This window comes from Medicago truncatula, chromosome 7, assembly GCF_003473485.1.
Source record: "Medicago truncatula cultivar Jemalong A17 chromosome 7, MtrunA17r5.0-ANR, whole genome shotgun sequence".
In the NCBI taxonomy this organism is placed as follows: Eukaryota; Viridiplantae; Streptophyta; class Magnoliopsida; order Fabales; family Fabaceae; genus Medicago; species Medicago truncatula.
In genome coordinates, this window is record NC_053048.1 from 31,740,052 (window position 1) to 31,882,694 (window position 142,643).

A 142,643-nucleotide genomic window follows, 5' to 3' on the forward strand; every position below is an offset into this window, starting at 1 on the left:
GGACCAAAAATGTAATTAAGCCAAAATTATTTGAATGGTAGAAATTTTTCTGGTGCAAATCTTTTTGAACAGTAGAAATATTCATCAAAAAATTCAACTGAGTTACTTTCTCTGTCTAAAAAGTAATTCTTTGACTTCTCTCTAGCTTTTCCACCCTTCTCCTCCCCAAATCCAAATCCGACCGCCCAAAATGTAGATCTCCAGGGCGGTGGTGCGTTGAGGTTGCGGCTCTGCACCACTGTCCTTATCCCCTGGCTTCGATACGTCCACGTCCCATTGTTCCGGCTTGCCTGTCCATTTCGATCTGGCTTCAGATCTTGTTAGTGTTTGTGAGAGGCCACGATTTTAGGTGGTTCCGGTGGTGTTGTGTTGTTCGTTTTGTTTGGGTCTTGTGTTTTTGTTCCATGTTTCTGTTGGAACAAAATGTGTTTCACAATGAACCTTATTAAGTTTTGATGATAACAATGTATTAAAAATTGTCAATTGGTTATTACTAATAATTGTTCAAGTGTACAGGACCAAAGGCTACTCAAGTTATTTCAATAGGTCTTGGAAGAACAATGGAAAGAAAAAGAAATTCTGAGCATCTGAAGAAAACTGCTCCTGAAGCTGAAGTGCTTCTGAAGTGATGACGTCATCAGAAGCAGAAGGTCATCAGAAGCAAAAGTTTTTATCAGAAGCAATATCTTCACCAGAAGCTACGTTTGATCCTTTAATCAAACTGAAGATTCAAAGTAGCTGATTCTCAATTCAGTCTTATCCAAGAAGAACGAAGAATTGAAAGGGAGGTATCAACGGATATATGGATAGCACTGAGCACTTGTCTCTCGTTAATAGAGTTGACAAAGTACAAGTGTACAACCACTACCTCCACTACTCTGTTTTCTGTCTACGCTACAAGACAAAACAACAGTCATGCCTGCAGAATTTGTACGTTCAAGATGGGAATGAATTTGAAGCTTATTCTTCAAAGGACTACACCCAAATCAGGCAAAGGATCACTGGTGGATAATCAAAGGATTTCAAACGACTCTTTAGACGTGCTGATTATCTCAACGTCTCTTTCACGCCTCTATATAAAGGAGTGAAGACTTGAAGATTGTAGAGAGAGATACATAAGTTCAAAAGCGCCAAAACTCTGTCAATTTGATTCTACAAAGCACACTGAATTTCTGCACTGATTTGATACATCTTAGAAATTCAAAGTCTAGAGTCTTTACTGTATTGTATTGTGAACACCACTGATTGTATATCAAGTGTTCAACTCAAACTCAATTCTCTGTATTTTTGTTTGATTAGAAGTCTCTTGCCTGCGTGCTTGAGCATTAGAAGTCTCTTGCTTAGTGCTTGAGCATTGGAAGACTCTTGCTTGTGTGCTTGAGCAATTTTTGTGAAGTCTCATACTTAGAAAGTATTGAGCAGTTGTAATCTTTGTGATTATAGTGAAATCTCCTTGGAAGTGCAAGGGGGACTGGACTACTTCCGTGTTGTGGAAGGAACCAGGATAACTGCTTGTGTCTTTGTCTTTCTTTTCTCTGTTCTGTTCTTTTCCGCTGCAATCTGACTCTGATCATTTCATCAGAAGCAATCAAACTGCTTCTGAAGTTTTATCAGAAGAAGTATTTTTTAAGAGAAAAAGAAAACACAATTCAACCCCCCCCCCCCCCCCCCCTTCTTGTGTTTTTCACCTTCAGTTTCTTTCGTGGAGAGGGGCTTGTACTGGTTTCGCGCTGGTTTTTGGTTACTGTTCTTTCTTCCTAGTCGTCCAAGCTTCTGTGCGCTTTCCCAACCTCCCCCACGTCGTCGGTGATCTTTAGGTCTGCAAAGGGTCGTATAGTTGTGGGGGTTCATGTCCCTGGATGGGTGGAGGTTTTCTCCTCCGCGATGTTAGATAGTACAGTGGTCCAAAGGGTGGCGCTGAAACGGTGCGTAGCGGTGCTTGTGGTGGTTGATTTTGTGGCTTGTTTTGATTTGTTTCTGTTCGAGCTGGATCAATTTGCACTACTGTTTCCACCGTTTCTTATTAGTGTAATACTTGAGATTCAATCCCCTATATATATAATATATTTTGCCATTAAAAAAACAGTAGAAATATTCATCAACATGTTATCCACTTTTTGTCCTTAATCCCAAATTGTAGTTTGGTTGATAACTACAAGAGATATTATTTGAAGGGATATGAGTTTATGTTGAACCAAATTGGTAAAATATTTTTTTTCTAGAAAACACCTTTTATAGGTCATTTTCAGAATTTTTTTTCAAGAAATTTTGGTTTTTGAATGGCCTATTAAGGGTGTTTTTCGGAAAAAAATATATTTTACGAGGATGCAAATCAAACCGAAAATTTTATAGGGGCGAAAATCAAAAATGACATATATTACAGGGGTGAAAAGCACTATTAACCTTACTTTTTTCATTACCAGTATCATATTAATTAAGAATATTTTATTAAATGAATATCATTTTATTATAAAAATTAATATACTCAATAACTTTCATTTTGTTAAGGAACACTCGATGACTTTTTTTAAAAGGTTGCATAATCATATACTTCCTTCGGTCCTTATTATAAGAAAAAATTGACTTTTTAGGTTCATAGAATAATTAATGTATAGATTAAATACATCACTTATACAATGAACTAAAAAAGTTAATTGTCTCTTATAATAAGGATCGGAGGGAGTACAATATTCAATGAGAGGGACCTCTCTCTCGAACAAACAATGCATTAAATTTCAATAATTTATCTTTGTTTTCCAATAATACCATTAAATTAAAATGATTTGTTATTACAAGATTTTTTGTAGTAAAATATTATTCATTTTGCTCAAAAAAATTATTATTCATTCTTCTTTGAAAAAAAATCATATTCTTTATTTTCAAAACTAAAAATTTGTATAACAATTAATGATAATATAAATACAATTTAGTAGAAATATATGTATCAATTGGATATATATATATATATATATATATATATATATATGCAGAAAAATTAAACTACTGTGTACTAAGATATGATTTGGAAGAAGTAGTAAAACAACAACATATTTTTTTATATATATATATAAAATATAGTATTTTTTTTCTTATAGAAAATGGCAGTAAATAACAACATTTAATAGTATATATCTAAGTACAGACATACATTTCCCTTCAAAAAAAAAGTACAGACATATAATTATTCAGAAAGAAAAAAAAAAAGCACGACTGACATGCATTAATGTTCTTCAGTTCGAGAAGTTACAAAATTTAATAATAATGACGTACTACTATTTGAAATTATTTCAAAATTGATATTTAATGTGTGTCAGATTAATTAGTTTAAGTTTCTTATTCCTTTTCTGTGTGTGTTTTCTAGTTATTGGCAGAACCTTCCAAACCACAGTAAACTCGTGAACCTTTTTTTTTATTTTTTTAAATAGTGGTGAACCATTAATTTTGGGACATATATTGTACTATCGTTCGTTCTATAAGATGCCACAGATTGAATGCATGCATGACTATGTACCTAAGAAATATCAAGAAAAAATCAATGAAAGATTATGCATTGTCTTAAAAAAAAGTCTCGATCACAATTAATTTTGGACTTATATATTGCCATTTCTACACTAGGGATGCATTAAACAATCGGTTGATGATGTAAATGTGCTATAAATGTGCTCAAGGGTCACAAAACACGCTTCATGTTGCTTCACATAAAAAAATGCACACAAGGTCAATAGTGCAATAGGTCCATATTTTTAGATCCTTATACAAAAAAGAATATACAGCATTTCCATTTTTTTGTGAAATGAGCTTTGTCAATATAGCAAGAACAAGAAAGTTGGATGGGAGAGGTCTCCAACTCGTACAATAAAAATAATAACAAAGTCGATCATATTGTTAGAATATGATAAAAACAGCATTGTATACAATATGGCATATAAAATGGACCATGACATTCCTTTCAATACATCACAATAACAACATGTATACCACGAACCTATGATAAGACTGAACATTAATATAAACAAATGTTGCATCAATAATTAAATTTGTTTTTATTTTGACTTTGTGTAGGTTCTATTATGAAAAAACTCAATGAATTGATTTTAAAAAATTGATTAGGAGTAAAATTTAGTTGAATAAATAGTAATTGATGTTTTTTTTATAAAAAGAAATCATTGATGTAAACATTAGTTGAAAAAAAGGGAAAGTTGGTCATCAATTATAGAAGCAAAAGTTCGAAATTCTAACTTTAATGGAGAATCTCTGTAAATAAAATAAGTATTGTTGGTTCCACTTTTGAAGGATGTAAAATTGAGTATAAACGTCTAGAATTGATTTTGGTATGTTTAGATAATTTCCGTAAAATTAATTTTGCCTCAAGAATTGATTTCATATTGAATTTTAACCTTATTCATCATTTCAGCCTTCAAATTTATCTTTTAACTTGTTTTTATGTGAATGTGTTATTCATATATAAACTATTTCATCCGCTCTTAAATATATGTCACAGATGACCACTTCATACATGTCAAAACATAATTTTGATCTTCTCTAAAAAAATTACAACATGTAGTTAAGAACATATATGGTTTGCATTTAAGTTAAGGAAAATGCTAACGAGTTCTCTAAGAACATTATTTAAGGACTTTAGATAGTGAATTTTTATATAAACTTGTGCATGCAACTCATAGGAAATTGAAGTATTAAACATTTTTAATGAAATCACCCTCCTGTCACTATTATAAATCAAAATTTACATTTTAGGTTCATTCAATAAATGATGTATGTGGTTTATAATGTAGACCATGTACATTATTTATTGAATGAACATAAAATGTGGATTTTTGTTTATAACAATGATCAGAGAGTGTAATTTTTTAGTGAGAAATGCTAACAAGTGTCCTAATGGCAATTGATAAGAAGTTTAAAGTAGCAACTTTATCTTAGAAATTGTGCATTCAACTTATTAATTTTTTTGAGTAAATGGTCACTTTGGTCCCTAACTCTGCATATCGCTGTCACAAAGGTCTCTGACTTAGGATTAAATACAAAATAGTCATTGAATGTGCACTTTCATTTAAGTCTCTGACGTTAAAAACTTCTATTAACTGATGAGGTGACATGCATGAGTGTCACATGAACTAAAGTGAAAGTAGAAAATGGTCACTTTGATCCCTAAACCGAAAATCAATATTCCTAAATTGAATCTCAAATCCCTAAACCCCGAATATAATCCCCAAATCATTAAATCTCTAAATCTCATCTAATTTCCTCTTTGTTCAAAATTAAATTCTTTTTTTTTCTTTTTTTGCTATTGTTAATCAGTGAAGATTTGTGGTAAGAAAGGAACATAGTCAACTTCAAATTTTGTGTGTTGTAGATCAAAGGAGTTTAGTGTATATGGTGTTGACTATTATAATTAATAGTATGTCTCATGTGAAATGTCTCCATACTTTGGCTAAACTAAACATGATCGAAAATAGCTGCAAGAATAACTTACTTTCTACTAAAATACATTTATCAAACATGCATGTAGAAACATACAAGTAAGTTTCATTGCATTTACACTATAGAATGATGGAAAGATTATAATTTTTGGAATTGAGGAGTAAAATGTGGTGATTTCTTATAAATAAACATTAGCATTCATTATAATTCAGAAAATTAACAACAAAAAAAGAAATTGATTTTGAACAAAAGAGGGAATTAAAAGATATTTAGGGATTGAAGATTAAATTTGGGATTTAGGAATTTGAGATTCAATTTGGTGATATGATTTTTAGTTCAGGGATCAAAGTGACATTTTTTTACTTTCACTTTAGTCCTTGTGACAAATCATGCACGCCACCTCGTCAGTTAACATAATTTTTTAACGTCATAGAATAAATGATAACAAAGATGCACATTCAGAGACTATTTGTATTTACTCCTGAGTCAGAGACATTTGTGACAACGAGATACAAAGTCAGAGATCAAAATGACGATTTAATTTAAAAGCATATTTTTCTCCATAAATATCACAATTATTTCTTTTTCTGAATATTTACCAAGTGTGCTAAGAATACACCCTCCGGTCACTAATATAAGCAAAAATCTACATTTTAGGTTCATTCATTTAATGATACACATGGTCTTTATTATAAATCATATACATCATTAAATAAATGACCTAAAATATAGATTTTTGTTTATATTAATAATCGGAGGATATACTCGTTAGTATAATATTTTTTAATTTAAAATCATTAATGTCGTTAGAACACTCGTTAATTAGATTTTAAGTCTCCTTAAAAAAAAAAACTAGATTTTAAGTCAATATTAGACGTAATCATTTTTACGAAAGTAGGTAAATCATTCAAAATCAATCTTAGACAACATAATCACTTGATCGGAATGGCACACTTCAAAAGCTGTAAATATGGGTCAAACATGAAACATGGGAGTTAAGATTAGATTCCCTCGAGATGTAGGAAAGTACTATAATCCAATGGTTGTGATTTAAGAGAGAAGATGGAACCTCGTAAATCGTGCGGTTCAAAATTTGGATTGGTGGAACACGCTCCTCTCTGATTGTGAGAGGGTCCCAGTTGGTTTTTCGAATGGTATTTATGATTGGTTCTAAACTGCTGCTCCATCAATAAATCTTTGTCCCCACAACCTGCCAGGTTGCTCCACCCATCGTTAACACTTTCTTGGTGAATAATACATATTTCGATGATTAATATAAACAAAAATTCACTTTTTGGATACATTCAATTAATTATGTCTGTGACATATAATAAAGACCACATACATCATTAATTGAATATATCTAAAAAGTGAATTTTTATTTATATTAGTAACCGGAGGATGTACTCTCTCCGTTTTTAAATATAAGCAAAATTGATTTTTTAGATTCATTTATTTAATGATGTATATGACATTAATTATGAACCACATACATCATTAACTGAATGAACTTAAAAAGTCAATTTTATTTATATTTTGAAACGGAAGGAATATTCCTATAAAAAAAAATTTGTTAATTTTTATTTTCTAAGTAAAAAAATAACGAATTATTGTATTGAAAAATATGTACTCAAAAAATATTAAATTACTTTTTAAGACAAAGTTTATATGTTTTTAAGTCCAAGTTCCTATTTTTGTTTAGTAAAAGTCCAAGTTCCTATTGAAAATGTCTTTTCAATTAAAGTCTAATTTTCTTATAAAAAAAAGTCTTAGTTCTGAAAATGTTTTTAAGTTAAAAATTTTGTTGGTCAAAAACTTGGAGATTAATGATCTAGTTTGCTATCCTTCAAAAAGATGATCTAGTTTGCTACTCTGACTCTCTACATAGCATCAACCTCATTAAATGTTATTCATTGAAGTTTCATGCGTACGTTATTTTGATTCAGGATATAAAAGAGTTATTGGAGCAGATAAATGTCATAGTTTGTCACACCGTTGAGAAAGAAATCGATGTGTTGATTTTATGGCTAAACTTGGAGCCACATCCTTAATAATCTTTTTCTGCCATAGGGTCTCCTAAATCTTCAGAATGCAAACGTGGCTGGAACCTTCTTTTCTCGAGACTAGTTTGTCTTTTTGCTTAATGTTTTTCTTTTAGCCTTGTAACAAAAAATAAATATTAATATGCAAATTTTTATATAGGTTCGTAGTAATTGATGTCGTTTTAATATTTTGTTGTGAACAATGCATCATTTTCATGCAATAACCACTACGGTCTCTAAATTTTGAAATTGTAAACACATCCCTATGTCTCTTTGTTTATAATTTTATGGACTAAATTGGCCAATGAAAAATATATTTGAAGACTAAATTGATTATCTAAAAACAAATCAAATTATTAATAAATAAAAAAGATAATGTTTTTACAATTTTAAACATTTATGAACCAATATGTAACAATGAGTTACACCCTTCCAACTACCAAAACTATGATTCAGTAAACAACTACAACAAAGCAAATATAAAAATGGAGAATGTTAAACGGTGCCCTCAGGGCATTGGTTAAGGAACCAAAATAAGTAACTTTTTATAAAAAGTGGTGTAATTATTACTTAATTAAAAGTCAAAATCTATATTTTTAAAACAAATTTTCTATTTATAGTTTCCTTAACCATTGCCCTGAGGGCACTGGTTAGCAAGACCCGTATAAAATAGGAACAAGTTCACATAAATTTGAACCAAGGAAATCAGACAGGAGAAATCACTCGGATCAACAGCAGTGGACTCCACCTCCGAACAACTTCTCATTGGTGGAGACTCTCAAAAATTGTATTTTTTGTACCCGTTGATTGACCACGTTAAAACAAGATTGTTAGGTTGGAAGAGTAGGAACCTTTCGATGGGGGGTCGCTTAGTCCTTCTAAAGCATGTTTTGTCCTCTTTACCAGGTTAAAGACGATCAATAGGTAAAGTGTTAGATAAGACAATGTTACCATCTATATTTGTGTCTAAAGAGTGTTAGATAATGTTAAGATTAAGATCATTGGGTCGTAGAGAATGATAAGCTTCAAAGAATCACATCACAACGATTAAATCGATGGTTGCGTTTAGCATGAAACCTTAAAGTTTTGATCTATGATGGACCAATTTCTCTTTCACCTTTAAATTAAATCATCTACCAATTCTTATTATGGTCTATCCACACCAACCTATCAACTTCAGCTCACACATTACAAGTTCCCTCTAAAAGACTTCAGCTCCTTCCTCTTTCGATGGGTTTGAAAGCTTAATAGTTAATACTAATAATCACAAAGTTTGGAAGTAAAATCTAGACACCATAATCACACATAACATCACATCTATAATTAAAATTTCAAAGTATTTGAGTTTTCTTAAATTATTTTATCAAATCTTGTTCATTATTTGATTATTTAAAGTAAGACTTTTAAAATCGTGGTACGAGGTATTAGGATTGTAGGAATTTTAAAATCCAACAAGTTTATTAAGACATTGTTTGTTTGAGTGAGGAAGAAATTCCTCAATTGTTAAGAAATTGTTACGGAGTATAAATTTAAATCAATTTATCATGAATATAGACTATTCTACCATAAACTATCATCTTCTTATACATGTTCCGTTTGAATAATAAATTGATAATAATTTATTCCTTCAAAAGTAAATTGATAATATTGTTAGGACAATTAAAAACATCGAATTTGTTGTACCAAAAAAAAAATCGAATTTGAAATAACTTTTTGGTAACAATTAACGGCATATATTGATTTGTAAAAAAAAAAACAATTAACGAGATATATATCGTTTTTTTTTACTATTATAAGACTGATGACTAATAATAATAATAATAGTTACTTAATAAATCAAAACTCATTCCTTCAAACAAAACGTATAGATAATAAAAGAATACACATAAGAACAAGACAACAAAGAAAACAATAACATTTGGTAACGTGATATTGAGTGAAAAAAATTAAATAATATGATCAACACAATCACTTCGTTAATTTAAGAAAATAAAAACGACGAGAACCACAAAAGTAAAATCTGGAAAAAAGAAAAGAAACTATGCATGATCCCACATGTTGATGAGTGATGTGGGAGAAGAAAGAAAATATAATGGGAGTAAAAGTCTCAAGAAATCTCATGTCTTTGCATGAGATTGTTAGTTTTAAAATTTTCAACTAAAAAGTCTCACAAAATCTATTCTATTAAGAAATTCATTAAAATCTATAAATTTTTGAATACCAAAGACTATTTTTAAGTTATGAAAAATTTTAATTGAATACCATCAGATTTTGTTGGACTCTTTAAAAATTCATGAAAATCATAATTGAATACCACCGAATTTATTCTAATCTTTTAAAATCATGATTGAATACCTCAAGATTTTTCTATAACCAAAAAGTCTTTTAAAATCTTTCGAACTCCCAATGCAATACACCCTCTAAGTTTTTTCTTCCTTCTTCTTTATTTATGGAAAATGGGGCGGTTTTGGGTCCTTTTTACCTAGAATCACTCTCTGCTCCACTTTTTCATCTTTTAATTTTATTAAGTTGTTTCTATCAAGATTAGATTTTTCTTTTTCTTTCTTGTTTTTTCTTCTTCGATTTTGTGATTTCAGTGTGACGATGTTTTGTTCATCGTCTTGGTGCGGTGTTGTTTGATTTTCTGTCTTATTGCGGTATTTTTTAGCTCATACTGACATATTAGCTTCAATCAATTACATATACTCAATAATTGACTAGATTGTCACATACCAAAGACAAACATTGTGGCCACTTTAATTTACTCACATTATTTATAGGTATTTTGCTGTTTCATGCTATTAAATTATATTGGATATTGTGAGTTTGAGCGTGTATTCACCATTTTTTATTTCATCGATGTTGATTTTATGTTCATTATTTATTTATATGCTCTACCAATTTAAATGAATGAAAATAATTTCTTTTAGTAAAAAATAAGATTTATACTCATTACTCGTACCAGTTGTGGTCGACTATAGGACCTATATATTCTATGTTAGTATTTTCGCTGAGAGTATGGAGTGAACCATCAACCTCTTTAAACATCCCTTCCCAGCCACCAAACTAACTTTATATCTCATAGACTCATACTAAATATGTTAAAATGGATGGAGTGCAGTAAATGCTTGATAACCTTTTTCTTTTATGTTGACAAAGTCAATTTTACATCTTAGTTTGATTTTATTCCTTTACAAAAATTGAAGAAAGCTAGGGGACAAAGTCAATAACAACAAATGGGTCTAATTCAAAGGAATAAAATGACACAAATCAAATCACAATGTTGACAAATTATGGGTCATTTCTTTCACTTTCGTGACATGCTTCTAGAATCGTCTCCTTTGTTTTTTATGCTGTATTCATTTATCTTTCGTCTTCAACATTTTTACACACATGCATATTTGTCAAATTTTAACACTTTACGTTTATTATTATCAAATAAAAATGTGACCGTTGAATTCAAAAGGTTCACATGCATAAAGGGAAATATTAACCACAATATCCAAGCTCATAGGTGCATCAAATGGAGGAAAAACTTCAATAATAATCTGTGATAAAAATTTATGGCTCAAGCTTAAAGAAGTTTTACGATTCAACTATAAAAACACCATGTTGTATGGAAATAGATGTTGGGTTGTATATAGCTACCGCAGAAGTATGGTGAATAGTATAGAGATGACAATATTAAATTATATGAATGATCAACAAGTTCTTTCAAAAAAAAAAATGAATGATCAACAAGTAAAAAATAGGATTAAGAATGAATTCATTAGAGAAAAAAATGTAGTTAGTTTAGTAAAATAGTTCGAGAGAAAGTTTTTTAGAAAAAATAGTTCGAAAAAAAGGAAAATGAAAGAAGTTATAGTTGCACTCACATCGGAATGTAATATAAGCAAAAGTGGTAGTTAAAAGTCGATGTATGTGGTTAAAAATTTAATCCAACATCAACTTTTCGACCAACATTTTTGCTTATATTTCATTTCGGAGAGAGTTAATTCCTATCTTCCCTTGCTGTTGAAGACAAACATATGCAGATTCATCAAATATGCGAGTTAGAAACCCAATTGTTTTTTTATGGTGTCACGAAACAAACCTTTCTGGCCTTTTCCCTTTTTCCTCCAAAGAATTTAATGTGGACAATGACCATTTTAGCATCTCCTCATATCATGGTATCACTTGAACACATTTTCTTGAACCTGGATTTCCCATCACCACTCACCTATCACCGCATGCATTTATGCGGTCAGAGAATACGTGACAGTCCAATCGAAATCGAACGGCCCAGATCTCAATCAAACAATCACAAATCTCCTAGTTGTGTGAATGCTTGAGTTAAAGACTGCAGGGATTTATGAATACCTTGCTAGAATTAGGGCTCTTGCCACATCTATGCCTCTGGTATATTTCTGATAGCAATTGGATGTTTTTGTATCATATTATTAATAAGTGTAATATATTAGCAGTGCATAGCAAGTAATCTCAGTTTATCTTTCTATCTAAAATTATTTTCATAAAACTCATTCAGATTTTTATCAGGAGAAAACCCTAAGCAACTAAGACAACCAAATCTATAACCAAAACTTTGATTTTTGTTGCTTAAAAGGGACAATACTTTATCTTTCATTATACCTATATAATTGTGTGATTATTTCTTCGGGTTAGAAGATATAATTAGCTACAAACCTATCTAAAGTATTGATATCACAAGCTTAATATCTAATATTGCTGACGTGGCTTATGGAATGAAGTGTAGATTTTTAAGTGTGACAAGAAAAAAGGTGCAGAATTATGCATTTGAGTAAGGTGTGGCTGAAGATATGACAGATGCAAAAACAAATGCTGATTTCCCAATTGAAGTAGCTAACACTAGCAGTTTTCAAAATTCTATCTGAGTGGTCTTGCAAATATACCAGTTCCAAAATAGCAGATTTTAACTACATGATGAAGCATAAAGAATGTACAATTCAAAATGAAATGGTCCCATCAAGCATCTTCACTCTTCAGCATCTTCTTGATCAGCCAAGTAGAGGCTTCAATCAGGCCCCATCACCTTACACCTACAAAATATAAAGTACACGATCTAATCAAAATGCGGAATAATGAATGATTCCTTCTCCTATCCGCATTGCCACCCACCAGTGTTGTTAAGTAGAGGCTATAGGAGCACTATAGCATAACAGAATATGAACAGATCGCTATTGTTCCATGATACGCTAATTAGTACAAAATGTTGTCAAATAGCAGCTGTAGCGGCGCTATACTCTGCTACGTCGAGGAATTATTTTCGCAATCAGTGATTTACATCACAATAAGAAACAAGGATGGATACCAACAAGGAAAAATTCCAAATACAAGAACATGAAATTGCCATATATATAAACACTAAAGAATCAAATAAATAAGTACTATTGAAAGTTGTAAGTACTATTGAGGTAAATGTGCATACATTGTCGGTGTAAATCAGTTTTACACCAACGTCCATTGAACCCTCTACTTTTCAATATCATGCCATTACTTTTAAAAAGCAGATTCAAAAGTGGGGTGATGTGGTAAAACAGTGGCTTGTCATTCATTTTTCATTTGATGTCAGTGTAAAACTAGTTTAAAACACTAAAATAGTGCGTATCCTTATCCAAATGTTATAGTATATGATATATTTGATTAGAGATTTCATATTAAGTGTTAATATTGGAAATGTTTCACACATAAACAACAAGTAAAAGACATCACAAAAAAGCACTTATATACATTAATAATTATCCAGAAAACCTTGATTAATATCAAATTCATCAAGTTTGAGAGAATGAAAAATAAAAACCTTGGAAATGATATCATCAACAAGGGCAAAATGTGTCTGGCAATGTTTGCAGCTATAGAAGTTTCCTTCAAGATTAAGGTTTGCGAAAGCTCTTTCCATTTCTCCTTTTACACCAATCTATAAACTTGAAACCACAAAGAAAACAGTTAACATAAAAAAATCAGCAACCCAGAAATGTTAATGAGAAAATAAAGAGAACCCAGATAGCATAATCCCCAAATAATCAATTTTGTAAAGTAAAAATACGATCTTGAAAGTAGGGGAAAATGAATGAGAAAAAGGGTTTGATGGCGTCAGTTACCGAGAGAGTGAAATATGGGAAGTTTCTTTCTGTTGCATATACTCTACACATGTCCTTGTGCTCCAAGACACCCACTAATTTAAGGACTATTCTATATTTGGGGCAAAGCTTCTTTAATGAAGTAACTAGTGAGTACTTTAAAGTTTTTTTTTTAATAGAGCACGATTTGCTAAAGAGTATGGACTTGATTACATGGTCTATACAATAGAAAAGGATCCAATTAGCCTTCAAGAAGTGTTGTCTTCCATGGATGTTGATTTATGGCAAAAGGCCATAAATGATGAGATGGATTCTCTAGAGTCTAAGAAGACATGACATTTGATACACTTGCCCCCTAGTTGCAAACTGATAGGTTGTAAATAGATTTTGAAAAAGAAACTAACACTCAATGGAATTGGTGATTGATTAATACAAGGCTCTCCTTGTAGCCAAGGATTTTAGGCAAAGAGAAAATATAGATTTATTCGACATTTTTTCTGCAGTCACAAGGATAACATCCATTAGGGTACTAATCGCTTCTGTTGCTATTCATAATTTGGAAGTACACCAAATGGATGTTAAAATCGCTTTTCTAAATGGTGAGCTGGAAGAAGAAATCTATATGGAACAACCTGAATGTTTTGTAATCCATGAGCTAGAAACTAAGGTCTGCAAGTTAGATAAGTCTTTGTATGGTTTGAAGCAAACCTCTAAGCAATGGCATGAAAATTTTGACAACCTAATGATAACAAATGGGTTCAAGGTGAATGAAAGTGATAAATGCATCTATTATAAATATGATGATAACAGTTGCACAATCATATATCTCTATGTAGACGACTCACCCATATCTGGTTCAAATATTCATACTGTAAATGATGTGAAATCATTATTGTCTAACAATTTTGATGTGAAAGACTTTGGAGAACCTAATGTAATTCTGGGTATTAAAATTACCAGATCAGAGAAAGGAATTTCCTTGATCAACCTCACTACGTTGAGATATCTTAAGAAAATATAATTACTTTGAATGATTGCAAACCTCCCTGTACACCATATGATACAAGTATAAAAATATTCAAGAACACTGGTGACAGTGTGAGACAATCAAAATATGCATGCAATATTTGCAGCCTCATGTATGCCACTGATTGCACTAGACTCGACATTGTCTAATGTCGCGGGACTATTGTCCAGGTTTGTCAGTAAACTTAGTAATGAGAATTGACAAGTTATTGGTAGGGTCTCAAGACACCTAAAAAAACCATGAACCTTGGATTACATTATCAAAGATTTTCTGCTATCGTGAAAGGATACACAAATGCATATTGGAACACCTTAAACAGATGATTCCGGTGGATATATATTTAACATCGCTGAAGGAGTCATGTAACGCCACAATGTTTTATATACACTAAATATGTTCTTCTTAGTAATTTTCTTGATTCATTATTTGTTTTTCTATCTAAAATAATTTTCATAAAACTCATTCAGATTTTTATCAGGAGAAAACCCTAAAAAGTTACCAAATATGCACTAAATTAATCAATGACAAAACTTTGATTTAAGACAAACACATACCACTAGGACAACCAAATCCATAACCAAAACTTTGGTTTTTGTTGCTTAAACTGGACAATCTTTTATCTTTCATTGTACTTATATAATGGTGTGATTATTTCTTCGGGTTAGAAGATATAATTAGATACAAACCTAACTAAAGTATTGATAACACAAGCTTAATATCTAATATTGCTGATGTGGCTTATGGAATGAAGCGTAGATTTTTAACTGTGACAAGAAAAAAGGTGCAGAATTATGCATTTGAGTAAGGTGTGGCAGAAGATATAACAGATGCAAAAATAAATGCTGATTCCCAATTGAAGTAGCTAATACTAGCAATTTTCCAAATTCTATCTGAGTGGTCTTGCAAATATCCCAGTTCCAATTCCAAAATAGCAGATTTTAACTACATGATGAAGCATAAAGAATGTACAATTCAAAATGAAATGATCCTGAAGTAAGAAAATCAAGCATCTTCACTCTTCAGCATCTTCTTGATCAGGCGAGTAGAGGCTTCCATCAGGCCCCATCACCTTATACCTACACAATATAAAGCACATAATCTAATCAAAATGTGGAATAATGAATGATTCCTTCTCCTATCCGCATTAGGAGCACTATAGCATAACAGAATATGAACAGATCACTATTGTTCCACGATACGCTAACTAGCACAAAATGTTGTCAAATAGCGGCTGTAGCGGCGCTATACTCTGCTATGTCGAGGAATTATATTTCGCAATCAGTGATTGACAACACTGCCACCCATGTTAATAACTCGAGACAAAAAGCTAAATTAAAAGCAACCGATTTGGCCTAAAAATTGTTAATTAACTGATTACCTTTCAAGGATAAACTTTCCTTCTTTGTACTTCTGATTCTTCTCAGAAGCAGCCTCCTAAAAACAAAATAAAATATATAAATACAGATAAACAAATAAATCACAAACCATGAGATTCAAGAACTGGTCCTTACATATTTCCACCCAACAATGGACCCACATGTAACACAGAATATGTCGACGACAGTGTGCCATCCTGTGATCATCATCCGTTCTTCTTTTTCTCCGATGGTGACATTCACACTGTCATAACATGGATTGAAGAGATGTTATTTGTAGGACTCATCTTACACAAACAAGTCTAAAGGTGGGATAGAGTTTCTAATGCCATCCAATAGTAGCAATTGCATGATTGGTACGTAAACATACCGCAAACATATAAGTATTACTATTTTTGGATAGAATAAGTATTAGCTTTCATTTCAGTGCATAAGAAGAGGGAAAATATATTATATTTTAGATATAATCCTGATACCAAGTAACATACTAGCATGGTTATATATTTGGTACAAGTTTTTTACTCTGATATTCTAAGCTAAATATTTAACACAATGGTGTTTTCAGTTCTACAATGGCACCTACTAATGTTTATGTTAATTTGACAGTGAGAAAGTCAAATAACACTTACACTTTGTCAAAAAGATAAGCCCTTCCGTACCTGCAATGGAAAGACTAAAAGAAAACGAGGGTTAGATTGTCAGCAGGTTCTGATTTTTAACGTACGCATGTAGTTTGCAAATGCCGTAATCAATTTAGAGAAATTTTACATTTTAACCAAAAAAGTTTCAAATCAGGACATCCAATTCCGATTAATATTCAGATAACCACTGAAAAGACTGTAGTCCAAGAAATTCACGATTAATGAATTTTGAATACACTGACAGAGACAGAAACCAGGGTTTTGAAACAAGTTATGATGGGAATAGGGCCATTCAAATATGAATGAAAAGTCAAATTAGGAAAAAAGACCAAAGGTCGATTACTAACAAGTGTTTTAATATAGTCTATTTGAAAAAAAATCTTTCAAACATGACATCTTAAATTTTGTACATTTTGGTTTCTGATTCTTATCTTTATTGACATGCCCTGTTTGTACTAATTACAATCTACCTCAGGAAGAAGTAAACCTATATCATTATTGAATGAACAAAATCATCTGTGCAAGGAAACATCTTTCTTAGAAACACCATTATTTGATCTGAACAAAAAGAACACTATAATCACATCGCTGCAATTATGAACTAGTACACTCAAACATGACAAAATTTCAAGTGACACTTTACTACTCCAATGCAAATATAGTTAATCTAACAGATTATCCTTCTCTATCTGAAGATTTCCATGATGACAGAATAAATTATCAACCCAGCACAGCAAGGAACAAGGACAAATACCAACAAGAAAAAGTTCCAAATACAAGAACATGACGATGCCATATACATAAACACTAGGGAATCAAATAAATAAGTACTATTGAAAGCTATAAGTAAAACATTAACAAGTATGTGGAAATTGGGACTATATCCAAATAGACGCGAGAGTTACAGTAAATGAATGAACTCACGAGTCAAGATAGAATAGGATTGAAAGCATTATTGATTTAGTTAGGCAAGCACCTATTAAATGGTAAAGATTCGTTGTAAGTGGTTTGGAGTTTGGACACACACGGAGAAGACAAATATAAATACTAAAAAGGAGGAAAAATTAGATAGAGGAAAACAAACCATTAAGAAGGATTTGAATGTAAGTGTTCGGTTTCTAGACATGATTAATGATAGAACTTCATGACATTATTTGATCCATACAATTGACTCCATTTAGTGAGAAAAGACTATAATCATTACAGATGAAAGGTTATGCACCGCCAGTGCAAAGTTAGTTTATACTGACAACAAATCACAGCTTCCCAACACTTCAAATAAAAAACTAAAAAAGGTAGTTATGCAATTGTTTGATGTGTTGGCAAATATTGGTTGGTTGTCGGTGTAAAGTAACTTTACCCTGACACTGCATGTCCTCAATCTCTGATCATTATGAGTTTAATGTGCATATATTGTCGGTGTAAATCAGTTTTACACCGACAATCCATTGAACCCTCTACTTTTCCATATCATACAATTACTTTTAAAATGCAGACATAAAAGCGGGTGATGTGGTAAAACTGTGGGTTCTCATTCATTTTCATTTGATGTTGTCAGTGTAAAACTAGTTTAAAACACTAACACAGTGCATATCCTTAACCAATTGTTATAATATTGGAAATGTTCCACACATAAACAACTCCTCAATAGAAATGACACTACTCCATAAACCCGACATGACCCATTTTTCTATTCACTCAGTGCATCTCTCTTACTATGATCATCAAGTAAAAGACATCACAAAAAAGCACTTATATACATTAATAATCATCCAGAATAACCTTGATTAATATCAAATTCATCAAAGTTGAGAGAATGAAAAATAAAAACCTTGGAAATGATATCACCAACAAGGGCAAAATGTGTCTGGCAATGCTTGCAACTATAGAAGTTTCCTTCAAGATTGATCAAAAAAAGTCTTCCCATTTCTCCTTTTACACCAATCTATCAACTTGAAACAACAAAGAAAACAGTTAACATAAACTCTCTTAAAAAAAAAACCACTCAACAAGAATAAAAAATAAAAATGAAAAAAATCAGCAACCCAGAAATGTTAACGAGAAAACAAAGAGAACCCAGATAGCATAATCCTCAAATAATCAATTTGGTAAAGTAAAAATACGATTTTGAAAACATGCAATGTAACGGAAATGCCAAGAAAAAAGGGGAAAATGAAGAATAATGTGATAATGTGAAAATGAATGCGAAAAAGGGTTTGATGGAGTTGATTACCGAGAGAGTGAAATTTGGAGTTTGTTGAATTTGCAAATGTTATGGGAAGTACACTTTGGCTGTGGGAATCATGACACTTTCCTTTCTATTGCATATACTCTACACACGTCCTTGTGCCCCAAGACACCCACTAATAAGGACCATTCTATAAAGGAAAAAAAAAAAAGTTAACAGACTCTTACCCAATCATTTGGACGAATTTTGGTATATCCCTTGTAAAAATAAAACTAGATTCCAACTTAAAACATTCTGGTGCACCCTCAAACCATCTGATCAGTATTTTGCCCAAGCTAAATACTGGTCTGATGATTGGATTAATGAGCTGATATGGCACGATTATGTGTGTGTGTGTTTTTTTTTTAGTTTTGAATTCTTTTAATTTCACGTAGCATATATGTCATTTATTCCTCCAAAACCATCAAAATTGGTTTTACCCCCTTTCATTTAACCTAAAACCTAAATAACAAAATCGGAAAGTGAGAAGAAGAGTCAATTAATATTATTAGAATTCAAATGTGATATGGAACTACTATTTTTTATGGGGATAAAGAAATAATATACGTAGAATAATACGTAAGTTAATAAATATACTTTCTTTACCATAAGTAATTAATTTTTTAGGACTTATTAATTTTTTATGTATAATTTTTTTTTTAGAATTTCTCATCAATGTCTCGGTCAATAGTCATGGGATCCGACCGATGATCCACTGATTAGATCAGTAACACAGCGTCTTGACCAGATCGATCACCGATCCGAGTTTTAAAACACATGTTCATCCCAACATAGATTCCACTAAGGAGGTAAATGCATGATAACTTCTAGATTGAAGTTAATGAAATGCTTATTAGTACTTTCCCAAATTAAAATTCACATACATGGGCTATTTTGGCCGATGTAATGAAACTTGAATCTAGTAAACAACTAACCTTTCAACAATTTGTAATCAATACTTAGCAAAGAAAATTATAAGTTAATATACAATGAGAATCTAAACCTAACTATTCATCTAGATAACCATAAGAAATGGTTTCATCAGCCTTTTAGGCCTGAATTTGAGCGATGTCAATTACTGCATTAACTAAGAACTAACTAATTACATGATACTTCATTACTTTGCATAACCTGCAGTATATTGAGGAGATAGCTATAATGATATACAGAATCAGAGAGAAAAATGAAATTTAAAATCAAAAGAGAATGGTAAATGAGTTTTAAGATCTCATCATTGAGCTAGACCAGAATGATCAAAGCCGAGAGCTATGGGCGAAATAGCCAGAGACTTGTAAGTGTTAAAGTCATTGTAAGTTGACTTGTCTGTTCTGATTCACTTGATTATCCATTTGTTTCTATCACCATCCCAAGCACACTCGATGATCTTTCGAGAATAAAGCACGAGGTCCGAACCTTATGAAGATTTTAGATTTTCATTAAGCATTTGAATCGAACCGGATGCAACTAAAGAAACAGGACAAACTATAGTCTTTGAAACATAAACATGCATGACAACATCATGTGCGCATAAGTGGTGCTGAAACATCATAGCAGACAAACTTAGATGCCTATTCCCATACATTTTCTGGTATGTCTAGAAATTATTGGCTATACTGCTAAAAAAAATCTTCATGACCTTCGAATGCAACAATAAACCCTTCCATGGGTTTCTTTTGTCCACGTTCATAGATAAAAAGTAGGCGACGATCATCAACAATCTGTCAAACACAAACAACTAGATATTAGTTGGATGCATTGGCAACAAACTAGGAGTGACCAAATGATAAGTGGAATGAGAAATATCCAATAACATGTGTATAAGTTGAAAAATATCACCTCAAAGAGAAAATCAACTGAATTCAGAGTAGCATATTTCCACTTTAAGAGACCTTCATGCGTGCAACGTACATAAGGATCGTCCCATCGCCGATCATAAACATTGTCAGTAACAACCTCCATTCACTTCAGTAACACAAGGGAAAGAAAAAGGAAAGACTCTATAGTAGGGAGGAAAGAAATGGACCAATGTATGGTTCATGATTCCTGTGGTCGATCACTTCTTTCTCAAGCATCTTCCATTGTTCACAGAAAGGCCGTTGCTTGAAGTTTGTACCACATTAACCATAAACTTGGTAATAAGGAAAAAGAAACACAAATTATCAAGGTTAAAAAGTTAGAAGAGAAGAAAAGATATACAAACATTTGAACTCATGACTATTTTTCTTTTTAATTTAGTTTATTTTCTATGGACCTTCTAAGTTGTCTTGTGCGAGGATAACTCTCAATTAATGGGGCATTCATATGTACGGTCGATGATATGGGCTACAACCTAATCTAAAACAACCTACATATATTATACACTGTCTTTACCAACTGAGTTAAACGCATGGGAACAAAACAATGTTTAACTATATCAATGTAAAAGTAACTTCAACTATAAAACTATATGTAAAAATCAATTATAGAATTGAGAGCTACAAATCTTAGATTTAAGTAGAATCGATTCTAAAGACAAAATCAATTATACTCAAAACTAACCAAACATAACAAAATCAACTCAACTCAACACAACTAAAATTAATTACGATCCATTTAAAAGTAAAACCAAAATATTCACTAAGTATATACCAATTTTCTATACCACATAAACTACACATTAACTTAAAAAACTAAATACTTAGTCTTCTTTTGAGGTCTTATTTTAAAATAAAAGAAAAAAGGTACGTATTGGATTTTTCATTATGCATTTTATTTAGATTTAAATAATAGAAATGATATAAATCACACAATGTGTGAGCTTATGGCACGGGCCACAAATGCATGACTTTTGTCTTTTAAACTTTTATAAACAAGACTCGACATTAGTCTTTTTTTATTCTAGTAGACATTTCCATTTAGTTTTGAGATAAAAATAGGAAAATAACCAAAAAATACCACTTGAAAGATACAATTGAAAATAATTGATTCATGAATCAATTATTACGGACAAACAAAAATAAAAATCTAGTTACATAGGTACGAAATCAATTCATCATCTGTGACATCTACCCATCCTGTGATTCCAAATCAATAGATTTATTGATCAACTCATGAGTTGAGTAAACTAATCGAATGAAAATATTTTCATTTTTTTATTTTAATAACACTACATGTAGAATTTTTATCGTTCAACGGTAGCCCTTTAGCTCTCAATGGATCGCTCGATTCCCTGTAATATACGTTTACCCATGTAATATTAGTGGTTTTTGGTTTACCCCTGTAAAAAAATGTGTTTAGAACGTTGTGGATGATTGCTTTATGCCCTCATCAAGTGCGTCTTTATAGCATCAACATTCATTGAGAACTAAAAGTTCATCCTCACATTAAGCACTACCATACATCATTGAGATTGGAAATGTGGTGCATATATGAGTATTCATATGGTCTCGTATGACCACAAATCGGGTTTCCATATCACTCTTCTCCCACCTCTTTACTCTCTGCCACTGTCCAACACTTATAACACTCGTAATATGCTTATAAATTCATACAAGTGCATCTAAAATAGCTAAAGTAAGACAACAAAATCCTTATACAAATGATGATGAGTAATTAAAATCGAGCTTTAAGAATAAGGAAAATAATAAATGTGGACTACTCGTAAGACATACCACAACAGGTTAATATTTTATGTTACAAAATTTAACAGTCAAGTTTATACATCTACACAAGTCTTTTTTAGTTATTTTGCCATGTGTGACCTTAATACTAACATCCATGGTAGAACAGAGATCTGAATCTACCTTGTTACATATATAAATCTTCCCTGCCGCATAGTATACAATAAATGTTGTGTCGGCGGCTCAAAAACCCTTGTTATATAACACTACAGGAATCTGATTCCATATTTGAGCCAAATACAGAAAAAGTGAAAAACCATCGTTTACTTCGCAAAGTTTTATGCACTTTATCCTAATATGAGCTATTTTCTAGTGGCCGCAACACAAGTAACTTCGAAAGAACAAAAGTGTTGAGAGAGGATCTCTTTGTTTTGAAAAAATGTGAGTGAAGAAACAATGTTTAATACTAAATACTACTGTACATTATTTCCTATGGCCCGTTCATTTCCTTTGATGTAAAATTAAAGAAAAAATGTCAGATACTTATTAGTAAATCAAGGTTATCGATGTGAATAAAATATTGTGTGCCTTTCCATTAAGAGAATAAATGTGATAGATACTTCGTAAACAAATATATTTTCAAGAGAACTTCTACGGTACACTCACAAAATGAGATGTACCGGTATTCCTACTTCTTAATTTTATAAATGAACGATCATTTTTTATGTAGTAAATAACTATTTGTCAATATTTATATTTTATAGAACAACATTTCATAAGAAAAAGCATCATTTAATTGTTTATAAGAATCATAGTATCTTTTTTTTACATATTATTGGAAAAAATAATGAATGTTCTCAATTATGAGTGATAAAAATTTAAAAAAATAAAAAATTATTTCATTGACACTTTTGATGAATAAGATTTAGTTATTATAATTATAAATGATAAAAAAAAAATATTTTTCTTCAAAAAACAACTCATTTAACTATGAATTTAAAGAGTGAGTGTACCGGTACACTCAAATATAGTGGGTGTACCATAGAATTTGCCTATTTTCAAAGCATACTATTAATTTTATACATTTTGAAATTTGAAAGCAAACTATTAATTTTAAGTTGTGTTTGATTTCATAGAAGGTATGAAGAGATAATTAGGTAAGAGAAAGTGTGAAAGGAGAGAAATAGATGATAAATATAGTAAATTTGGGGTTTCATTTGGTATAAGAGAAAGAAAGAAGAAATTAATTTTACTTTCTAGTAGTTTAATTATTTGGATTAATGCAAAGTATTTATTTATTTGAAATTCTATTAAAATTAATTAATTTTGATATGTTATTAAAAAAGTTAAAAGTATTTATTTAAATTTCTTCAAAATGTTTTTTCACACTATGTTTAACTCCACTTCAAGAGGCTCATAATTGATTCTTGAGGTGTAGAATTGATTTAACATGTTTGATTAATTTCAAGTAGAAATGATTTTGCCTCTAAAATTTATTTTTATACATAAATTTATAGTTGAACTCACTTTTAAAAGAAGACTAATTATGGTTTTAGTCCCTGCAAATATGCATTGTTTTGGTTTTAGTCCATGTAAATTTTTTTGTAGAAAAAGGTCCCTACAAAGTATTTTGTTTTTTAAAATAGTCACTCGAGGGACTATTTTAAAAAACGAAATATTTTACAGGAACTTTTATCTACAAAATAGGTTCAGTCATTATGTGCCACATATGCAAATCATCATAAAAGTGAGGTCAAAGACTATTTTAAAAAACAAAATATTTTGCATGAATCTTTTTCTACAATTTTTTTAGATGAACTAAAACCAAAACGAATCATATTTGCAGGGTCTAAGACCATATTTTAACCTTAAAATAATTTATCCAAACCCAAATCATTTTACTTTCACTCACTCAAAATCAATTCTTATCTTTGCTGAACCAAACATATTGGTATATATAGGGGTGTAAGTGGGTTGATTTGGATTGGGTTTGGACAAACCCAAGACCCGAACCATATAAGGTACTCCGGTTTGGATTAGGTAAAATATCCACCCGTTAAATTAATGGGTGGGTTTGGGCAAACCCACTAATTTCCGGTTTGGTTTGGGTTGGGTAGTGGGTTACCCAATTTTATTTTTTTTGTTAATATGAAATGACTAAACGACGAGTCCTTGTATTTTTTTCATAAAAATTTCTCAACTTTTTATTTTCTTAAAATAATTATGTAACCTATTTTCACTATATTTTAGCATCATAAAATAATAAATTTTAATATTAAATAAAAAATTTAATCATCGAATACTTGAAATAAATTAAAGTTGAATGACGTAAAATTGCTTTAGCATCAAAGTAACTATAAATTGCAACATCATAATTTGTAACTCTAATATTTTTTTTATTTTCAATATAGAGGATGTGTTGTGTCAATTTTAGAAATTAAACTAAATTTATGATCAAAACATTTGTTATTCTTCCTCCCTATGAAAATGAAATTAAAATTTGAAAATTATTGGGTAAGTTGGTTTATTGGGTATGGGTTCAGTTTTACCCAAAACCTATTATTTTTTATGGGTTTTTCATTTTTTAAAATCATATCCACCCAATCACCCAACCCAACCCACTTTTTTGGGTTTTTTTGGGTGGGTTTGATGGATTTTTTTGGGTTTACCCAACCCATGTACACCCCTAGGTATATATATTCAATTAATCATGAGTGCTTATGTACTACATTCATTACATGTGTGTTTGCAAAAATCTCTTTTATTTTATGCATGTGTGCAAAAAAAAAAAAAGATAAAGACAAACGAAAGATCAAAAAAATAATTAATGTTGTTGATATTTATTGTCAAATTTAATGGTGGTAACTAATTTAATTTATAACTGACGTATGTTTATAATTTTTTAATAAAAATAAAAAGCCTTTTATTTTACGCATGTGTGCAAAAAAAGAAATAAAAGTACAAAAAAATAGATAAAGACAAATGAAAGACCAAAAAAAGTAATTAATGTTGTTGCCATTTCTTGTTTAATTTCATAGTGATAACTAATGTAATTTATAATTTTTTAATGAAATAATAGAACATTGCAAAATTTTATGCAATAATTTAATAAAAAAGTTACTTGATAGATAATAAATACATAAATGTAATAGAGGTTAAAAATTACAACCACTTTACATTATTAACATGTATAATATTTATTCCCATCTAACATAGATGACACAAAAGTCATATTTTATACATGAAGAATGTGAGAGATACGCATATTTTGCTAAAATATATTTATGGTTCATGTAAGTAGTTAATGTTATTTGTGATTGAAATACATGACATCAAGTGTCATGTTTAATTCACGAGAATGTGTACTTCATCTAATATTTAAAATTGATTTTTTTTTAATTTATAATTAATGATACATTGATCGTGTTTTTATGTTTTTTTTAACTAATAAAAAATACATTCACCAAGACCAAATATGTTTCTAAGATGCATCAGATTGTTAGTTGATTCAAACAAAGTTTTGAATCAATTCACAACATTAAATGTTGTAACGATTATTTTTTTTATATAATTTATATTCATATTTAATTCAGTTAAAAAATTCTAACTTTGTTTGGAAGAGATTTTTATAATATTCTAAACATTCTTATAAAAAAATGAAGGTTACACTAGAGCCGACTTAATAGTATGGACTAAAATAGTGATGGAATTTTCTTTTAAAACTAAAAATTGAAGAATTTTTTTAGAGAAACTAAAAGAAAAATTTGGCATTTTTTTTTAGAGGAACCAAAAATAGTGATGGTATATCTATAGATATCAAAAACATATCAAACCCTATTTTCTTTTCAATCTATAATATTAAATTATTTCTTTTTTTTTTTCTTTCAAAAAATAATATTATTTCTTTTGTTTCTCTCTAATTTGGGTTCCTATCGCCACACGTGTTTTTAGGCCCATATCCTGTGAAGCCCCAGATACTTCAAAATTGATGACGTATCGTATCCCCTACATATCATGCATTGATACATGCCTGATACTTTCCGATACGTATCAAGAGAGTATCCGAAGATTAAATTTTATTTTAAAGAAAAATAATTATCCGATACTTCCTAATACGTATCAAGAGAGTATCTGATAATTATCCTGCACCGATACCTGCCACAATACTTCCCAATTAATGTTAACTAAAATAACTTAACTCTTGAGTATAATGCTTCTTTTGGATCGATATAGTATAGCACTAACAATGTTTCTTTTGGAAGTATAGCACTTTATGGTGCTCTCTTTGGGATATATTATGTATGTAATTGACTAATCATCACTCTATTAATTGTCAATATTATTTATATTTATGTTGATGTGTTACGAGCATATGACTGATTTCTTTTGTTTGCTAATATATTTGCATATTAAAAAATAGTTTTAATTATACTGTACATTTAATTATATAATTTTTTTATTAACGCATCACAACTGTATCGTATCTTGATTTTTGAAATTTCCTTGTATTGACGTATCAGTGCAGTATCGTATTGTATCGTATCTCGTATCCGGATTTCACAGCCCTTATCTATATCAAACTTCAACCATAAGCTTTTCACAGCAAAACAATGAGAAAAATATGATTGAACATAGAAAAGGTGTTATAAACAAAACGCATAAAAGTTACATGCTACAGCTGCAAGCAAATATTGTTGAAAAGGAAATTGACTGATAAAGAAAAAGCAAGCAATCAATTTACAACTCAGAGCCGGCTCAAAGAGCAAGCAATCCAAGCTAGGGATACATGCCTTAATATTTGAGGAATGTTATTTACAATCAATCATAGACAGCTTTTATGACAACCACTTTTCCTCTTTTTATATTGGATAAAAATAATAGAGAGAAAGAAGACGAGAGAGAATAAAAACACATGTGAGTATGAGAGAGAGGGTTGTGCCAAAAATTGTCAAAAAGTGGTTGTATAAATATCATCTCCCTAATATTTTAGGGCAAATAAAAAAGTCTAAAAAACTCTTTTTTTAATCAAAAGGAAGATTAAAATAAATAAAAAGATAGAGATACAATGACTCGGGGACATTAGACCTACCCAGGTACAACCTAAATAGGGATACAACAATATAAACCAGACCTAGTGGATCCACCCTAATCTATCTTAACAAAAATTCATTAATCATGGGCGCAATCCAGCGAACTTGCGTACGGGCGCGAAACCAAGTTACAAAAATGGGAAAAATGAACGTTGCAAATTAGGGTTTAAAGTTTGGCGAATGGATCGACCACCAACACGTTATCAAATCTAAGTGCCAACAGCTCCCTGAACAATACAACAAGCATAAAAAAGCTCTTTCGAGCATGAAGCACCCGAGTGTCTCTGCAGACAAGACTACTTGAAACTTGCAAATCTCAACAGATTTGGAAACATCAGAGAGTCATAATAGTCAAGCCACCAAACACAACAAGTTTCATATACACACGTAAGGACCTAGATCGAGGGATGAGTCCAAACGTTAATTAGTGACCAGACTCTTTCGGGTTTACAGAACCATACGCTTTCGGATTTTTGGTACCAAATCACGCCAAAAGTCTCCAATCCCACCCAATCTTTGATCACGAACAACACGAACATAAACAAAACGTACCAGTGATGGGGACGAACAACTGGTAACACAACAACACCACCACCAGCACCCCCAAACAACAATTTAGTTAAAAAAATATATAACATGACAAACTAATTGTTAATGTATCTCTTTCTTAGTTGGTTAGAAAGAAGACCTCATATCTTACTTATCATGGGTTCAACTCTTAAATTCAACAAAGTTGATTTCTATATTTTAAAAGGCCTCGTTGTAAATTTTGCTTTAAACCTATAAACGCGTTGGACCCATATCCATCTCGTATAACCAATTTGATCTTTGGTTTTTTTTATTTTTTTATTAAACCTTTGGTTTTAAGGGGATAACTCTTGTAATCAAAAATTCGTTTGGGAGGTAAACAAAGTTTAATATAAAAAAAAAACACCCAAAAATGAAACTCGCAATGTGGTTATACGAGATAGTTATGAATACGTTGTTTTGGTTCGAGGTTTGTATCGTGTGTTGCACCGCGTGTCCTGGCGTCGTTCTTGCATGGTGGACCTTGACTTGACCCATTAATTGGGCAATTATTGCTATGCTCCTAACGGGCCTTGATAACAATAGTGAGTGCTAGAAAAAGTATTAGAATTCTTTTTAGAAAGATAATATCTCTAATATTTCTTAAAAAAAATCTAAAACAAAATATTTCTAAAAAATAATATTTCAGTTAATAACTAGTCCAAACTTTATCATCACTATCACTAAATAGCAGTCTTCCTTTTAGGTCTTGTTTAAAAACAGATACGTATCGGATTTTTTTTATGCATTTTATTTAAATAATAGGACTATGTGTGGGCTTATGGTACGAGTCACAAATGCGGCTCTTGTCTTTTAAAATTTTATAAACAAGACTCAACAAAAAAACATTAGTCTTTTTTATTATAGATTAGACAGTAGATATAGTATTTTATTCTTCAACGGTAAACCCACTTAACGTTCCATTAATATTAGTATTAGTTTTTTTTTTGAAGAAAATTAATATTAGTATTAGTATTATTCTAACGGTTACATATTACATCTTACCGTTGTTGCTGATCTGAATTAGATCACACACTCTTTTTGATATTCACAAGTCATGCTAATCGTTGGATTGTACGTGTCCAAATGACTGATTTGGAGTTATTATTTAAAGATGAATATAAGATGTTATTTTGAAATTGATTATGTATTCAATAATGGTTATATAAATATCATTTTTCATTATTTAATGACATTATATGATACTTTTGAAATTTTCTTGAATATGTATTGAACATCTAATCTGGATACGAAAGTGCAAATTATTGTTGTGGTGAAAATCAAAATGTTTTTTTTTCTTTACTAATTAAAGTAGCACCATTGTACAACGAATATGCTATTTGAATTATACAAGTTGAATTTATAACAGCTCATGAATACTTTAAGAATAATATATTCATGAGAAAATAGAAAGATAAAAGGATTGTATTACAAATATATCATCTAAGTTAATGATTTCATTAGTTACTTTGAACAACTTTTTATTTTAAAATATTGGTAAATTATATGCAAGAAGTAAAGCTTGAAAGAAGTACCATGTTTTGATAGTTACCTTTCCAATGGAAATTTCTATAAAATATTAGTTTTTAGAAAATTTCTATAAAAATTTATTAGAAAGCTTCTTTAGATGTTTGTTATCTGAATTACCTTTTGTTTTTGAAGATATCTAAATTACTTGGCTAATACACACTTTATCAAATTATATTTTAGATAATGAAAGATAATGAAATTGAGCAAGGGGTTCCTCTTATAGTTCATCAAATTTCGGATGTACAATTTAACAATCTAAAATGTTGCTCATAATACATGTCTTTTGAGCAGCTTTTAGAGTGACACGTGATAGAATTTATCTTTAGGAGATGTTAACAAGTGCTTGTTAACGAATTATAAAAGATTTTTTTTTTTGAAAATCATGTATGCTACTTTTTGAAAATTGAAAAAGTGTTATTTTTAATACAAAATTTAAAAAAATATTCTTTCTATTTTAGTTTGTTAACTAATGTCACGGGATAATGGTTAAGAAAACACTTATCTTTACCGTAGGTATATGTTTTCTCCAAGGTAGTATCAAAATCTAAAAATAAAAAAGTTAGAGCGTACAAATGTATTTAAGGGGCATAATATTCTTCAATATTGCGTTTTTCTTTTTTGGTTTCTTGTTTTTGACTTTTCTTCTTCTTATTTTTTAAATCGAATAAAGTTTATGTCCCTCGTATTTTTGTTATTTTTTCATTTTATTTTTAATTTTTGCTATTGTTCACATGGTCATTACATACTCAAATAAACATAGATGGAGAAAAAATCATGATGACTCATATTCAAATCTCAAATTTTACAAATACCCATAACTAAACCACAAAGTTTTTTTTTTTTTTGAATAAACTAAACCACAAAGTTGTAACATCTAAAACCATTTGTTTTAATATACTTTTATTTTATCTTATACCTTTTTAATTAAAAATTAAAAATTATAATAAAAATATTATAAACACTCTACTACAAACAATCTTATAAATTTCATGAAAAACCATCTTATAAAATAAATTATTTCAATCATATTTAAACTTGAAATCAATAAGTAAGAGTTGTGTTTTTCAAACACTCATTATTTCATAAAAAAAACATAAAACAAAAACAATACTAAAACAATTGTAGAATGATCAATTGGTTGATCTCAAATCGTTAATGAGATATATCAAACGTATAGATCCTTTGAGAGAAATCGAATTTAATTTTTGGGTGATTTCTTTTTTATCAAACTTTGTTTACCTTCCAAACGAATTTTGGATTACAAGAGTTATCCCCTTAAAATCAAAGGTTTAATAATAAAAAAAAACTAAAGATCAAATTCAATTGATGAATGGGTTTCAATTAAAAACCATCAGATTCATTAAAAACATCCAAATTCAAATTTTATATGAAATAATGAAAGTGTGTTTGGTTGAACCATGGTCAAACACCACCTTGAATTTAGAGAGCCGTCTATCGCAAGTTTTAGAAGCTCCAATGTGAAGTTTCTACTCTGCCGTAAATGTTTATCACAATTCAAGAATTTTCCAAACACTCGCTGCATCATTCATCTAAAAACCGTGGAGTTAAAAAAGTTAAAAGTTGGTAAAAAGAATTATATATGTCAATGATTTTTATTACTAATTGGCATAAACTATTTTCTCCTAACAAAAAAAGTATATGCCAATAATTAGTAATTAATAATAATCATTGATGAGAATATCTTCTCAAACCAAAACTGGCTATAGCAGGTAAAATCCACTCATTGTGGATATGGGTTGACTCTCATTAGCGGCAAAAGTGACTAAAAACATTACCGGCTAATCCGGTCATATTTGGCTGTACTTGTTTGTAACCCTCTTTGTTTTGTTCCTAACCTTTGTCTCTTTGATTCTCTGCTTGCTGTGTCTTCGGTTCTTCTGCTTCGCTTGTTGAAGATCCTCTCTTCAACCTTTCATCCATTTTAAGGTAACCCTTTATCTCTTTTTTCCTCTGCTTCAATATCTCTTTTGAAACTTTTTTATTTTTTCTTTGTTTTTTGTGTTTAAGGTTGATGTTTTTTTAGGATATGAACAGTAATAATGATGTTTGATGAGTTATGAGGAATAAATAACTAAAAAACTTGATTTTTTGTTTTGTTTTGTGTTTAAGGTTTTTATTTTTTTTTATGACATGTAACATAAGTTGTTAAATTGTCAAGGGAAAAGATGCTGAATTGTTTGGTCAAATATCTGAATTGAGGATTATGTGATATTTGTTCATGTTGTTGATGATTATTAATACTCCTTTTTATGATTAATGATTGTTACCTTGATATTATGTGATATGGAAAAATTGAAGGGAAATTTATTTGAAAGTTTGTGACTGTATTTGTATATGAAGTATGCTTGTTACTTAGGTTTTAAATCACAGTCATGGTTTGGTCAAATTGAATGTGATTGATGTGACCTCAATGACGGTTGTAGTATGGTCTCAGACAAAAAAAACTTTGGTGTTGTGATTCAAATTGTGATCATTGACTTTTTTTTTTTGTCGGAAACCCTCTGGCTGCGACTACAAAACACTTGAGCTTGTGAAATTGATTTTGGTGGTTAAGGATTTCTTTTGTTTTTCAACTGTAGATCATCTTGATACTAGAACGAAGACGATGACAAAGGGCAAGGGAACAGCAAAGACTTCAAGGGATGCTTTGAAACCAGTTGATGATCGGTTAGTTTCTATATCATAGCATTTTATGTTAACTGATATCGTGATATGGAGTGTTTAGTTTTTCACATGACTTTGTATGTCATTGTCGGTAAAGGTGTTGGTTTGCTGGTGATTTACTTAGCCATGTATAAAAGTGCCATCAATATTGGATTATAGATACTTGATAGTGGAAGTCAGAGGCCGATATTTTTTGGGACAGTTTGCCATGGCCACCGCAAAAGTTTATTCTCTTTAAGCAGAAATAAATGTGTCTATATTTTTTTGCTTCGCATATTAACTATGATTGTTAAGCCGCGTAGTGACAAGCAAAGGCTTTTTAAAACACGAGGTTGTGAGTTGGAGTCCACCGTGGCACCTTTTTTCGTATTTCTATTGTATTTTTATTCAAAAAATGTTCCGGTCAAGATCTGAAGACTGGTGTATTGATGTGTAATAAATCGCTTAGAGAGTAATAAATGTGTATATATTTTTTGCTTCGCATATTAACTACGATTGTTAAGCCGCGTAGTGCCATGCAAAGGTTTTTCAAAACACGAGTTTGTGAGTTCGAGTCCGCCGAGGCACCTTTTTTCTTATTTCTAATTTCTGTTGTATTTTTATTCAAAAAATGTTCTGGTCAAGATCTGAACCTTCGCCTAGAGAGTAATAAATGTGTATATATATTTTTGTTTCGCATATTAACTAAGGTTGTTAAGCCGCGTTGTGCCAAGCGAAGGTTTTGTAAAACATTAGGTTGCGAGTTCGAGTCTGCCGATGCACCTTTTTTCTTGTTTCCTATTTCTATTGTATTTTTATTCAAAAAATGTTCTGGTCAAGATCTGAACCTTCGCCTATAGAGTAATAAATGTGTATATATTTTTTGCGTCACATATTAACTACAATTGTTAAGCCGCGTAGTGCCAAGCAAAGGTTTTTTAAAACATGAGGTTATGAGTTCGAGTCCGCCGAGGCACCTTTTTTTTTTTCTTCGTATTTCTAACTTCTATTGTATTTTTATTCTAAAGATGTTCTGGTCAAGATCTGAACCCCTCGCCTAGAGAGTAATATTCGAGCAAAATTAACCACTGCACCAATTAATGATTTGTAACATTGTTTGAAATAGTTTTCTATTCATTCTATGGCTTTTTGGCACCGCTAAAGTTATTCAAGCTCCACCACCGGTGGAAGTAGTGTTACAGGAAAATGTTCTGATGGAACACATATATCTGTTGTTTACAGAAAAGTAGGAAAGAGAAAGGCTGCTGCTAAACCTGAGAAGGTGCCAAAGACTAAGAAGGAGAAGAAGGCCAAGAAAGATCCCAACAAACCAAAAAGACCTCCCAGCGCTTTCTTCGTCTTCCTGTTAGTATCTGTCTGTCACTTTCTGTTGTTAGAGCTCCGTTTTGAAGTTTTCTGACTCATCTTCCATTCTTTTATAGTGAGGATTTCAGAAAGACTTTCAAGGCAGAGAACCCTAATGTGAAGGCTGTATCAGCTGTAAGTTACATGTTGAATTGCGCCGTTGTGTATCGTGATGTATCCTATTTTAATTCGTGTCTGAAAAATTTGGTTTGCTTTGATTGTAGGTTGGAAAGGCTGGAGGAGAGAAATGGAAATCCTTGACTAAGGCGGTAAGCATTGCAATCTTTGATACAAATGATTAACTTGAGTCTTTTTTAAATATATATATATCAACGGTATTATATTGAAAAGAGGATTTATTCTGTTGAAAAATGGATTTATAATTTATTCTGTCTGATTCTAACTTTCTTATTTTGAATGTAAAGGAAAAAGCTCCATATGAAGCCAAGGCTGCAAAAAGGAAAGTTGAGTATGAAAAGCTTATGAATGCTTATAATAACAAGGTAAGCAATCCCGTGTTTCTAGTTTTGTTGTTTCTATACTTTGATTGTCTTGTTTATGTGCTTAACTTTCTTTAATGTTGATAGCCAAGTTCAGCGGACGATGACGAGGAGGAATCAGACAAGGACAATTCTGAAGTTAATAATGAAGATGAAGCAAGTGGAGAGGTAGTCTAAATTCTTCTTCTTCTGCTTCTTTTACTTTCATGAACTTTTAGCATCATGAGAAAAAACGCTTTGAATAATTATAACGATTGCTACCCCACAACGGTGTTATGGTTGTCCATCAAACTCTAAAAAAGTACCACTCACCTTACAAGCCAATTTTGCAAGAATAAATTAGGCTCAATTCAAAACCTAATATGGTTCATTCTTTAGATGACACGTTCCAAAGTTTAAAGGGGCATACAATTTGTTTCCGCATATTTTTCTTTGAAATAAGAAAAACTATGAAAACAAACCTTCATTTGGCATAAAATGTGTTTTTTACCATCTCTCTTTGTTGTACAGGATGACCACCAAGATGACGAGGAAGAGGATGACGAGGACGAAGATGACGATGAAGACGACGAGTGAGATTTGTGTGCATAACTTGAAATATGATGTTTCATTGGTGGAGGGAGGTTTTTATGTATTTTCTAGTAGAGCAACTCATGGATATCTGTGTTGATTAAATATTTATCTCTTATTGCTGGTATGATATTTTGCCAGCCACTTGAACTTCCCTCAGTCGTTGGTTATTGTACTTAAATTCTCCTTTGTGCATTGTGCCTCAAATGTGTTGGCTAAAGTATTATAAATTTCATTTTGATCGATGAATTGGCATAGTTGTATGTAGTGAAGCTGCCTACACACTATATATGCACCAAACTTCGTTTGAGTAGTTTGTCGCAGTTTTATCTCACTCTAGTTGTTGCTTGTTAAGGATTTAGCTCCTACAAAATAAGTACCGGTGGTTAATAGGCTTAATTACAGTTTTGATCCCCTTATTTTTACTCACGGAATTAGTCCCTCTATTAAAATCACTCAATTTTGGTCCCTCTTTTAGATCGAACTTAAAAATGGGGATATATCATATTTAAATTGAAGTTTTCATCTAAAATATAAAACATCATCATTTTCTTGTCCAAAAAATAAAACTTAAAACATATTTGCTTATAAGTTATGTAACACATTTGTTTGTTTAGTTCAGTTCAGATTCAATTCAATTTTATTTCACATATTGGTAAAATAATCGCCAATAAAAAATAAAATACCACACTACAAAATAAAAATTCATCTCAACCCACGTAACGTGCGGGTCAAAGTTAAACTGGATTTTTAGTTTAGACTGAAATGTTACTTGCTTCTATGAAGAAGAAAAACTTTTGGACTATGAACTCTCTAATTGAATTCCAATGAAATGAGTAATAAATTAAAGGAATGCAATGACAATGCAACATGTATTTACAAATATAATCAAGTTTGAATGAGCTTCCACTAAGAGGCAACCACAAGTTGTGATGATACCATGTGAATATAGGGTCTAGCAACAAGAGGCAACTTTTCTATGTACATAAATAGTCTTTTCAAATTCTCCTTGTTGATTGAAGCAAGATCATCTATCTCACTGCTGCTCATGTACATCCATAGGTCACCTGAGTTTACTCTTTTAAGACTGTCCCGACAGAAAGGGCAGGATTCCGATCTTGCATGCCTGAACCAACAGAAGGACAAAAAGCGAATTAGTGAAGTCGAAGAAACCATCAACTTTGTAGAGGCAATATAATGGTTTTTGTAACGACATCGCAACTACAATTGTGGCCGCACCACCGCATTTTAGCACAATTACGAAGTTTGAAGCGTAACCTCAGCCTCAATTAGAATCATGTAAACAATGCATACAAGTGTTTTCTTTCAAACTAATTAAAAAGATTGTTCCTGCTGGCTTTAGGGGGAGGCCACCAAGAGACCTTGGATAGGCTCTGATACTATCTCAAAATTTGGGTTGGACCCAACTCAACCCTACAAAACCAACGTGTAAGGTGAGAGATGTCTCCCACTTATAAACTCATCATTGGATTATATCTCATACAATATAGGATTCTTGAGAGCTACAAAATGCTACATCTCATTAAGAATCAACCTCTGACAATATAACAAAATGAGCAACATTTTACAGCATGAGAAGGCCTCCAAGATGCAGATTCATGTTATTTTAACTCATGATCGCAACAAGTATGACTTTTTGAGTCACATTCTACCCTTATTATTATTAGAACTAATCTTCATAAAAAAAAGAGGTATTCACAAGTAACTCACCAGTCTCGGTAGCATTTGATACACATTGAATGATTGCAATTGGGCAATACAACTATACTGGTAATCTCCATGCAAATATCACACTCTTCTTCTTCTTTCTCTACGTCAATTTCGGAGCTCTTTCCCTTGTCTACTAATTCTTTAGGCTTGTACTTAGTAGCACACAGAAGTTTTTGTTTCCTATCCTCAACATCAGTGATTCCTCTGTGAAGTTGCAATAAAGAGGGAAACACCACACCTGTTAATAAAATAGACTTGTATATGTAATCAAATTTGCATTGCGAAGTTAAACTCGAAAAAACTTATATGAGAAAGCTATATTCAACTTATACAAGAAACTATTGTTTAAAAAACCAGTTATTACAAGATTCATTTAATATATCTATTTATTTTTCGTAAGTACTTGTTGAGAAATTTACCAAATTGACTCTTGGTAACACTTAACACTTACTTACCATAGAACTCCTTCAAACTTGCTTTTCTTTCATGAATAGACATGGTTGTCTTCCCATCCTTATATGCCTGCCACAAACCAAACATGTACATCATTCCCTAGCACGACAACTTAATAATGTTGGTCGTGGTTTTGCACTATCATGTATAACAATTGATTGTACGTATTGAAAACATTTCATAAAAGGAAAAGGAGATAGAAATATTAACATACTAAGACCATGTTTGGATGAACAACATAGTTAAGCAGCACTTCTCACATAAGTGCTTATGTGTAAACCATTTGTACACAAAAGCTAAAATAAAGTCAAACTGTTTTTGTAAACTATCTTGATTAACTTGTGAAAATAAGCTGAAAACAACTTCTGGATATGTTATAAGTTGTTTCCATAATCTCTTCCAAACAGTCTCATAAATGTTTATACTAGTAGATAAGCTCAAAAAAGTCATTCCAAGGAAGGGAAAGGACCTTGTATATGAAAATTTTAAGCAATCCTAAGGCCCCGGCAAGGTGACAGTCAGTCCACTGAACCAAAAAGAGGAAGAAGTGTGCAGCTGGGCTGTAGGACAATCTCATTTGAAGGTAGGCACCATCCTGATCACTTGGACAATCCGAAGCTCTGGTTCAAAACATATTTGCCACAGAGATTAGTTAAGACAATGAATTTTTTCAAATTACTTTTGGTAGAGAAATTTTAATTTCAATATTGTAGCATTGAAGAAAACTAGTACTCTGGTATGATTTTCAACAACCGCATTAAAAAAAAGTAAATTTCATTTAATAAATATAAGCTAAATGGGAAATGTCTTTCAGTTTGCGATTTGCAATCCGGACTCATTACAGTCAGAGAATCATGTACATATTTAACGTAGTAATGCAATTTGAACTGTCCTATCAAGATCAGACGGTCCACATTCCAACTTGGATAAATTGGGTGTAAAATACAATGTGTGAATTGCGTAAATGCAAGCAATACAAATCATTCGGTTTTGTACAAAAGCACCGACCATTATACAAAAGAAACGTAAAAAGATGTTCTTCGGTTAACTCGGGTCATCTTTACAAAGAAAAGTGTCGAAATTGCCATAAACTGAGGTGCCCCTGCTACAACATTATGGAAAAACACCAAAGTATTCCCTTTCCCATCCATTGATTTGATCCATATTTCACAAGAAACATACACCCCAGCTGCTTTGCTTCAACCAGAGGATGATAGATTAACTTATCTTATTATAATCCCGTTTCTACAATTAAGTTCCCTCTTCAACTCATCAAGGGGACAATATTTTTTCATTGTCTTAACCCTTCTGTTCTCGGAGAAAGGGGTCTTGATAATCTGGAGTTTAGCTAAGAGGTAACTCATCAAGGGTTCCACTTACCGCTCGAACTCCTCCCGTACTTCTAATCGTTTCAACCTCCAGAATAATTCATTTGTCTCTTGGATCATGTTTAGCAATGAGGCAATTAATTAAAAAATGACACCAACAAAATCGAATAAACAATACACAAACATAATTATATTATATAGTTCTATAATACAATGTTCCACCAATCATTAAATATCATTTTACTTAAAAAGCAAGTAATTTCCTAATTGGGTAGTATCAAAAATCATATAAATCAATATTCATAAACAAAAAAAAAAAATGTGATGAGAAGAATGATTAATTACAGTGTATTAGCAAATTGAATATCAGCTTCAAGAGCTTTGAGAGAATCCTTGAAAGACTTTCGCATGATCTCTATTGTTCCTTTTTCTTCTATTTCCTTCTTTCTTCTTTTGAGAATAAACCCCATTCACAAAACTCAAAAACTGTAGCACATTAAAATTAAAAAGCCATAAATAAATACAGTGACCAAATTAATTACCATATAAGAAAATTAATGAACCCAACAACAACAAAAAAAAAACAAGTTACACAAGCATAAGTAGTACCTCGTTTTACATGTGAAGGAAGATCATCAAACACAAAAGCATCCTAGTACCAAACCAAAGTACTAGAAAATAGAACAGTCTCTTAGATGTAGAGAGAGAGAGAGAGAGAGAGAGAGAGAGATTAACTAACAAAAGAATGTGTTGTGTTGTGTACTCACTTGAACTACACGTAACACATTTATTTTGTACCTTTATAGTTACACGTATTACACGTCATGGTCATGCTATGCTGCTATGAGTTTCTTATTTAATTACTATAATACCACTACCTCATTTTTCCTACAAAATAGAAATAGAAAATTCATGCAAGATTTATTTCCCTATTTTCCCCGTTTTCAATGTTGATTTGTTTCTACTTACGACTAATTCTCACTCTTTTTCAGCTCTTGGGAACAATATTATTTCTTTTATTAGAGAAAGGAAAATATATAAATTATGTAAACACCCCATTTTTTTAATTTTGTTTTTTTGTTTAAGTCTTAGCAAAATTTATCTTCTTTTTTTTTTTTTTTAGAAAAAGGAAAATTTATCTATATAATGCACTCACTTTAGTCCTTTTGCAAAAAAATATAGTCTTTATTTTGACGACTAAAAAGCGGTATATATTTTTCTTTTTTTGCATTTTTTTTTTGCTTTCGCACCGGTTTCCGAGCCATCAAAGATGAGCGATTAATCCGACTTGTACGTAGAGGCACGCGCACTGGCCAAGTGTTGTTCCCTGGAAATCGAACCCGGTATTTTCCAGATACGTCCTTGAAAAAAGCTCCTTGCCACTGGAGCCCAAACAACTTGCACATTGTTTTTTGATGATAAAGATTTACACATAATTTTTTATATAATAAATTTAAGGTGAGGGGATGGTACTTATCTCAAAGTAATTCGTTACAACTCAAGGGATTTATGGTTACCTATCTATTTAAACCTTATATCTAACAAATTATTTTATAATCTAATGATTTAGCTGCGATGACATTTTATGTATTAATCATTAGGCCAAGCCACAAGAAAATCCAAAAAAGATATATTTTCTATGGTTATGTATGCTCTCAAAGAAATTTAGTGCAGGCTAATTTAAAAATGAGTGCTTGGAAGATTTTTTTTCCAATACTTTCTCATTTATTGAGTAAAATTTAAGTGGATTCTACCATTTTATGTTGGACTCATTTAAAATATAAGATTAATATTGATTTCATCTAATAATGTGGTATACAACAATCCCTATAACAAGGGGGTATGCAATCTGTGATTTTGTTCTGTTGTTGGTTTCATTTTATAGTTGTGCCATGACATTTTCAGTTTAATTTATCTCATTGTGTCTTCTTAAAAAAATTTAATAAGATAGCGAGAGTTAGAAGTGAATGTTGCAAAAAATAGTATTTTCAGGGTTTATCTAATTTTATTTTTAGGGATTAACATTTATCTAATTGAAAATGGATTTAAAAGCAAGACATAGTAAAAGCGATAACGAATCCTAAGGGTGTGTACGGATGAAGATTTAGGAGGGGAAGGAGGGGATGATTTACTTTTCATTTTTAAATTACGGATACTATGAAATATTTTTTAAAAAGTTAACATATTAACTTGATAAACGATCATATAATACTTCAATCACACTTAATTTATTTTAGAAAAACATGTTATATAATCCATAATTTAAAAAAGAAAAACAAACTCTTCCCTCCTAAACCCTCCTAAACCCTCAATCCAAACACACCTTTAATATAAAATAAAACGGATAACAAAAAAAAACTAATTATTTACTAATAATTGTAAAAAGAACTAATTATTCACTAATATAGTATTATGTCGGTATGTCCTATTATCTTCAATACAATTGTAGTTAATCAATTTTCATGCTATGACGGAATCCAAGCAAATTTAATCCTAATAATGTAACTATTCTTTTTTGTCCAGACGATTACACCAAAAGAGGCAAGTTACGTGGTGAATCAGTTATTCAAGAAGCTACCATTTCTTATTCATTTGGATTTTAAAATGATGGTTGATTGGACATTAAACATTTCACATTTTGATTGATCCTTGCGGTAAACCAAACAGCTACCACCATTTCCTATATTTTTTATGAAGCAAAAGAAATGTATGGAGGAGAAAATATTAAAACTATTTTATGTTAGAATTAACCTAATAATCAATACATAATATGTTCAATACACATATTATAACTACAATCAATATTCAATCATACGAAAGCCAAATAAACAAATGAGTATATAATGTATGCAATTTTAGGATCTATGACATATTTATCTTCGATGATTATAAGAATATTTTTGAAACACAAAAATATAAAAAATGAGTAACGTTCACTATTGACGTATGATTCTTCTTCAAGGAGACTCGTAATGTCATTGAGACTTATAGAGAGATGAGGTAATACCCATTGTGTATGGTATATTGGGGATGATGACCTATATAAAGTGTGATGATTAAATAAGATTCTCATTATTTTGAAACTGTCATTCTAAGATCATATTCGAGTTTATATTGATTAATTAATTAATTGTCCAAATTGTAATATAATTATTCTAATTAGCTAATTTGATCGCTAATCAATTAAAAATCTTAATTGATGAGAGCTAATGTAATTAATATAAAAATATTAGCACATTATGATATGAGAATATATATAATTAAATAATGCAAATAGTCCATTATTTTAATCAATGTTTTAACAATTGGATTAAGTTCTTTATAAAGAAAAGGATCAAATTATTCTACTAAAAAGAGGATTAAATTAGATATTTCAACCAAATGAGTTGAGAATAACTAGTTCATAGGTTGGTTCAATTTGATTTAACCATTGGTTCAATTGAATCAATTTACACTACAATCAATTTTTTAAATATTATTTTATTTATTTACTATAGTTTAACTTTAAGTCACTTAAATGAAGCGGTAAATACCATCAAAAAACTTGCACATAATTACGAGGTTTCGGTTTCAAACTCGATTAGCCTTACTAACAACTCTACATTTTGAAGAGATAGGGAAAAGAAGGCAAACACAGCATAGAACACAATACAAAAGGCATCCCAACATCTACCATTTCTTATAGATGCATTTTTTAGGGTCATTACATACTTTTTTTGAGGGAATAACCATTTTTAGGTCACTTTCTTAATATGGTCCACCAATTATACACAATCAGATTCCTTATTTGAGAAAATACACTAATAGTAATTTGTTACATCTCAAATAGTCTCTAAAAGTGATTATCAAATCAAAATCATACCCTTTTTACTCCTACGTAAACCTCAATAGCAAAAAAAAAAAAAAAAAAATAAAAAGGGTAAAGAAAAGAACCCTAACTAGTGAAAATACAACTTCCTTTTGATATATACCATTTGTTGTAGCAAGGACAGTTGGCAATTTCTTTAGGATAATACTTGGCCTTACATTAACCACTGTTCTAGGCTACTTAACATACTAGTCTAAAGTTACCATATATTAATTGAAGAAGTAGTGATTCAACCAATTTTAATTTGTTGATAATGACATGCCAACCTCCTTATTAATTAACAATGAGGAATACCTATTAGTAGAAGTTAAATGTTGCTTGCATTAGACTACTAGAGAGATACTAGATACGTTCTATTAATAACTTCACACTTCATTTCACACGTGTACATGACAATATGAATAGACCCTACACACGTGTACATGTGATAATATATTTCCCATTCTCTTTCAATCGATTTCATTGGTGTTTTTTAATTCAGATAGAGCATCAAAATTGGTTTTGCTTTTCATTGATTGTGATTTCAGGAAAAGAAAATTGTGGATATTTGGCTACTTTGAATTAAAATTAATTTTATCTTCAAACCTTAGTTTGCCAAGAAGTAAATAAATCTAACTCTTCGTTAGATTTATCAAACATGTTTTAGTGTAAAATATCCAACATAGATAACTTTATGTAAAATTCATATTTAATTAAATCAGTTTTATAAAATCAAATTCATTCAAAATCATCACATTTGTCAAATGCTAATTCAAACACAATTTTAATTTGCTTTTACACCCTTTGCTTCTTCTCAATCTTTGTTGCTTAATTTCATAGATTATAAAAAGATACAAAACTAAAGAATCAATGTAAGCAATGAAAATCATATAGGTTTGGAATGGAATAGTAGTGGCAAGAAATTATCCTTTCATTTAAATGGACCGTTTAACTATAAAATGAGGTAGAAAATTGTTGTTCCCACATCAAAGGGGTCTAGGAAACATCACGAAATTACCAATATAACATCATCGACAGTTAACTGCCGATGGATTTTAACCGGCGGTAGTTAACTATCGATGGAAATTGGAGTTAAATTTGTCATTTCATGGTGTTTCCTTAGCTTGGTGCAAAGTGTAAACAACAATTTTCAAGGAGGTATTATGTTCATTTAATAATTTGTCCAAAGTCAATGGCATTAATTTTATCTTTGCTAAAATATTATCCTTGCATGACACTACACTACAATTGAGCTTTGAAAGTGGATGCATATATCTTTCTATTCTGATAGAGATACAAATTAAAATGTGAGAGCTAGCTTAGCAAGGAATCTTTCCAAACAAGGCACTGATCTGTTATTACAATAACTCCAAACACTATCAAATATAGAAACATATTATTTACCTACATGTATAGAAAGCACTACAAGCACCTACTAAATTATTTTTAAAGAGGAAATCAATTTGATAACATAAGTTGTAAATACTGTCTCAATTTTTTGAATAACTTCAGGTGAAAATAAATATTTTACTTTCAATGCTTGTTAATCTGCTAATACATTGAATAATTTGGTTGATCACATTTTAGCGTTCGACTCTCGAAAACCCCGGGATCTTTAAAAAATGAAGCATTTTCAATCTCCACTATTTTAGAATTTAAGAGGTATTGATATCATCAATTGAAATTTCTTTGGGAACCTTCAAATTTAATTGTTGAGTATCCCATTCAGCATCTTTCAACTTTTGAATGAAATCATCAAACCTGTTTTCCAATTCCATTAGGCTATTGGCAAGTTGATCACAAACATTACCCTTGCTCTCCCAATTCTCACTAAGCCAGAATGTCTGCCATATGCTTCGCAATACCGAGACACTTGTAGCTCCAACCTTCATAAAGTCAACTAGTACTAATCATATAACCATTCATATCATAATCGTTGATCATATAAGTGCTTATGTAAAAGCTATTTCTATAACAAAAGATAAAATAAATTCAAATTGTTTCCATATAGACTATAAACTGTTTTACTATCCTAAAGAGCTTATCAAAATAAGTTGTTATCATAAGTTCTCCCAAACAGTCTCACAAGTACTCAAGTTATAGATAAGCTCAAATAATTATTTAGCTATCAACGACCATTTATCCTAAAATCTTCAACCGTAACGATCATGGAAGGTTTTTATATATAATAATAAAATCTAGGTCAAATAGAGAAGGTGTTTTCCGATTAATTCTCATAAGCGAAATAAGGCATACCTTGAAAGAAACATAAAACTTCAAATCATCTAGTTGCTGATTTACCACAAGAATATATTTCTCATTTGCATATAACTTTAGAAGAGCCTCTACCTACAAACCATTATGACACTTATTATGAAATTCCCAAATGTAGAATAAATAATTATGAATTTCCTTCATAAAACTGTGATAATAGCAGCAACAATGATCCTATACCATAAAATGAGATCTCTCCATGCCATCCATCTTGTCTAAGGGTGAACCGAAAATTATTATTGGCTTCATGAACTGTGACCACACTAATATATTCTCTTCCTTGTTGCAATCCATGCATCCTGAAATAATTCCATTCAAAAAATTGAAAAAACTACCTTGAAGAGTAATAACTCAAAGAAAACCACTGAATTTATCTGAATGTAACCTGGAACAGTGGAATGTAAAACATGTGATTTTACCAGTGTGCGAGCACGCTTAAGATTTATCTGCAAAAATTAGTTAAAACGAGGTAAATAACAAAACAAATAGTTCATTAGAACAAAGATCGGTGGATTTGATTCATCATTATTAAGATTGGTGGATTTGATTTCTTATTTGCACTAGATTCCACATTAGCCTACACAGTACTTGCTTACCGTGTTAAACTGGAGAACTGAAAGTGATTCGTAGCGTAGCCAAAGATGAAGAAGCCGTACAATCAACCAAGTTGATGAAAGTACAGTATATGATTTTACAAGGCCAGGTGTATCCTGCGGTCAAAAGCTAAAAGAATGTAACATGGCAAGCAACGGTACTATGGTGCTGCCACGATAAGAAATAAAGGTATCCTGAAAAATTATGTGGTTTACCAGTATCAATATGCCCAAACCAAGACCAACCAATTGAGCTACAACTTCCCAAACTTCTTCCTGAGATATTATGATGAAACAATTGTTGTAATTTTGTAATGAATACTGGTGTATATAATGTAGAATATAATACTGTCAAAAACAAAAAAAAATTGTAGAATATAATAAGAGTTATTATTCAAAGCTTCTTACCATTTGCATAATCTTAACCTAATTGTGTCATCAATAGCTTCCTACTTACACGTGACCCATTGGGTCAGAGAATCAATCAAACCCAAGAGCCTTGAATCAGTTTTTGGCTCAAATTAAGCAAAACGAGATAAGGTGAACATGAATTTTGAAATTAAAATTAGCCTCCAACATTGCATTAATACAGGAAATAACACAAATAGAGTTTCTCCTGATAAAAATGTATTCATAGATAGGAGAGAGTTATATTTGATGCTTGAAAGCATGAAATCATGAAACTCCCGATGCTTTATAGATATGATCATAAGTGAACATGAGAGTATATATTACCTTTGCTGCTATCTCTCCCAGATTTGCTGAAATTGCAAAGTGGCTTTGAATCACTCTAGAAGAAGGATCTTTTAGTCCTCTGGCTATAGCCTGTTTTAATGTCAAATCCAAAAACATTACACAACTATATGTGTTTGTTTTCAATATACCGTAGTCATTATTGTAAAATGATAGAGAGAAAAGGAAGATTGCATCGGAATGTGAAAATTGTATTATAAGCTTGAGTTGTTTATAGAGAAAAGTCTTAATAGTAATCTGATTGGATAAACAACTTAAGCGCTTGTAGCATATGTGCTTATCATATAAGTGCTGATGTATAATCTACTTCTATAACAAAAGATAAAATAAAGGCGAACTGTTTTTATATAAGCTATGTTAGAGAATCTTAAGGAAATTAGCTAAACACAGCTTATGGACATGCCATAAGTGGTTTCCACAAGCTCTCCCTAAAAGTAGTTATGTTAGTAGATAAGCTCAAATTAGTCAATCCAAACAGACCCCAAGGTTTGCTAAGAAGGCTTTACAATGATAACATAATATAACAATCCTAACAGTAAGCTACATCTTTTATACTAACAAACTAACCAAGAATGTATCCTGGCAAAGACTATGTCCTGTTTCACGTGTTTAAATAGAGTTAATTACCTTAGTAAGATTTCCAAGAGATGCCAAAGGAAGAAAATATCCGGGATATAACGGGGTTGTCAGATCAAAAATGCTGCATGAGATACCATTGTGGTAAGGGTTTCTTTAGAGCTATATTTCATTCGCACATTTCCATACAAAAACAAGAAGGCATGTTCAGACCTTCCAGCACTGCCAATGAAGTCTGCATACATTCTCCATTGTTTTGGATCATCGTCGAAAAGATTTCCAAACCGCCCACCTGGAAAAACTAATAACAGTGAGTTACAAAATAAAACTTTAGCACACGGTCATTTGCTTCCGTAAGTTTTCTTCATGAATTCCCAGACCAATGAATAAGCGCCCGACAGCTCCAATGCCGTCCTTTGAGACCCATCTAAAGATGAAAGCATAAAACATTCAACCAACCACATAAAAGTCAAAATAAAAAATAGTGGCTGCATAGAAGCATTTAACATATTGCTATGTGCATGAAAATGCTATATTAGTAAACAAATGAGTAAATTTTGAAGTTGATAATTCACCTGATGGCAGCAGCAGAAGCAGCTGCTGTGGTTCCAGAGAAAGAACCAACACCAACAGCCTGCAAGTGAAGGGTTATTTTGACACAGGACAGAAACACAATCATCATTCCATACATTTGTGAAAGAAAAAATATTTTTCAACATAAGATGACATAGTGAAGGAGCACATTGAATTGCACAGCACTTTGTTGCATGCTATGTAGCATTGCATTTCTGATTGAAGGGCCTGTCAAGTGTCCGGTTGTTGTCGGATACTGACATGTGTGGTTACTGTTAGAGAGTGCAATTAGATTTAAATGAATAATTTAGTTATTTAGTTTAAGAGCAAAATTATATTAGTTTGTCTTTCTTTTGAGTTGTTTCTAGTTGGGCCTTTTAGCTAGGTTTTTAGTCTTTAGAAAGCAAAAGCTATCACTAACAAACTATGATAAAGCTAGGGTTCTAACCTAAAAGGTAAAGAAGAATAAAACTAAATAAGATAAAATAAATAACTTTTCATTCATTTTATTGATTTGCATAGTGTCTCAAAGACACTATATATAGAAAGGATAATGGGTAATAACCCTAATGAACCTAAAGACTAAAGACCTAGCTAAAAGGCCCAACTAGAAACAACTCAAAAGAAAGACAAACTAATATAATTTTGCTCTTAAACTAAATAGCTAAATTATTCATTGAAATCTAATTGCACTCTCTAACAGTTACGTTCAATTATTTCGTTTTCTCAAATTATTATCAATGTTGACGTATCAGTGTCCTATCTGGTGTCCATGTATGTGCTTCATAGGTTGCATGATCACATAGAAACACAAGTAAAACCTTCCATGAAAAAGTTTATTGGAACATATACAACAACTAGAGGAGATGATTTCCTAATGTAAATCAATATAGTACTTTGGGAAAATTCAATCAAGATACTTTTTTATAACATTTGGCCGTAAGCCTCATTGACATACACAATGAGACTCTGTGCACTAATTATCAAACTTGCTGCTAAGAGCACCAAGTGCGCACAAACCAACCATAAAAACTAATCAAATACTCACAATGCAAACATTCTTGGGAAAAAAATCAAGAAGCTTAAGCAAGAATGACATGCCTTTAGGAGACTTGAAGTGACTATGGTGTGACATATCCATCCAGTTACATTGGTAGGGAACTGTAGTAACATGTATTGCAAATAGTCATCTGAGACCGATCCTGCATCATATAGAGAATGATAAGTAACAGGTTACCCTCCAACTTCATCTAATCGATGAAGTTACAGCTCTAGACATTTCTCCGTGAATGTGAAACATCGACTGCAGTTTTTAATATTCGTTTCTTTTAGTATTCAGCTTTTGAACTCTTGTGCAAGTGTCCCTTAGTTCAGTCTTAATTGTATCATTAGAAACTTACCTCATGTTGGATAATATTTCTGTGGCATCAAGTTTCAAAGTATTTCATGCCAAAAAAGAACGAACTGTGAAACTATTAAAGGGAACATGTTGCAATGGCAATGTCTATCTTATTTTCTAAGGCTTTGAAGTTTAACAAGAAGAAAACTGAAAAAAAGCTGCATAACATATTCTAGATAATTAATAAAAGGATGTATGTTAGTTACCGGGAAAGCCTGCTGGTAGAATAAAAGCTTTAACTGTATCTGGAAGCCAGGATAGTCTTTTATCAGGAGAATGCAAAACCCCAAACCTGTTTTGCGTAGACCTATCCTCCTCGATAAGAATGGTTCGCAACCGTGAATCATCACCTATTATGTATCTGCTCATAAGGGAGAGAAAAGGTCATAGTTGAAGTTTGTTTTAGAGAAGGCAGCCACTCTGAAATTTTACGTAATAATAAAACAAATGGAAATAATAAAAAGTTTAGTGGGTTACAAGCATATTTCAAGAAATGGTAAAGGTTTTAAATTGCGATTGCAGTCACTGCCGCAGATGTGGCTGCAATTGCATTGGCGGGAAACACAAAAAACTTAGGTTTCAGTCGCAATTTCAGTTATGACAGAAAATGCAATCTAACCAAGTGATTGGGCTCAAGTGGTTAATGAGTTCCACCAAAGGACAAATTGTTTGGGAGAACGTGAGTTCGATTCCTAGGTGGAACAATTCTTGGCCGGGTTATACTTACCTCAAAGCCGAACTCTGAATTACCAAGGCCCCCTTCCCCTAAGAACCGAGGGTTAACACAAAAGAAAAATGCAATTTAAAACCTTAGCAACAAGTAAACATGGCCATGACTAATCCTATTCATAGTTGATACATATGCAATATATACACTAGACACGACACTGGTAACGATTTGAGCAAATGAAAGTGATTGAAATGTAACCGCATGTGTTTGTGTCATGTCAGTGTCGAACACACCTTCATTTACTTTGTAATAAGGTAATAATTAGTGTGTTGTACACAACATATGATGTAGTTAAGTAAAAACCTCTTAGCAGTACCATTGCTATATCTCTCCACCAATATAACCCTTGATAATCCTTCACCTCTAAACAAAATAAGATAATCTTAATTATTACATAAAAAGTTAAAAACAAATTAAACTCAAAACCTTAATTTAATTAACTTAAATAAACCCTTAAAACATGCAAAGAGGTTAGTAACAAACCCTTCATTAACATCATCATCTTTGAAACTGGAATGTTTAGAGGAACATAGAATTTTAACTTTCTTCAACTTCTTCAAATTCAGTGAAGAAGAATTGAATGCAGTTGAAGATAATGAAAATTGAAAAGTTTGAGACATTGAAATTTTTTTAGCATGCTTTGAATAGTTTCATTGTTTCTTCTTCTTCTTCTAGTTCCAATATCCAAAGCTTGAAATGCAGAAAGAGCCACGATTCGGGTCGGAGCCTCTACTTGACCCGGGATATTATTATCCGATTTGACCTGACCCATGTTAGTTTTTGGAAACACTTTTAGATCGAATTAAAAGAAAATGCTTTCTACACCCCTATCCTTCACTATATAGCCCCCACAGTTCTCTCTCTCTAGAGTCACAGAGGAGAAGTGTTGGATGGTCGAAATGCACTAATTAATTATTTAATTTTAGTTGTTTTCATTTTTAAATTTAACATGAAATTTTTGGCTGAATTGCTTATTTCTCGCTCAAGAAATGCACTTTATGGTTACAATCTATAGAGGCGAGATTTTTGTGCAAATATTTTAATTTTTATTCGTCTTTCTATGATTTCTTATATTTGAAATGAAGTTGAGATTACCGAACTTCAGGTTTGTCACTTTTTAAAGAGATTTTGTCTCCGGTTTGTGATGTGAGGATTAGCCTTAATTATAAACACATTTTCAGATAATCTTTTTATCTCGATGTAAAACTCTTTAACACAATGATACTTGGTTTTAAAAGATGAAAAATGTGTTGAGTTTTATCATGAGAAGGAGACGTGTGAGTTCTTATGTTTTGTTGTGGCCACTCTAGGTAATATATAGCAGCAAATATTGATGTTTTGTGTAAATGTTTACATGAAAACATACACCTTGTAATATATCGCCAAGAAATTGCACTAATAATTGATAAAGAACATCGCATGATTGCACACCATATAACCCATAAATTTTTTAGGTGGAATTCACATCTTTACAAAGAAACTTTATTAGGTGGGGTCTGCATCCTTTTTCTTTCAACTTCCATTTCCTTCTATAGCAATAGTACCACCAAACTGAACATGACATTTCTTTCTATTTTCTGAATTTATATTTTATATTTTTATTTTTACAATCACTTGTTTTCTATGTCAAGTCTATTTCAAGAGTTTATTTTTTAATATTTCTAAAGGAGTTTAAAACGAATTTAATCTTTGGAATTCAATTTTTGTCAAAAAGAACTTTTAGCATTCAATACTTTCAAATGAGATTAAATTCCTTAATTTGGTCTTGAAAGTTTTATTCAACAAAATTATTAGGGTAGAGAAATGTTACATGCCCTTTATCATTAAAAAGACAAAACCCAGCCTAATAATAAGATAACTCCATCGGTTCAACTGTTGAATAAATTGAGACCTTGATTAATTTCTAGAAGAAGAAAAAGACATTGTTTTGCAAAATATTGTTTCTTTCCATCCATATTCATGTATTTTATTTCAACAAAATCATTTAGTTTTTTATTTTTATTTTTAAATTTAACAATTTCTAGAAGAGTTTTTCTAATTACACCCTGTTTAATCCTGGTTGCACCCTAAAATGACAAAATTATCCTTCCATAAAATTTAATTTTCAAAAAGCATCTTCCTTTTTTCTTGGTTACACCCTAAAATCTCTCTTCAGTTTATGTAGGTCATGTAAACTTAGTTTCAGTAGGTCATGTAAACTGAGTTTAAGTGTACATAGTTAAACTCAGTTTAAGTAGGTCATATAAACCGAGTTTAAGTGTACATTTAAAAGTTCAACCTTGTTCAATGATTCTACGTAATCTCAGTTTAAGTATGTACATGTAAACTTATTTTAAGTAGGTCATGTAAACTAAGTTTAAGTGTACATACTTAAACTCAGTTTAAGTAGATCATGTAAACTTAGTTTAAGTAGCTCATGTAAACTCAGTTTAAGTAGGTCATGTTAACTGAGTTTAAGTGTACATCTAAAAGTTCAACTTTGTTCAATGATTATACGTAATATCAGTTTAAGTATGTACATGTAAACTTAGTTTAAGTAGGTCATGTAAACTGAGTTTAAGTGTACATACTTAAACTCGGTTTAAGTAGGTTATGTAAACTAAGTTTAAGTAGCTTATGTAAACTAAGTTTACATGAACCTACTTAACCTGAATTAAGTTAACCTCAAGAATGTAAAACTGAAACTGTCGTACATTGCAGTTGAACAAGAAGAAGAAAATGGAAACCAGCGTTATTAAAAAAGAAGAAAAAATTCACTTATTTATATGCAATCGAGTATGAATGAAAGATGTTTTGATTCACTCTTTAATCTTCCATAGAGATTAATTGAACATCAAGATTGTTTGATCGTTGGTGGGTGAAAGAGAAGGGAATTTTAGAGTGACAATGAATGAAATCAAAATTTTAAATTTTTTTATATAAAAGAACAATTTTGATATTATCAAAAACTTTTTAAAAAAATTGGGTGTAATCAGAAATATACAGGATGTGAATAGAAAAACTCTTTTTAAAAATATAAAATAGTCACATGTACTAATATTACATATTAATGCATTTTGAATAAAAGACTCGAAGTCATAAAGCATTGAGTAAAAATAACACCTAATACGAGAAAAGTTTTTCTCATTATATCAAATGATCCCTGTCACCACCACATCCAAGTTCATCAAATAAGTTGAAATACCAAATGAAGGAGTCGAGATCCAAATCTATATCGCAACATCCAACTTTAATAATTTTGATATGTTTGAGAGTTGAACTATAACTAAATAATTATTAAGTTGTTAAACGATTTTTAAGTTTCAATTTACCATTAATCATTCATACCATAAACTTCCTCGTGCTAAAATATATTTACAAAAAAATATTTCAATTTCCGAAGGAATTTTTTTTTTATGACAAAAAGGAAACCGTCATTTAAAATTTTAAATTCGGCCACCATTATTGTAACAAAGAGCTGACACCAACTTGCCAGACTATAGAACAGGCCAGAATAAATAATTTAGACCAAACAGATGAGACTAATAATCACACCATTAATTATTATTCAACTACGTACATTTTATATATTCTGTCAAAAAAATAACATTATATATATAGACGCCAACTGTTCTTTTTTGACTATTTATACACCAATACGAGGAGAACTATGTCATAGTCCTAAATTCAAATAAAAAATATTTGAACAACAAACATACAAATGAAAAAAAAAATTAAATGAAAAATAATTTAGTCATATATTTTTTTTTTCTTCTTTAAATCTTGTATATTTATGTGACTGTGTTCAAACATATTTTATTTAGATTTGTGATGAAATAAGTATTTCTTCAAATACGAGCTGATCTCAAACGGTTGCTTAAAAGAGTAAAATTAAAGAGAAATGTATAAAAACTAAAAGGTATTTGAGTAGTTTAAAGAAACCTCGGAAAATATTAATGTACTTTTCTTTAAAATAAATTATGCTTTTACTTTTTCCGAAAAACACAACTTATAAACAAAAAGCTGCCACCATCAAAATTTCTTAAAGCTGCGTATGAAATAATCTCTTGTCTAAATGAAAAGTGCCGCAGTACACACGTAACACCATATATAGCTATTTTTTGTCAAAAATAAGAAAGGTACTTTACAATGGACTGATTCTTGTGTCATATAAATACAGCTCCATTTTCATTTAATTTCTAGTTTTAGCGTTTGCCATAATCCACAAGTAAGTTGACAAAGTATGATGTTACTTCTTTTTAATAGATTATCAGTGAAATGGTTGAGTTTAAGTGGTTAATGAATTCCTCTTTATAACAAATTGTTTGAGAGAATTTGATTTTGATTTGTGTTGCAAATAATTTTTGGTTAAGTTTTACTCATCACTTAGTCGAACTTTGAATTACTATAGTTCTTTTCCCTCCAGAATCAGAGAAAATTTTACGTGGAAAACCTTCACAATATAAAAGAAAAAATCTATGTGACATGCTCCTCGTAAAATATATTTCTTTCAGCGATGATAGCTAAATCTCCATATCTCATTATCACTCTTGAATTGCAACTCTTGGATGAGATGATGAAACTCCTCACAATATTTTTTTTTTTTTGGCTTTCGCATCGGTTTCCAGACCCACCAATGGTGGACGACTAATCCGGCTCATGCGTAGAGGCATGCGCACTTTAAACATAGAGATAATGGATGTAAATACTCTTTTCTTTTTTTGTTAAGATGAATGGTTAGTGAATACTTCAATTTAGAAGAACTCTTGTAAATCACATCTTCACATTTTTTAAAATTTGAGGTCTCAAGGTTCAAATAAAGACTCCATGACTTTGGAATGTCCATCCTCCTTTTTCATGGGTTGGAATCATTTTGATGACTTGACCAAAGACCATTACCAATTTGGAGGGAATACCAACACATGACAATTGAAACCTCTTCCAACAAATTCTAAATTAATTTGATAGGATAAGATGTGAGAACTTATCATTTTACGCTCATCCAAACCATGTTGGTTTTATCTTATTTTTTAACCCATCAATTTATTTATTTATTTTGTTTCTATATAAAATTTAGTATGGTACTCCTTCTGTTTCAAATTATTAGTCACTTTCAAAAAGAAAAAAAAAATTCCAATTTATAAGTCGTTTAACAATAACAATGAAAGTTACTTTTCTTATTATAATCTGAACGATTTATTACTCTCTTTTTTTCCTTTCAATTCTTTAATTTATCTTTTCCGTAACATTTACTAAGAACAATTTTATTTCTTAATGCGAGCTAAATGACCAAAACGACTTATAATATGAGACGGAGGGAGTATTAAATCATCATATCTTATATTTTTTAGTCCAAAAAAAAACTTATATTTTGTCTTTTTCCTTTCCTTCTTTTATACATATAAGACACTAATTCCCTTTTATTGCAATTCATTCCAGTCAGTCTTTAGTTTCAGGCCTTATTCAACAGTTTCATCCACCTATCCATTTTCTCTCACAAGTTAGAAGAAGATGGCAACTTCAGAAGTTGCAAATGGCAACCACTTAAGTGGGACAAAGGGAAAGACCATTACTTGTAAAGGTAGGTAGCTCACAACCTTTATATTTCAATTCTTAACATTAATTAATTTGTATTTGCCAAACTTTCTCATCACCTTCTTGAGCTTATTTGAATAATCTTAATTAATCATAATTAAGTGTCATGCTTTTTGTATTAGCTGCTGTGGCACATGGTCCAGGAGAACCCTTTGTAGTGGAACAAATTCTTGTACAACCTCCTCAGAAAATGGAGGTTAGAATCAAGATCCTATATACTTCCATTTGTCACACTGATCTCAGTGGTTGGAAAGGAGAGGTAAACACAAATTCACATCTATATCTATATATAGTTATTTACAATTATGTTATCATATAGTTTCTAATTATTTTTTGTTGTTTTTCTTCTTCATCTTCTTTTTTCACCTTCATCAATCAAAGTGTGAGCCTCAACGTGCTTATCCTCGGATTTTTGGCCATGAAGCTTCCGGGTATGAAGTTTTTTATACCAACAAATTTTCTTTTGTCAGTTAAAAATACGAAAGTTACAGATCTCAATCGTTCGATGAAAATCATATAACTCATATTTCGACTTAACCAATTCAACTTTACAGTACAAGCTTTGATCATGTTCATTTTTATATTAAAATTCAATTTGATGGAGTCATATAAGCAACTATTGAATTCATCAAATGGTCAAGATGTCTAAATTCAACATATTGACTTCAAGATGTCTAGACTTTTATTTTGACTTCAACATATTGACTTCAAAAATTCTTTTAACTCGAGTAAAAAAAAAGAGACGATCGAGATCTACAACTGCGTGATTGCAAATAATTTAACATCAAATCAAGTAATATTGAACCTATAATGTTGACTTAATTATGAGTTGTGACAAACCAATGAACTTGATTTTTTTGTAGGATTGTGGAAAGTGTAGGGGAAGGAGTGAATGACATGAAAGAAAATGACAAAGTGGTGCTAATATTCAATGGTGAGTGTGGTGAGTGTAAGTGCTGCATGTGCAAGAAAACCAACATGTGTGAGAAATCTGGAGTAGACCCAATGAAGAAGTTAATGTGTGATGGAACAAGTAGATTTTCTTCAATAGATGGCAAACCCATTTTTCATTTCTTGAATACTTCAACTTTCACTGAGTATACAGTGGTGGATTCAGCTTGTGCTGTTAAGCTCAACACTGAAGATAACCTTAGTCTCAAAAAACTCACCTTGCTTAGTTGTGGAGTTTCCACAGGTATGTTTCCTTTATAACCATGGAGTTTTTGAGAAAATTTTGTTTAATTTATTCTTATTACTATGTAAACTTTATTGAGTGGAGAAGTTGCGAAAACACATGATGATATACACGATGCAGTAATCCCTTTATATACAGTGACTAACTATGTTTACTTGACTACCAAGTAAATCCTACGATCGGATTAATCTCTGACTAACTAACTCAATTTTATATACACGACGTAGTAACCCCTTTATATACAGTGAACTATACCGACTAACCATGTTTACTTGACTACCAAGTAAATCCTACGATCGGGTTAATCTTTGACTAACTAAATCAATTTTATCTAACTAACTTATTATAACAAACTTGTGATAATCTAAAATTATACATCATAACAACTATATACTAGACATTTTGAAAAGATAGTGTTCCTAATACTCTTTTACTAAAAAACGACCAACCAATTTTTTTACTAAAGATTCATCATCAAAATCAATGGATCGCACCAATTACATCGTTAATCTTAATCTAGGTATGATTAAAATTCATATATTTTCAATATTTTGACAGTTTATAATTTATATTGACGGTAAGAAAACCACTATGCTAAATATTTTTTCTCTTCCTTATAATAAATGTCATAATCGCAAAACTTTATCTTTTAAAGAGTGTCACATTAAATTTTCAATTTTGTTTTAATATAATTTTTCAAGTGTAACATCTAATAATATACACTTATCAATCAATAATTATTATTTTTCACTTTATGTTTATGATAATAATCAAATGCCATGATAATTTTGGGACGGTGAGAGTACATAACTTAAAGAATGTATACACATTACATCCATGTTATGTTTTTTTGAACAACGTTACATCCATGTTATTTTTTTTTTTTTATTATGTTCTCTATTATTAGCAACATGTTTCGTGCTACCTGTTTTTATTCCTGCTACCTGTTTTTATAATGGTGTAGGACATGGTTCAGTTATCGTATTCCAAAGGGTAGTTGTGCGTCTTGCTTTCAAATTTCAATCTTACACCAAACCAACCTGGTCATTAATTAAAAAACGATATCATCATATTTATAATATATGTATTTTAAAAAATTATAATGTACCATAAAATTATAAAGGCAAAATTACAATTAGTCCTTTAATTTTATTTTAGGTAACACTTTCGTCCTTTATTTTTTTTTTGTCACGATTTAGTCCTTTATGTTATAAAATAACAACATAGTTATCCTTTAGTTATATTTATTTGATTTGATTAAAGATTAAATAATGGACCACTAGCCTTGACTAGCACGTGTGTCTTCATTTTCCTTTGCGTATGGGATGACTCAATTTTCATATTCCAAATCAACATTTAATGTTGCCTGTTGTATTCTGTGTGTATCTACCCTCTCCTTATCTTATGATCCCTTGACTGTTAAGTTTTGCGCAACAAGTGATGCATTGCATTCAACTGTAAACCTTGTTCGGTCAATAACGAAACCCATATCTTCATTTACTATAATAATAAAGGGTGGGAGTTTTTTATTTTTATTTTTTTGGTCTCATATACGGGTATTATAGTGATATAGAAAGGAAAAATAATAAAAAAAAGAAAGAGATTCATATTGTAAAAAAAAAAAAAAAAAAAAGGAGAAAGAGATACACTAGAAAAAAGTGAGGTAAAGAGAACATGGGAATAAATAAAATATGATATAATTTCCGAGTCTTGTTAAAAGAATCAAATATACATTTTTTTTTTTACAAAAGCTTTCTGTATCTTGCTAAAAGGATTATAATTTCTTAATAAATGGTCTTAAAAGTTCTTTTAAGGGAAATGGTCTTAAAAATATTTATTACATTTTGCTAATTTTTGGTAAAAAGAAAAGAGTTTGATATAATTTATTAGTACATAATTTCCGATTTCCCTAAAAAAAAAAAAAAAATTTAAAATGTTTTGTTTTATGATACAAAAATAAATATGGCATAACAATCTTTATAATTTTTTTTGAGGTAACATTCTTTATAATTTAAAAATCAGTAACTTCCGCATATACTTTTAGAAGCAAATGAAAAATTCAAACATCAATATCATTATTACCACCTGATTGAAAAACAATTATTCAGTATTCAATACTACTACAAAACAAATCTGCAAAGAACACATGATAGAAGAGAAGTTGTCGAAGAAAACATATAAGATAATTTTTCTATAAAGAGAAACACGATAGCAGAGACGCAAAACTAGTTTTTAATGGAATATTATAGTAAGACTTGGAATTTTATTTCCACTAAACAAAAGACTAAGAATTTTATAACTTGAAAAGACCTATTCCATTCCACTCATGTCTAAGAGCGACAAGTCGGTTTCTGAAAATTTGGTGGAACTATATAATATTGCCGTCTAGGTTGTCCATAAAAGAGGGGAAGTAAAACCATGAGAAAATGAAGTTTTGTCATCTTGCATGCTACCTGTTGTATTTGTATTTTTACTACTTTTCCCTGCAGAGAGGAAAAGTCTCTTTTGTCTTAATATTTTTTTTTTATGGTCAATGTATGTATTTTTTTTTTGACAAAAGGAAACAATATTCATTCATTTAAATTGATAGAATACATCGATATAATACAAATCCAAATTCGCTAAAAACAAAAATGATGAATATATGAACAAAATCACAACATCTATGTTAATAGTATAAAACGACAAAGTATTTATGCCTACAAATGTTATCTCCGGAATACTCATGTATCCGGATCTGCAACGTTGACAACACCAAAGTCATTGTCATTGATCGGATCTACACTTGCTCAAAGCTAATCTTTCAACCTGAATCAAATAAACACCGCACTAAGACGGGAAACCAAAAACAACTCGGAGGGGTGATTTTGGGTCAAAATTGACCCTGAATCACCCCTCTGACAAGAAGAAGAAGAAGAAAAAAAAAGGTTACGGCTAGGGTTTGAGAAGTCAATGTATGTATCTGAATATGTCATTTTTTTAGTCCGTCCATATGAGTATATTATCTTAAAAGAATAAGGATAATGTTATTAATTAATTCCTTCAAAACAAAAATGTTATTAATTAATGATTTACTGTATAGTAATAAAAAAAATAGTAATATAAGTTTCTTTTTACAAAGGATGTTGGATATAGCGTAAATTATTGGACTCTTACGCTGTAATGAACCAATGTTTTGTTGAAAGAGATGTCCACATCTCCCATAATTATTGTCCGATAATGTCTCAATTCGGATTAGCAAAATAAAAAAGAGTTATAAATTGCTATACCGTAATTTTTAGCGGATAAACCCAATTTAGATTTAATAGTACTACATCCTGATAGGGGATATTCATATTTGTTTAATTTATCTCTCTCAACTTCGATTTGTGAGGAGGACTTTGGAAAGTTTTAAAATTTTTAATGCTCCTTTTTTGTGTGAAAAGTTTGCAGAATCTTTGACATCTCTTTTACGAATCTTTGTTTAAAGAAAAGACAACACTAATTGAGTTGCTAAGGATAAGTTTGTCTAAGAAAATGTCCTTCCCTGCATTTAACTTTAGAGTTGTATTTTATATAATGTTATAAATTACTGTTTTTATTATTGTATATGTTGAAAAATGCAAGAGGTGCTTATAGTACTTGACCGAGTGATTAGTCATTTTTTAATGACATGTTAGTGGTTAATTGTTTGATTAATATATACTCTCTTTTCCGCATTTGAATCCAGGGTATCAAACTCCTTATATGGATTTTGACGAATTTATAAAAACAGCAGTAATGTTAAATAGATGTGATGTCATTGTTAATGCCTGAAACTCAAATAAATGTAGGAATAGGAGCTGCTTGGAATAATGCTAATGTGCATGCTGGTTCATCTGTAGCAATCTTTGGTTTAGGTGCAGTTGGCCTCGCTGTAAGTTTTCTCATTTTCTGACATCGTCTAATCGTATATAATACCTATTTTTTGTAAGGTTGTCAAAATCGGGACTTTACTTTAGGTCGAAAGGGAATAACAAAATCGGGACTCGTAAAATGGCAATCAAAATCGAAGGATTTTACTAAGGACTTTTGTAGAATCGATATAGGAAATTATAAAATCGCAATCAAAATCGATGGATTTTACCAAAAAATAATACTCCCTCCGGTCCTTTTTATTAGAAACAAAAGTGAGAATTTTTTTGGTCCTTTTTATTAGAAGATTGATCAAGTTTCAAGTATGTTTGAAGCTAAATTTCATTTGTGCCCTTATTGATTATGAGAGAGAATATTAAAAGTAAGTAAGTTGATGGAATAAAGAGTAATTAATTTAAGGGTATTCATAGAATTTTTTTAAATGTAGAAGTGTATTAAATGAAGATGACTATTTTAAATGTATTTTCTTGGTATTAATGTTTTATGTCTTTTGTTTCTTGTATAAAAGACCGGAAGGAGTAATACTAAATATATGTTATAAATAGTATATAGTCATAAATGATTTAGTTTATAAGAAATCGTAAAATTGCAATCAAAATCGATGGATTTTGCCTATTTTAGGATTCTACTATGGATTTGAGTCGTTGGAGGTAAAGAAAGTCACAAAATCCTAAATTTTTGGATTTAAGTCGGAATTTTGACAACAATTTTCTTGATGTGTATGTTCATCTTTTCAATGATTTTAACTTACAATGTCTTTGTTTTCACAATCACCTTTGATCTTATTCAATACCTAATAATATATGAACCAAAAACAAATTCATAAGAATCTTGGTAAGACCCTGATTTTATATTGAACTTGGGCTAGGTTGCAGAAGGGGCACGAGCAAGAGGTGCATCAAAAATAATAGGTGTGGATATTAACCCAGACAAATTCAATAACACAGGTAGCTTCAAACACTTTTTAATTTGATTTCAAGAGTTAGGACTTCATAATTTGCCTAAGACTTGAACATAAATGTATCTTCTTTGTGCTCAAAGCCGAAACAATGGGAATCACAGAATTCATAAATCCAAAGGATGAAGAAAAGCCAGTATACGAGGTTTGTGTTTTCTCTCTACTCATTTCACAAAAGAAAATATCATCTACTCGTGCATTTTCGCCGGCAAAGTGACAAATTCATTTGCAGATAATCAGAGAAATGACTGATGGAGGTGTAGACTATAGTTTTGAATGTACCGGAAATTTGAACGTTCTAAGAGATAGCTTCTTATCTGTTCATGAGGTATATTTATATTCATATAGTAGCAAAAAATTACCAGTAATTTTGTTGGCATAGTTTTATATTTTTCTTTGAAAACTCGGTATTTGGTCAAAGAATAAAGCTAATCCGGACCACCAAAAATATCTTATCAAACCAAAAAACAATTACTAGTTAAAAATTGTGCACTATCAAATTTCATGTAAAATTTTGTATAATGTAGGGTTGGGGATTGACTGTACTATTGGGAATTCATGGATCACCAAAGTTGCTTCCCATCCACCCAATGGAGCTCTTTGATGGTCGCAGAATCGAAGGTTCAGTGTTCGGAGGTTTCAAAGGCAAAAGTCAATTGCCTAATCTTGCCACAGAATGCATGAAAGGGGTAAATGATCATCACTACTTGCAAAAACTCAAATTATGCGACGCATTTTAATGTGCAAATAATTATATTCTTCTATTATTTTTAGGCGATAAAGTTGGATAATTTCATCACTCACGAGCTTCCCTTTGATGAGATAAACCAAGCCTTCAATCTTTTGATTGCCGGGAAGTCATTGAGATGTGTTCTTACACTCTAAGAGAAGACATACTTTTTTTTCTTCATTCAGATAGAGAGCACTCTCCAGTTTTATGATATCTGAGTTCTTGATTAGAAGTATATATAAATATAAATATGTAATAAAGTTTGTGAACAGTTATTACACAGCATTATCTTACTGTGAAGTGTGTTACAAGTTACCACGGCCAAGGAAGAAAAGTAGAAGTGTATTCAAGTTTGTTCATCTTCCAACATTTGGTGATAGAGAATGCTGGGGATTTCTATTTCTATTTCTTTTTCTTTATTTTTTGCACCCTGTAAATAAATGTTTATGTCGAAGGAATTCTAGTAAAATGTAGCAACCATTATGTATTTATGTCACTACTAAATGTAAAAATGTAAAAAATATGGTTTGCAATGGAGAGTTAAATAAATGCTTTTGTTATTTTCATATCATAAAATAAACCTTTTACATTTTTGTCCCTGTGAGCTTAGCTCAGTTGGTAAGGACAATGCATAATATATGCAAGATACGGGATTCGAACTCCGGACACCAACAATAAAAACCTTTTACATTTTAAATGTTTCCCTAAAAATTAATGTAAACAAAAAATACAGCCTAAGAATCATGATTTCTACATGAAAAGTGGCACAATACACATGCAAGTTGCAACACCTCATAAATGGCTATTCTTTTTTTTGGTAATGATATCTCATCCATCCATTTTACACATTTTACACATTTTACACAATAGGTGAGCCTCATATTCCCACAATCCAATGAACAAAAAACAAGTAGAGAGGAGGAAAATAAGGAAAGAGAGGAGGTGTAAGTTAGGTAAACAAGTGTCCACAAACTTTTCCCTCACTTTTTATGGTAAGGACTGAATATAGCAACTTCAAGTGATTCTTTATTTATAAATACATAGTTTCTGTATCATCTTACTTTGTTTTTGTATTGGTGGTACATTATTAATTTTTATTTCCCTTTTGTTGCATGCAATTCATTCAAGTAAGTCTTTGGTTTTAGGCCTTTGTTCATTAGTTTCATCAAACGATCAATTTGTTTTCACAAGCTGCTAGAATTAAAAGAAGATGGCAACTTCAGAAAGTGAGAGCAAGGGAAAGATCATTACTTGCAAAGGTAGGTAACTCACAACTTTTACGTCTCAATCATGTCTTTGTCTAACATGCACAAGCAAAAATGTCATGCATCACGCATGTCATATTTCATTTAATTTAGTGGTGTGATTTATTGATCCGATGATAGAAACTAACTTGTGTATGATGCAAGATATTTCTCGCTTGTGCATCATATAATTGGCCTCTCAATTCTTACATTAATCAATTTGCATTTGCAAAACTTTCTCACCTGCTTGAGCTTATTGAATCTTAACTAATTAATCATGATTAATTAATTATCATGTTATTGTATTAGCCTTTGTGGCAAATGCTCCAGGAGAACCCTTGGTAATGCAACAAATTCTTGTACAACCTCCTCAGAAAATGGAGGTTAGAATCAAGATCCTATATACTTCCATTTGTCACACTGATCTCAGTGGTTGGAAAGGCGAGGTAATCACAATTACACATTTATTTATATCTACATTTATATGCAAAGTCTCAGTTGTTTTCTTCATCGTTTTTCGTCAATCAAAGTCTGAACCTCAACGTGCTTTTCCTCGGATTTTTGGCCATGAAGCTTCCGGGTATGAATATTTTCACACCATGAATTTCCTTTCATTGGTGAAATACACCATTGCAGAGTTACATATCTCAATTGTTCACTGAAAATCATAATTAATTCGACTTAACCAAATCAACTTTAAAGTACAAACCTTAGGATAATACTTATTTTACTCAATTATTGAACATATTGTTTTTTGTAGGATTGTGGAGAGTGTAGGGGAAGGAGTGAAAGACTTAAACGAAAATGACAAAGTGGTGATAGTATTCAACGGGGAGTGTGGTGAGTGTAACTACTGCAAGTGTGAGAAAACCAACATGTGTGAGAAGTATGGTGTAAACCCAATGAAGAGACTAATGTGTGATGGTACAAGTAGATTCTCTACAATAGATGGCAAACTCATTTACCATTTCTTGAACTCTTCAACTTTCACGGAGTACACAGTGGTCGATTCAGGTTGTGCTCTTAAGCTCAACACTGAAGACATTCTTAGTCTCAAAAAACTCACCTTGCTTAGTTGTGGAGTTTCCACAGGTAAGTTACTCTCTCTTTTATTTTTAATATAGATTGTTTTATAGAAAAGTTTGTTTAATTTATTTTTGGTTTTCAAAACTAAAATAAATGCAGGAATTGGAGCTGCTTGGAATAATGCTAATGTGCATGCTGGTTCTTCTGTAGCAATCTTTGGTTTAGGTGCAATAGGGCTCGCTGTAAGATTCCTCATTTTCTGGTGCCATATAATGTAGATATTTTTTTATGTGTATGTTCATTTTTTTCTATGATTTTAACATAACATCTTTTTCTCCTCACAAGGACAATTTCACTGCATCAGGAATATTTTTTTATGTGTATGTTATTTCCTTGATAACTCTTTAAGACACTTGCTATACAAAGTTTAAACTTTATAGTATGATATCTTTAAATTGTTATCACAAACAAATCATGGTATTTTCATTTTGTTCATAATTATCTTCTCTGATCTTCTTCAATACCTAGTATATGAACCAAAACAAATTTATAAAATTCTTGGTAAGACCCTGAATTTATATTGAACTTTGGCCAGGTTGCACTAGGGGCGCAAGCCAGAGGTGCTTCAAAAATAATAGGTGTGGATGTCAACCCAGAGAAATTAACCATAGGTAACTTACTTTTTACGACTTTTGTTTTTGTGTTAACCCTTCGATTCTCAAGGGAAAGAGACTCTAGTAACTTACTTTTCAAGTCTTTTTTATTACAAGAGTTAAGGACTAGATATTATATTATGACTGCTTTACTCAAACTTCCTTCTTCCCTGATGTGACTTCATAATTTGCATTCTAATCTAACATGAAATGTATTTTCTTTGTACTCAGCCAAAGCAATGGGAATCACAGACTTCATAAATCCAAGGGATGAAGAGAAGCCTGTGGTTGAGGTTGGTGTTTTCTCTCCTCGCATTTCACAAAAGAATACATCATTTGCACATGCATGATAAAGTCATTTGCAGAAAATCAGAGAAATGACTGGAGGAGGTGTACACTACAGTTTTGAATGCACAGGAAATGTGAACGTTTTAAGGGATTCCTTCTTGTCCTGTCATGAGGTATATTATTTATATTGGTAATAAAAAAATAAAATAAAAAATAAAACTGTGCACTATCAAATTTTATGTCTAATTGTATAATGTAGGGTTGGGGATTGACTATACTATTGGGAATTCATGCATCACCAAAGTTACTTCCTCTCCACCCAATGGAGCTCTTTGATGGCCGCAAAATCGAAGGATCGGTCTTTGGAGGTTTCAAAGGCAAAAGTCAATTGCCTAATCTTGCCACAGAATGCATGAAAGGGGTAATGATCATCACTAGCAAAAACTCAAATTATGCGATGCGTTTTAGTGTCCAAGTAATTATATTCTTCTATTATTTTTAGGCGATAAAGTTGGATGATTTCATCACTCACGAACTTCCCTTTGACGAGATAAACAAAGCCTTCGATCTTTTGATTGCCGGGAAGTCACTGAGATGTCTTCTGACACTCTAAGAGAAGACGCTGCTTTTTCATTTAGATAGAGAGCACTCTCAAGTATTATGATATCTGAATTCTTTACTAGAAGTATATCTAAATATAAATATGTATAATAGTGTTCTTGAACAGTACTTACGCGGCATTATCTTACTGTGAAGTGTGCTACGACAGGCAAGAAATTAAAGTAGAAGTGTACTCGAGTTTGTTTATCTTATAGAGAATGCTTGGGACTGCTATTTCTTTTTCTTTATTTCTTTGCACCCTGTAAATATAAGCTTCTGTTGATCGGAGAGAGTAAATTAGCAACCATTATGACACCACTAGGTGTAAAAATGTAAAAATATAAAAATAGGAGTTACAGCATACAGGTTTTCATAATTTATCACCAAGTTAGATAAGTACAAATATCTCAGGAAAATTACAGCTAATGAAAAATTCATCAAAAGAAAATAGGACTTGCAGCATATGCCTAGCATAAGTATATATTCTACAAAATTCTTGGCCAGCACATACAGAAACATTGGCAGCTGGATGATTGTCATTACTGCTGGCCGATAAGCTAAAGTGATTCCCACAAAAAATAAATAGTTCTATACGGAGTATTGATTCGGGTAAAAATATTAGGAGCAAAATTGGCAAAAATAAGACGAAGTCAAAGTTCACTTTCATTGATTGTTGACGTTTTTTTGTTTGTTGCGATTTTCCTCTGTAATTGATTGAAATTCTTTCTCACTAGCTGCAATTATGCGCTTAACAATGTCATATGAGGTAAGCTTGATGCTGCAGAGAGAAGCAAGGGTGAGTATAGAAAACTAATGCCAAGAAAGCATAAAAATGTAGCAAAAAGCTAGCACAGTTGACAGGTGGGGTTTAGAATGGGAAAGGGGAGTTGTTTCCCACCATGGGAAAGTATTTTTTGACCATTAGATTAATCGAAGAACATAATCTAATAGTAATCTATCAACACTAGATTTTTTCATACTCTCTCACCACCATTCTCTCTCCTCCCTCCATCCTCACTCACCCACCACAACCACAAGCAGCATCAAACCCACCACCGTCCAATGAACACAAGTGGACTTTTTTCTTCTTCCATTGTCTATTAACTGGCATCATTTATTTTTAATTAATCCACTTTATTATTCATTGCATATTTTGCTCATAGATCCAAAACAAAACAAAAAATCATCTTCATAGATCCAAATCCATAAAGTTTGACTAACAAAACCACTGCCTAGGAAGGTTAACTTTATATTGATGTATCAAGACATCATTAGATGATGGTGTGAAACAGTTGATCAAATTTAAGCTATAAATACGAAGAAGGCCTTGAAGAAACGGAGAATAGCAGCATACTGAAGATGCAATGCCACGGTGGAGCTTGTAGAGGTGCACATGAGAACAACTCTAATCATTGCTTTGAGAACCCGATCCATTTTTTGAGAAGGAAGGCATAATTCGAAATATACTGATGTTATTACCATGAAGTGTTCCACTCTGTTCATACCGCACTTTGTTGTTTGGACGGTGGTGGGTTAATTTGATGCTGTGTTGCTTGTGGTTGTGGTGGGTGAGTGGGGATGGAGGGAGGAGAGAGAATGGTGGTGAAAGAGAGTATGAAAAAATCTAGTGTTGATAGTCTACTATAGTACTATTAGATTATGTTCTTCAATTAATCTAATGGTCAAAAAATACTTTCCCATGGTGGGAAACAACTCCCCTTTCCCATGCTAAACTCCAACCCAGTTGACATCATGATCTTATTTTTATAAACAATAGGAGAAAACAGGAACCTGCTGTTTGGTAGGGTTTTCAGAGCATTGGGCACAAATCCCCGATACAAACCAGCAACTCCATCCCGTGCCACAATACCTGCATCAACATAAGTCCTCTATAATAAACAATTCTCCCTTACAATAAAATAATTCAGATAGCTCCCTGTGTGTGTGTGTGTGGGTACAGATACTAATATCGTTATATTACAACCATGACTAGCATGGTTTTATTTATTTTGACAGGAAAAGAGCGTGAATTTAGAAACAATGTCGCAACACACGAGCCAGATTATTTAATACATTTGTTTTATATATTTCTTATGTTGAATAAATAACTGCATGCAAATTGAGTATGTGGCAATATAAATTTCTGACGCTAAAAAGTAAACCGGAGTAATCCTCACCTGCAAAAGCTTCTAATACTGTTGTATAAGGTGTACCCCTCAACTGCATTTGTCTTCGGACAGTGTCCAGAGGATAGCATGTAAGTGTGGCTAGAGATGCCGAAAGCACAGCAGTGAGTATAGATGTCTCAGTTCTCTTTTGATACTTCTCAGGCAATGACTTCTTTAATCTATCACCCATAAAAGGTAAGGATTCTCAATTTCAATGTTTAAGTCCATTGTCCCACAAATTACTAAAAAATACAAGATTATTAATGAACTTACAAGTCAAAAACACAAAAATTAACTGCAATGTAAGGAGCTATTGCAATAAGAGAAGGACCAAGGCCTTTGTAGAAAGATGCAAATCCTTCCTCCCTTAGCATGCACAAGGCAACCTGGAAAAACCACAAAATGGTACTGAGCCTCCTATCAGGTACATCTTCACGAACAAAGATCTTGCTTAAATGCCAAATCAGTTCAATCATACCTCTGACATGGTTCGATAACCCGGTTCAACAGCTAATCGTAATCTCAGAACATCTAACGGGTAAGTTATCTACAAGGATATAAAAGAATAAAAATAAAAAATAAGATACATGGAAGCAAGATGTAGAGGAAAGAAAAGATTGTTTTAAATAAAAGAAATTCTTAATATGTATTAACTATATTATGTAAAATTATTAAAATACCTATAATATTAAACACCGTAAGAAGCAAACCTATGAAACAACAAAAGCAAAAGGACTTCTGATTATTTACTTACAAAAGTGGATGTCATGCCAGCAAAAGCACCTGCTGAAAGTCTTGCCACAACAGATAGCTCACCATTCTGTCCCGTGAATAATTTCTGTAAATCAAAAAATAGAACTTCAAACATGAACAGGTAATATTTACTACTAGAACTTCTAAAAAGTAGTTAGGGGTTACCTTATAAAGTTCATAAGCAAAAAGCTGAACGGCACTATAAGGTATAACTCGAATCACCTGTAACATTAAAAAAGAAGCTCTAAAATGAAAACACTAGTCAATGTTTATACGGAAACATAAATCAAGAAATACAAATACATTTTTTTCCTAATTGTACTGACCTGAGGGAGGTTTCCCTTCCAGTAACCTCTAATCCCTTCTTCCTTTCCTATAACTGTTATGGCCTGTATTTTATTTTCATGTAATCGAAGAAAATTTAAAAACGTTTCATCAGAGAGCTTCGTACATCCAAGAAGGGAATAAGTCAAGATCATCAAGCAAAGAGATGGGAGAGGCCAATAAACTGAAACTATTAATTAATATGTGATGTCCGAATACAAATCCTTACAAACAGGAAGTATTTGAACGAAAGTAACACTCTACTGCTACTAGTAAGCTGGCTGTTTTTTATATACAGCTTAGCTAACTTCCCTTCTACAAGATGGCTACAATTACAAACCAGCACCATCGAGATAAAATAGTCTAACTCTAACCAAGTCCGTAAATACCAATTACTAACCAGCAACATGAAGATAAATCTGTAAAGCATTTATAAACACAACTGCAATAAAACCACTTTTTCTACAGTCAACTGAAGAAAAAAAATGTATTTTCATGCTAATATATACAAATACAATATTAGTTGAAACAACGGAGTCTACCAAGAAGGTTTGTAGCTTCAAATCCATTCTTAGCTACATCACCTTTAATTTATTTTTCTTGTTCAATTTTTTTTTTCTTCAATATTGTTAAATATAAAAACCATCAATGTTTTACCCAAACATTTAAGCTTTCGGGATAAGTGTTATGGCCTGTATTCAGAAAAATTTGTGGCTTGCACTGTCCACACTTCAAACCCAGCGAGTTTTCATGTGAGGATAAATGCTAGAAATAAAAGCATTCATGTGCGGATGTGTCTTCACCTAACAGCTTAATTTTTGGGGATGTTAGGTCATGAAAAAGCTGGCAGTTGAATGGAAGGACCACCCTTATAATTAAGAATTCCATCATTTAATAATATGACAGCACTCTCCTCGTTGAGATGGATGATACGATTCAAAGAGACAAGGACCTATTCTTGCAGCCTGTTGTTATTGTTATTCCAATCAATTCAGAAAAGCCTACTTTTTGACATCAATGAAATTGGACAAGAATCATAAACTCATCCCTATCATTCCGAGATTATCAACTAATAACTTTTTTATTTCAACCCATATAAATCATTGAGATATTAGTTAACTTGTAGTGGTAAATAGCAGCCCAGGTAGTAGCATAATACTTGTTCATATGACAATATTATCTATGGTAAGAGGAAAGTACAAAGCAGAATATCATTATAATATTACATATCAATCAAGTGATCAACTTACACACCTACAACATACTCGTAAACATTTGGATTGGTACAAAAGGAAGATTAAATTATAAAACCAATCAACACTTAAAAGTTAGGAAGGAAACAACGAAAAGGATCAAATATTACCTCAACGAAACTTATTGCCTTCTTAGCACTTTCTTGCCCAACCCGCACACCATGAGTCTGCAAATACATTGTGTGACAGTAAGTTTTTGTATTTCATAAATTAAAATTGTCACTACAACATTATGATTATTAGACTGTTCACTTTATTTAGTATTTTCATTTTCAGTTGACATTTTATCATCTAAAAGGATAAAAAAAAACAAAAAAAAAAACATCTTATTTCATTTTATTTCCTATTTCCAATCAGTGTTGTCAAGTAACAGCTAAAGGTTAGTGGAAATTTGAACAAACAACCCATTGTGAATTTGTCAATTTGGTAGGATCTTACGATCCGTGTTACGGTCTCATGATTTACGATTTTTCTACACTCAAACGATCTCAGGTGGGATCCCAAATTTGACAACCATGTTGGCAACATTGTTTCCAACATTGAGCATTCCTTTGTCAAAAACAGGTTAAAACAACCTACCTCATTTTCAAGGTTCAATTAATAATTTAACTACAAAACATCTCTGTAACATTTTGAACATAAGCTTTTGAAAACGCACAAAAATTAAGCCAATCCAAACATGGACTTTGCTAAGAGTCCCTCTCACATTGGATGAAATAAGGCCTATAGAAAATGTGTTAAGTACAATCAAAATTCTAAAATGGTTTTAGAGCCTATGAAATATTCGTTGGGCCACTTTGGTAACACTCCAGATCTTTAGTCCTGAGCATGAGGGGGTGTGATAAGAGTTCTAAACTCGCAATTTAAAACATAAGCTTTTACAAACACACAAAAATTAAGCTGATCCAAACATGCACTTAGTTAGGAGTCCCACATTAAATGAGGTAAAACCCGAAGAAAATGTATTTATAAGTGGGGACATTTCTCACCTTAATAACCGGTTTTTATAAGGTTGAGTTAAACTCAACCAAAATTCTAAGATGGTATCAGAGTCTATCGAAGATCCGTTGAGTCACTCTGGCCACGCTCCATATGTTTAGAGCCTATCGAAGATTCACAATTTAGAATTCATTTTTTAAACTCCATCTAAACGCTGCGTTTGGTCTATCGTTTCAGTTACAATTTGTAGTTTAGTTATAGTTTATGATTCAGAAGTTACAGTTACAAATTTGGGTTAGTTAGTTAGTTACCATTAGAATACTTGCAAGGAATAAAATAAATAAAAAATATTTAAAAATGCGTTATGAGCACCTGCATGAGGAGCTTGATACGGTCGAGCGGAGCAGTGAACGTCTTAGCAGCAGCGCCGGCGAATGCTCCGGCGGCGAAGAGAGCGGCATCTCTAGGAACAAACGCTAATGCAGCGAGTGGGTGTTTGAGAAGCTGAGACGGCGTCGGAGCGAAATGGTTGTGAATTTTGGCTTCTGCGACGGAGATAGAGGCGAATTTGGTGTCTACGGTGGTGGAGAAGAAGATGAGTGTGGCGTTATGGCGGAGAGGGGAATAGGAATTGGGTGAAACGACGTCGCATTTGAGGTTGGGGATTTTGCGCCATGAGATTATGGCGGTTTCGTCGTTGAAGGACATTTTGAAGAGAGGAGATAAGGCGCTGAGGAAGGAGAAGGATGGCGCGTTTCAAAAACTCTCCCACGAACGAATGCCACAACTGTTTCTTAGTTGTCACTCAGATTTATTCGTGTAAAATTTTAAAAAAAAATTGTTTTTTTTTACACTCTCATGTTTTTATTTTGACAATGTTAACCGTTCCCCCGAGGGCATTGGTTAAGGAAACAAATAGATAGCATTTGGGTGAAATAGAGTTTGGTGACATTGGACAATCACAATGTCACCCAACTCTATGTCACTCAAATGTTATCCGGCAACAAATATAGATATATGATATTGAAATTTGTGCAGTCAACTAATTAAATATCTAAAAAAATATTACTTTTAATTTAAAACTTTTTTTTTTTATCCTTAACTAGTTCTCCAGAGACACCGATTAACATGATCTTTTTTCTTTTTTTATGGTAAACAATAGCTTAACATTTCATAAAACCGAGAATATTACAACCAGCTAGTGTTGACATTGGAGGGACATTCCCCAAAAATCTTAAAGATTCAATACAAGAGAAATAGCCTACTAGATCATGATTCGCAATACACATAAACTTTGTAGACAAATATGATAAATTCAACCATAATTTACAACCTAACAATCCCTTCATCAACATCTTCCATCTTCTAAAAAAGACAAAGGAGACGTGAGAATCCAAAGTATTTTTTCCTATCCAGTTACGAATCATTTTTTTGGCTTCATCATACACATTTCGACTATATTTGGTCTCGGATTTTTTCACTTTGTCACTCTGGACAGGAATCAACCGATAAAAGGCAAAGGGGTTGAATCTGGATTCATCCTCATAAATGGCAACAAAACTTGTGTGATAGCTGCAAACAAATCTCAGTTGAGGTCAATGCTTAAATCCAACTAAACTTAAAGGAAAGACACAAAACACAGAAAAACATTAAAAATGCACAAAAACAACAACAAACCCACAAAAGATAGAGCAGAAACTGAGCAACATTAACCAAACCCATTTGAGAATCACCCATGGAGGTTTTGGCGGTGGACGACTCAAAGATGAAATTGGAGGAAGGAGGGTTATCCGAACTTCATTTGGAGGCTTCCGTGGATGCCTTTGGAGCCTGAGCATCAACGACGGGCGGGGAACCAAAATCAGCTTTTGAATAGATGGTGGTAGCAGATCCAGGGAACCAACGCAGGAGATCTGCTGAACATGAGGTGGTGGCTCCGATGGAGGGCGTTCGATTGAGACAGAGAGCATGGTATTGTGGATCTCGGTTGGTGACAGCAAGAGCATGGTCTTGTGGATCTGGGTTAGTGACAACAAGAGGGGTGATGGTTGTGATGTGTAAGGTGACGTCAAGTAACAAAGGGAGCTTTCACAGGGGAGGGGGAGCCACTATTGCAGAGGGGAAACAACCCTCCATTGCAGAGGGGGAAGGTCTCCAATAAAATGGAGGAGCAACACATAGTTGTAATAAAAATCCTAGAGAGAAGGCAGAGCCTCTGTCTCTAACTTTTCCATACCATGTGATATTAAGGTATTGACATTTTTACACTCTCATTTAATATTAGCTAAACTGCACTTTTCGTGCCCTAAGTTTCAAAATGTTGTGATTTTGGCCCCTATTAAATAAATGGCAAAAATGACCCCATGTTTAGGGAAACATGCTCTTTTGACCCCTAACATAAAGGAAATATGATCTTTTGACCCCTTATCTTCTCATAAATTTGCGATTATGACCCGTGTTTTGGGACACATGGCGTCCTCTTAGCAACTTTGGGATAAAAGGGGCCAAAATTGTCATTTTTTAATAAGGGACCAAAATCGCAACATTTTAAAACTTAGGGGGCGAAAAGTACAGTTTAGCCTTTAATATTTTAAGTCATTATTTCTTAGTTTCTTACATTTAAAACATTTTTAATCTTTTGCTAAAAAAAAAACATTTTAAATCTAATCAAAGCACACACAAACCAGGAATTACTTACACTCCTCCGTTAAGTCGAACCAAGACTCTTGTTTTTTTTAACTAAACTATATCATTCAAATTGATATTTGAAAGAATCGAACATGAAACATTGAGGAGGAACACACCCTATGAATATAGTATAAATAAGGTCAATTCCTTAATGTATTTTTGTCTTGATGGGAATAATTTTTTTATTAATATTTTATTTATAAAAAACATAAATATATTCAAAGTCCACCAAAACTAATCAAAGAATGTTAAGGACACTCTCTTTTTAGCACTAATTTCAACACTTATTTTTTTATTGGGTGAAACTATTGTATGAGCCACCATTTTGAATGGAAGTCATTTCCAAAGTGTGAGACCCATCATAATTTAAGCCAATAAAAAAGTGAGTGTTGCAGAGAGTGTTGCTAGCACTACTCAAACTAAAATCGTCTAAAGTCTCACCTTAATGTATTTTTTGTGCTTTTCGTATTAAAGATGTTTTAGTTTGATAGAGAAACCAAATATTCATTCAAGGTTTTGGTGGAAATTCGCGCCGGTTGTATTTTTGGCACCGTTGTTCGATAACAGGAGTAAAAGATTATATAGTTGGAAGAGTAAAAATCTTTTAATGGATGGTCGTCTTGTTCTTCTCAAATATGTCTTGCGTCTCTTATAGTTTATTTGTTTTCCTTTTCCAAGCTCCCACAAGAAGGATATTCACAATTGTTTTCAAATGATTTGGATGACTTTCATTTAGATTATTTGGAAGGAGCAGAATCTCATGAATTTTCTTAATAAAGAGTTGTCTTTTGCTCAGATTGTTGATAGAGAAAAACTTCATTCATGGCGGTCTAAGGTGTACATGTCTAGTTTAGCTTTTGATCTCCATGCTTGGTTGAGTAACGTGTCACTTTGTATTAGTTATTTTAACGGGTAATGTTGCTTGTTGGCTTTTAAATCTTCTTTTCCTTTAAAGTTATTTCTTGTAAACTATGACCTTGTTTTGATAGCTTAGAAGACACATCTTATACTTAAATCGGTATCATCACTTTCTTCTTTATTTTATTCCATTTGGCTTTTTATAAAAAAAAATAAAAATTGTGAAGTGTTATTATCTCATTCTATTCCCTTTTATAGTCCCTTACTCAATGCTCTCTTTCCTTTCTATCTAATCTAAATTCCTATAATTGCTAAACCAAACATATATTTTTTCTTTGTTTAAAAATCAAACAAACTTTTACATGAGTTGTTTATGACAGTATAATTGTCCAAACCAGCAAATTGTGTGTGTAGAGGAGTATGGACGATGACTAGGACTTAGTGGGTGACAAGTGAGATCCACTAGCCCATAGATTTAGGTGGAGGTGTGAGTGATAAAGTGAAAATTGGATCCTTATAATGTGAGTAAATTAACCCGAGGGAGAGGGAATGAGAGATCAACATGACAGAATTTCAGAAAAAGTATAAAAACAAATGTAAATTTAACTTTAGAATACCAACAGGATACAGTAGTAGTATTGTGCTCTACTAATACAAACATGCATCAAAAGATCAACATAAAATATGAATATGTTATTTAATTTTAAATGTTTAATAGATTATAGATGAATGCACTTCATCGACAGAACCTTTACAATTTGCAACTTACCTAGAAATTTCTATTTACATAAACACTTAAACTTGATACACTTCGGAACTGTAGGCTTAATACAAAAATAAGGTGGACAATCAGAGTTCTGGCGGCATTCGGGCTTACGTACGGCTCCCGTTACAACAAGAAGTAGTGAAATAAATAGGATAGTAATATATACAAACTTGGGAATTGTATTCATATTTTTCTCATTAACTTGTAATAAGATTGAAAATTACTTGTTCATTCTATATGTAAAGACATTAATGTTAGTTTATATCAATCGAAATCATTTTTGAAATCAGAATATAAAATATCTCTTTATTATATTCATGCGTTATATTGTCCTTTGCTCATTCAATTGATCACTTGATTATTATTTTAAATAAAACATCTCTTACCTTAACAATCCATTATTCAATTATTTTTTGTCAATAAAGTTAATTTCATTACCCCCCTCCCTCAGTCTTTCATGGTAGATAAGGTCAAAAATAATGTTGAAGGAAGATGAGTTAGTTGTGGGAATAATTTAAAATGAGGCCATTAATTAGCATATAAATAATGAAAACTGTATTATGTATCACACATTAGTACATTAGGGGTGTGGGGGACCGATCCATTGCAGGTTGTTTAAAATTTAGTTTAGTACTCATTTAATGTTGTACTTTATAGTCGAGTATATATATCTCAAAAGATCAGTCGACCAATACATCGCCAAAATAAACAAGATTAAAAATAACAAGGGTCATGTTAACTTGTGCCTTTAAGGCACATGTTAAAGATTCTATAAATTTTAAATATTTATTACAAAACATTAATTTACAATTTCTAAAAGAATAAATTGACAATTTTTTAGATAAAATTTTCACTTTAGATTTCTTAATATGTGTCTTAAAGGCACATGTTAACTTGTGAATTGTGATGACATTAATCTAATCATATTGTATCTTAAGTATCGGTATGTTCCTCGGATAATTATGGATGAAGGTAGTATTTATTTATCATAGTAGATGTTTTGATGACAACAAAAGTAAATGAAAAATAAGTGTATTGTAATCTCAATTATTACAAGATAGTTATTCAAGTTTAGCATCTTGTGTATCGAAGACATGAAAATAAGTGTCTGATGAATCAAATGTTTATATCTCAAGCTCATCATCTATATCAAGTGGTAGAGTTTTCTATTCCAAAACTGAGTCTTTGTTCCTCTGCACCATGATCAAAATAATAATGATAAACAACTAAAAGTGAACTATAAACATCATGTAAAGGAGCCTCCAAATATTTGTTGAACTGGTCCATGTACAAAAACACACAGATTAAATCACCTCCTTGTTGGACATATCCCCTCTCAAAACAAACAACTTTCCATTGACTGAAATTCCATTTGTAGCTTAGAGAAATCTTGCAGGATTGGACCAAAAGTGTTTAGCCATTGAATTCTCATAATTAAATCACCATAATCCAAGTGAACAACCATTACGCCATATTTCGAAACAAGTGGTTTTGGTTTTCCAAGCAATCCTGGTTTCCAATGACATGCATCTAGCACTTACAAGACATCCTGGTTTCCAATGACATGAACATTTTTAAGTATTTGGTCAAGAAGTAGACTACTTACAAGACATTAGTTATCCTCAATTCGCTGCAGAACAACACCGAAAGCCTCCAAATTGTCGAGATGATTCAAAGTCTATCTTAATACTCTATGACAAATAAAGCTAGTTAAAATTCAAATGTAGAGGAGTAAATCAGCACCTCATGCAAAGCTAAAATGAAATTATGCAGAGAAAGGATAGAACTGCCTCAAGAAATTAATCATCAGAGTGAATGAATAAATAATCATAACTTACAATATCTAATATCAGGAAAACTATAACAAAATAGTACAAAATCAAATGTGAATTGTTAACATAAATCAGAGATATTATGTTTAGAGTTAGTGAGTGTTGGTTAGAATTATAAGATCGATTTTTGGAGGGAGACCTTATGCCCTCAACATCAAGGAGCCCCTATCTGTTCTTTTTCTTATCAACTTGAGTTCATCACTAATTTGGGCTAAAGAGATCTAAATTGGTTCAGATGTCAGACCAAGAAATACCATGATCAGAAGTCTAAGTTTTAGGGAAAAACTGCACGGTTCTACGTGGCCGATTACACTGATGAAGTTGCCTTGATCAGTGTCACAATATTAAGCAATAACTTTGGTTAAAGTCTTTGACCATGGAGGTTATAACTCGTAAGAAATATGAATGTGTGATTTATTAATATATTTAATAGAAATCATATCCAAAGCACACTCAAAAGAGGTTAGCCATCACAATTAGAAATAAAGAATGCAAAGCATTGCACTTCATTGGTTGAACAGTGAAACCTGCGAATGAATTGATGGAAATCGATCGAGATCGAATTTGATGAATTGAAAGACTGATTTAAGTGTCGTTGGTCTGTTCCTTTTATACCACTTCATTGGTTTTTTTTTTTTATAAGTTTGTTGCGCTTTTTACTTTTATCACACGTCAAAAATACATTAATACCTCCTACGAATGTTTGCGGTGCGGTTTAATTCAGTTTTAAAGCTAAAAATCATCTGAATCACAAGATGAATAAGCATGCGGTTTGGTTTGGTTTGATTCGATTAACTTTTAAACTAAAATCCAAACCAAACCAATGCGGTTTGGAACTGATCGAGTGATGCGGTTTTTTTAGACAAATAATTTTTTTTGTTTTCAACGTTAAAATCAAAGTAAAAAGTTAAAACAAAACATATTTTCAACAATGTTTTGAATTTCAACTAACATTGAAATTTTATTTCCATCCAACAATATTTCCAACTACGTAGAACAAATTAAAACATAAATACATTTTTGATAAAAAAAAAAAAAAAAGTAAAGAAGAAACTTAACAAGAGAAAAAAAAATGTCATTTTATTAAAATTTTCATTTAATTTCTATGAGTATTGGCCTAGATGATATATTTAATTAATGTTTTTCTTATATTGCAGTTTGGTTTGGTAGGTAAAACCAAAACCGCAAATCGATGTGGTTGAGTAAAAAAAAAGATTTGAATACATCCTAACCAAATGCGGTTTTTTGCGGTTTGGATTGGTTTGGTTTACAATTTTTCTTTTGATTGGTTCGGTTTTGAACTCCCCTAATACCTCCAACGCCTAATACATGCTTGATAACTGCTGCTCGCTAGCAACGACAATTAACTTTGTATCAACTGAAGTTAAGAATCGCTGTCTCAACGTTAGATAACTGCTGTTGATTTCTGGTAAGCAGGCAGAACAACAATTCTTGACCATTTTCATTCATTCACATGTCATAGAAAAATCAATTCATTCATTCAATCATTTTCAAAAGGCTTAAATATGTAAAACGTCCCTGTAATTTCGCGTGTTTTTGCAAATCGTCCCTGTATCTTTTTTTGTTTCAAAATCATCCTTGTAAGTTACTAGCCGTTTGCAATTCGTCCCTCCCGTTACAAAAACGTTGTGGTGGCAGACGAAGACACACGTGGCGAAGTGTGAGTTGGCAAAAGCTTGCTTATGTGTCAAGAGAGATGATGAGTGGTTAGAAAGGAGGGACCAAAACCAAAAACGCAAAATTGCAGAGGGATGAAATTAAAAAAAACGTACATTTTGTTCATTCCTCTCCCTCTATTTTTTCTTCTTCATCTTCAACCCCAATTAAAACTCTACCATCTTAAGCATGAACATATTTTAGTCTGCAAGTACCAAGCATCACTCACATGTTAAACCACAACAGGAACAGAAATAAACCCATTTTTCCCATTTAGTGTTAAACCCAAACCCAAAAATTCATAAATCCTCAAACAAGACAGATCCAAAAGCACCCTTTTGTTCATGCAACAACTCAAAAATTCAACACATACACGTTTTAATTCATCGAAAAGGGTACTCGATTCAACAAGAAAAAGCAAATTTTGGAGGAGAAACTTGAAAGGAGAAATTGTGAGTAAGTGAGTTAACTAGAGATGGGTGAAAAGGAACCGTTTACTTGCAAGATTCGAGAATGTCCCACAAATTATTGACCCCCATTGTTGTAATGGAGAATGAGTGATTGTTCTACAGGTTTGAGAGGGATAATTTCATAGTATCAAATCTCAAACGCTTGATCCAAAAATACACCTAGATGTGCAATGTTTCTTCTTCTCCTTTCCTTCCATGATTCTTTTTCTTGTTTCAATAGAAAAGAAAGAAAAAGAAGTAGATATTTGCAATTCGTTCAGCCATGTTTCTGTTGGTGATTCCCCATGTTACTTCTCTTTTTGAACGCATTCAACAACACACTCAGCTCACCCTTCTTTTCTATTCTTCACATGAAATCAATGAATTCAAGTGGTATCATGAGCCTTTACCTAGTGTGAAGTGTTCTTGATTTTGGGGAGAAAAACTAAGAATATGTTGATGCACTCTTATCATCAAAAATCCAACACATACACATTTTTAACTGGGGTTGGAGATGAAGAAGAAAAAATAGAGGGAGAGGAATGAACTAAATTTACTTTTTTTTTTTTATAATTTCATCCCTCTGCAATTTTGCGCTTTTGGTTTTGGTCCCTCCTTTCTAGCCATTCATCATCTCTCCTGACACATAAGCAAGCTTTTGCCAACTCACACTTCACCATGTGTGTCTCCGTCTGCCACCACAACGTTTTTGTAACGAGAGTTAACGGGAGGGATGAATTGCAAACGATTGGCAACTTACAAGGATGATTTTGAAACAAAAAAAGATACAGGGACGATTTGCAAAAACACGCGAAATTACAGGGACGTTTTACATATTAAAGCCTTTCCAAAATTAATTCTAATTAAAAATACGCAAAATCAAAATCAATTCTCCCAAAATCATTCAAATGTCATAGAAAAATACGCAAATGTCTTGGTAATGTCATTAATTTATGAGACATGTTGCTTTTTCGTGCACTTTTTCAACTTGTCCCTGTTGAATTCGTCTCTGAAACATGTGTCTATGGATCGCAGGAGTCAACATGCTCACAGAGAAAAGCAATCATTATGTTGACCAAATAATATGTTTATCTTTCTTTGGGGCCCCTTTTATGTTGACCTTTTTTAGTGGTAGACACATAGAGGTTGTCTCTGGTAAAACAAACTATTGAAATTGTTCTTTCATATGCATCTTCATGTTGTAATCAACCTCATTGAATTAGACCTAAAATGTTTAAAAAACTGTTAGTTGGAATGTTGTAGAAAACTAGGAAAAATGCATTATGTTCTGGTTTTGGAACATTTTGGATTATATAATCGGAAACTTCAAGACACAGTTCAAAAAACATAGCCTGAAATGTGTCAAACATCCAACTTCCATGCAGACCAAGTACGTCTGCATGGGGCGTGAAAATAAATATTTTGGTTTATATAAGCTGAAATGCACCAGTACCAGAACAGAATGCAGAAAATAGAAATTCAACCAAACACCGTTATATATATATATATATATATATATATATATATATATATATATATATATATATATAGGCCCGGCCCTGAGGGGGTACAAACAGCTCAACAGAGTTGGGCCTCCCTCAGTCATGGGCCTCAATTTTTTTTTAATACCCACTAGTACTACTGCCCTCCAATTTTTTTTTTAATACCCCTTGTTTTAGCCTTTTAGGCCTATTAGAATTAGGTCCTCTTGCTTTTGGTGTTAGGTGGGGGTTCCTCATGTATACGGTAGTCATTTTCACCTTTGGGTGTACCGCCACCTTATATTTATCTTTTAAAAAAAATATAAATAGATCATTGCTTTTTTTTTTAAAAAATACGTTTTGATTTTATCACTGGCCTCTTTTCATTTCCAGAGCCGAGCCTCCGAATTCTTAGGGACGGCCCTGTATATATATATATATATATACTTGAAGCAAATCTCATTCTAGTAAAAGAGAGATGTCTCTCTTTCTATCCTTAGGATCACCTTTATACTCGAACCACAACCTCTTCCAGTGAGTATGAATTTCATCCAAACCTAGGGTGGTGTTGTTCCTTATCTTCTTAGCAATCGTACATGCACACAGTAATCCATATGTGATGAAAATTAAGCAACCACATTTAAACTTATTTGAACCACACTCAACTGTCCAGTCAGCTTTGTCTACGAGATAATGCAAATCGTTCCTTGATATCTTTCTAATCAACTTAGACCACAATAATTTTCCTTTGAACCTATGTTTAAGCATGATCATGCTCGTCTAGAACAATGTGTGTATCTGAGTATATTGTAACTCTAACATGTTGTGAACAGATTTCCAGTTTGTACTTAAATTACTCATACTACTAATCAGATACTTTTTTAACCGGCTGTGTGCAAATTCAGCTATGTTTGTTGTAGTATTTCTCATATGCATGACTTGATTGACCCAAAACTTCCCAACTTTCTCCTTCACGAGACTTGAAATTGTAGTTTCAACATATTCCAAAAACATAGGAAACTTGTCGCATACAGCTTTGAACCGGTTGCAATTATCAATATATGCTTGCTCTATATCGGAATTCATAATAGTCTTTCATGCAACCATGACCGTCTTCACCATTTCACTTGACTTAATCTCTTTCACTTCTTTGTCTTCGAGATCCTTAACTTTACAATTTTTCTTACTTTGCTCTAACATTTCTTTCAATGTGACACTCACACAACAGAGTACTAGCCTCTGGAAAAACACAATTATTTGAAATATGAAGGAAAAAAAACTTCAAATTATACCTTATGAATAATATTTTCACCAACTTTGGACAAGGATGAGTCTGAGACATGATGGTCTTAAGCTTTTACTCTGTTAGGATTTTATAATCCGAAAAAGTGTTCAAATTATACAATCCGAACAAAGGGTATTTTTGAAGAAAAAAAATTAGGGTGCGCGAGAATATCATAGGATAAGAATAGTCTTTGGCAACAGACTTAAACCTTGTATTTTTTAGGGTGATTCTCTTTTGCACGCCTTGTGCGAGATGAATTACCCCTGGTGTTCTAATTCCATTTTGATTTCTTAAAAAAAAAAAAAAGAATATCATAGGATAAGAAAAGTAATAGTTTTTTTTTTAATGAAATATTGGTATTTTTTATTTACTGTATTTTGTTGACATTTTCATTATAGAATTTATTTTTCCTCCTTATATATATGGACTATTCTGTGAAAGAATTGTTGTATTTATAAAAAGTTGTGGGATTTATTTCGAAAAGAATAGTATTTGGACCTAATATAAAAAGAAGAATCTAATTCACCAATATGTCCTTAAGCACGACCATATAATTATTTATACAATATTTTTTACCAAAACATAATTAATTAAGTAGAGTTTCATGAAGGTGTGGATGACATTTGGAGTAATGAGAACTTTTTAACCCTAGTTCGGATGAAAAGACGTTTTTATTTGATAAAAATGTTTTTGTTATTTTATATAGCAAATAAAGCAACGGTCTTTTTTTGACAGAAAAACATAGGCTTTTTTCATATGCAAAATGATAATAATGATTGACAACTTAAACCCTGATCATAGTTTTTTTTTTAAGTTGAGCTACGAGTTGTGGACAATAAATCATCATTATAAATAAATTTCTTCAACTTTCAGATAGAAAGATAAATCCGAATAACAAAAAGATTAAGCAATTCAAAAGGGAATAATCATTGCTAAAGCAAACCCAAACTCATGAGAATAATTCCATTTATTTGATATCCAATGCAATGCACGATCACAAAAAAACCCCTTCAATCATATACCAATAGGACACAAAAACATATGATTAAAAAAATCTTAAGAGGCCTATTCACAAAGCTTGCAATAAAATTTCATAGCACACTGCAAACTTTTTGTTCCCTCCTATCTGGATGTGACAAAATGAACCAATAACCAATGTATTGAATCTGCATTTGAGTTTGGATATATGCTCCCATCCTTCATTTAAGGAAGGAATCAAAATAGGCCAAAGCCTGAAATTAATTCAAATTCACATAGTTAGCTAGAGTTATATAATTAAATTGCACAAAATTAATTAAAGGATCATATCACATAACATAGACTTACCTATTAGGCACTTAAAACTGAATCAGTGACTGATTTAATTGTGATGTTATTAACACCATTTGGGTCTGTGGAAAAAAGGTGATAAATTTTTTAGATACATGAATTACAAATTCAGAATTTAAAAGAATGGTATATAACTATATGTTTGACTATTAATGTAAACTTAGGTATAAATATACATATTTTACTTACCATTGGGTGTTCTTTGCACAAAGAAGCAAGCACCAATAACAAAGTAGCAAAGTAGGAGAATAAGGCCTTTCAAGTAGTGAGAAGTACCATCCTACAAATAAAATAGTGATTATATCAAATACTATATAATATTTCATTAAGAGATTGATAATGAAAAAATACAAAGTAAATATTTGATGTTTTCTTTAATTGAAATTAAATGTGTAACATACCTGTAAAGTGAAGCCTGTGACTATAATTGCCAAAGCAAGAGAACCTGTCTCAAGGAGGTTGAAGTTCAAGTCCATTTTCACACCCATTATCCATGCAACAATCACACATAGAGGAACCTATATAATTGAAATATATAGTTTTCATTATTAATTCAAATAAAGAAGACTATATGAAAATTGTTTTAAATTCCGGTCAGCAACCGCAATTGCAGCCGCGATACAAGGGACTTTTTATGTGTCCGCATTGGTATCACAGCAGCAATTTCGACCATATCTGTCACACTTTTCCGCAATATAAAAGTTTGCAGCGTATCCGGAACTTTGGACCACAACCATAATTCAAAAGGTGATAGTATATTTACCGCAAACATTGAAATTTGAGTAGCAGAGCCCAATGCAACACCTAAGGAAATGTCCTGCAGCCATGAAATTCATTTCAGTTTCACTAGAATAATGTTTTTTTATTCATTAACTTTATAGCTTGGCCAATATGAATTTAATTATAAGTTAGATGATAGGAAACATGGAATTGATAATATTATGACACTGTCTAAAGTCTCACCAGCTTGTTCTTGAATGCAAAAATGATTGCTCCTGCATGTTCAGCTGCATTGCCAACTATTGGTAACAAGATTATGCTGAGGAAACTGACAGACAAACCCCATGAATCTGATGCATCCTGTTAAGAATGAAATTTTTTTTATCAGTTACATTAATACAAAAATCGCTTCTTATATGGGCTCAATCTTATAGTATAAAGACCTTTGTTAGTGTTTGGAAGAACTTAATCGAGTGCTTATAGCATAAGCGTTAATCATACAAGGGCATAACATAAACTCTCTCAAACAGTCTTACAAGTGCTTGTGTCAGTAGATAAATTCAAATAAACTAATCCAACACGCTCATAGCTTATACATAATCCATAAGTGCTTAATTCACCTGTTTATAAGCCTATAAACATTTTAGTACAATTACCTGAATTGTATCAACCACATATTCAGATAACAAAGCAATGAACACAGTCATTCCAGCCAACCAACCAAAGCTACTCCAAAATCCAATCACAGCTTCTTCTTCTGCCTCATTGCTCTCACCTTCACCTTCCTGTTCATCAATGAATCATGTTATAAACACTTATAATAAAAATTAAAATTGCAAATCAATGATTCATCATTTTCATATATGGTTTAATTACGAAAGCATACATCTTCAGCTTCAAATAATTGCCTGTGTGTCCATAGTTGAAAGATCAAGTAAGCAAAATATGCAGCCAACATCACAATGCTAGCAGATCTTGACAAGTAGAGTGAAGGCTCTACTGTGAGTTCGGGTGATGCAGCACTGAATGTGAATAGCAATGGAAGCAAATGGCATAACAATGCCAAAAGCAGCATTAGTGAATTCACGTCTGCTTGTCTCTGCAAAATTTAACACTTAACATTAGCATTATTCCACTATAGAGAAATTAAAGAACTAAAAAAATTTCACTCATTAGGTTAAACCGCGGAATTTGAAAAAGACCTGCAACTGCAATTTAGGCCGCAATATCAATATTTTTTTTAATATTGAATCCTGGTTATCCGAACTCCAAAGTTCGGCCAGGAGGTAGGTAAAGTCTGGTCAATGATTGTTCCTACCAGGATTCAAACTTAGGTTCTTCTGAATGATTCGTCGAACTCACTAACCACTTGATATCAACCATGTGGTTAAATACCTCGATATAAAACTACGGAAGTGTTAATCGGATATTAGAGACTTACTCTGTCATATTTTTGCTCAACTCCAAGGTTAGCAATGCCACCACAAAGTAGAGAGGTTCCAAGCACAAGAAGAAGGTTTGAAAGGATGGAACCTAAAAGAGAATACTTGACAACAGCAATTTGGTTGCTGCTAAGAGCAAATATTGCTATGATCAGCTCAGTAATATTCCCACATGTTGCATTAAGAAGTCCTCCAACTGTAATAATAGAGAATACATAAATTTTAGTTCCACATAATCAATTATATTCAATTTAGATCAAAATTTACATTAATTAAGGAATAATGAACAATTTTATATACCTGTAGGACCAGTGAAGAAGGCAATTTGTCTGCAATATTTGAAGTAACAATCAGCAAACAGAATCAAATCAATCCAGAATCAAATATTAAAAAAAATAAAAAAATCATAATTAAATTGTATGAAACAATGATTCAAATATAAACAAGGGTGCAATAAGTTCATTGGATTCCTTACTCTGTGAGAAAGCTCACACGTTCAGCAAGTGGAGTGAGGCCAAGTAAGCTCAGTATGAAAACCCATGGCTGTTTGCAATAATAATAATAATAATAAAGTAGTTAGTTATAATCATCATCATTACTTAATATAATATTAGCAAATAAAATAAGCAATTGACCATGTAATTAATTGATATAGACCATGACAAAATAATCATTAACTTTCTTAATCATAGAATAGAATAATAATATTTTTAATGCTCATCTTTGTTTTCAAATTATATATTCAATCCTTATTTAATTAAAAATTAGTATTTGACTAAACATTATATAAAAGCCTTATTTAAAACAAAAAGGGAAAAAATATTTATTAATTAAAAATTATATTTTGACTGAACTCTGAAACTCTTTAGATCGAGAGTCTATTGCCACGCCGCACGCAGTTTAGACTGGTTGGATCAAGATGTAGTATTAGACGCACTTTGATCCAACCATAATTTTAAATTGTTGTCACAACTGCAATTGCGGTCACAATATAACAATTTTCAATGTTTTTACAATCGCGATTGCAGATATGCATCAACCATTTACACCTGAACTCAACAATTCTATGACGGATATATGACACAAGATAATTATAACAAAAATATTTAGTCAGTTTAAGAATATTAAAACAAAGATAAAAAATGATATATATAAATTAAGATGGACTCACTCTTCCTAAGCCAAGGTAGTGAGCAACAATGGCAGCAGGAATGGCAGGGAAGAGAATGGACAGCTTGGTACCAAGAATAACCTCTTGGATGTTAACCAAAACGTTCCGGAGCGAAGCACATCGAATCCTTGACACAAGAGCGTGATCAGATTTCTTGCGCAAGGAAGAAGAAGACATGCCATGCGCGGTCCGGCTCCGGCCATGTCCATGTCTAGCTTCCTTGGTCAAGACCTTTGGATTACCATTCTCCAACAGCCATGGTTGTTCTTGTTGAATTTGACGAGAACCCATTGCAAAAACAGGACAAAATCTTAAAACTACAAAAAGTGAAAGTGTAGTTTATAGTACTTGTCTCACTTGCTATGGCTACTATCTTTTTTTTTTTTGCATGTATTGTTTTGTTCATGAATATGTATATTTATATTGTAAATGTGAATTCTGATAACTTCCAAATATGTGACCTTCCACGAAGTTTCCTCAAATATATATTTAAGGAATTTTTGAAAATTTATGTATTAATTATATTTATTGAAATATAAAAAAAAAAATTAGGGGAAAATGTTAGAAATTTGATATTTTAATTTTTTTAGGGAGTTTTTTTGACCAAATTGGGTACATTTTTCAAAACAAAAATGAGTTGATAAGGATATACTTTAAAATTCTGTCATTTATTATTATACATTGAATTTGAAAAATTATTTTTCAAATTTAAAAATTTTTGATTGGTGCTATGCAAAATGGTAACAAAATGAGTAGTTGCGGCCGGTTAAAACCGCAGTGGTTTAGATCGATACAACAATTCTATGGATTGAGCTCTAGAAAGAGTTTAGGTATATGTTTGGATTGACACAGTTATAATGTGTTAATGTAATTTCTGTAAAAACTATATTTTAAATTGTAAAAAAAAATAAAAATAATAACTATGGTAAAACTCTAATTCCGGGAAACTCATCCTTAACCCAACATGTATAAAATGTTTTAAATCATCTTTCACCGATGTGAGACTATATCATAAATGAGTAGTTGCGGCTAGTTAAAACCGTAGTGGTTTTGATTGATACAACATAGTAACCGACAATGAACAAAAAAAATAAGAAAAAAAATAACTATTAACATATGTTCAATATGGTAAACGGACTAAGCCACCAACTATAAAAATTAAAAGAAAGGGAAGTTTTGATCCCTTAACTTTTACTAATAATTGAAATCATCTAGTTTTGCTTACTCTCTAGAATGCTTAAAAATGGCCACGTGTCATATTTTATATATTTTACGTACTATATAAATTTATAGAGTAAATTAGAGAGAGCAATTGTTAGGATTAATATTTGCAAAGGAGCTGGAGCGTTCAGTTAAAACATTCTGTGAGAGAGGCGAATTCGTCTGTGGATTTTATGGCTAAATTAGGATCTGAAAGTTATAAGATTTGGCGTGAGTTTTTGGAGCCACCAGAGAGTTTGTTTCCACTGCTGTAGACTGATGCCGGCAAGAGATGCATCAGAATGACTAATTTTTAGCTGTTTTTTTTTTTTCTTCTTCTTTCATTTCTTTTTGTTAGCTTCTTTTCCAAAAAAAAACTGTTAGGATTCATAAACTAATGATCATTTGTTTTTACAAAATTGGAGGTTTATTCTGTATATTGCATAACATCACTTTTTTTTTTTGGCGGGATTCGAACCTCCAACTTTACATATATTATGTATTGTCCACATCAATTAAGTTAATTTCATGAGAACCGTCACTTAAATAATATTATCATTTCACACTATTACATATATTTAATAAATCTAAAAAGTGAATTATCTTTTGTAATAAAGAATGGATGTAGTACTATTCTATTTTTGGTCAAAGGAGGTAATACTATTTATTCAGTATCAAATAATTATGATATGATTCACCATCATAATTAATTTGTATCAAATTTGTACCACTTTTTGTTTTTTTTACTAAAATAATTCACACATACATGCATCTATAAAATTTAGCACACGTAAAAAGAACATAGAATTTTCAAACAGTTAATGCATTCAACACTTTTTTTTTTTTTTTTAAGGAGCATTTAACACTTAATTATAAAAAGGAAAATGCTTAACTTCCGAAAAACATATAGCGATAAATTCGCAAGTGGTTTGTTGAAACAAAAAGAAAATATAACTATCTCATAATTTCTAATAATTACAGATTTTGAGCTAAAATTTGAATTTAATGACTTTTCGGTTTATTTATTTATTATTTTCTCTGGTCCTATTTGTAAGAAACATTTATGTCAATAAAATGTTATGTATCTGGTTAAGAATGTTGACCAAATACATCAACTTTTGTTGGTCTAAATATTTCTTATTAATAGAACATGAGGGAGTAATCAATAGACCAATGTCGTGACTGTCTGAGTTCAATAGTCGGTTTTTATCGTTTGGTGGCAGGTTAGTTCTTCTAAAGTCTGTCTTGACCTCTTTACCTATCTATGTTCTTTCCTTCTTCAAGGCTTCGTCAGGTATAATTTCTTCCCTTGACTCTATTTTTACTAAAAAAAAAAATTTTTTTTTGGGGGGGGGGGATTGTGAGGATCATAGGAAACTCTCTTGGGTCAGTTGAACCACTATTTGTTCTCGGAGGGAGGTCGGAGGTCTGGGTGTGAGGAGGTTGAGGGAGTTTAATGTTGCGTTGTTAAGAAAATGGTGTTGGCGTTTATTGGTGAAGAGGAGTAGCTTATGGTATAGGGTGTTGGTGGCAAGATATGGTGAGGAGGCTGGGAGGTTGGAGGTTGGGGGTCGAAGTGGTTCTTCTTGGTGGCGAGAGATCGCTAATATTAGGGACGGGTTAGGTGGTGTTGGTGGCGGGTGGTTCCGAGAGGGTGTGTCTCGTTCGGTGGGGGATGGGGTTGATACTCTTTTTTGGCATGATCCGTGGTTAGGTGGTGTGCCGTTTTGTGTGCGCTTTAGACGCCTTTTGACCTTGCAGTTGATAAATCTTGTACGGTTGCTGACATGTTTTATGCTGGGTGGGAGGTTGGGGGACGGGTTGGAGTTGGAGAAGGGGGTTGTGGGTGTGGGAGGAGAAGATGCTAGGGGAGTGTATTATTTTACTTGGTAATGTTTCTTTGCAGTGTAATGTGAAAGACACTTGGAGATGGCATCTGGATCTTTATGCAGGTTATACAGTCAGCAGCACTTATCATTTACTGACTACTCACAACATTCCTCAGGTGGAAGGTGCAGATGCTCTTGTTTGGCATAAACATGTTCCACTTAAGGTCTCAATATTTGCTTGACGGTTGGTAAAAAATTGGTTGCCTACACGATCAAATCTGATGCATCGCGGTATCCTCTTAGCTTCGAACGCGGGTTGTTTGTTAGGGTGCGGCCAAATCGAGACTTCTCAGCATTTATTTATTTCTTGTGGTTTTTATGGCACTTTGTGGTTTAAGGTGCGGTCTTGGCTTGGTGTCTCATGCCCAGACCCCATTATTGTCTCAAATCACTTCCTTCAGTTCTCTCATTCAGCAGGTGGAGTTCGTGCAAGGTGCTCCTTTTTGTAGCTTGTTTGGTTGCTTACCGTGTGGATCATTTGGAATGACCGTAATCAAAGGTTGTTTAACAATACAGGTAGCTCCATTGATCAGTTGATGGATAAAGTAAAGGGGAACTCTCTTTGGTGGCTAAAAGTTCATAATGTTGTTTTTGTTTTTGGGTTCCAATTGTGGTGGTCAAGTCCTTTGACTTGTTTGGGACTTGGCTAATTTTTGTTTGACTCTGTATATTTGTAAATACTTTGGGCCTCCTTGGTACATCTTGTACTTGGAGGTGTCCGTGGTTTGTTAATATAAGTTCCATTTTTTATTGTTAAAAAATAATTAATAGACCAATGTAATATTATAATAACGGTGTATTATATATAGTATTATATATCTAGCTCAAGTTTGAAAATGTTAGCATTGTTATTTTTTTTTTTGGTTAAACTGTAGTTTCAAATTTTTGGTAAAAACCACATTGTTCGATCCCATCTCAATTTTTTTTTTATTAATTCATAATTTTGATCATCTAATTTTATTACTTGACAATAAATTAAGTGATTGGACATAGAAACAAATGATTTAATTGTCGAGTCTTAAAAAAATGGGGTGCAAAAATGATATGTGATCAGCATATAAAGTCAAGCGAAGATCAAATGAAACGATACAAAGGTTGAGAATGGACGCTTTATAGTCACGTCTTCAAATTAGATTGTCAAATTTAAAATAATGGACCAAAATTCCCTTAAAAGAAATAATGGATCAAAATTGCGCAACTAAAAATGGACGGACTAAAATAGAGAGATCAAACGTACATTTAAACCTTATTTTTTATGACGGAGGTGGGGATCAAATCATTGAACTCCTTATTATTTTTTATATTTGAGACATACCTATTTTCTCAAAAGCTTCTGGAAAATAAAAAGCTTTTTAACCGATATAAGATAATTTAAACAAATAATAAACTACAAAACAAATAACTAATAAACCTAACTATACCAACAGTGTATATAAAATATTATATTTTTTTTTTTTACAGTTTTATATATTGCTTCTCACAATTTTTTTGAATTTATATTTTTCGTTATACTTTTTTATTTTTAACGGAATATTTTGCGTTCTACTTCAAATTTGATTTTACGATTTCAATTTACTGTATCATCCTCAAAGGATCCGTTGTACTCTAAATCAAAGCATAGGACCACACATGTAAATCACGTTTTCATCATTCTTGAGTACCATTGAACTAATTAAATTATTGATTAGTAATATTAAACAAATAACAGTTAAATTTAAATATACTGTTTGTAAAAAATAGATTAAATATACTGTGTTTATTTTACCAAAAGAATGATATGCTTTTCCACGGTTGTTTGTAAAAATTGAACTTAAAAATATCTAAATTATATCAAATTATATACGTAAAGCAACTAAAAGTAATAACTTTTTTATTAAAAAAAAAAAACTATTTATTTTCTTCAAAAACAATTATTTATTAAAAATCTACGAATTTAATATAAAATGAACAAGTTTCAAATCAAAGTTTTTTTTTTGTGTTGAACAAGCCAAAATGCAATGTATTATATCAACGGGAGTGATTCATCTCGCACAAGGCGTGCAAAAGAGAAACATCCAAAAGTTTGTACAAGAGAGTCACGTATATCTATACACCATTAGACCCATACAAGATAAATGATATGAGACTTTGAGGAGGAGCACACTCCCAGGTCCCAAGCCAATACCACTAGGCCAACCCAAGTGGGTTACTAGTCATGATAGTTGAACACGAAAGTAATGATATTCGCTTTCAGCCACCGGAAAGATAAAATTTTTACCTTGTGTGCTAATTGAGTTGGAACCAATGCATTGAGATTAAAAACTATGTTATTCCTTTCCTTCCAAATGATCCAGACACACACGAGCCATATCAATTTGAGGAACGGATAAGTAGATTGCGATAACTCGGAAAAGTGACTAAACTGATGAAAATGTTCGCCAGTCGCTTTTGGAGCCACGAACTTGATGCCTAACCAATTAGATGATACCAGACACTACTAAAATTAGTGCAGCCAAAAAACAAATGACATGCACTCTCCTCACCACCGCACCCTCCTACACATCCGTTATCGTCATGCTGAAGGACACGGCGCCGCCGAAGATTATCTTTTGTCGGAAGACGATTACGGAGAAGACGCCACGCAAAAATTGATACCTTTAACGGGACTTTCGTATGCCAAACGTCATCAAACAATCCCCGTGCAATAGGTTCATCCAGTGTTGTTAGAAAATTATATGCTCCCTTAACGGAATAACCGTTAACGGGATCAAGAAGTCACCTCTACCTATCTGACAAATGATCTTGCAAAACAATGTCATGTAACAAGACATAACATTCCTTAACACACTCCTCCTCCCACGCGAATAGGCGCCTCCTCCACACACAGGCGCCCCCCATCCTCCCAACCACGCCTCGACATATCCTCTACTGTTGCCCATTTATCAATGGTTAAATCGGAAAGGCGAGGAAATAAACTTTTGATTTAATTGTTCTCATGAGACTTGAATATAGCTAAGTTAACAGAGATATAACATTTTATATGCAGACGGACATGAGCGATAATTCGAATTTCTAATTCACCATATGAGTAAATATTTAATCAATAAACTATTTAAAAAAAAATAATTAATAAATTGTATATTTTTTTAACTTGTGATATCATTGCCTTTTTAAAGAATATAGTATATATTTCTCGTCTATTTTTATCTTCTTTCTCTTATACCAAACAATAATTCAAATTTATCTTCTTTCTCGTCTCATCTTCTTCTCAACAAAATCAAACATAATTTTAGTTTCATGAGTTTTCTTATTGTTTACAGTTTAATTTGAAGTTGGTTGCTTACTGTATTCTCACATAACCACACCTCAAACTTATCTAAAACATATCAAGAATCCATATATGAATCTCTCTATCAATCGGCGATTTTCTTGCTTGCGTTAGAAATTACTACTCAAGAAAATAGCATCATTCTTTGTCCATTTCTACTGGGAACTGTACATATGACAACTGACACTGACAATTCAGAAAACGAGGTACAAGTATACCTAGATAATATGTGATCAATATATTATACTTATATTATAGGTGATGGGTAAATATTGATTAAATTATTATAAAATACAACTTTAAAGAAAATTGCGGTTTTATTTGACCAACAAATTAAATGTGTTCTTAGGAAGGTATATCTGTTGTTTAAAAATACTGAAGCAAAAGGAAAATTTGAAAGCCACAACTTAGTTATTTTTGTACTGATGCAAATAATGACTCTGAAATATCAAAATCAAAGTGGTCACCTTCTAAATTAAATTCTGTCCTGTTGGAAAAGCCAAGAATGAGGTAGAAATACTCAAGATTTTTTTATGGTTGTTGCAGTAACAACGTATTTTTGTACTTTTTTTTTCTCCAATTTTTTGTTTGATTATAACCACTACATTATTATGGTACTGAATAAGTACAAACCGTTGTACGGCCTATTATGTACTCATTGAGTAGCAATTTCCTTCACGGCAAAGGTCAAAACTCAAAACTTGAAATCTAATTAATAAACTATACAGAAATTTACTTTCTTAATTTCGAATATTTTTTGTGATGAGGGTAACTGCACGTCATTCCAAAAGACACTCTTTTTTATCATTTTTTACAGGCTCTTTTAGAGAGTTCTTGCTGAATTTTCTCTTGTAACATCATTGTACTTTCACTGAATTTTTCGAATATTTTTTGTGATGACATATGTATTTTCATTGAATACATATGATCTGGTATACATCAGATCAAGTTTGCAGACCTTTTAGTATGGTTTAATAGTTAATAGTTTACGGGAGAATTAGAAGAGAGAATGTTAGTTAATTTAGAAACTAAATTGTCACTTTACTGTTTTTTTTGTTTTTTTTAATGTAGAGGAAGGTTTTACTTTAAACCCTAAATTTTAAACCGTTATAATTAGTATATATTTTGCAATTCACACTCTATAATTGTGATTAATATTGCATTAGCATATATGTGCTTGTTGCGGACAAAACCGTGGTTAATATTCACAGTCTTTAAATCGTAGGTAATTCTAAGGATATCATTTTAAAAATTTTATAGAGTTCTACCTACCGTTGCGGCTGTCATTAAAACTTATCATTATTTTATTTTTTTTGACAAATTTTTTTTATATTTTCTATTCTACTATAAATTCTAAAAATGAATAATTTATAAAATTACCACTAAAATTAGTTTAATCAATATAATAAAATATTATAATAAATATCATTGGAATTTAAAATTGATTATTACTACAATTAACTTTTAGAATAAATTCTTGAAGTGGCTTAACTAGAATAATTCTCCCTAACTATAAACTATTATACCATTCACCCAAACCAATACTCAATACTCACATAAATCAAAATCTATATATACTCCATTGCTCATTTAATTTATGGTAACAAAATTTGATTTACTATTCATAATAGCTTATCAGACAAAATGACATACTATCAAGTTACAAATTACAATCACTTCATACCTAAAAATAACTTACAATCACTTCTACAACAAGGCATGATAAATCAAATTTTAAATTCTAATTTGTAGATCTTCAGCAAATCACACTTGGAGAAGCTACACTTGTCAATGATTCTGCATAACCTACACTTCACTTCATCAATATTTGTAATCAACACATAATGAACAATATATATAAAAGCAGAAACGCACTCGAATCACGCATCTCATTGTTAACCAGCGTTATTCATTAATGAAGTTATCTTCAACAATAGCGGATGCACCAAAGCTATTACCAGCATCAACAAAAGTTGGAAGTCCACCAATTGTCAATCCATGTTAATAAGCTAGTAAAATAATCTTATAAGCCGGCGAGAAGGAATTGTTACTAATAAAATCAACGATGATGTTGATAAGTTTCGGACATTCACCACAAAGAGGTCTCAGAAAGGGCATTTACCTCCTAATTTTATTAAGCATGTTATTGACATGTTATATTTCATCTCTCTTATTTCAAATTGTACTTTTGTTGACAAATGATGAACCCTTTTTATTTTGATTTATGATTATTTATATATTATGTCATATGTGAATTTGCGGTTAAAATTTTGCTCAGACTCTATAAAATTCCTGGCTCCGCCACTTATTAGAGTTTGCTTTGAGCCTCAATATTGGTTGCGACCTGATATCTGCTAATCCCGAACATATCAACTACGAACAAATAACTAAAGTAAGTCAGACACGACTCATAAAAAATCAACGGGCAACCTAAATTAGCTAACACATCTGCACATCGGTTAGCTCTTCACGATATGGGTGATTAGTCCTAAACAAAAAGGGCCAACTTTATTTCCTTCAACCACCTCACAATCAATATGTAAAACTCTACAAAGCAGAATCCAAGCCTTCTAGCACAACTCAACCCCTCCAAAACACTCCAAAGCTCCACAACACCCTATTACCTCAAATTAGTTAAAATCTGTTAGAGTTAGTTAAGTGCTTCTATAGTTCATTTAGAATTTGTTACTAGTTTGTTAAGATCATTATGTTTATACCTAGTGACTCTATATAAACTAGTAAGCTCTTGTAATAGATTCAAACTTGACATTCACTTTGAGATAATCAATAATCTTGAGCAATCATGAGAGCTTAAAATTCTCTCTTCAATGGAGTAATTTGATTTAGGTTGGATATGTAGAAACACATGATAACATTTGGGCAATTCCTTTATTTCTTGTTTCTCCTATTGCGCTAATTGCACGTGTTCGCTAGTACAAAAAGAGAAAACATCTACATCAATGCTGGAAAGTACTCCCTAGAGAAAGTGGTAAGAAATTTCCAAAAGCAAGCACAATAACTTTTCTCAAAAAGTACTATTAATCAGCTCTATATAATGCAAAACTCCAGTTTTACTTCACAACAACAAGAAAATTGTGCCAAGAGTTTTGGTTAGGAAACCAAGCAAGACGTAGTTTTACTTCACTTCACAATCACAACATGTGTGAGAGGGTGACAAATCTCTTAATTAAGGTACTGTCCTACACACTTCTTTATTCACGGACTTCTTAAACTCATCAGTCATCAGTGAAGGACGACATACCTACATTCTACATTTTAAATGTTTTTTTTTTATTTTTTTATTTTTGTGTTAGGTAAAATTGGGTTTTTTTGATGATGTCAGGGTTCGAACCCTAGACCTTGCATATATTATATATTATTCTTATCAACTGAACTAAATCCAGATAAAATTGGGTTTGGTTATTACTTTGGGGGCCACAAATTGGATATTTCATATTTGGTTAACCATAATGTTAGCTGAATTGCTTATATTTGATTTTCTTTTACCAGAAAAAGTTACCACTAGACCATTGCAAGTTGCAACGGTTATTTGATTTTTTAATAATACTCTTTTCTGCAAGCTTCACAATTCAATCATTGTTTAATAGTTCCCCTCCAAAAAAAAAAGATTGTTAATGGTTGTTGTATTTTGGAATATTTTCACGTTACTTTTCTTGAAGATAAGGAATTTTCTTCAGACATGCTTGCTAATAATTCATTGTCATAGAATTTATGTTTGTCTCGAGAAGCATTATATATGTTTTTTTTTCTTCTGAGATATATTTGTATATCTGTGCAAAACAGTATATAGACAAATATATTGTCTATATAGATAAATATGAAAAAGTTTGCCCTCTATTAATTGTTGCATTTACCAGTATCTTCTAAAGATTCATCATTCTTGCACTTGATCTGTCTCCAATCAATATCAAATAGCTAGGGACCACAACCATTTGTCAAATTGTCGTCATAATTATCATACTTATATTAATTATTTCAAATTCCTCTTCACAAAGTAATTATTTCAAATTCAAATCTAATTAATTAACACCAAACTGGTTGATAAGCCTCAAATATGAAAAGAATTTTTGAAGTGGAGTTAGGTTCCTCTCTATGTTGCTTGAGTGAGGATAGGAGACAAGAGATTTTAATGGAGGGAGAAATTTTAAAATATCATGACCATTCGTAATGGTGGGTGCTTCATTTATTTAGCACCATATTAAATAGACACCTCCATTGTGAAAAGGAACATATCAAAGATTACTTACACGTCAATAGAAGATAAACAACCAACAAGTTGTGCCGCTAGATCTTTTTAGATTGCAAAACTAATCCTCATAAAGATTTTTTATTTTAACAAATGTTTAAATTTTGTTAAGTGATAGGCCAAATTGATAGCCATATATCATTTTAAAGAAGAAATCGATTATTTAATTATTCCACTTTAAAATTTAACAAGTTGGAATACACTTCCAAATTGCAATTACAAATTACATCCAAGAGTGACTCTGACTACCTATTCAAAATACACCAAATATTTAGGAATTCAAATGAAAACTAAAACTACATTTTACTCCCCAAGAAATTGTGGGACCATTTCCATATCCCACAAGATTGTAGAATATTTCACAATATACTCTATTATAACCATATATTCATTATTACTTTTGTCACATGCATAAGTCTAACTGTCATATAGGTCTCATCACCTATAGGGATCACATGGTTGAAGTAGCAACAAGCTGATTCACCTTTGTTTTGTTCAAAATGAATGAGAAGTGAGAATTCAGAATTCCCAAAATGTTCAAAACTCTCAATATGTTGGCGAGAAAGTCTTCCTTGGATACAAGCCCAACACATCATATTTGGACACATCCAATTAAATTATGACAGCTCATAAGATATACTGTTGCAAAATAAAAAAAGAAAATGGTTGTACTTTCAAGATTAATCCGTGACTATCACATATTTTCTATATAAAATAATAAAAAAAAAAACCATTAATTGTCTTTCTCTCTTCCAACTTTGTGGCCACCTGCGATCTCCGCCTGCGAACTTTGCTGTGCTTCCACTACTTCGACCTTAAGTCCATCGCGCGCTGCACTGGCTCGTCTTCTCCATCCGCTATGATAACCGCACAACAAAGCACCACGTTCTGATGAGATTGTGGAAGAACTCAAGACTTTAACCATGTCTTTTATGGAGTCTGGGTTGGGATTTTGGGGATTTAGGTTATGATTATTTTCAATATGGTTGAGAATTAAATTGGATCTTAGTATTTCCTTACTCTGTAGCAGTCCTTATTGTTATGCCCATTTCTTGTAATTGTAAGATTGAATCAATTCTTGGAAGAGTTTTGTCCATCAATGGAAGCATTCTGTTTTATCATTGTGGTTCCCTTATTGCTTTTGTTGTTTATTTATGTGTTGAGTTTTTAACTGATTGTGTTTGTATCAGAATGTTAATTTTGGGATGTTGAACTATTGGGCTTGTTGATATAAGACACAACAACTATAATGTGCTATAAGATTCAAAAACAAGTAAAATAGCTACTAGTTTAAGAGAAAGCTAAATTGATATATAAACTGATATATTACAGCTCTATTTCAATATGTTACAACCAAAATATAGATTTAGCTTGTTTCATGTTGCTCATATTAATGTGGCATAAACTGATACATGAACTTGAGCACAAGAGCAAAATAAGAGCTATAATTTGTACACCAAAAGAAATGCTAAACAAAAGCTATTCACGACATAATGTAGAAGCGGGCCACTTCATAAGCAAAACCATCAATTTTGAGCTTTCAGCATCTCTTAAACCAGAAGTATTGCATAACTAAAACCAAAATTAGGCTATAATCTTCTATTGCATACAAAAAACCAGTAGCCCATTTCAACTTCTCTCTAACTTCTTTTATGTTCTTGGCTATCTTGGAAAGCACCACTTGGAGATTCCTGCATACAATATAATTGAATACTTGAGCAAGCAGACATGTTTAAGTTTTGAATGAAGTTATCTTTTGATTATCTACATACATAGATACCTGAATCAATGAGTTACATGTGCCAATTCCTTGTAACATCTTAGTAAATGGAATGGATGGAGTATTTAAACCCCAACTTGAGGAATTATAACCCTATTAAATTATGTAAAAGAAGGTTATTAGCCACAATGAAATCATTCATAACTTCAAAGTTATCAAGAAATTGAGATAATTAAATTATAAACCTCTAAAGGTGCACCAAAAGAAGTAGAAGGAACATTAGAAGTGTTGTCCATGTTATTGAGAATATTAGAAGGCCCATCCATGGAAGAACTAATGGAACAAAAGCTATCTTTTTTTTTTTTCTCTGTGATAAAAAATATTAACAGAACAAAATATTAAACATGTTCAATAAATGATGAAAGTATACTTAAAAAATAATCAAGAAACTCACTTTTATGTTGCTTTTCTTTTGTTGTTGATCCTTTTCTTTTTTCAAAATGCCCTTTCATGCGAGTATTAGACATTCCTTTAGTTTTTGCGCGGCGAGGATTATAAATTGCAATGTGATCACTATCCTCATTTTGAGTGAATTTTTTCTCACTAGTTGTTGCTTTTGAAATCAAACTGAGCTCATTGATGCATTGGTGCACACTCTTAACTCCACCATAAACCAATTTCCACATGATTTGTTGAGTTTCTTTGTGTTCCTGGCTATCCAAAACTAGATTATAAAAAAACTTCATAATAGCATTGCGATAAAGGATCATGGAATCACCACCATTGTTCATTGCATTTTCTGAGATAGAATTTTCTTTTGAACTCTCATCTATGTGATCATAAATCACAGCCCTTGCTTTTTTTGACCATCTTCTCAGAAAGTATTGGTCAGGTATTTTTAATATACCTTTGATGTTGTAAATTCGCAAAGCATGACTACAAAGAATGCCCATTGAATCAAACTTTCGACAACTACAACTGATCTTTGCAGCAGAGGAGTCAAATACTACCATATGTTTCTTATTAGGCATATGATTTGAACTCACTTCATGATATGACAAATTATCAGATTCTCCAATGTCTTTAGAAGTACTTCCACCCGTTCCAGCAAGATACTCATTCAAAAAAAGTTTGAAAGTCTTGTGAGTGTATATCATAGATGCTTGTCTCAAAGTCTCACTGATATTAATGATGCGGGGAGGCATACTTTGGCTATTTTTGAATTCCTTTTCAGTCTCTAATTGTCGCCACTTGTTTACCATTTTTTCAAATGCTAATAAGAAATGACTGAGACTGGTTGTTGCTCCGGCAATCGCACTTAAAACACTATTTGTACTCTCACTTCTTTGAGATGACTTGATATCAGCAGAGAACACATCCTTGCTATATGCAGTGCTCCATTTATGGCGAATTTTATACATGCTTTTCAACCACTTGTGATTTTGAAGCTTGTACTCATTAATCATATAACTCCAAGTGCTTTCAAACTCTTCTTTTGAATCACAGCCTGACATGCATTTCCAAAACAAACCTTGAAACTTTTGATCAGATTTAAGATCACCAAAATGAGAAGGTGCATTCTTAGATATATGCCATAAGCATAAACGGTGACATGTATTTGGCATTACGTCTCCGATTGCTTTGGCCATGGCTCCATCTTGATCTGTAAAAAATGTTTTTGGTTGTCTATTTCCCATGCTCTCCAAAAACACTTTAAATAGCCAATTAAAAGAAACAGAAGTTTCATCAGATAACAAAGCACAACCAAACATAACATTTTGCAAATGATGATTTACCCCAACAAAAGGAGCACATATCAAATCATATGTATTAGTACGGTAAGTGGTATCAAAAACCACAACATCTCCAAAACAATCATAATCAACTTTGGATTTACCATCTCTCCAAAACACATTGGTTAAACGTGATTCTTGGTCTAACTGCACACTATAGTAGAACATGGCATCTTGTGCTTGTCTATTTTGCAAGTGATTGATTAAAGATTGGGCATCTCCACCTTTAATTAATTTACTCTTTTCAGTGTAGACAAAATTATGCACATCTTTCATTGTCATGCCAAGCTTATCAAATCCACCAACCTCTTCTCCTAAATAACTCCAAACATGAGTAACTTTCATACCAGCATTAACCATAGACTTTATGAGACCTCCTTTGGTTTCTGATACTTTTCTCATAGAGCGTAACAAATGTCTTTGCTCAAGCGGTACCAAAGCATGGTTGTGATCCATTATCAACTTAGTAATTCGCCATTCTCCATCCTTGCTAACATTAAATCGCACCATTGCTTTACAATTTGTCCTTGAATCAGCCCTTTGATAAGCAACTTCACCTACGATTTCTCCTTCTGGTTCATTGTTCTTAAACCCTTGTTTGGAACAATAATAATCTTTCAAACGTGTGTTCTTTTTATCATTATCATAGTACAATTCCTTCCCTTTTCTTACACTAAAACCCATCTTGAAGCCATGTTCTTGGTATAAGTTATAAGCTTCATCCTTGCTCTGCACAACTTGACCAAGAAAAATATCTCTGGGCTTGTCAATTTCAACTGCTTGACATTCAGAACCCTCCATATGTATTCTACAAATAATTATAGATGCAAGTGAGTCATTGAGTGATAACTAACGTAAACAGACCAAAGTCATCATTTAATTGAACATAAATAACATGTATATTAAAAATGTCTCTGTACTGCCGTTTTAATTTGATCCATAATAACATGTTCTATCCAAAAACAAAACAACTTTCAAAATAAATTATCTACATACAAATTTGATAATGATAATTTGAATCGATCAAGTAACTACATGTAAAGGCATTAAAATGTTATAACCATCTTTAGATGAAAAAAAAAATTATTAAAAAAATAGTATAACTTATTGAGTAACATGGAGCTTCTTCTACAAAATCATAAAACAAATAATTTTCACACAATAAATAAGTGACATATGGAGGAATGAAAAAGGAAAAAGAATTTCTTACATGATGAACAGTGAAAATAGAGAAAATGGGAATGAGTTGATGTTGAAAGGGAGACCAGCAAGTGAAATAGCTTGTTACAACTTATGGATGGAATAATCAGAGAAAGAAATCGGAAAAAAAAGCCATTGAAATTAGCTTGTTACTGAAATTAAACCATGGAGAAAAAATGGATGAGAGGTGATGATATACACGGTAACAAAAAGGGCGGGATAAGTGATGGGTTATGATCCCAAAGTAATAAAAGATTTTTTTTTTTTATCAGAAAATAAAAAAAAGAACAAAATTTTAGCTTTTATGAGTTGTCATGGTTTTATTGGTTGTGCCCAAATATGATGTGTTGGGCTTGTATCCAAGGAAGACTTTCTCTATGTTGGCATGGTTATCACATTATCACTTCCCTCCAAAAATACGTACTGATTGGTTCCAGTCCCATCCCTCTCTGGTAAATCTACCTCTCCTCTTCACCCTTCAACATACCCAATAGCCACCATGTATTGTTTGCATTAACCCCACATGCATAATGCATTTGTTTTCTTATTAGTTAATACACAGCTTCTAGGAAGCTTCCTACTTTCCCTTCAAATATAACTTCATCCCAACATGATATTTATGTCACCCTTTGCCAATCTATGCAAGTAACTTGTTTTTGCTTATACAAGACACATGTCACATTCAACAATATAATATATTGTTTGAAATTTAATGTGCATACACTGATAGTGTAGTATAAATCAGTTTAAACAATGTCATAATACAAGGATACCTTGATGGCTAAAGTGAAGAAGTTAATTAATGAGTGGAGTGATAAGGAGATTAAAAGTTCGATCAACACTTTTAGCATAAAAATTAACAATACTAACATTGACAATTTTAAGAAATAAAAAAACTTACCCTATCATTCAATGTAGGGACGGAGCCATAAATTTAGCTTAGTGGAGACTGAACTTAAGAGTATAACTTAGTAAAGAAAAAACAAATGTTCATATGCATAATATATTCAAGAAATTTAAGAAATCATATGATATTACAAAAAAATTAGAAGAAATTTCAAAGATATAAGAAAGATGAGAGACTTGCTTTAGTATGACGAGACTAAAGAATTGAATAGTAAAGAAAGAAAAAATGAAACTACAAATTGCAAAGATAAGAGGATAAATTTAAGATAAAATCATGAGCACTGAATCGTTGATATGAGAATGCGTAAATAACACTGTATGCAATGAGTAAAAAAATATTCACGAAATTGCAACAAGGAATCATAAACTGATATTCGTTAAGGATTAATGTTCTTTTGCAAATTGCAAACAAAAGTTTACTTTATTTTTCATTGTTATGCATTAAAAATAATAGTTGGTATAATTAAACTTAATGCTCAAGGCTAAGTAAATTGAGTCAAAAAAAAGTTCATTATACAATATCATATAAAGTTCACAGAAAACAAACGCTGTGACAAAAAAAATATAATATTGGATGAATAATTGTATAATATCATATTTTAAATTGGTATTGTTTTTAGACATATATGAATGATTGTATAATATCAGTTGGTTAGAGAATTAATGATAGTTGTAATATAATCCATAGATATTTTTTCGAATAAAAAATGTATACATATTTAAAGAAATAATCTATGAAGTTGAAATGCTAATTATTTAAATTGAGTTTGGCGGTGCGGGATGGGAGTTTATTGGAATACCAATTTAGTTGGGATGTCATTGCTTCTTTTTGATGTCTGTCCTTCTCCTGCTTTACCTTAAAAAAAATGCTAATTATTGATAAGAGTGATCCATCAAGTGAAATGTACCTAATATTATTGCTTAAAAGAAACTAGAAACCCAACTTACGAATTTTCCTCGAACTTTCCTTAGTCACTATCGTTACTAGGGAATACTTGTGTTTATGTATACTTGCAGGGTAGTGATTGGTGTTGAAACTGGGACCATGTATCTTTGTGTGTACACGAATGTTAGAGCAGCATGTGTGGGTGTGGGGTTCAAATGCTACTCTATTGCTAACTATGCATGCATGATTGATCAAATGCGTGATGGAATACGTTTTGTAAAATTGTTTGCATTCAATATAAGACTAATTAAACTAAATTAAGGGTAAAATAGGGTTTCCATGTTGTAAAGGATCGCATATTAGAAATTATTGATGTGTAATTTCCGCAAGTGCACGATTTTATCAGAGTCGTAAAAGTATCGTTTTAACATGGAGTTGTTGTAATTATGATTCTCTTTTTAACGGTGATTAGCTGAAAGATTAAAGTTTGAAAAGTTTGGATTTTGATTGATGTAAAATTAAAAATAAAAAGCGTCTCGGGATTATTGGTTCATCATAATGACAAATCTTTCACAATCTGACCCTATACCTAAATCTTATGTTAAATCTATTTCTAAAGACCGGTTTCTCTAAAGCATATCAAGGTTCCTCTCGGAATCAATGAGCGTGTTTCAATAACAATCACGTCTATTCTCATGGTTGATCGTTATTGAAACCCATTAAAAACGAAACTTTAAGGTCTCAAAGTTTACTAGACTATTCTCATGTTTCGTAAACCTTGTCTAATCTCACATGTCCAATACTAACCTTCTTCTTTCGATACTTCGATTAGTATTTGAAATAAGAATTAAGAACGGTGAGATTAGATTAGAAAAATAGATTCACATAAAATTTGGGTTCTAGGCTTGGTTTGATAGGATTAGGTCATTAGACTCATCCAACAATCACAAGACAAAGAAGCCTACTCACTCATGTTCATCGTAGACAAAGAGATTAAGGAGAAGGAGAAGAACATGAAAGTAAATAGCTGAAAATAAAAGTGCAGAATTTTAAAGAACAAGAATAATAAAAAGCATGAAAAATAGAGACTTTGATTCAATAGAAATAATTGTCACATAAAATTTCTAAGAACCAAGATGAATCTACAAGTCTACTAGCTCCTCTATTTATAGCCTAGAGAGCAGCCAAAACCCTAGAAAGAGTCACTAGAATGTTCCACAAGGAAACCTATGGGCTTTTAGGTTAAAAATATCACTAAAGAGGTGTTTGGAGCACGACCGTGCCTCCTTCAATGGGCAAAAGCATCAAAGGGGTGGCTGGAGGTTGTGCACGGTCGTGTGTGTGGGAGCACGTACCGTGCAGACTGTTTTGGTCATCTCAGCACGGTTGAACAATAATGGCCCACGGGCAATGCATTTGCAGGCGCAACTGTGCGCGATAGATTTGTACAAGATTGTCATAGCCATCTTCATTATTTTGCTCTCAATCAGCCATGAATCATGCTTGAATCCTTTCTTTCCTTAACCATGCCTTTAAATCCCTTCTTTTGCTCCAATACTTGATTTCACCATATTTGTTCCTAAAATTAAATAACAAACAAATTGAAGTACCAAAGTTTTAAAAAGTAACTTAAAAACAAATAAAATCCTAATAAACTTGACACTTAAAAACACTAAATTATTGACTTATCAATTATTTCATTTTTTGTAATAGATTTATATTTAAAAATATATTAATATATATGAAATAAAATACATTATGTGTAAAATATATACCTTTTTGGCAAATAGACTTAATAAGTAACATTCTTTAAGTGTTACAAGTAATACTCTCAAGTGTTATTGAAATCAATTAGTAACACGGGCTTTACCTAACAAATATGTAGCTAATTTGTAGCTAATCTGCATCTAATTTGAAGCGAATCTGTAGCTAATTTATATCCAATCTGTAGCTAACAGTGAGGTGCAATTGTAGCAAATTATGTTGCATAAATGTTACTGAATAGTGAAAACTAGGTAGATCAATTAGTAAAACATTTATATATTTGATTTCAAAAGGCTAAAATAGGTTGATAATGAAAAGAACAAATACATTATACATCTCTTCAAAAAACAAATATATTGTATATCATTGGAAATATAAAATGAGTAGCTACCACCCTAATTTAAACAAATCAAACAAGTTTAATTTAAATGACACACATCGTTTATCAACTGCACTGAATCTCTGACCATCCCTCTAGAAGAGCTCATCTTCCTTGAACTTGCAGCAACCACAAGTGCAAACACTCCATAGTCAAGAACTCCATTCACATCAACATCAACCTAAGCAATTGACAACAAGGAAAAAAATCCTCAAATCACAGAGCTTATTATTGCATCCACTCATACACTAGACAGGGCATGAATGGCAAATCAAGTGATAAAGGAGGTGAAGAATGGAACGATGAACATGAATGATGAAGGGATGGAACGGAAATGGCGAGATAAAACGAATGAAGTGCGTGTAACATTTTTTACGGAGAGAACAAAAATAATAAATTGTGCTAAAAAGGCATGGAATCACATATTGGAAGCACATATTAAAAGGAGGTGCATGTAACACTTTCTAAAAAATGTCACATATAAGATGTTGCAAAAAGTCATATGCGTAGTAGTGTGTTTATTGTTTTATTAATAATTCAAACAAATTTCATTTTGTAAAACATACATATGAAGGGAAAAAAAAAGCTTAATTGCACTTTTTGACCCCTATATTTTCAAAAGTTGCGGTTATGGATCCCTAACTAATTTAAATATAAAACAACCCCCTATGTTTTGATTCTTTGGCAGTTTTGGCCCCCCAAGGCAAAATAAAAATAAAAAATTTGACATGTTGCACCTCACTTAGGGTGTCACGTCAGCGTTGACCGAGTCAACACTGGACTAGGGGTTCAAAACTGCCAAAGAATCAAAACATAGGGGGCTGTTTTGTATTTAAATTAGTTAGGTGTTCATAACCACAACTTTTAAAAAGATAGGGATCCAAAAGTGCAATTAAGCTAAAAAAAAAAAAGGACTTGAACGTAAACTACGTTAGAGGAAACTTAGTTTTAACCAAAAATATGTGTACAAAAGTTTATTAAAAATGACATTTGTAAATGTTAATCGAGACACAAAAATATATTAGATAATATGTTTGATATTACAACAAATAGATTAGAATTTTGTGATTCATGGTAATTACGTAAACATACACTAATTATACATACTAGTCAAATTACAAAGACTTCCGTACTGTTGTAGTACGTACAACCTAAACAAAGTGGAGAGAGTTCCGTACAAGCAATGATAACTGGATAATGACTAGTGGACAGTCGCTATTATTAGTAGTTAACAAGTCAAAGTTTAGGTCAGATGAAAATTATAAAACAAAGTATGCAACTTATAAAACAAGTCAAAGAAAAATTAACAAGTCAAAGTTTACCAAACTAAAACACCACAAAAAAAAAAAAGTGCAGTTAAAATATGGATTTCGATCGGGTGCAGTCAACACATGATTGCCTCTTTTTGAAGAGCCTGGAGCCGTTTGATTTAGGTCAGATGATTTAAATCTCAAGGTCAAAATTTTCATATTTTAAAAAAGGAAAATGTAAACTAGTGCTTCCGAGGTACTGATTAAGGATTTTAAATTGTAACTTTCTATGAAAGTTTGTGCAATAAAGTGCATTGAAAATTAAAAATTTTGACCTTTTTAAATAATAATTACTTAATTTAAAATGCTTAAAAAATGTCTCGTTGGCAATCGTTAACAAGACATTTTAAAAAATTATAACTGCATTAAAATTTGACTCATTTAATTTGCTTTGGACGATTTCAAACTATTAACTACAACTAGACTACATGTGGAGCGACTACACTCAATCATTTCCGCTAAAGCATCAAATAGTTACAACAACTGTGAAGTTATATTGTCTTTCAAAAAAGAAAAATGTTAACAAGAATCTTTAAACCACGTATTAAAGAATTAAACATAAAAATATTGTATTATATCTTTTAATGTTTGAAAATAATCTTTAAAACTTACTTTTTATTCTTCAACAAGTATTCATGTTAGTAATACCCTTTAAAAAAATTGGTTTGGTTAGTTTTATGCAATGACAAATTATTATATTTTAACAAACTGTAAGAGATACGTCAACCCAATAAAAATGTTTTTAGAAAGGTGGCACCTAGGCTACCCATGAAAGAATGATGAGTAATTTACCCCAATCAATACACATCAGCCACATAAGCACATATTCATGAACTATCTTGACCCCACCAATAAATTGATCATTTTAATTGATTGGTGGGTAAATTACTCACCATTCTTCAAAGGTAATTTAGAAAAAACCTTCTAGAAAAACAATTAAGACTACACATCTAGGCCAAAACAGGAAAACAGCCAAAAAGGATTAAAAAAAAGTTTAAATATGATTTTAGTCCCTGCAAATATGACGAGTTTGAATTTTGGTCCCTGGTAAAAAAAATATGAAAAACGTCCCTGCAATTTTTTTTGTTTTTTAAAAAAGTCTTTGAGCCCACTTTCTTGCTGATTTGGCTAGTTTTTGTTGACCATGTCCAATGGTGTTGAATTGCTATGTTGAAAGCAACCTTCAACAAGTAGAAGTGCTCCAATGATGTGTTGAATGATGATGTGAAGGAGAGAGATGTTGAATGCATTCAACATGTTGAATGGGAGAATGGTTGGCCAAGCTGAAGATGATGTGGCGCAAAACAAGTGGTTTGTAGGGAGAGTGCACTACACACGCCTGACAGGCGCGACTGGTCTTTCTCCAGACATAGAGAGAGAATGTGGTGGTGGATAAGAGTTGCCATGTGGCGCTTGTTGATTGACTTGCTCCATTATTTCATGACAAATGATTTTTTTTTTTACAAAAATTCATGATTTTTTTTTGTCTATAAATAGAGACTTGGTTCATTTGATTTGGATACAAAAAAAAAACGAAATTTTCCAATATCTTAATATTATTATCTTTATTAGTATGTTGCCTTGCATTTTAAATTATTTGTTTGTCGTGTGCTTAGTTTATTGTATTGCATTTTAAGTTAAGAAAATAAAATTAATTATTTAAATATATTTTGTTCCTGCAAAAAACAAAAAAAAAAATTGTTAAGTGTTTTTTAATTTAATTATAATCGATAATTGTAATTTTATGTAATTATAAAACAAAATTATAAAATTAAATAAGAATAAGAAATAAAAAGTGGTGAGGTAAAATGTTGAATGAAAAACCATTGGAGAGGGTAAAACTTGAATGAGTGTCGAATAAGAGAGAGAAAATGATGTGAAGTGCTGGGAATTAAAAAAGTGGGTATTGTTGAATGAAAAACCATTGTATGGTCGTCGCGACATTCATCACTCGCCACGGCGAGCTATGAGTCTCGCCTCGCGAGTGATGAACATTCATCGCTCGCCTCGCGAACCCTTTTCCCTCGCCTCGCGAGTTGCACAATGCAGCTCGCCACAGCGAGCAACCTTACTCACCATAGCGAGCTAGGGCAGAGAGCATGTAAGATTTTGCAATTTCGACTTTTCAGTTGGACCTTGAGTGCCTGAACATACCTAGAAATGATTAGGAATGAATGTAGGACAAGATTGAACCTAGAACAACATTAGTTGGGAAGTTGGCTTGTACTCGCCATGGTGAGTAGATACTCTCGCCTCGCGAGCACTTCCAGATTGGAGTGCTTTGAGTGTTTGTGTGATCTGTGTCGCACGTTTTGATCAAGAGTGAACCCCTAATTGGTAATGAAACCTAATGATGACGTTTAATGCAATCTGTAAGGCCGTTTAAGATATGTTGTTATTAATTGAGTATGAGTTAATGTATTATGCATTATGTAAGATATGAATGAATAATTATGATGCTAATGAATTGCAATTGATATATTGATATCATCCGTTATTGTGACTTTACTATGTTGCTGCTGTTATTTAACTAAGTGCATAATGTCCATATATGATGAATAAGATGACGTTTAGCTCCAAATTATTGGATGCATATTGATATGATGATTACAATGTTTTGTTGATAGAGTCCATGCATTAGCATTCATTGAGCTTAGTCCTCACCATGATAAGAGCTTTGTCCTCCGCACGATTACTAGGAGCTTTGTCCTCCGCACGTTTAAAGTATATTAATACTTATGATGACGATTGGTACCACATGCATATAAGGAGTCTAAGAGCATTCTCGCATTATCTTGTCTAAGATGCTATGTTGTTGATGATGATTGAATATGTGATTACGTGATAATTGTTTATCAAATATGCAAAGTTGTTTAAGATTGATATGATGTTAATTAGGATTCAAATTACCTTGATTAATATTATTTTGTTATGAAATCTCACCCCCTTCTGCTTGAAAATGTTGCCCTTCGTATGGGTAACTTGCAGGTGATCGTGCTTGGTGTGCAGTTGCCGTCGTGAGTGGCCTTACCTAACCTTGAGCATGAAGGAGCTGTTGTTACTTGGGTTGTGTTCAGGAGAGAGTTCCTGAGAAGATACTTTCCGGAAGATGTTCGCGGGAAGAAAGACATCGAGTTCCTTGAGTTGAAGCAAGGAAATATGTTCGTGACTGAGTATGCTGCCAAGTTTGTTGAGTTGGTGAAGTTTTATCCGCATTATGCTGCAGAGACTGCTGAGTTTTCGAAATGCATCAAGTTCGAGAACGGTTTGAGGCCCGACATTAAGAGGGTGATTGGATACCAACAAATTATAGTTTTTCCAGATTTGGTCAATAGCTGCAGGATCTATGAAGAGGATACTAAGGCTCACTATAAGATTGTGAACGAGAGGAAGGGCAAGGGACAGCAGAGTCGTCCTAAGCCGTACAGTGCCCCTGCTGATAAAGGGAAACAGAGGATGGTCGATGATAGGCGGCCTAAGAAGAAGGATGCTACCGAGATTGTGTGTTTCAATTGTGGTGTGAAAGGCCACAAAAGCAATGTCTGTCCTGAAGAGATCAAGAAGTGTGTCCGGTGTGGCAAGAAGGGTCATATTGTAGCTGATTGCAAGCGTAAGGACATTGTGTGTTTCAACTACAATGAAGAGGGACATATTAGTTCACAGTGTACTCAGCCTAAGAGGGCGTCGACTGCTGGTAGAGTTTTTGCTTTGACTGGTACTCAGACAAAGGATGAGGATCGTTTGATCAGAGGTACTTGCTATATTAATAATACTCCTTTAGTTGCTATTATTGATACTGGTGCTACTCATTGCTTTATTGCTTTCGATTGTGTTTCTGCTTTGGGTCTTGATTTGTCTGAAATGAATGGAGAGATGGTCGTTGAAACTTCAGCTAAGGATTCGGTGACAACTTCTCTCGTATGTTTGTGTTGTCCTTTGTCTATGTTTGGTCGTGATTTTGAAATGGATTTAGTTTGTCTACCTTTCAGCGGTATGGATGTGATTCTGGGTATGAATTGGTTGGAGTACAACCATGTTCATATTAATTGTTTTAGCAAGTCAGTGTATTTCTCTTCCGCCGAAGAGGAAAGTGGTGCAGAGTTCTTATCTACTAAGCAGTTGAAGCAAATGGAACGTGATGGTATTTTGATGTTTCTTTAATGGCTTCTTTATCTGTTGAGAATCAAGCAGTGATTGGTAAGCTACAAGTGGTATGCGATTTTCCTGAAGTTTTTCCAGATGAAATTCCTGATGTGCCTCCAGAGAGGGAAGTTGAGTTTTCTATTGATCTTGTTCCTGGAACGAAGCCGGTGTCGATGGCACCTTATCGTATGTCTGCTTCCGAATTATCTGAGTTGAAGAAACAGTTGGAAGATTTGCTTGAGAAGAAATTTGTTAGACCAAGTGTTTCACCTTGGGGAGCGCCGGTTTTACTAGTAAAGAAGAAAGATGGTAGTATGAAGTTATGTATTGATTATCGACAGTTGAATAAGGTAACTATCAAGAATAGGTATCCACTTCCGAGAATTGATGATTTGATGGATCAGTTAGTGGGTGCACGTGTTTTCAGCAAGATTGATTTGAGGTCAGGTTATCACCAGATTAAAGTAAAAGATGAAGATATGCAGAAGACAGCTTTCAGAATGCGTTACGGTCACTATGAATATAAAGTTATGCCTTTTGGTGTTACCAATGCACCTGGAGTGTTTATGGAGTATATGAATCGCATCTTCCATGCATTTTTGGATCGGTTCGTAGTTCTATTCATCGATGATATTTTGATTTACTCCAAGACTGAAGAAGAACATGCTGAGCATCTGAAGATTGTCTTGCAAGTGTTGAAAGAGAAGAAACTTTATGCCAAATTGTCTAAGTGTGAATTCTGGTTGAAAGAAGTGAGTTTTCTTGCCCATGTTATTTCTGGTGATGGTATTGCAGTGGATCCGTCTAAAGTTGAAGCGGTATCGCAATGGGAGACTCCTAAGTCCGTTACAGAGATTAGAAGCTTCTTGGGTTTAGCTGGTTACTACAGAAGATTTATTGAAGGGTTTTCCAAGTTAGCTCTTCCGCTAACCCAGTTGACTTGTAAAGGTAAAGCTTTTGTGTGGGATGTTCATTGTGAGAACAGTTTCAGTGAATTGAAGAAGCGTTTGACGACTGCTCCAGTTTTGATTTTGCCTAAGTCTGATGAGCCTTTTGTAGTATATTGTGATGCATCCAAGTTGGGTTTAGGAGGTGTACTTATGCAAGAAGGTAAAGTGGTGGCTTATGCTTCAAGACAGTTGAGAATTCATGAGAAGAATTACCCAACGCATGATCTAGAGTTGGCGGCCGTGGTCTTTGTATTGAAGATATGGAGACATTACTTGTATGGTTCGAGATTTGAGGTGTTTAGTGATCACAAGAGTTTGAAGTATTTGTTCGACCAGAAGGAATTGAATATGAGGCAGAGGAGGTGGCTTGAATTGTTGAAGGATTATGACTTTGGTTTGAATTATCATCCAGATAAAGCTAATGTTGTTGCAGATGCCTTGAGTAGGAAGACATTGCATATGTCCGCTATGATGGTTAGAGAGTTCAAGTTACTTGAACAGTTCAGAGATATGAGTTTGGTTTGCGAATGGTCACCGCAGAGTGTGAAACTGGGAATGCTGAAGATTGATAGTGAATTTCTAAAGAGTATTAAAGAGGCACAGAAAGTTGATGTCAAGTTTGTAGACTTGTTGGTTGCTAGAGATCAGACTGAAGACAGTGATTTTAAAATCGATGATCAAGGTGTGTTGAGATTCCGAGGAAGAATTTGTATTCCAGACAATGAAGAGATTAAGAAGATGATTCTTGAAGAGAGTCACAGGAGTAGCTTGAGTATTCATCCGGGAGCTACGAAGATGTATCATGATTTAAAGAAGATTTTCTGGTGGCCTGGTTTGAAACGAGATGTGGCACAGTTTGTGTATTCCTGTTTAGTTTGTCAGAAGTCGAAAGTCGAGCATCAGAAACCTGCCGGAATGATGGTACCTTTAGATGTGCCAGAATGGAAATGGGATAGTATATCGATGGATTTTGTGACGAGTTTGTCGAATACTCCTAGAGGGAACGACGCAATTTGGGTTATTGTTGATAGATTGACGAAGTCGGCTCATTTTCTACCGATCAATATTAGTTTCCCTGTTGCCCAGTTGACGGAGATTTACATTAAGGAGATTGTGAAGTTGCATAGTATTCCTTCGAGCATTGTATCGGATAGAGATCCAAGATTTACTTCTAGATTTTGGAAAAGTTTGCAAGAGGCTTTGGGTTCGAAGTTGAGATTGAGTTCTGCTTATCATCCACAGACAGATGGTAAGTCAGAGAGGACAATTCAGTCGCTAGAGGATTTGTTGAGAGTTTGTGTGCTTGAGCAAGGAGGAACTTGGGATAGTCATCTTCCGTTGATCGAGTTCACATACAATAATAGTTATCATTCTAGTATTGGAATGGCACCTTTTGAGGCTTTGTATGGTCGGAGATGCAGAACTCCGTTGTGTTGGTTTGAGTCAGGTGAAAGAGTGGTCTTAGGACCAGAGATTGTTCAGCAGACTACTGAGAAAGTTAAGATGATTCAAGAGAAAATGAAAGCGTCGCAGAGTCGACAAAAGAGTTATCATGATAAGCGCAGAAAGGATCTTGAGTTTCAGGAAGGAGACCACATGTTTTTGAGAGTCACTCCTATGACTGGTGTAGGACGTGCATTGAAGTCAAAGAAGTTGACCCCGAAGTTTATTGGTCCATATCAGATATCAGAAAGAGTTGGAACGGTGGCTTATCGAGTGGGTTTACCACCGCATCTTTCGAATTTGCACGACGTTTTCCATGTGTCGCAACTTCGGAAGTATGTTCCGGATCCATCTCATGTGATCCAGAGTGACGATGTGCAAGTTAGAGACAACCTTACGGTAGAGACTTTACCGGTGAGGATTGATGATCGTAAAGTGAAGACGTTGAGAGGCAAAGAGATACCTCTCGTGAGAGTCGTTTGGTCGGGAGCGACTGGTGAAAGCTTGACGTGGGAGCTTGAAAGTAAGATGCTGGAGTCTTATCCAGAATTGTTACCTTGAGGTAAATTTTCGAGGACGAAAATCTTTTAAGTGGGGGAGAGTTGTAACGCCCACTTTCGTTTAATTATTTATTTAATCGAGTTTAAGCGATTATATTATATTTTTATAATATATGTGTGAGTTTTGTTGATTAAGATGATTTAAGTTGATTTGGATAATTTGATGTGTTTTGATAAGATTATGAGACTTATTTTATTGTTAAATAAAATAAGATTTGATAAGAAAATAGAAATATGAAAAATATTTAGTTGAGGGCTGTTTTGATATTTTAGATAGTTTTGGGGGAGAAAGTGAGATAAGATAAGTAATTAGGAAGAGATATAAATAGGGAAGACCTAATTGTTAGAAAAACTATTGTACGTGAAAACTTTTAAAAAAGGGAGAAAAAGCTTAAAAGGGAGAAGATCAAAGAGAGAGCTGCGATTTCTTCATAACCAGGTATGGGTGAGACTAATAACTCAGTAATGTTAATTGATTCTAATTCTGATGATTAGTTAGCAAGCTTTAGGATTGAATTGGAGAAAACGAAAACTAGGTCAAATCCCTAGAATTGATGATCAAACGGTAGGAATTGGTTAAATTGATGTAGAAAGTGCTCCTAGACCTTAGATAATGTTTAGGACTAACTTTGGAATCAATATTAGGCTTAGAACCATGTGAATCACTGAGTTTTTGTGAAAATAGCAGGTATGGCCGTAGCGACATTCATCGCTCGCCACGGCGAGCTATGAGTCTCGCCTCGCGAGTGATGAACATTCATCGCTCGCCTCGCGAACCCTTTTCCCTCGCCTCGCGAATTGCACAATGTAGCTCGCCACAGCGAGCAACCTTACTCGCCATAGCGAGCTAGGGCAGAGAGCATGTAAGATTTTGCAATTTCGACTTTTCAGTTGGACCTTGAGTGCCTTTGAGTGCCTGAACATACCTAGTAATGATTAGGAATGAATGTAGGACAAGATTGAACCTAGAACAACATTAGTTGGGAAGTTGGCTTGTACTCGCCATGACGAGTAGATACTCTCGCCTCGCGAGCACTTCCAGATTGGAGTGCTTTAAGTGTTTGTGCGATATGTGTCGCACGTTTTGATCAAGAGTGAACCCCTAATTGGTAATGAAACCTAATGATGACGTTTAATGCAATCTGTAAGGCCGTTTAAGATATGTTGTTATTAATTGAGTATGAGTTAATGTATTATGCATTATGTAAGATATGAATGAATAATTATGATGCTAATGAATTGCAATTGATATATTGATATCATCCGTTATTGTGACTTGACTATGCTGCTGCTGTTGTTTAACTAAGTGCATAATGTCCATATATGATGAATAAGATGACGTTTAGCTCCAAATTATTGCATGCATATTGATATGATGATTACGATGTTTTGTTGATAGAGTCCATGCATTAGCATTCATTGAGCTTAGTCCTCACCATGATAGGAGCTTTGTCCTCCGCACGATTACTAGGAGCTTTGTCCTCCGCACGTTTAAAGTATATTAATACTTATGATGAAGATTGGTACCACATGCATATAAGGAGTCTAAGAGCATTGCCGCATTGTCTTGTCTAAGATGCTATGTTGTTGATGATGATTGAATATGTGATTACGTGATAATTGTTTATCAAATATGCAAAGTTGTTTAAGATTGATATGATGTTAATTATGATTCAAATTACCTTGATTAATATTATTTTGTTATGAAATCTCACCCCTTCTGCTTGAAAATGTTGCCCTTCGTATGGGTAACTTGCAGGGGATCGTGCTTAGTGTCCAGTTGTCGTCGTGAGTGGCCTTGCCTTCACTGTGTCGTCTAGGTCGCTCTGATACGTAACGAGATGGGGCTATATGTTATGCATGCTTCGTTCTATTACGTGAATAATATGCTATTTGTGATATTGAACTAACTATTTGAGATTATATTGATGGAGCCTGCGTGCCAAAGCGTTTTATGGATTATAATATAATTTCCGCTGCAATGTTTAAGTTATTTGGTTAAATTGTTATTTAACTGTTTTGGACTATGTTAAATGTGATATCCCGTTGTTTATGATGTTTACTCTGATAAATGTTTAGAAATTTTTATGTTGGGAAAACGGGGTGTTACATGTGGCACTTAACTTATTTTAAACATTTTATAAAGCAATTTAATTAAAATAAATTTTGTTTGTCAAAATTAAAATAAAGATTTAATTAAATGTAAAGAATTAGGAAAGGGGGAAAATCTTAGGGTGTGTTTGTTTCAAGTTATATTTGTTGATTCTGGGGATAAAAAGATAGGAATATATATGCATATGTTTGTTACAAGTTTACTAAATTTTATTCCCGAGTATAAAATGTTCCTGGGAATAGAAAAATTTTCGTAAGGAAAAGGGTGGGAATAAAGTTCCCATGGAGATGGGAATAAATTCATAAATAATTACATATTATAATCCATATTTTCATGGTTCTTGATGAATTTGGGATGAATTTTGGTTAAAAATCGAATGATAATTTACGAAATCGAATCAATAATCTGTGTTTTGATTAAAGATGGAATAATTTTCAGAATTGGAAAAGTTGGTTAGGAGAGAACACATTGAATGAAGGACTTTAGATGGGGAGGAAGATGAGTTTCTCGGCTTTCTTCTTCTTCCCCCTTTCTAATTCAATTATTTTAAAATAAAGAAATTAAAATATAAATAAATAAAAACATTTCTGATTTATTAACTTATTTTATATTTATTTAAATGCCATGTGGCTAACTCTTGTACATTCATCAAATGCCACATATGCCAAATCATCAAGAAAGTGGGTTCAAGGACTTTTTAAAAAATAAAATTTTTTGCAGAAATTGATTTCAATTTTTTTTTTACCATGGACCAAAATCTAAACTCGCCATATTTGCAAGGACCAAAATCATATTTTAGCCTAAAAAAATGTCCCAAGACATAGACCAATGAAAAAACAACAAAAAGGTTGAACCCACACAACCAAATGAGAACCATGAGGGGATGGGAGAAAATGTCTAACGAGACATACACAAAGATAATAAAAGAAACATGTGAGTGTGTTTGCAATTTTGATACATCTAAAGATCAATACAACACTAAAGTATACATATTCAAGTATCAAATATGACATCAAAAAGTTTGCAATTTTGATACATCCTCACCGATGATACTCTTGGCTATACCACTTCAAACTAACTCATCAAAAGTGACATCACAAAACGAACATAAGATTTTGAGTTAAACACACTAATTCTAAGATCACAAGTCAACTACACCCTACTAACTAAACCCAAAAACCCAAATAATTCATAAATAACTCAATTGATTTACATTGACAAGTACAACTATCAATATCATGAGTGCAATTGATACTGTCCTTGCTCTTTAAAGATTGTGCATCTCGTGAGATTTCAAATTTGTGGCACGAAAGTTGCCGTAGGCGCAGGGCTCCACCAATTCCGTAGTAGTATTTATTTGTATCATGTGATACTACTAGAAACCAAATTGTGCAAGGAAGCTTTTCTTATTGCTATTTGAGCATCTCCCATCAAAAGAAAATAAGAAATCTAAAGTTGATTTTACAACTGATGCAATGTCACTCATAAACAATCAAAGTTACTACTTTTAGGAACATTTTTAGCATTTTTCTTAATTAAATTAGAAAATTTTAAACAACCTCTTAAGGTATACTCATTTTCATTTTCAAGTCGAACCATATGTTATTTAAGATACTTTACACAAGTTTATGCAATGCTTGCTGCCGCGTAATTCCTTCTCAATGGTAAAAAATATGTTAAGCTACGGTTTAATGTGTTTTATGCAACCTTTAAATACTTTCATTAAAGATGCTCTAATTATACCATACTTTTTAATTATATAGAAACATCTATGCGGATTGCGGGGCTGGGTAGTATAGTGCCCATACCCGTGCCCGTATCCTTTTAAGTTTGCGGGTAATTATTCTTCAAAAAAAAAGTTTGCGGGTAATTACCTGGACTCATGCCCATATCCATGAAAGCGGAGTTTTACCCTACCCATTGCAGGTATTTTTTGCGGGTGCCCATTGGGCCTGGATCTAATCGTCATCCCTACTTTTTATTATGAAGCGAAGAATGTAGAAGAGTTTCTGATTGTGAAAAAGACCTTTGACCACAATCCTACAACAGATTTATTTATGGTCCTAGTTCTACACTACGTACCATGTAGGTAATGGTCAAGGTCACAATTGATTTTTATTGAAAAGGAAGAATTGATCTATTGATACACTATAAGCATTTCGTATACAACTACACCTCCTTTAATTGCTGAACTAGCACAAGATCATAAAAAGAAAATCACCATTGATTCATCATCCTCGCGAAGATGGTATAATTTTTTTTTTTGTGACCGGGATTCGGTTCGAATGCAGACCTTACATATATTATGCATTGTCCATATATCAGTTGAACTAAGTTCTAAAGACCAAAGATGATATAACTTAAAATAAAATACGGGAAGAGTATTAAGAAGAAGATACAGTGTTTAATCCATAATACTTAGTTAAATCTTTTTCATTTTTTCTCTCTCTGTTTGTTCTCCCCATTGCTAAAGTTTTTAAATAGAAAAATACTTTATTGTTACAAAAACTAATCTAACGAAGACCCACAAATACATCCATGTTAGCCGTTAATTCTATCTCTAAAGTATCCATGTTTCCCGCTCACGTTCCTTAATTTAATTTAATTTATTTTTCAAAGAAGAATTCTTGCATTTCTAGCGGATGCCTTTCATAACAAATATCACCTCTCTAAACGGTTGAGATTTTAAATTAAAAAATAAATATTACAAATATTTATTTTTTAATTTAAAATCTCAACCGTTTGAATATTTTTTTGTCACATGTCTTGCATCCAAATCCTAAATGAAGTAAATGGAGCTTAGCCTAAATGGAGCATACCCGAACTCCATTTGTCACATTTTTGCATTTATATTTTTAAAACTAGAGTAATGGAACAAATTGAGACAATAGAAAATGGAGAGGATCTGAACTCATCCATGTTGCTAACAGTTTTCTCCTTTAAAATTAACTACTACAGACTACAATTTACCTCTAAAAAAGAATCTAATTTTACGGTAAAATTGGTTTCTTTTTGAAACTATATGTAGATTTTTATTTTATTTTATGAATGTTAAAATATTTTAATCAGATTTTTTTCTAAAAAACAAATTTGTATAATAAAGTGTATCTAAAATTAGTTTTACAAATTTTAATCGGATTTTTTTTTTCTAGTCAAATAAAAATTAAATATAAAAAAAAAAGTATGTAAGAAAAAGTCTAAGAAAATCAGTACAATAACTTTGGCTAAAATTCCTTTAAATAAAAAAAAATTGGCCAAAATTAATCATTCTAACTCAAAAACAAATATTTTTCAAATGTTATATAATGACATCATGAGTATGTATAGAGCTCATGGGTGCCAGTGTTGCAAAGTGATCTAATTGTTTCTGCATCTAGACGGAGAACATGTAAGGTTACAATTTTCACTGACGTCACAAAATGATTAAACTCAATTAGTTGACTGTGTAAATGAATTGTGTTTGCTTTAAATTGTATGTGTATATTCAATCATGCACTAAATAAAGTACCGATCATAGTTTATTTGTACGTCGACTAGTCTCTCTTCATATGATATTCTGATGGGCTACACTTTTTCGTCAAAAAAGTGCTTCAATTTGGTTGAAGAACCAACTTGACTATGGCCATAGATGGATTTTATAAATAGCCAGCACACTTTTAGACGATGAAAAAAATAAAGAATTTACTACAATTCAGAGGAGTAAAATGTTCTTCTTTTTTAATTGCATTTGTAAAACTAAAATTATCACTTCAATTTTCTTCAAGTCTTATAATTAACAACCGTGTTATCTTTTTTTTCTTTTTCTTGAAAGAATAATCATGTTGTTTGGCACATAAAATCTAACACCGTATCACAACATCATATATACGAACATATGAACGTTATAAAAAAAATGTTCTTTCCTCCCTGCAAATACGAACATACGAACCTAATTAGATTAAAAGTCAAATGATTAAATTTTGCAGTGGCATATTGGAAAGATTAGTAACTTCAGGGAGAAAAATTCAAATGACCTATATTTACAGGGACGAAAGACCTATTTAAGCAAAAAAAAAAACATCATATACGAATGAGTGCGAATGGTTAACCCGAGAAGAGAAACATATACAATATAAAAAGGTCATAAATCATGTGAATATATGATATTTACACCCCCTCGCCTCTTGCTTATTCAGTTTTTACTTTTTATAATATGTACCATGTAAAGGATGATAAATTTAGAATATGTACTATGTAAAGGGATGAGAAAGAATTGTGAAATTTGAAATTTGCACCCCCCTTATTAAAAATGATGAAATTTGTTATTTATCACAAGAAGGTTCAAAACATGTAAATGTTGTGTTTGAATTATAAAACCCAGATGCGTAAAAATGAATTATAATTTAAATGTGTAAACATTGAATAAGTAGTTTATCTCGGTTCAAGCATGACTTTTGACCGTGGCTAGGTATTTTTTTGTTTTTAAATGAAATGGTAATCCACTTAAATTAAACTCACATACAACTGTGAGATCATGAGTTCAAATCCAGGTCACGACGTCTGACCTTTCAATTTCGGCATTTTCTAGTTGAGTTAGAACTTCTAGACACCGTGGCCAGTTTTTTTCAATGTAAAATGAAAAAAAAAAAAAAAAAATTGGATTATAAAATCCAAAAAATCAAGGGGCACTTTGGACATTTCCTTATTATCAACCCGACCAAACACGAATAGCCCAGATAGAACACTTGTTAAGCCCAATACAGCAACACCCACTTTCAAACAAAACCGCGTCATCATCTCTCGATTTTATAATTTGTCGTAACAGCCTGGTTTGAATTTCTCTCACACAGCAAAACATCCCCGCCAAATTACATATATACCCATCCCAGTCCCACCACCCCCACTCTCTTCTTCATAACTTCCACAAGGACATAACCGTAACTCCATCTTCCCCATCATTTCCATCACCGTTACCGTAGCAAAACCACCACCACCGTTAACCAAATCCCTCCATTCCCCAAATCAGATCCAAACTAACCCTAACCCTAATTCCCAATTCACAAAATCCCCAAATCGAATTTCACAAATTCCATTCGATATGGGCGATTTCAACCTCGCCCTTGTGATTGTCGCCATTGTTGTATGTGTAATCGTGTTTCTCGTCAATGTGTATCTTCTCGTGAACTATCAGCATCCTGATGATGTTAATCAGGCTTATTTTCCTAAATTTGTTGTTGTTTTGGGATTATCGGTTGCTGCGATTTCGATATTGATGCTTCCGGCGGATGTAGCAAATCGGCAAGCTTGCCGGCATGCTATTTATAATGGCGCGTGTAATCTCACGCTCCCGATGAAGAATTTGTGGCTTGCGGTTTATATTATCGATGCTATTCTTGTGTTCTTCGTTATTCCTTTTGCAATGTTCTATTATGAAGGAGACCAGGACAAGTACGTTGTTTTTGTTTGTGTGAAGATTTAAAAAAAAAAACGTTTTTTTGTTTTGTTTTTTTGGATTTGAAATGTTTTTGGTGTTTGTGGAATTTGATTGCAGGAGTATTGGTAAAAGGATTAAGAGTGCATTGATGTGGATGGTGTCGACTGCCGTAGTTTGTGCTCTTGTTTTGGGAATTTTGTATGGTATGGATCATATGAACTTTTTGTTTGATTTTGAACTTTGTATTGCACATTTTTCTCTTACTATATCTGTGTCAGTTGAAGTCTGTTTTTGAGGATAAGATGATTATGTGAAACCTATTTGGATTTGTTTGATAAGAAAATGTGGGGTTCGGGTAATTAATGCATTTGGGTCAATAACCGGAACTAGATATAGAGTGAGTGAGACTTGGTACATTATCTGGGTTTTTTTCTGGGAGGGAAGTAAATTTTAGTGGGTTTTTCTAGAGCAATGTAGGTGGAGAGGAGTTGCTATTTCAGAGTTTATGTGAGGGAATGTGTTGGGTATTGTGGTTCTTAGTTTAGTGAATGAGTCTTGGACTAGGTGCTCATTTAGTCTGGTGACAGGATTAGGTAATTGTGGTGACAATGTGTGGCAAGGTTGAAAGACCATATTGTAGCTTCGCAAATTCCGCGGAAAAAGGCCATTGAGACGTGAGAATTTAGATGCGGCGTGATTTCAACATATAACTAAACATACGCTAGGAAGATCATGGGAAATGGGAAGCTATTTGTGTCTGCTTTAGTTGCTAATGTTGGGTGTTAGCCTGTTCGGAATAGATTGAATTTGTTTGACGGCTGTTTTAGTACAGTTGCCTCTTAATGTGGAAAAAGTATGTGTTTTTGGGTGAGTTAGTATAATAGAAGTGGAGTAAGAGTGTAGATTTTCAAATATTGCTGATTTTAAAGGAAGTGCTGCTCAACAAAATTTTTGTGATTTATGACTAGTTTTTGGTGATGGATTAATAAAATTAGTGGTTTAATATGAGGTTTGTTTGATTGTAATTTTATTGTGTGATTATTTAATAGGGCTTGTTGGTAAGGTGGATTTTACTGTTAGGCATCTCTCTTCATCGACAGAAGCATTTCCTGGCTCATGGGGACTCAATAGTGGTAACCCATGTGTTGGAAATGGTGTCCATCAGGTATTTTCCTCCTGTAATAGTTTATTATTTTTCTACTTCTGTTATTTTCAGAAGTAACATTTTGAATTTTTATTCTTACTCATTTTGGTTTTCTGTCCTCTTTGTCCTTAACAGTGCTCTGCATACTCTGCTAGTCCTTCATCAGAGAAAACATGGACCATGCGATCAACTTTTCCTGAATATGTTGTGGCTCTTGCTACTATCGTTGGATCTGTGCTTTTTGCTGTAAGTATTCATAAAATTATACTTATTAATAAAACCTGCTTCGTATTCAGCATAGGTTAGGCTTGCTTGTAATACTTTGATTAACATTATTATATTAGCCAATGCTACAACTCTCATGTAATGTTTATCAATTAGAATTTTATGTTGTTATATTCTCATTACGGAATGATATTGTGTTAATTTTCTAGATATAAAATTACTGCACTCAAGAAGCAGTCTCTTGTTATGATTTACATGAGCCTTCCGTAGCGCATTATATTAATTACTAGTTTTTGTATTCATGACATTAACCATTGTGTTCTCACTATTCAATCCAGATATTTGGTGGTGTTGGTATTGCTTGCCTTCCACTTGGACTTATATTTTCATTTATCCGGCGGCCAAAGGCTGTTATCACTCGCTCACAGTATATCAAGGTGATATATGTGTTGTTACTTAAATAGTTATATTGAGTTGTTGTTTAAATGTACAATTCTTTAATGATATGCCATACGATATTTATGATGCGGTTGGATATTGCAGGAAGCAACCGAACTTGGTAAAAAAGCAAAAGAATTAAAGAAAGCAGCTGAGTCACTCCATCAGGAAGAAAGAGGTGGTGCAAAGGGTAGAAAACATCGTAAAAATGTTAAAGCAGTAGAAAAGGTAAGGAAGTGTTGGCGATTTATCGTTAGCTTTTATTGCGTTATTTTTAGGTGGATATCCTTGTTGGCTTGGGCTTTCGAAAGAATAATAATTTAACACATACAGTTGTAGCTTGGGGAAGAAATTGTACAGTTACTGAAGTGTTCATAGGCAGTGTTGTGGTTCCAATAATTTGCTTATCTAAAATAATTTTTCAGGAGTTGTATCAATTAGAAGAAGACGTGAAGCTTCTTGAAGAGATGTATCCACAAGGGGAAAAGGTCGTTATTCAGATTGCTTACTTTTTAACTTCCTGGCATAATCAATGTGTAATGTTTTCCCTGCTAACTGATCCTGCATGAATGCAGGCTGAGACATCATGGGCACTAACAGTTCTTGGTTATCTGGCGAAACTTGTTTTGGGAATTCTAGGGTATGCAATGATACACAACAATAAAAGTTGCTATGATTCATATAAATGCATGATGCTTTCTTACATTATAGCAGTACATAGTTTTACAAAGATTGCTTTGTTACGCAGGTACGATTCCCATGTAATATCTAACCCAAGTTTTTGAATTATTTGACAGGCTGATTGTTTCAGTAGCATGGATTGCTCATATTATTATCTATTTATTAATTAATCCTCCCCTTTCTCCTTTCCTGAATGAAGTTTTCATCAAGCTAGATGATATCTGGGGTATGTTGGAAATTGGAATGCATATTCTAGCTTTTCTATATGTTCTCTTTCCTCAGCTATGTATAATTACTGATTTGTTTTATGCTGATTTTATAGGTCTGCTTGGCACAGCCGCGTTTGCATTTTTCTGCTTCTACCTTCTCCTTGCTGTGATTGCTGGTGCCACGATGCTTGGGTTGAGACTAGTGTTCATCACCATACATCCCATGAAGTAATTCAACTTTCCCGTCACTTTCATCGTTTTATTTTCCGTTTTGGGCGTTTTAATGCACTTTACTGATAATTCACTGTGAACATGCCTCTTGCAGGTGGGGAGCAACTCTCATGAACTCTTTTCTGTTTAATGTGGGCCTTATCCTTCTTTGTTCCATTAGGTCAGTATAGTCTGTACCTTCAGTTCCAAGTATGCTATTATGTTTATATAATCTAACTCTATAACTCAGAGCATGGTAATGTTTTTAATATTGCTTTATTATTCTTTAGCTGCATATATAATATAAAGAGTTTCGGAAGAGTGAAATTTATATAATATAAAGAGCTTCAGAAGAGTGAAATTCAAAATGGTGATGATACTGTTGGGCTTTGATTTCCCCCTTTTGAATTTTAAAATTTATAAGTGGCAAAAGGAATTTGCTTGATTAATTGTTTGAGTATTATTACTAGTGTTTTGTAGTGTTGCAAACAGTGTTCTACATAGTTTAAGGTGCTTGTGTTTCCTGTGATAACGCCATGCTGCAACAACCTTGCTGAAAGTTTTTTTGTTTTACCTTTCAGTGTGATTCAGTTTTGCTCCACGTCATTTGCCTACTATGCACAAGCAACTGCAGCCCAGGAAATATTTGGTCACACTTTGCAGTCTCTTCGTGGAATTAAATATTTGTACAAGTGAGTTAAGATGGATTTCTCGTTTCTTCTGCTTCTCCTTCCCTTTACTTTTACTGGCAAAGTTGTACCTTATTTTGGTAACTAGTAACTAGTAAATTCAGACCACACGGTGACAAGCCTTATTATTTTTCCATCTTCCCATTTGATAAAACCCCATATTTTTAATTGAAGTCCTTTATAAAACCTTGCTTCAAACCAAAATCGACAAACAATAATATCTAATATGAAGGCTGTTGTCAGACATGTACAGTAAAATTTGGCATGACATGTTTTAATCAAAAGGCCTGTAGAACTTGTTTCTATTTATTTATCTTTTAGAAGTAGTCTCTACGATTTCCAAATTGGTTTAGTTTTTGACTATTGTCTATTTTCCGCGGTGATATTGTATGACTTACTGGTTATCACATTACAGGTACAATGTATTTCAATATGCATTTGTTATTTTGGCCGGCTTGACCTTTGTGTACTATGCTGCCGTTGTAAGTTTATCTCAGAAAGGGATCTTCCCCCTCTTTTTTATGTATGTTACTATTCTTGCTGATACTAAAAGATTTTCGATTTGAAATTATCAGGGATGGAGAAGAAAAAAGCCTAGCGGCAGGTTCCAATTGTCTACATGAGGTGTGGCTTAGCCCTCAGACCGTTTTGGAATTTCTTATCTCTTGTCATATCCTTCCTTCAGTGGTTTTTATCTTTGGATATGCTTTGCCTAGATTTGTTTCGTGTTGAGAGCTATAGGGTAAGCTGATCATCATCCGAGTAGAATCATTTTATGCAGTTGACTCATTAGTTGGGTGATTGAGCTGCAACTTTGGGTCATTGCTTCTTTTGCCGCCCTTGTATGTATCATGACTTTCTTTGTCTGATTTGTGTTATTCACTTTTGTTCAATATATATGTAATTAAATGTAACGTTGCGTGCACGAAATTGTACTGGATTCCCACAAGACTATGAGGTTATGCAACCCTTGCCAAAGAAAAAATTGTAAGAGCAGTTTTTAATTTCATTGTTACGTTATTTGTTCAGAGGTTTGTGCAGCTCATTCTTTGTGTAATATATTTCTAATGATATGAACTAGTAGACCTTCAGAATGTGCATTACCGTTTTCAAGTCTTTCGTTGAAAGTTGTTGATTACATTTTTTTTTTTACATTCGTATAAGAAACAAAGCAATTAATTAATTTATATTTCGAAACCCAATTTACATGATACTCTTTCAGTTTCCAATGCAATAATAACCCAATTAACGTTTCAAAATGAATGTCGTTTTAGCTAAAAAAAATTGTTTCAAAATGAATCTTTTTCTTTTCAATTATACCCTTCAATTAATAATAGTCAAATCAATAGTCAATTACATGACTTCCAAAATATTATTTTTTCTTTAATGAAAAACAAATCAATAGTAAATTATGATAATGTGGTAAAATAACATCTCTTTCTTTTAATTAATACATTTTTTAATATATGTGTAAAAACTTTAAACAACATTCATTTTAAAACGGATGGAGTAGGTAACAAAAGCCGCAACATAGAAATATGTTTGTCTCCAAAATTAACTATAGGATGTGTTACTTAACTTAATAACTCAATATAAACATTGAATTTCATTAGTTCAACTGTCAAATTTTACCAAATTTTCAAAATATTTGGTACTTCATTAAAAATAATGTCACAAATTTTATAAATTTTTCAAACTATTTGGTACTTCATTAATAATTTCACAAACGTTATAAAATTTTCAAACTATTTGGTACTTCATTACTTTCACAAATGTTACAAAACTTTCACACTATTTGGTTGGTATTTCATTAAACTTTGGGGGTGCGGTATGGGGGAAGGCTGCATTTTGGTGGTGAAGGAGGGTCGATTTGGTGGCTTAATTTGAACCAAATTCGACCGGGGGAGGGGCATATAGATGTCAGGTGGTTGGAGGATAATATTATTAGGAAGGTTGGGATGGAAAGTCCACTTTATTTTGGGAGGATCCGTGGCTTGATGACGTTCCTTTAGCTAGGTCTTTTTGTAGGCTGTTTGAGTTAGCGGAGAATAAGCAAGCCACAGTGGAGGAAATATTTTTGATGGGGTGGGAGGTTGATGGAGAGGGGTAGAAGTGGAGGTGGAGGTTGCATGCGAGGGAGGAAGGGTAGGTTGGAAAGTGTGCGGACCGTTTGTCTTCTATTGTTTTGTAGGTCGGTGTGGATGATAGGTGGGTGTGGAAGCTTCATTCTTCACACAATTATACAGTTAAGTCAGCTTACAATTACTTAACTGCGACTGACATTGTTCCCAATGAAGGTTATAATCATTTGTTGTGGCTCAAGGCGGTTCTATTAAAGGTGAATATATTTGTCTGGCGCCTGTTTATGAATATATTAGCGAAGAAGGACAATTTGTGTAGGAGACACGTTCTTGATTTTCCCAAATTTCTTGTTCGGCATTGTGTGGAGGGTTAGAGGACTTGGACCATTTTTTCTTCATGTGTGATTTTTATGGGAGGCTATGGCTTCTGATGGCGGGTAGGTTAGAATTTCTACAGTTTTACATGGGAATATTCTAGCTCATTCTACTCATTTTGAAGGCATCGGCGATTATTCCAAGAACTCTCGGACGACTTTTAATATTATTTGGATTTCGGTTCTCTTTATCATATGGAAGGATCGTAAGAGAAGGATTTTTCACAATAAGTTGGAATAGCTTGCGTTGCTTGCAGAAAAGGTTAAGCTCCAAACTTACTGGTGGTTGAAAGCGTACTTTATTCTATTCGATTTTGACTACTCTTCTTGGAGATTAAATCCTTTATGTTGTTTACAAGTTGTTTTGTAATTTAATTTTTCTGTTGCTTTTCGGCTCGTATTGCAGCCTAACTGTTGTGTAGTTTCTCAGATTCCAGTCTCTTCCGACACTTCTTGTGTTTGAGGGACTATTTTAAATTTTTAATATAATTTCGCTTAACTTCTTAAAAAAAAAGTGCATAATAAACTTTTACAAAACATAAGTAAATATCGATGGTTAGATTACACAGTTAAGAATTTTGGTTTATATTAAACTTTGTGCTTAATAACAACAAATATAATATGTCAATAATCAACCGCCAGAATAGTAAACTCATTGTTTGTATTGAGTTTTTTTTTAAGAATAATTTATTTCAGTAACTTTTAAAGACAAAAAGTCCCCGTTATATTTGCTCAAAAAAAAAAGTCCCCGTTATAATTTTTTATGACATAAGACCATGTATAATCTTTAGCCAAAACCATAAAATAAAACAATGATGTAGTTACAACAATTGGCTCAATTAAAGCACAAAGTCAAACATCACTAATCACATGATGAAAAACCAGATCACCTTATTATTGTTGAACAAATGTAAGATTAAAGACTGCCATAATTTCTTAAGCCCACCAATTGGCTTAACTTGAGCACAAACAAAATCAAATTTCACTACTCACATGGTGAATAACCACGATCAAGTCATGATCACCCATTTATTATTGAACATATAAAATTGAAGACTACCATATTTCCCTAGGCAAATTCCCTAAGGATCCTTGAATTTGGGACATAAGTCTACTCCCACTCCCAATCCTCACCATGTGGGAATGGAATATTGGAGATATTAATAGTTTTCGTTGGATCCAATGGATGAATTGGATCAAACGGTGAATCTTCTCCAAATTCAACTGGCATTGTCTTCCAATATAGATTTGGTTCCCACTCTGCTTCTTTGATAACCTTAATTATTTCCTTTGACACCATTTCACTCCCCTCAGCAGAGAAATGAATTCCATCACTAAAAAATAACCAAATCATCTAATTAAATCATTGAAATGCAAATTTGATATATATTTATTAATATAGGGACATACATATATGAGAGCACACTTACATGAAACAAACTTCTTTCCAATCATCTCTTCTCTGAATTAAAGACCACAAATCAATGGCCTTGATGTTCATATGACTACACATATTTAAAAGTGCATCTGAATATTGTTTACGAACTTCATTTGTCCTTATTGCTTTCCCAAATGCATCACTGGATTGATTACAACAATTTGTTTATATATTACAGAAAAGTTAGGAATTAAGAATCTAATTGGTTCTAGAATTTTCTGTGACATTATAATTAAATTAACAATAAAAAATAGCAAACCAATTGTATGTATTACATGTTGCCTTCTGTTTGCTCGTCACCGATGGGAGGACAACTGAGGAATATAAGGCGAGTCTTCGGTGAATTTATCTGTCAATTTCATTAGGAGTTGTGTCAAACTTACATTCAAGATCATGAGATAAATGTTGAATTTTATGTACAATAATTTTTCATCAGTTTCTTTTCTTTCTTTTTTACCATACCACAATGGTGTAGTTTCGGAAGGAATTTACCAAATTAAGATAGGAAAATGAAACTCAACTATGACAAATTTTACCTTTAGATAATTAGCAATCTTACACATATTTTGAATGTATTCCTCCAATCGTACATGAGGACCGAGACCACTTGGATGTGGAAGATGAGAATCATTACCACCAAAATACACAATCGCCAATGCTGGTTGGTCTCGTTGCTCAATGGAAATCTTTATTAGAGATGACCAATAACACAAGGGTCAATCATTGTCGACAAAATTTTATAATCACATTCAAATATAAACAAAAACTTATGTGTGTTGTGAACCTTATTCAGCAAGATCATTATAGTATGTTTAATACTATGTAAATCAATATAATCTTCTCAATTTGACAAATAAAAAACCACTCATTAAAAAATTGAGATAATGCCTAAAAATATTGCAAAGGACAATACTTGTAGATCAATACCTTAGGAAAAATATCATCCACAACTTGTAGACCACGCGTTGAATTCCAACCAGCATATCCCCGCAAAACTATATCAACCTACATGGTGTATGATAAGTAAAAAAGTCGTTGATTAATGTACTACTTTCTCCGTTTCAAAATACATGTCCATTTTAGAGAAATTTTTTGTTTCAAAATACATGTCCATTTCATAGTTTAAGGATACATTTTGTCTATTTTACCCTTGTCTACCAATTAATTGGATTCTAGATTTTCTCCACAATAATTATTTTCCACTAATAAATGTTGACCCAATTTTAAGCAGATTTACTCATGCACTCTCCCAAGAAATTATTTTCCCATGACTACTGCACTCTAATCCATCGTAACTAACTACTCCTAATTAATTGGACTCTCTAATTTGTTTATAAAAATTGAGTTTTTATAATTAAAACTACCGAAAAAAAAATGGAAAACAAAGGAAAGTCTGTGAAAGTTGAATCTCTGCACAATGAAAGAGTTGAAGACTCTTTTTTCAATTGAGTTTAAAAAAAAAATTGATAACCGAAGCATGATAAGAGAAGTTGAAAAAAAATTGTATTGGCATGCTATTTTCAATACATAACCGCAGCAAAAACAATGTGATTTACTAGATGAACCATATGTATTGGTATTGTCAGTATGTATTGGTATTGAAGGATGATTGAATTTAATTAATTTTGGTATTGGTATTGAGAGTAATTATGAGATGGGGTAAATAAATGTAAAATGGAGGAAATCAAAGACAAGGGTATAATAGGAACTTTTGTGTCAAACTAGCTTGTCCTTGGTTACTGCAATTTCTCCAAAATGGACATGTATTTTGAAACGGAGGGAGTATTAACTACTCCTATTAATGGCACTTATAAATGTAACTTTACTCTAATGCTCGTTGAGAAAGAGAAACATGTGACTTCGTGTCTGGTTTATAGACACATAAATGTAACATTTTATGTGTAATATTGTAAACTGAATTGTATTGTAGTAATACTAGTACTATATATATTGATTCTAATATCGAAATCCTAATTCAATAAATTATAGCTGCTCTATAGTCGTAGAGGTATGCACCATTGGTAGAACGGATTTTTGTTTCTTGTTAATCTTCTGTTACTAATTGCTGTTCTAACATATTTTTTTTCGTATGAAAAAATCAGCTTGAGAGGATGACAATCTAGTCCAATGGTAGGAAGACTTGTGGCTTAAAGAACATCTACCGAGATTTCTTGTCCGTAGATGAAAACAAACACCACTTAAATTTCACACATAACTATGTTATATTGGGTTCAAATTCAAGTAAAAGTGTCCAACCTAAATTCCAACATTATAAGTTGAGTTAACCCTTACGGACCACAAAGGGATTTATATTTAGCTATAAATTTTCTCAAAAAGTACTTAAAAAAAGAGATGGATGTTACTACGGTTGTAAGAGGAAGGAATTAGAGTACCTTACGACCGTACAAATGAGCAAGAGTAGCTCCCCAACCTTCACCATAATGATTGTATTGAACAATGGAAGAACCAAACAACACAAATTTAGGCCTCATTGCTTCTAACTTATCTTATTTCTCAATAAACACAAAGATACAAATGATGCGAGACTATGCATCATGAGGCAGAGATTTATACTAGGTGGTTATTAGTTTTTTACTAGCCACGTTTAATTTTTTATAAGCCACGTTAACCTTAATTTATTTGTAGTTTTGTTCAATAAAATTGGGCTTAAGATCCATACAGATAGTTATTAATTTTTTATAGACATTTTTATTTTGTATAAGTCACGGTTTTCATGGAAAGCCAGCTGCAACCTTAATTTATCTGTAGTTAATTCATGAAAGGAAGTAACAACAGGATAGCAGTCAATGAACGCCAACTCGCCAATTAAATATGATGAATTTGGTATTTTCCTACAAACAATTAAATATAGATGAATTATTTGATACCCTTGTAACTGAAAGCTATCGAAACGTATCAATAACATTTTTATAGTTCTTATTCTTAAAGTTCAAAATCCACAACAGCTTGTTGATTTTTGGCTGATTTCTATGGTGAGATGCATGTATAAGGTTTTAGCAAAAGTCTTAGCAAACAAATTGAGGAAAGTGATGGGAACTTTAGTTTCAAACTCTCAGTCAATTTTTATTAAAGGTAGACAGATTTTGGACGGAATTCTTATAGCAAATAAAGTAGTGGATGATACCTGAAGGTTAAGAAAGGGAGTTGTTATTATTTAAAGTTGGTTTTGAGAAAGTTTTTGATTCGGTTGATTGGAAATTTCAGGAAAGAGTAATGTTAAAAATGAATATTCCTACCTTATAGTGGAAATGGATCATACAATGTGTTAGCCAAACCCGACCTTGGGGGAGTGCAAGGTGCTCAACCAAGCCGGACCTCCAAATATTATGGGCCTAAAAAAAAAATTAAGTCTAATATCCACCCCCTACTTAAATAAAAAAAAAAATATGTTACTTCTTTTTCTTTCTTCGGTACACGTTTTAATTTTTTTAGACTCTAGTTCTTCTTTTTGGACATAAATCTGATGCTATCAAACTATTCTCAATTTGTACAATCACTTTATCAGTTAATTTGAAAAGCTATTTCATTGAAAGAAAACATTATAAGGTGAAACCCATGCAAAAGGGTTGAGCCACCGACTATGATAATTGAAAGCAAAAGTATGGTTATTTGCTTTCAAACACCAAAAAGAGAATAACTTAACCTTGTCCAAAAGTTGATACATATGATCTTCCTTTTGATTAAAAATCCTCTTGTTCCTTTCTTTCCAAATTACCCACATGCTCGAGAACCAAACCAACAACAAAGTATAATGAAGGGATCTGGAATAACTTCCTAACTAAACAAACTGAATCAAATGACCCAATATACATGACGGATCGGCTGAAGATATACCTAATCATTCACGAATAAGAGACCAAATAATGCCCGCAATATATCAAGGCCAGTCTACATCTTCAGGGAAAGGCACGTTGGAGTAATTAACAGTTGTCTTCCCATCAAGAGAAACTATATCATAAGGTGAATCTTCTCCAAATTCAGTTGGCATTAGCTTCCAATATAGACTTGGTTCCCACTCTGCTTCTTTGATTACATTCAATATTTCCTTTGTTACTATTTCACTCCCCTCATTTGATAGATGAACTCCATCACTAAGAAATAATCAAACCACCTAATTAAATTACGGATAAACAAATTTGAAACATTATAGTTTAGGTGCAAATAAATGAGACCATACTTACATGAAACAAACATCTCTCCAATCATCTCTTTTCTGAATTGCAGACCACATATCAATGACCTTTATGTTCATCTCACGACACATATCCAAACATGCATCGGAATATATTCCACAATCTTCATTTGTTCTTATTGGTTGCCCAAATTCATTACTGGGCTCATTCAAACAATTTGTTAGAAAGTATATATCATCGTAGAATAATTAGGAAATGAGAATATCAAAGGTTATTACATGTGATGCTTCATTTGTGCCTCATTGATTGGAGGATTACTGAGAAATATAATACGAGTTTTCTGTGATAGGCTCTGTCAATTATTAGGAATTATGTCAAAATTAACATTCATAATAAAAAAATTAACAATAAAAACAAAAATTTATTATTGATTATAAGAGGAAATAAAATATGAGATGAAATTTATACACAAAGTACATAAGAATTTCATGAAGCATGAAACTATTCTTCAGTTTATTTTTTATGCAATTGTGTCGTTTCAAAAGAAATTAATCAAATTAGAGTTGTAAAAAATATTACTAAAATAGGTTATGTGATAATAACAATTAGTAAATAAGAAGATGAAACTCTAGTATGACTATTTTAACCATCAAATGATATTGACACAAAAATACATTTTGACATCAATTTGGATAGTTATTGAATTTAAATATGTGATTAATTATGTTTAGAGGATTGTTAATGAATATAACAATAACAATATATTGCATCTCAACAACCATCCATTGAACACAAATACATAATGCACCATGATTTTGATTTATTTTTTTTAACTATGTATTCTATGTACATAACTGCATAGATAAACCCCTCAAGCTTTATAAAACTTAAATGGACTGCAAATTCTTACTAAAAGTTTTAATCATGATGAATGTTTAATGTTGAATTCAAACATAAGACTTTGGTAAAGTTAAAAGAGACATGTGTCATCTCTTTTAAACGTTATTGTGTATTTTGAATATCATTAACTATATTTTCGGATATTCAAAATATAAATATATTCATTAAACATTTTTTTAAGGAATATATTCATTAAACATTTAAATTGGGTTCTAATATACATGATTTCTATATGGATAGCAATCTTTTACCATTATATGGATAGCAATCTTCCTCATATTTTCTATGTATTCCTCCAATGGTACATGAGGACCAAGACCACTTGGATGTGGACGAAAAGAATCATTACCACCAAAGTAGACAATCACCAATGCTGGTTGTTCAGCGGCATTCTGTATTAGAGATGAAATATAAAAAACATTAAAACTTATATGTATCTGTTGCAAAACTTATTTAATAATTCTAGTCTCTAAATATCATGATTATACTATTTTAGACAACTAAAAGTGGGAGAGAAAAAATATCAGGAAACCACTTTATTGCAAAAGGAAAAAAATATAAAAAATCAAAATCGCCCGTAGAAAAGTAAGGATCAAAATGGCTATTACAATACTTGAAGAACTGCAATTAAGTTGCCTTCAACATGCATATGTTCAATACCTTAGGAAAAATTCTATCCAAAACTTGGAGAGCATGCCTTGAATTCCAAGCAGCATATCCCCTCAAAACTATATCAGCCTACATCAAATCAATGTTAGGTTTTCCAAAAAAAATTGTGACAGTGATATAAGTTTTATAATTTCTAATATTTGCCTATATATGTGATTATCTAAACTCTTATTTTTCATAGGCAATATTTAATTATAAGTGAAAAATTTATAAGTACACCTTATATTTTGAAAGACCGAAGAGACTTTTGATATTCTAGAACATAGATTCGAACTCGTTTTTTTTCATTTGGTGTGTGATCTTGGTCACTAGACTCTTTTATTTCGAAAATGTACATAACCAATAAAACGTTACGGTATTAATAGTCAGAGGAAGAAATAATAATACCTTACGAGCGTACAAGTGAGAAAGTGTAGCTCCCCAACCTTCATAGTAACTGTATTGAACAATTGATGAACCAAACAACACAAATTTAGGCCTCATTGTTGCTCCCCAACTGTGCAATGGAAGAACCTTCTTTATTGCTCCCCAACCTTCACCATAATATGATTGTATTGAACGATGGAAGAACCTCATTATTGTTCCTAACTTATCTTATCTCTCAATAAACACAATTGATGATTTTATTTTTTAATTTTGATGATTTTTGTGTATTTAGTAGGGAGTTCGATGATTAAAATAAATTAATTAGATGGGAGAGAATGATTGTTCAAAATAGATAGAGAGAAAGTTACCAAAGAGAGAGAATTGAAAGGTAGATAATCTGCATCCCATAACTTATGAGTTGAAATAATTTTCTCTATCTTCTCAATGTTATGATCAGATGGTGTATTGTTTTGAAGAGAAGCACTGCATCAGTTCAAGGAAGATAAATGGATTAATCATTAACATACTCAAGGCACTGAAAAGGTATCAGATGTGTAAACTAATGGTGTAGCAATTTTTTTGACATAAGAATGTGTTCTTGGAGGTGTGTTCACGAGGAGGATCCAAGAATCATGCAATCGAGTAGGTTTAGGAAAGCCGGATGGATCCGTAAAATGGAACCACATATGCAAATGAATACATTGAAAACATTGAAGTCGTCCTCAAGTATCATAACGTTCGAGGAGCGGTCAAATTTAGGCTCTTTTCACGGTGCCTAATGGGAGCCTTGAAATTATGCAAAAGCTTGAGAGAAGAGTCCATCGACTCTTGGGAGGAACTATGTATACAATTCACGACCCATTTCACTACATCGAGAAGGCAAACCAAGAAGGTTGCGACCTTGAAAGCTATCATCCAAGGAAAGAGAGAGAATGTTCGAGACTACATCGAAAAGTTCAACAAAAAAAGTTGTACATATCCGAGGAGCGGACAAGAAAACGAAGTTGAACCAATTGAATAAGGGTCTCCGACCAGGAACCGATTTCCTCAAAGCTGTAAGATAGCTAAGACTACCTCATCGATTGGAAGAGATTTCAGATTCCTCCAAGACTAAATCATTACTTAATAAAGCAAAACAACATTGAAACCAAAACTTTATTTTTCATGAAACATGAAAAGCTCAGAGGGGAAAAGCTGCACAAAGCAAGAAAGTTACCTAACGATGCAAAATTACATTGCTGCCACTAGATCACGATATTTCAGCCAAATTGCTTTGAATCACAATAAACTTCACAACTTTACTGCAGGAAATACATCATAAGAAATCAAATGATCAAACTTGCAAAATTGAATGAACGAACTAGCATTGATATGTCGAAAATTAATGATATTCCAACTATATCCACCAACTTGCATTGAACTTGTACCGACAAAGTCATAGTGTCTGACCTTTTCAATTTAATTTAGAATTTTTCTTGCCTCATCCCATATATTTTGTTACATCTAAATTTACTTGAAATTTCACAATAATACCAAAATTACTCTTTCATATAAATTTTTTTAAAACCTTGATTTATTGTTACTCTAAATTATCACCATCTTTCACCAACAAACAATCATAGATATTCAATCAATTCCAATGAAAGATTAAAGAGTGAATCAAAACGTCTTTTATCCATAGTCTATTGCATATAGGTAAGTGAATTTATTTTTTATTTAATGAGGATGAGTTTCTATTTTTTTCTTGTTGTTCAACGTGCTGATATATTATGCACTCTACAAGCGACGAGTATTTGATGGTGCACCACGTGTTAACGCTAATTAAATTTAAGTAAACATTCATTTAAATGTTGATGTTAAGTTAAATTCACTTTAAGTAGATACATGTAAACCAAATTTGTACATGTAAACTGAGTTTACATGTACCCACTTAAAATAAGATTAAGTAGAGTGATTAAACAAGGTTGAGGAGGTTAACGCAAATTTCAGTTTAAGTATGTACACCTAAATTCAGTTTACATGGTCTACTTAAACTGAGTTTACATGACATACTTAAACTGAGTTTTGGGTGAATTTAAAAATTAAATTTTACTAAAGGATAATTTTGTCATTTTAGGGTGTAACAAGAATTAAATAGGGTGTAACTAGAAAAATTCTTTAATTTACTGTAAAATGTCTAGTAATTACAGCTGAGTCGGTTGAAACAACATGTTGTTAAAGTAACATATGTTGCGTAGATGTGGCTTACTTGAACTTACAAAAGACGTAGTATAGAATTATTCATAGTAACATATGTCGGGTAATTTTGTCATTTTTAATGTTTGAATTAATATTGTGAGTGTTGTGGTAATTTTTGTTAACTCCAACGAAGAGATAATGCAACCTATGAGTTTAACAATCATTATAAACTCAGACGATTGAGAAAATACAGTCTATGAGTTAAATACTCATAGTATTTAAAATACAAAATGTTCGCTCCAAGGAGGAGATAATTCAACTTATGAGTTACGTACTCATGGTATTTTAAAATGGACTTATACTACTTATGAAGACTTATACTGGTAGTTGTTTATTTTTTCTATTTCTATACACGTATTAATTTTTATGCACAAGCTACGTTTACTTGTCCAATCTAATATCTTTAATTATTGGAAAAAGATATTTTAACAACCATTATAGTACGACAATAAAGTCATAATATACATGTACTTTTTGTTTTGTTTTAATGAGAGAAATGATATTTGAAGAATCCATTTTGCGATAACTTTTGTGACAATTTTTTCTCTCTTATATTCATATTATTTTTTACTTTATCTCTCTATTGTTTTGGTTTTCATGCAAATACATTTTTTTTCTTTGTAAATTATGGTTATCATATAAATTGTCAACCAAATGGTTGTTTAAATAACACTACACTTTAATAATTGTTTCCACCTAGTTTTGCGTGCAATGCATGATTTTGGAAGGCAACATAGGGTGTTGATATCCCACACATCATGACTCTTAATTATTTGTACAACTATTTTATGATAATTCTGTAGAGAATTTTATTTTTTTTCTTAGTTTTATAATTCAGATAAAAAAAGGTTAGTAATACCGAGTTGTCAAACAATAAGAAAAACTTGCAACTTGTCCTCGTGCAATTAAAATAAAAGATGGTTAAATATGTTTTTAATCTCTACAAAATCATAAATTTTTAAGTTTGGTTTCTATAAAATTTTAATGGTAATTTTAATCCTCCATAATATTATAGTTTGTAAAAATAGTCCTTATTTTGAAAACTGTTTACAAAAAATGGATACTTTTAGTCTTCCAAAATAGTCTCTAGAAAATGCAAAGAGACTAAAAATGTATTTTTATGTTTTTTGTCGGCCCTAGTTTTTTAGTGAGAGAAACTCCACCTTCTCACTAAGTTTTCTTTTTCTTTCATTTATCGAGAATGAGTGGTTTTATGTCATCTTTTGACCTTGAATCACCCATTTGCATCCTTTTTCTATTTCTTTCAATCTAAATAAGTGATTTCCACATATAAAGTCTTTCTTTTGTGCTTTTTTGTGATTTCATCATCTGAGTGCGGCGTTGTGTTGTTCGTCGCTTGTGCGGTGTTTTTTTATTTTGCATCTTGTTGCGGTGTTCGTTTTGTTCCTATTGAAAGATAACTCCAGTCAATCAATTACAGATTCAATCATCCGGAAGCATGGGTGTTTTGATGATTTAGATTTTATCATATTATTTAGTAAGCATTTTGTCGTTGTATACCATTAACTTGAGTGTTGTGTTTGCAGATTCACCATTTACGTTTTTAGCGATATTGATGATGTTATTGTTTCTGATGTATTCTATCAATTTGAAAGAATGAATATCGTATTGCTTTTGTAAAAAAAAATGTTTTTTTTTTTTAAAACTAAATTTAAAAGTTTTTAATTGTCTAGGGGTTAAAAACATATTTAACTAAATAAAAAATGATATAAAAATAAAAAAAGTTCCGTGATAAACACTATTGAAATTCACACACAATCATGACGTTTCGAATTTGAGCTCATATAAAAGTAACAATGGACAACTTCAACGGCAAGTAAGCAATTAAGACCAAACTTTATGAAGGAAAAAATGGATGTATGGTCATGGAAAATTTTATAATGAGATGATCCAAATCCATAAAACATTTACTAAAGACCTTATAAAATGGCGAAATATATTAAGCAATTTACCCAATCATATATAGTCAGAGTTTACACTCACAGGTGAAAAGTGACACAGAAACTAACATTTTTCTTTGATCAGGCACAATTCTAAATTCATGTTATTCGTCGGTGGCGGAGCTAATCGTGTTGAATCCATTTCACCATTCCTAAAAAATGTAGATCAATGTGGTCCTTTTCTTACCCAGTATTAATAAAAATGATCATATTGAAACCTAAATCTTTTATGAACCTTATCGAGACTTTTCAAAATTATAGGACCAAACTTAAAAATAAAATAAAGTATCCATTAACTAGGGGTGGACAACGAACGGGTAGAAAGAGAATGTAACCGTTTAAAGCTCTCAAATTCCTTAACGAGACTCAAATATTCCAAAATATAAACTTGGTGAAAACCATAACAGTTTAAAGCTCCTTAAGGATTCTCAAATATTCTTCAATTAGTATAAAAAATCATCATAACTAAAAATGGGTAGATCTAAAATGTTGAAGAAAAAAAAGAATGGACATAGAGAGAGAATGTAGATCTAAAAAGATGGTAGTACACTTGGTCCACTTATATATATATATATATATATATATATATATATATATATATATATACATAGTTTTAAAAATCGGACCGGTCATCGACTCGGTCATATCACTAGGTCAATGAATCATTGGTCGAACCACTGAGTCATTGGTTGAACCGCATGACTGAACCGTATTAAATCGGATAACTCGGTTGTATGACTCGGTCTCTATTAAAAAAAAAATTATAACACTTAAAAAAGGAAAAACAATATTTTTATAAAACACTTATTAACATTTTTCTTAAAAAAAAAGTGTGTGAAATATTTTTCTAAAAAAAAGTGTATGAACTATTATTTGTTTTTACGGGAGGTGTATAAAATATCTTTTAAATGCAAGAAAGCCAACCTAAAGGTCCACTTAGTCAAAAAAAAAAAAAAAAAGCCCATCTAATAATAAAAACCCTATTACACTACTTTCCAAGATGAAGTTATGCAGCAGCCTCCCTCTTTCAATTTAGTAGCCGCCACCCTCTCTCATATTTGATCTCTCCCATTTCTTTTCTTCATTGTAACTAAGATCTGGTGTATACAATTATACCTCATTTCTAAATTTTCTTTCCATGAACTAGATGAGCTTGCTATCGTGTTCCATTCTCTCTTCTTTCCTGGTTTTTTCTGATTTTTTTTTTATCAAATTGGAGCAGCTATGCGTTGAACCGGTCTGGTTCATCGAACCGGCCGAGTCATCGGTTTTGGTCGAGTCGTTCCGGTTCTTACCGGTTCGTTTGCATGGCCGATCCGTTGTTCAACTCGAACCGGATATATCACCGGTTCACGATCCGACCGGTTTAACCGGCCGATCCAGTTCGAGTTTTAAAACTATGTATATATATTTTAGTATGTACTCAGATCGGATGGTTATCGGGCATGTACGGTGATTCTGTTCGGCCTTACCATTAACTATTCCTTCAACATGGCTAGATTAAAATACTGAGTCAAGTTTCACTACTCTCATGGTGAAAAAACATGATCAAGTTATAATCACCATTTTTTTTTCTTTGAATAAGCCAAAAATCATCAATTTATGATTAATGAACATATAGTATCAAAGACCCAACAATTGGCTCAATTAAATCACAACACAAAATCAACTTTCATTACCCACATGCTGAAAAACCATGATAAAGTTTTGCCCACCCCTCTACTATTGAACATGTATGATTGAAGACTGCCATATTTTCTTTGACATAACATTGAAGCATGTAATTAAATCAACTTATTTAAGGATTATATGAATTTGGAACAATATTTTTTTTAACACGCAAAAATAATATATATAATAACGCAAGCCGAGCAAGTTACTAAGCACAATGAGTGCCAAGAAAACATGCAAGAAGTTTACAAAAATTCAACAACAAACCAAGAAAAATATGCCAAAAAGAAAGAAAATATTATAAGGTGAAACCCATGCATAATAAAGGGTTGAGCCGCCGACTATGATAATCGAAAGGAAATGTAGAGTTAGTTGCTTTCAACCATCAAAAAGAGAGTAGCTTAACCTTCTCTAGAAGTTGATGCACATGATCTTTCTTTTGATTAAAAATCATCTTGCTCCTTTCTTTCCAAATCACCCACATGTAAGAGAACCAAACCAACAACAAAGTAGAACGAATGGATCTGGAATAACCGCCTTACTGAACAAGCTGAATCAAATGATCCGGTATGCATGGCGGATCAGCTGAAGATACACCCAAGAACCATTTATGAATAAAAGACTAAATAATACAAACAATATATCAAGGCCAATCTACATCTTCAGGGAAAGGCACATTGGAGAAATTAATTGTCTTCCCATCAAGAGTAACCATATCATAAGGTGAATCTTCTCCAAATTCAGCTGGCATTAACTTCCAATATAGACTTGGTTCCCACTCTGCTTCTTTGATGACATTCAATATCTCCTTTGTTACTATTTCACTCCCCTCATTTGATAGATGAACTCCATCACTAAGAAATAATCAAACCACCTAATTAAATTATTGAAAAACAAATTTGTAATATTTTAGTTTTGGTGCATACAAATGCGACCATACTTACATGAAACAAAAATCTCTCCAATCATCTCTTTTTTGAATTGCAGACCACGTATCAATGGCCTTGATTTTCATCTCACAACACATGTCCAAACACGCTTCTGAATATATTCGACTTACTTCATTTGTTCTTATTGGTTGCCCAAAATCATCACTGAGCTCATTCAAACAATTTGTTAGTATTGATATATCATAGAATAATTAGGAAATGAGAATGTTATAGGTTATTACATGTTGTGCTTCATTTGTGCCTCATTGATTGGAGGATTACTGAGAAGTATAATCCGAGTTTTCTGTGACAGGCTCTATCCATCATTAGGAATTATGTCGAAATTAACATTCAGAAAAAAAATTAACAAGTAAAAGTAAAAATTTATTATTGGTAATAAGAGGAAATCAAATATCAGACGAAAACTTAATTTTATACACAAAGTACACAAGAATTTCATGAAGTAGGAAACAATTATTCAGTCTTTTTTTACGCAATTGTGTCCTTTCAAAAGAAATTAATCAAATTAGAGTTGTAAAGAAAATTTATTAAAAAATAAAATAAAATACTCTATAAGTGTACAATTACGTAGGAAGATGAAACTTACTATGACTATTGTAACCATCATTTTTTTATGGGTAACCATGATATTGATAAGAAGTTTCAACCGCCGCTTATAAGTGATTAATCTTCATCGGGGAACATGTGGAGCACATAAGATGAGTTCTCCCCTC

The 142,643-nt window shown here is 32.2% G+C and overlaps 13 protein-coding genes and 3 long non-coding RNA genes across 20 annotated transcripts in view; 5 read left to right on the forward strand and 11 right to left on the reverse strand.

Annotated features, from left to right (window-relative positions):
• Nucleotides 1-12,306: 12,306 nt before the first annotated feature.
• Nucleotides 12,307-13,889, reverse strand: LOC112416326 (uncharacterized). Its single transcript, XR_005642894.1, has 2 exons — nt 13,300-13,889; nt 12,307-12,538 (listed from the first exon to the last, which is right to left on the reverse strand). It is a non-coding gene; the product is annotated as an uncharacterized lncRNA (long non-coding RNA).
• Nucleotides 13,890-15,429: 1,540 nt separating this feature from the next.
• On the reverse strand, nt 15,430-18,988 carry LOC11406499 (protein yippee-like At3g08990). 2 transcript variants are annotated; one of them, XM_003623242.4, is made up of 6 exons: nt 18,857-18,984; nt 18,455-18,575; nt 16,612-16,655; nt 16,118-16,226; nt 15,985-16,040; nt 15,430-15,682 (listed from the first exon to the last, which is right to left on the reverse strand). In XM_003623242.4, exons 2-6 carry the CDS (start codon nt 18,548-18,550, stop codon nt 15,619-15,621), a joined length of 369 nt encoding a protein of 122 aa, XP_003623290.1. In that variant the 5' UTR covers nt 18,551-18,575; nt 18,857-18,984; the 3' UTR covers nt 15,430-15,618. The 2 variants fall into 2 exon arrangements, with proteins under 2 accessions (XP_003623290.1, XP_024626097.1); XM_024770329.2 differs by having other exon boundaries at nt 15,597-15,682; nt 18,455-18,568; nt 18,857-18,988.
• Nucleotides 18,989-31,429: 12,441 nt separating this feature from the next.
• On the forward strand, nt 31,430-34,988 carry LOC11405962 (high mobility group B protein 1). Its single transcript, XM_003623245.4, has 8 exons — nt 31,430-31,583; nt 32,237-32,324; nt 33,543-33,665; nt 33,743-33,800; nt 33,890-33,934; nt 34,091-34,168; nt 34,253-34,333; nt 34,676-34,988. Exons 2-8 carry the CDS (start codon nt 32,263-32,265, stop codon nt 34,739-34,741), a joined length of 513 nt encoding a protein of 170 aa, XP_003623293.1. The 5' UTR covers nt 31,430-31,583; nt 32,237-32,262; the 3' UTR covers nt 34,742-34,988.
• A 564-nt stretch (nt 34,989-35,552) lies between these two features.
• On the reverse strand, nt 35,553-39,016 carry LOC11410065 (E3 ubiquitin-protein ligase AIRP2). Its single transcript, XM_003623246.4, has 6 exons — nt 38,857-39,016; nt 38,593-38,733; nt 37,389-37,539; nt 36,922-36,988; nt 36,467-36,704; nt 35,553-35,861 (listed from the first exon to the last, which is right to left on the reverse strand). Exons 2-6 carry the CDS (start codon nt 38,715-38,717, stop codon nt 35,645-35,647), a joined length of 798 nt encoding a protein of 265 aa, XP_003623294.3. The 5' UTR covers nt 38,718-38,733; nt 38,857-39,016; the 3' UTR covers nt 35,553-35,644.
• A 4,326-nt stretch (nt 39,017-43,342) lies between these two features.
• Nucleotides 43,343-49,662, reverse strand: LOC11407112 (protein root UVB sensitive 5). 2 transcript variants are annotated; one of them, XM_003623248.4, is made up of 15 exons: nt 49,476-49,662; nt 49,296-49,355; nt 48,469-48,623; nt 47,965-48,065; nt 46,866-46,924; nt 46,671-46,717; nt 46,504-46,582; nt 46,342-46,414; nt 45,697-45,786; nt 45,178-45,237; nt 44,965-45,078; nt 44,754-44,814; nt 44,549-44,667; nt 44,351-44,443; nt 43,343-43,980 (listed from the first exon to the last, which is right to left on the reverse strand). In XM_003623248.4, the coding sequence occupies exons 1-15, from the start codon at nt 49,610-49,612 to the stop codon at nt 43,750-43,752; spliced, it is 1,479 nt and encodes a 492-aa protein (XP_003623296.1). In that variant the 5' UTR covers nt 49,613-49,662; the 3' UTR covers nt 43,343-43,749. The 2 variants fall into 2 exon arrangements, with proteins under 2 accessions (XP_003623296.1, XP_024625388.1); XM_024769620.2 differs by lacking the exon at nt 49,296-49,355 and having other exon boundaries at nt 43,357-43,980.
• Nucleotides 49,663-54,389: 4,727 nt separating this feature from the next.
• On the forward strand, nt 54,390-61,892 carry LOC11408667 (alcohol dehydrogenase-like 4). Its single transcript, XM_003623249.4, has 10 exons — nt 54,390-54,552; nt 54,689-54,825; nt 54,948-54,997; nt 55,430-55,761; nt 59,574-59,656; nt 60,524-60,602; nt 60,697-60,758; nt 60,846-60,941; nt 61,141-61,302; nt 61,388-61,892. The coding sequence occupies exons 1-10, from the start codon at nt 54,483-54,485 to the stop codon at nt 61,496-61,498; spliced, it is 1,182 nt and encodes a 393-aa protein (XP_003623297.1). The 5' UTR covers nt 54,390-54,482; the 3' UTR covers nt 61,499-61,892.
• Nucleotides 61,893-62,463: 571 nt separating this feature from the next.
• On the forward strand, nt 62,464-65,354 carry LOC11416936 (alcohol dehydrogenase-like 3). Its single transcript, XM_003623251.3, has 10 exons — nt 62,464-62,602; nt 62,897-63,033; nt 63,118-63,167; nt 63,348-63,679; nt 63,773-63,855; nt 64,209-64,284; nt 64,498-64,559; nt 64,632-64,727; nt 64,814-64,975; nt 65,057-65,354. Exons 1-10 carry the CDS (start codon nt 62,554-62,556, stop codon nt 65,165-65,167), a joined length of 1,158 nt encoding a protein of 385 aa, XP_003623299.1. The 5' UTR covers nt 62,464-62,553; the 3' UTR covers nt 65,168-65,354.
• Nucleotides 65,355-65,507: 153 nt separating this feature from the next.
• On the reverse strand, nt 65,508-71,393 carry LOC11416679 (thylakoid ADP,ATP carrier protein, chloroplastic). Its single transcript, XM_003623252.4, has 10 exons — nt 70,964-71,393; nt 69,763-69,819; nt 68,402-68,464; nt 68,241-68,297; nt 68,077-68,160; nt 67,801-67,869; nt 67,596-67,708; nt 67,332-67,501; nt 66,946-67,024; nt 65,508-65,932 (listed from the first exon to the last, which is right to left on the reverse strand). Exons 1-10 carry the CDS (start codon nt 71,297-71,299, stop codon nt 65,818-65,820), a joined length of 1,143 nt encoding a protein of 380 aa, XP_003623300.2. The 5' UTR covers nt 71,300-71,393; the 3' UTR covers nt 65,508-65,817.
• Nucleotides 71,394-75,919: 4,526 nt separating this feature from the next.
• Nucleotides 75,920-77,325, reverse strand: LOC112416817 (uncharacterized). Its single transcript, XR_003007333.2, has 2 exons — nt 77,263-77,325; nt 75,920-76,594 (listed from the first exon to the last, which is right to left on the reverse strand). It is a non-coding gene; the product is annotated as an uncharacterized lncRNA (long non-coding RNA).
• Nucleotides 77,326-82,550: 5,225 nt separating this feature from the next.
• LOC11409558 (vacuolar cation/proton exchanger 3) lies at nt 82,551-86,690 on the reverse strand. Its single transcript, XM_003623256.4, has 12 exons — nt 86,290-86,690; nt 85,594-85,661; nt 85,419-85,447; nt 85,118-85,314; nt 84,563-84,775; nt 84,333-84,461; nt 83,920-84,036; nt 83,720-83,773; nt 83,358-83,474; nt 83,146-83,236; nt 82,954-83,018; nt 82,551-82,859 (listed from the first exon to the last, which is right to left on the reverse strand). The coding sequence occupies exons 1-11, from the start codon at nt 86,578-86,580 to the stop codon at nt 82,957-82,959; spliced, it is 1,368 nt and encodes a 455-aa protein (XP_003623304.2). The 5' UTR covers nt 86,581-86,690; the 3' UTR covers nt 82,551-82,859; nt 82,954-82,956.
• An 8,628-nt stretch (nt 86,691-95,318) lies between these two features.
• On the forward strand, nt 95,319-98,103 carry LOC112416442 (uncharacterized). 2 transcript variants are annotated; one of them, XR_005642962.1, is made up of 3 exons: nt 95,321-95,674; nt 95,755-95,877; nt 97,401-98,103. It is a non-coding gene; the product is annotated as an uncharacterized lncRNA (long non-coding RNA). The 2 variants fall into 2 exon arrangements; XR_005642961.1 differs by having other exon boundaries at nt 95,319-95,877.
• Nucleotides 98,104-98,264: 161 nt separating this feature from the next.
• Nucleotides 98,265-101,884, reverse strand: LOC112416657 (protein FAR1-RELATED SEQUENCE 5-like). Its single transcript, XM_039827487.1, has 4 exons — nt 101,676-101,884; nt 98,918-101,273; nt 98,733-98,825; nt 98,265-98,643 (listed from the first exon to the last, which is right to left on the reverse strand). The coding sequence occupies exon 2, from the start codon at nt 101,264-101,266 to the stop codon at nt 99,071-99,073; it is 2,196 nt and encodes a 731-aa protein (XP_039683421.1). The 5' UTR covers nt 101,267-101,273; nt 101,676-101,884; the 3' UTR covers nt 98,265-98,643; nt 98,733-98,825; nt 98,918-99,070.
• A 19,007-nt stretch (nt 101,885-120,891) lies between these two features.
• On the forward strand, nt 120,892-126,222 carry LOC25498742 (LIMR family protein At5g01460). Its single transcript, XM_013593678.3, has 14 exons — nt 120,892-121,546; nt 121,650-121,735; nt 122,582-122,697; nt 122,812-122,922; nt 123,240-123,338; nt 123,445-123,567; nt 123,765-123,827; nt 123,915-123,979; nt 124,137-124,246; nt 124,343-124,457; nt 124,555-124,620; nt 125,021-125,131; nt 125,544-125,610; nt 125,704-126,222. The coding sequence occupies exons 1-14, from the start codon at nt 121,197-121,199 to the stop codon at nt 125,749-125,751; spliced, it is 1,530 nt and encodes a 509-aa protein (XP_013449132.1). The 5' UTR covers nt 120,892-121,196; the 3' UTR covers nt 125,752-126,222.
• Nucleotides 126,223-128,364: 2,142 nt separating this feature from the next.
• Nucleotides 128,365-131,571, reverse strand: LOC25498743 (GDSL esterase/lipase CPRD49). Its single transcript, XM_013593679.2, has 6 exons — nt 131,415-131,571; nt 129,949-130,026; nt 129,558-129,707; nt 129,297-129,370; nt 129,014-129,163; nt 128,365-128,917 (listed from the first exon to the last, which is right to left on the reverse strand). The coding sequence occupies exons 1-6, from the start codon at nt 131,511-131,513 to the stop codon at nt 128,695-128,697; spliced, it is 774 nt and encodes a 257-aa protein (XP_013449133.1). The 5' UTR covers nt 131,514-131,571; the 3' UTR covers nt 128,365-128,694.
• Nucleotides 131,572-132,547: 976 nt separating this feature from the next.
• On the reverse strand, nt 132,548-136,454 carry LOC25498744 (GDSL esterase/lipase CPRD49). The gene is made up of 8 exons (XM_013593680.3): nt 136,327-136,454; nt 135,479-135,593; nt 135,132-135,277; nt 134,736-134,813; nt 134,327-134,467; nt 133,454-133,527; nt 133,224-133,373; nt 132,548-133,133 (listed from the first exon to the last, which is right to left on the reverse strand). The coding sequence occupies exons 2-8, from the start codon at nt 135,516-135,518 to the stop codon at nt 132,920-132,922; spliced, it is 843 nt and encodes a 280-aa protein (XP_013449134.2). The 5' UTR covers nt 135,519-135,593; nt 136,327-136,454; the 3' UTR covers nt 132,548-132,919.
• Nucleotides 136,455-141,125: 4,671 nt separating this feature from the next.
• LOC25498745 (GDSL esterase/lipase CPRD49) overlaps nt 141,126-142,643 on the reverse strand; it is a 3,995-nt gene continuing 2,477 nt past the window's right edge. Inside the window, exons 4-6 of one of the 2 annotated variants that reach the window (XM_013593682.3) lie at nt 142,152-142,213; nt 141,925-142,074; nt 141,126-141,834 (exon numbers count right to left, since the gene is read on the reverse strand). In XM_013593682.3, the coding sequence (XP_013449136.1) occupies nt 141,624-141,834; nt 141,925-142,074; nt 142,152-142,213 (423 nt within the window). In that variant the 3' untranslated portion in view covers nt 141,126-141,623. Of the gene's footprint in view, nt 141,835-141,924; nt 142,075-142,151; nt 142,226-142,643 lie in introns of both variants that reach the window. The other variant, XM_013593681.3, reaches the window with a different exon arrangement.

Excerpts from the sequence above, each read along its gene's own strand:
- LOC11406499 (XM_003623242.4), bottom strand. The coding sequence starts at position 18,550 with ATGGGAAGACTTTTTTTGATCAATCTTGAAGGAAACTTCTATAGTTGC. Across the intron at positions 16,227-16,611 it reads GCTTATCTTTTTGACAAAGT|TGTGAATGTCACCATCGGAG; the intron begins GTAAGTGTTATT and ends ATGTTATGACAG. Across the intron at positions 16,041-16,117 it reads CCATTGTTGGGTGGAAATAT|GAGGCTGCTTCTGAGAAGAA; the intron begins GTAAGGACCAGT and ends TTTTGTTTTTAG.
- LOC11405962 (XM_003623245.4), top strand. The coding sequence starts at position 32,263 with ATGACAAAGGGCAAGGGAACAGCAAAGACTTCAAGGGATGCTTTGAAA. Across the intron at positions 33,935-34,090 it reads GGAAATCCTTGACTAAGGCG|GAAAAAGCTCCATATGAAGC; the intron begins GTAAGCATTGCA and ends TTGAATGTAAAG. Across the intron at positions 34,334-34,675 it reads AAGATGAAGCAAGTGGAGAG|GATGACCACCAAGATGACGA; the intron begins GTAGTCTAAATT and ends TTTGTTGTACAG.
- LOC11410065 (XM_003623246.4), bottom strand. The coding sequence starts at position 38,717 with ATGGGGTTTATTCTCAAAAGAAGAAAGAAGGAAATAGAAGAAAAAGGA. Across the intron at positions 37,540-38,592 it reads ATTCAATTTGCTAATACACT|AGCTTCGGATTGTCCAAGTG; the intron begins GTAATTAATCAT and ends GTTTTGAACCAG. Across the intron at positions 36,705-36,921 it reads AAGTTTGAAGGAGTTCTATG|GTGTGGTGTTTCCCTCTTTA; the intron begins GTAAGTAAGTGT and ends TTTTATTAACAG.
- LOC11407112 (XM_003623248.4), bottom strand. The coding sequence starts at position 49,612 with ATGTCTCAAACTTTTCAATTTTCATTATCTTCAACTGCATTCAATTCT. Across the intron at positions 45,787-46,341 it reads CTCTTGGAAATCTTACTAAG|GCTATAGCCAGAGGACTAAA; the intron begins GTAATTAACTCT and ends ACATTAAAACAG. Across the intron at positions 44,815-44,964 it reads CAGTTCTCCAGTTTAACACG|ATAAATCTTAAGCGTGCTCG; the intron begins GTAAGCAAGTAC and ends TAATTTTTGCAG.
- LOC11408667 (XM_003623249.4), top strand. The coding sequence starts at position 54,483 with ATGGCAACTTCAGAAGTTGCAAATGGCAACCACTTAAGTGGGACAAAG. Across the intron at positions 55,762-59,573 it reads TAGTTGTGGAGTTTCCACAG|GAATAGGAGCTGCTTGGAAT; the intron begins GTATGTTTCCTT and ends AAATAAATGTAG. Across the intron at positions 60,942-61,140 it reads GCTTCTTATCTGTTCATGAG|GGTTGGGGATTGACTGTACT; the intron begins GTATATTTATAT and ends TGTATAATGTAG.
- LOC11416936 (XM_003623251.3), top strand. The coding sequence starts at position 62,554 with ATGGCAACTTCAGAAAGTGAGAGCAAGGGAAAGATCATTACTTGCAAA. Across the intron at positions 63,034-63,117 it reads TCAGTGGTTGGAAAGGCGAG|TCTGAACCTCAACGTGCTTT; the intron begins GTAATCACAATT and ends CGTCAATCAAAG. Across the intron at positions 63,856-64,208 it reads TAGGTGCAATAGGGCTCGCT|GTTGCACTAGGGGCGCAAGC; the intron begins GTAAGATTCCTC and ends AACTTTGGCCAG.
- LOC11416679 (XM_003623252.4), bottom strand. The coding sequence starts at position 71,299 with ATGTCCTTCAACGACGAAACCGCCATAATCTCATGGCGCAAAATCCCC. Across the intron at positions 68,465-69,762 it reads AGGCAATAAGTTTCGTTGAG|GCCATAACAGTTATAGGAAA; the intron begins GTAATATTTGAT and ends AATAAAATACAG. Across the intron at positions 68,298-68,401 it reads GGAAGGGAAACCTCCCTCAG|GTGATTCGAGTTATACCTTA; the intron begins GTCAGTACAATT and ends TTAATGTTACAG.
- LOC11409558 (XM_003623256.4), bottom strand. The coding sequence starts at position 86,580 with ATGGGTTCTCGTCAAATTCAACAAGAACAACCATGGCTGTTGGAGAAT. Across the intron at positions 84,037-84,332 it reads ATGTGGTTGATACAATTCAG|GATGCATCAGATTCATGGGG; the intron begins GTAATTGTACTA and ends CATTCTTAACAG. Across the intron at positions 83,237-83,357 it reads TCACAGGCTTCACTTTACAG|GATGGTACTTCTCACTACTT; the intron begins GTATGTTACACA and ends TTTTATTTGTAG.
- LOC112416657 (XM_039827487.1), bottom strand. The coding sequence starts at position 101,266 with ATGGAGGGTTCTGAATGTCAAGCAGTTGAAATTGACAAGCCCAGAGAT.
- LOC25498742 (XM_013593678.3), top strand. The coding sequence starts at position 121,197 with ATGGGCGATTTCAACCTCGCCCTTGTGATTGTCGCCATTGTTGTATGT. Across the intron at positions 121,547-121,649 it reads TATGAAGGAGACCAGGACAA|GAGTATTGGTAAAAGGATTA; the intron begins GTACGTTGTTTT and ends ATTTGATTGCAG. Across the intron at positions 123,828-123,914 it reads TGTATCCACAAGGGGAAAAG|GCTGAGACATCATGGGCACT; the intron begins GTCGTTATTCAG and ends GCATGAATGCAG.
- LOC25498743 (XM_013593679.2), bottom strand. The coding sequence starts at position 131,513 with ATGAGGCCTAAATTTGTGTTGTTTGGTTCTTCCATTGTTCAATACAAT. Across the intron at positions 129,371-129,557 it reads AGATTGCTAATTATCTAAAG|ATAAATTCACCGAAGACTCG; the intron begins GTAAAATTTGTC and ends TGAAATTGACAG. Across the intron at positions 129,164-129,296 it reads GAGCAAACAGAAGGCAACAT|TGATGCATTTGGGAAAGCAA; the intron begins GTAATACATACA and ends TAATCAATCCAG.
- LOC25498744 (XM_013593680.3), bottom strand. The coding sequence starts at position 135,518 with ATGGGATGCAGATTATCTACCTTTCAATTCTCTCTCTTTG. Across the intron at positions 134,468-134,735 it reads TGGATAGAATTTTTCCTAAG|AATGCCGCTGAACAACCAGC; the intron begins GTATTGAACATA and ends TCTCTAATACAG. Across the intron at positions 133,134-133,223 it reads TGGAGAGATGTTTGTTTCAT|TGATGGAGTTCATCTATCAA; the intron begins GTAAGTATGGTC and ends ATTATTTCTTAG.